Genomic DNA, 144179 nt, shown 5'->3' with positions numbered 1-144179 from the left:
CTCATGATCATGTTGTTCAACAAAGGTTTTTGGATATGGACTCAGCTATGGAGTCAATTAAAAGGTGTCCTAGGTGTTTACCACATGATTCATATAAGGAGTTGATTGTAGTGGCATGAGGTCAAGATGCTTTGAGGCGTCGATAGGATGATTAGTTGAATAGGGTTGGAGACCTTGACATGATGATTTAGGGGCTTGACATGAGGTTGTAGAGGTTATACAGGCTTGGGAGATTATTACAAGAGCATATGATCATGCTAAGGAGGTTCTGAAGAAGATTTGGGGTTGAAGGAAAGGTTACGCTAGTTCCCCAAATGAAGATTGCCTTATAACTTAGTTTTTATACATGAAATGTATGGTATCCCTCTTAATAATGGTTTCACCAAAGGGATAAACTATGTTTCCATATTTAGACTTAGTTTTCCACATCCGTCGCTCATTTCAGTGATACCTAGAGGCATAAACTTTGGGTTTTTCTCATGGTTTTTTAAGGAAAGTCAACTTGAGTTAACCATCATCTAGAAGGTGATCAAGTAAAATATGAATAAGTTTACTTTCCCATATTGATTGTGTTGTGGATCAATTATGAAATGATTGAAAATGAATTATAAGGGTTTAGAGAATGTGAGATTGAGTTTTTATGCTACAAGTTTACAAAGTTGGAGAGAATACAAAAGCTCAAAATTGGAGCATATATCAGAGGATGATGTAGGTAAAAAGATCTATATGTATAATATATTTTTGTTACATATTATGGCTCCTATTTGCTATGGATATGTAGAGGAGATACTCCTTCCGTAGCTACTGTAGTAGAGGTTTCATAATAGAGGTTATATTGTTTATGCAATTATGTTCCAAGGTTTTTTATGGTAATTTATTTATTGTGTATCCAATAAATGAGTTTTGTATGGCTCCGTGAGTTTTCTTATGGTAGATTATGTATATCAGATTGTCGTTATGTGTTGATGCAAGGTTTTATTTTTTTGAGCATATTTTGGTTAATATTGTTAGTACATGTATGCAAATTAGTTACTGTTTTTCATATTTTGAGTCATTTGTGCATATTATAATCAATTGATGGGCTGATGTATTGATTGAGGTTGTGTTGCAATGGTTGTGTTGGATAACATGTATTTAATGTTTCGTGTATCAACAAATTGGGATTGTGAGTAGAGTATGAAAATGGAAAAAATGAGGCTCACAAGTGTTTGATTGCATAGATCGTGGACCCATTGTGAAATATTCGGAAACATCTTCCACAAGAGAGCTTGAAGTTTGGGGGATTCAAGTTGGCGAGTGGTGGTTTTCCATGAAAGTGGTGGCTTGAATATTTAGGGTGTAGCGGAATGCTTCAGGTAGTGGTATGGGAACTTGGGAGTGTTGGATGGATAGTCTAGTGGTGGGTGGGAAATACTTATTGAGAGTACTTGCCTCTAGTAGGTCGTGGAATTCTAAGTCAGGGGAATGGTGGCTTCTTACAGGTGTTTGTCCACAAAGTTCTTACAAGTTGTTTTCTAGAGCGAGTAGTGGCCTACATTATTAGCAGGTGGTGGCTTGCACACTAGCGGTGACCAATGAGTCGAATGTAAATGAATTTTACAATAATATAAGAGATGAAAAAGAAGACTATATGATGATAGTGGTTTTTTCCCTTGTGGTTTCCACCTCACATCTAGTGTCCCCTTGTGTGATGTGCTTATTGATGTGATTTTATTATTTGTATATATGTTTATGGTTTATGCATTTTTTATCTCATGATATATGTTCATTAGTACTACTACTCATATGATCATTTTTATACACATTCTATTTTGTTAATACATTGTGATGTCTTGTTAATTTAGTGCATGATTTAGTGGTTGAAATAAAAGAGGTAAAATTGGTATAAATTTTTCATGTGTTACAATAGTGATTCACCCCCCTTCTCAGTAGTTGTGAAGGTTTCTAACAAATAGCCAGTGGGGGGCGTGTATATTGTCCCCTTGTGTCCCCCATGCCATGCCTGACACAACATATCATCTGTGGGGCTAGTCATGCAAGGAATATGAGACATACCCAACAAAGAAAATGTGAGATGTTCTAAAATGTCTTAGAATTGACAATTCAAAGCTTTACATCCTAGGCAATAATATCCATAGGAAATGGTAAAATGTCATGGATAGAATATGTATTTCAAACAACTGGGAAAACAATTCCACTTTTAGTGAAATCATTGGAATGTTCACGTGATGATAATTGAAGCCTAATTTTCTTCAAGATGGATACATTATCAATGATTGTTGTAGAAAAATGATAGTCAAGAAAATTTGAAAGACACTTCCATGTAGTTTGACATAAGTACTTTCGATTGAATTGTATGAAGAGGAAGGTATCTCAGACACCTATTATAAATATCCAAAGAAATGTCATGGAACCAGTTACATATAAATCTTTAGTCATCTATAAAATGGTCCACTCTTCATTCATTATAGATTTAACCAAATTGAAAATTGGCAATTTTTCGAGTTGATTAAACAAATGTCAACCCATGATTAACGAGATACACAAGTTGGTCCTTAAACAATGTCAATTGCATATACCATGTGTTTGTAATAAAAAAAATGTCGCACATATTTTCCAAAATATCTAACAAATAGATACTGAAACCATTTGTAAGGTAATCATCTTAATATTTGTCTAAATACAACTCATAAACTTTTCCTTCAGACTCATAAACTTTTACTTTCACAGTAAAGAACTTTATTTTCCTCAAGGTTATACTAATGTCGCTTAAAATATGAAATTTTGATTTCATGTCTTCATAAATATGTCCTAAACGCATCAAATCAAAACTTTTGTGAAATAAATTTCACTAACACCGAAAGGAAGCCTCACTCTCCATCCCAACAAATTCAATATTTATGGAGGGGTTCATAAAAGGATTAGTTACAAAACAAATTTTAAATGGCAGAATGTTTTAGGAGTAGATAACATAATCATTGATCCTATGGTACACTCAATTCAGTATTTTGAATCAATAAAACGAATAAGAAAATAAGATATATGCCGTGTATCATTAAGGTAGGATTCGATAAAAAACACTTTTGGTATGAACAAACGAAATGAGAAATCAAACTTCTTGGCTAAAATATCGATTACAATGAGACAAGAAAACAAGGCCTTGATTATAATGAGACAAGAAAAGAGGGCCTTGAAAAAAAAACATTATAATGTTGACACACTCGTCTAAATCTTGTTAACGCTAAGACTTTAATCTCAAATGTTAGAAACCTCCAATTGTCTTTCTCCATAAGGAAAGGAAAATAATGTATGTAACATTATATATTGAAGAAAAAATAATTAAGTTATATTAAACTATATAAATCTATAAACAGGGAAAATTTTAAGGACAAAAACTTATCTTAACATTTTTAAACCTCGGTGAATGTTACTAGTCTCTAATATGTAAACTATAAAATCTTTGGTGGTATCTTTCTAAAAATATTCAAATTTATAATGATTTTATATATAATATTTATATAATTTTGGTGATCTTTAAGGTAAAATAATTTGACATTGTAGAACTTGGGTGATTCATCTTTATAAAAAATTGAAATTGGTGAATATTTTTCTTTAAATGATGGAAAATTAGCCCACCTACGAATATTAGCCCCTAAAATTTCTCATGTCTATAAAGTGAAAATATATTAATATATATTCTGAAAAATATATTTCATTGTCAAACTACACTAATGTAATATACATTTTCAGCTATAGTCATATGGTGTTTTCGAATATATAGCTTTCTATAATTTTAATATATTTTATGTTCATATATAAAAATCATTTGAAACTATGTAACAAAATATATTTGAATATGAAATTAATAATTTAATGTGTATTTTAAGATTATAAAAATGTTTTATGAAAAAGTGAAACTATATTAATAAATTAATGTGAGAAAATGATATTTGGAAACTAAAACTAAATTAACATATCAATATGAAACCGCCTTTGAATATGAAACTACATTAATGTAATATTTATTTTAACAATATCAAATTGATTTATGCATTGAAACACATATTTTAAACCATGAATATTCACAACGTCACACAAAAAAAAGTCACTTTATTTTAAACAAAAATCTAAAAATATGGAATGATAAGACTACAACATTTTTATTTATTTAAATTACTTTAGTTATGTAGTGGTGTGAAATTAAAATCATAGTTAAATATGGAATTACTTATAGAATTTAGTGGCTATTAATTAATAACATTAAAAAAAATCATTAACAATTACATAATCCACATAATAGGTGAGTAGGAGAAGCCATAATGAGGAGTTGACAAACTCAAATTACATAAAACTTGTGAATAATGTATTCTTATGACCCTACTCACCACAACCAATGTTTTGGAGATGAATCTTTATCCAACCATAGGCTAAACTCAATATGTATTTCTACACCTAGACACCCTCTATCCCTAAATAAAATACATTTGAGATCGGATCCTTCCTAACCATGAATTCTTCTAGAAAGGAATGCTTGACATCCTCCTTCACATCTATTAAATTGAACAATTTTCTCCAAAGTACGAAGGAGAATCTTCATGCACATATTCCATATTGCAGCACACAATTTCTAATTTTTTCTTAAATTGGTTTTATTTTTCCATAATTTAGTGTTACCTATTTTACTCTTTTACTTTTTATTAATTTGATTTTCTTTCATAAATTTATTCTTACTATTTTTTATTTTTTTGTTTTTTTAATAAAATAATTTATTTATTATGAACTTAACTTTATTATTTGTTATTTTATTTATTTATTAAATATTATCCTATCTTTTTTTATTCATTATTTTATTTATTTTTTCATTATTATTGTTGTTATTATTATTATTTTGATAATATGGGGCATTTCATACTCCCCCTCTTTATGGAACATTTTTCAAAAGTTAATACTAATCATATAACCTATAATTTATTTATTTATTTAATTCTTCTCTTATATCTAATATCTTATACAGTAACAAATATAAAGACTACCCAAGTGACCATAGTAGGCATCGAAAGTTATATGATAACACCATAGGAAGCACAAATAATCTAAATTTCTTCTTTCCAAACTTTTGAAACCAGCTAAAAGCCCTATTAGTCTATACCAAATTCCCAAGGCTCAGACCTCATCTTCCATAAGGAAAACATCTAGTATGTTTCTCATGTACCCCAGGAAACTCGAAATACTAACCCAAATCGCTCTGCATCTCTTACTACGTATAGTCCTAGCAATCAAAGTCCTAGAAAGGACTCCATCCCACTTCTACACTTCAACATCAGAACACCAATATCAAGGACTAAGCCTTTTGAACATTGTCCCATATCCCATTGAGAGTTATACATGGAAAAATAAACACCATCAAAAGTATTTAATTGAATTTTTCCCTAACACATAAGGCATTACATGTTCTTCCTCATAGTTATGGATCCCACAAAATCATCAAGTAAGCTCACTCTCTCAACCCACTAGTGGATGTTCTTAGTTACCATCTTAGAATATGACACCAATGTATAAGTTATAACATAATCATATCATAGAAAATAATCCACATCCCAACTCTTGCATGTCATCATGAGAATACAACATCATTCTTATCTCAACAACTTGAGTAGTAAGTAATTGCATGTTCATGCATGGTATCATTACACATTTCATCATTAGAAATGTATGTGATTACTACATTTCATAGAACAATGAAGTTTCGCCATAATGTTATAACATTAACAAATATTTATGAAATATATAATATAATATCTCCATAATAAGTAGAACTACAAGTTAACATAGCATCATAGGTTAACATCATAAATATGATAATCATCTCAACACTATAACTTTGGCATGAGAATCTTATTTTTGATTTAGAATTTGAAGTAGCTAAACCACTACTACCATTATCATTTAGAAAAAGGTTTTAAATGCTTCATGTGCTTGAAAATTACTTTTTTCAATACTAATGGATCAAACTCAAGAAATTGTTTTATATATTAGTGACTGTGGGTTACTTAAATTCACCCCATATTAGTTGATACACTTCTTTTATCAATTTGTGAATCATTCTAGTGAGGGCGTTCTTATAAAATTTCCATCTACCTTCCTTTTTACACCTCATGCTAGGATTTTTCTCATAAATCTTCATTATCTATTTCCTTTTCAAAAAGGTAGACAACTTTTATCATTGATCATCTATACATTTAAACATTTTCCCTATTTATTACTTGTCTTTCCTCACAAATTACGAGTGTTCACAATTTCTTATATAGACACTTTTAAATTACATAGGTCATCACTATGACATTTTCCAACTAAGTTTCTCAATCCACTCATCAACATCCTTGAGGAAACTTCTCACTTTTAGTATTATAGCATACAATATCCCTAAACATTATTACATTTCTAAGAATTTCCTTCACACTTTAATCTTATACACTTCAATGAATCGTATGAGTTTTAATTAACTACTTCAATACTAAAATTCCACATTGTTATTAGTCCCTGCCATCTGGCAATGGCCAGGGACTATAGTAATCCGATTTGGTTGATTTAGCATTAATTCCAAGTGCTATTTCGGAGAATGCGTTGGTTAGAGCAAGGTTTTAAAATGCTCCGTGCCAGGATGACCAAAGTGCTCAGGTTTGCCATCTTATTTGGCCTCTTCCCGAGGCGGGAGAGGCCGGAGCTTAGGTTATTTTCCTTAGCCTTGTTTATTTTTGCTGACCGTCAGAGGATTTCGTGTTTTAATGTTAGCGTTTCTTAGCATTAGTTTGGATTGTTTGCAGTTTGTATTGTTTGCAATTTTGGTTTGGGCGTATTGGCAGGCAGGTGTTCTGCATGCAGGGGCTGCAGCTGTCCGTGCATGGCGCAGCCGAATCAACTGTTGCTGGATCAGGTACCCGCTTTCGCTCAACCCGCCTATTTCCCTCCTTCGATTGCCCTACCAGCTCTTCCTTTGGTTCACTCTGGTGTCTACTGTCTTCTCTTTGCAAGGAATCGGTCACACTTTGCAATAAACTATCTCTTCTTGTTTCTTTTTGCAGCGGTCTCTTGCAGAGTGGAGGATTTGGAGGAGTCGAGGTCGTACGCTAAGGTTCCTGAGCAGCCGTGCCTAGCCAGCAGCTAGAGACAGATGCCCAGCTGACGATGCCACGGCAATAGGTTTTTAGAAGCTGGCCGATTACAGGAAAGCACCCTGAGGAGAACTCTGGTCCGTGCATTTCTTTTGATAGAGTACAGTGCTGCTTTTAGCTCCGGCCAGTCATGGAAGCTATAGTTAGTCTGTACAGCTAGGAATTGACTTTTTTCATTGCCAATAGACTGTCCTCATTCATTTTTTGAATTGCTGAGAGCCGCTAGGAATTGCCTTTTCCAATTGATGAGACATAGCCGGGAGCTAGATACGAGAGTAGAGTCCTAGCCAGGAGGACTAGCCCATCAGACACAGAAAGATAGTATTTGCCTTTTGATCTTTTACAGCTGGTCATTGTCCATCCTGCATAGACAGCTCGAGGTCATAGTATTATTTACAGCTTGAATTGATCCACCTAGAGTCATTGCCTGTTTCAGTCAGAGAGATGTGGCTGCCCAGAGCCAGGAAGCATTCCTTGATGACCCAGAACCACCAACAGGAACCCCCTCACCTGAGGCAGATGCTTGTCCAAATCCGTTCATCGCATATCATCCAGGTGCGTGCAGTTGATTGTTGCTGTTTTCCCAGCTCCATTGGGTCCAAGGAGACAGAATAGCTTATCTTTCTCAATGTTTATCCAGAAGCCCTAAAATTTGGTTATAAATCAAAAGGAAGGAAAAATAAATCTAATCAGAATGAGCATAAGTATTTTTTCATCAATCTTCAGTTGTATTCTGCTCTTTCATGTAAAAAAGTTGAGTATGAATCATAAGATATCCAATGCCATTCTTATGTGTTAATATACCTTTACAGCATGATGAGGAGCCGTTTTTCTGCATTTGCAGCAACCAAGCATATTTCTTATACCAGGGAATGTCTTGATGAGGCCACGAACTTGGATAGCCACATTTTGACTCCTCGTATCCTCAGTTACTTGCTATCTGACTAATGATTCCTCTGCGGCAACATCTTCATCATCAGGACTACTTTCAGGTAACAGTGGAACAGATCTTGTACATGTACAACAACCACCGCTTGCAGAAATGAAATCCTCTTAGTGAAGCACATTGATGGGTGTTATTTTTTTCAGAAACTACAATCACATCAGTGAAAGGAGAACAACGATGAGCAAATTAATTCGATTACAGGAAAGCGCCCTGAGGAGAAAACCAAATTTGATTGCCATGAAGGGAATAGCAAGAATAGCAATGGCGGAATGGCTGGTAAGATCCTAAGTTCAGTAGGTTATATGGCTTAGCAAGTAGGGAAAATTCATTAAAGCGAAGGCAGTAAGTTAATGAAGCCTCCCCTCAGCTTATAAATTAGCAAGCTTAGTATTCTAATTTTTATATTAATGTTAAAGCGTTATAACATACATAAAGAAACCTGGGAGACCCTCCATTCAGTCCCTCTAGATTTACGTGTCCGAACCCCTCCTATATGTCCTAAAGTTATCCCCAACATCTGTTGGGCCATCACCTAAGCTGATTTGATGGGGGTTAAGGTAATTCAGGCCATTTGTACGTGTATTGTGTACACATTTCATTCCATTTCACATTATGCATGCAGCGTCCGCTACGTGTAAGTTACTTTTGTTGTTATATAATAAGGTTAGAAATGATTTCGTGGTTACCTCGCTTCCGCTTCTTATTTTTCTTGGGGTCCACTACATTGGTCTATTTCAGGTACTGTTTATGTTATTACATTGTTTTGATATATTTTAGCCTCTGCAGGGTTTCAGTTTTTTACGTAAGGTGTGTACGATTTAGTTTTTGATATTTTTCAGTCTCTGTAGGATTTGAGTTTTTTTACCTAGGCTGTGTACGATTTCAGTTTTCATCTTGGCAATGGTTTTTTTTTTCACCCTGGCCAGTTTTTTTACCTAGGCTGTGTACGCTTTCAGTTTTCATCTTGGCAATGGTTTTTTTTTTCACCCTGGCCAGTTTGCAGGAATTAGGTCTTCAGTTGCACCCTTCAAAATTATAAACCTCAGTTGCTATTGTTAAAAAAACATGATTACTTAAACATTCTCATTTGCTATTGTTAAATAATTATGATTACTTAAACAATCGCTGCATTTGACATTTGAATATTGGTCAAATCGCATTATATCTATAAGTCTATTTGAATTTATGTAACTAAATTAGGTGCATCAAGACTCCTGCATATTCTTCTTGTACAATCCTCTCATTTTGTTACGGTTGGTACCTCAGAAACCAACTCGCTCCTAGCACCCTGTTAGACATTTACCTTCACTTGTAGCCTCATAGAAAGTATTCGTCGACTTTTCCATAAAAATAGTCATAAATTGGCATGAAAAGGTTGAATTTGGTATGCACTTGGGAATGATGAAGAGAATGGTTTCATAATCAGGTCATGATACATGTATTGCATGGAGGTTATAATGAAAATTAATACCAGGACTCTAACCGAATATAATTGCAATTAGTACTAGCACTCTGTGGTTATTCGCAGGAATTAGGTCTTCAGTTGCACCCTTCAAAATTTTAAACCTCAGTTGCTATTGTTAAAAAATCATGATTACTGAAACAATCTCGTTTGCTATTGTTAAATAATTATGATTACTTAAACAATCGCTGCATTTGACATCTGAATATTGGTCAAATCGCATTATATCTATAAGTCTGTTTGAATTTATGTAACTAAATTAGGTGCATCAAGACTCCTGCATATTCTGCTTGTACAATGCTGTCGTTTTGTTACGGTTGGTACCTCAGAAGTTTTTGGTGTCTCAGAAGCAATGGTTTTTTAAATGCGTCAAGTATAAGAAATCAACTCGCTCTCTTTTGACAATTTAAGTTGTGTGGCTAGTCATTCAACCCTTGTTTTTCAGTTTCCTAGCCAAGTTGCATTCATAAAGAAAAAGGGGTCTAGTCTCCTGTGCGTAAAGGAGACCTAGGACAATGGATTATTAGTAAAAGCTCATCACCTTGTTCTTCAGTTGGACAGTTGCAAAAGCATTAGTGCATTTGTACATTCCACTGAGATAAATGATGTCAATATATTGAGCTAACTTGTGGAGATTTTCTGTCTTATAGTAGCTACAGGCATCAATAAGCGAAAGCATCTGACTCTAGTAATGATTTATCTGTGCATATTAAAACATCAATTTATGATTTCAAAGATTATTACTTGCTCTAAGGTCTTCACAAGAGAAGCTGTAATGAGTTGCCTTAGTACAATGTACTGAGACAAACACCATCCTTGGTAAGACCGCGTTGAAAAGTTTTCCTACCTTTTTAAGAGAGCTTTTGTCAAAATGTTCTTCATTATCCATAACATTCTGGCTATTCATGACTTGTCTAGAGTGTTTTTTTTTTTGCTTATTCTGACTGGATTTTGTAGCAATTAGATACTAATGAGAAGTCCTTAGCCTGTGCAACCTTCACTTTAGACCTTCATATGTAGTTTTATAATGATGCTAACTTGGTTCTTTTGCAGCCTCCGTCATGAGACTTAAGTGTCAGGTGTCGTGCTTGTCTTGTATTCTTCACATGTTACAGTCTGTCATAAGAAATGCTTATTTTCAAGGTCAAATGTAAATCCACATGCACTAAGAACTATTAGCTGTGGAGTGAAAGCAGTGCAGTAAGGTCTTCCCATTTCTATAAGGCCATAGAGTGAAAGCCATATCTCCTAGCCTTTGTCCATGCACTAAGCTCCATGGCAGCCTTAAGAGAAGAGCCTTAGTCTTTGCCTTATAGACAATCATCTCCATGCCATCTACATAATGATATTTTGTTTACTGTATTCTCTATTCTTGATTACATCTCTTCAGTTTTTCCAGAGAAATTACTGAAATCTTTTGTTTACTGTATTCTCTATTCTTGTTTACAACGTTACTAGTCAAGATGTTTTGGTTTAATTCTATGTTTTGGTTGTTTAACTAGAATACCTAGAATATCTTATTGAGAAAAACTAGTTGTACTCTACATCTTGGTTTAATTCTATGTTTAACTAGAATATTTCATTGAGAAAAACTAGTTGTACTATATAGTTCAGTCTATATATATGTGTGTTTTGGTTTTTTATTTTAATACACTCTGTTTAGCTAGAGTTTCTCACTGAGACAAAACAAGTTAAATAGAGTAACTGACTGAGACAAAACTAGTTGAATTTAACTAATTGTACTTACAGTTCAATATATATATATATATATATATATATATATATATATATATATATATATATATATATATATATATATATATATATATATATATATATATATTATTCTTGATTACAACTTTACTATTCAAAATATTTTGGATCACTACACTCTGTTTTGTTAGAGTTAACTCATTGGAAAAAGTGGGTTACTAGTTCAGAATTTATCCCTCCCTTTTATAATACAGATTTAATCAATTATATATGTAGATTCATTTTTATTTTCATTTTCATGTTTTGGTTTATTACACTGTTTAATAAGTTTTATCTCATTGAAAAGGCCCAGTTGTATTCTACAGTCTAGTCCAGAATTCATCCCTCCCTTTATATATCAATTTAACAATACAGATTCTTACACATTTCCAATCAGTCCAGAATCCATTCGTCTTTTATCATACATATCTCATCCATATCGTTTCACAACACATGGAATCTTTTCCTGTTCCATTTCCATTTCAGTTGAAGCCTCACAATGTCTTTATTTTAATGGTTATGTAATAGATTCGGGTTTAATTATATTTATTGTAATCCATTATATATATCATTTCACAACAGATGGATTCTTTTTCATTTCCATTTCACTTGAAGTCTCACAATGTCTTTATTTTTATGGTTATGTAATATCACAATGTCTTTTTATGGTTATGTAATAGATTTGGATTTAGTTAGATTTATTTTAAAGAATTAAAATCCTTAGTTTTATGGTTATGTAATAGATTTGAGTTTAGTTAGATTTATTTTAAATAATTAAAATCTTTAGTCATTAAATGGCCTAAAATTCCAATCCAAAATTAAAATGGCCTTTTCTGGAATAACTGAAATTTCAACTCTCAAACCATTGAAATTTTGAACTTTTATCTTTCACGTGGGGTGTAGTCACTTCTATAGAACATGATGCTGTGACTTGCAAGATCGAAAACTGAGTGTCATATTTTAAAACTTTATTTATTTTAGTTCATGGAATGAGTGTTTTTATTTCAGATTCTTCTAAAACTTTCCTGGTTTGGTTTATGGAAACTTTGTAATTTTATTTTAGATTGTTTTAAACTCTAAATTTTAGATTCTTTTGAACTCAGTGAAAAGATCAAGTGAAAAGGTCAGATAATGACATCATGCAGCACTTGCACTTGCATTGCATTTTTCAGTCAGCTGTGATAAAAAAAGCCTTGGAAGGAAAGGAACAATAGAATATTTTATTCTGTTGGCCCGTTTTCTTCTACTTTTTTGACATGAGATCAGAACTCTGTTTCCTTTTCATTTTAGTTTATTTAGCAGTCCAGCAATATGATTTATCTGTGCATATTAAAACATCAATTTATGATTTCAAAGATTATTACTTGCTCTAAGGTCTTCACAAGAGAAGCTGTATTGAGTTTCCTTAGTACAATGTCTTGAGACAAACACCATCCTTGGTAAGACCGTGTTGAAAAGTTTTCCTGCCTTTTTAAGAGAGCTTTTGTCAAAATGTTCTTCATTATCCATAACATTCTGCCTGTTCATGACTTGTCTAGAGTGTTTTTTTTTTTTTTTTGCTTATTTTGACTGGATTTTGCAGCAATTAGATACTAATGAGAAGTCCTTAGCCTATGAAACCTTCACATTAGACCTTCATATGTATTTTTATAATGATGCTAACTTGGTTCTTTTGCAGCCTCCCTCATGAAACTTAACTGTCAGGTGTCGTGCTTGTCTTGTATTCTTCACATGTTACAGTCTGTCATAAGAAATGCTTATTTTCAAGGTCAAATGTAGGCTTCAAGGCAGTTTTCATGTTACTGGTGTCTTGAATTGATGATATGCTAGCATTAAGCATCGATTATGCTTTATGTAAACTGCCTTGATTGGATTTCTATTGAAATTCCTTGTTATAATATGATTTATCTGTGCATATTAAAACATCAATTTATGATTTCAAAGATTATTACTTGCTCTAAGGTCTTCACAAGAGAAGCTGTAATGAGTTGCCTTAGTACAATGTACTGAGACAAACACCATCCTTGGTAAGACCGTGTTGAAAAGTTTTCCTGCCTTTTTAAGAGAGCTTTTGTCAAAATGTTCTTCATTATCCATAACATTCTGGCTGTTCATGACTTGTCTAGAGTGTTTTTTTTTTGCTTATTCTGACTGGATTTTGCAGCAATTAGATACTAATGAGAAGTCCTTAGCCTGTGCAACCTTCACTTTAGACCTTCATATGTAGTTTTATAATGATGCTAACTTGGTTCTTTTGCAGCCTCCGTCATGAGACTTAACTGTCAGGTGTCGTGCTTGTCTTGTATTCTTCACATGTTACAGTCTGTCATAAGAAATGCTTATTTTCAAGGTCAAATGTAAGCTTCAAGGCAGTTTTCATGTTACTGGTGTCTTGAATTGATGATATGCTAGCATTAAGCATCGATTATGCTTTATGTAAACTGCCTTGATTGGATTGCTATTGAAATTCCTTGTTATACCCGTCATCTTTTAGTACGGTACACAGATCAAATTCTTTGCCCCAATATAGTCATCAGTTGTGTGGTGTACGATTTATGCCTACCTACCTGAAGCATGGACTACACGGGTACTTTTTAAATTTTCCATGGTTTGGTGCATTCCTTTCATTAGTTTGATTATGCAATAATGGGCATTTGGATTGCAGAAGCTAGCAAGTATCTAATTTCTTGATTCCACTTATTAATTTGAAGCTGTCTTCAACTGGTCATTGGATTGATATAGATTGATTAATGCATTTACAATGACTAATCCTAACGTACAGCATGTTCTGCAGGTTATTTTTTATCTTGGCAGCCATATTTTTAACTTTGGTATCAAAACTGTGCATTGGATGCTACCTGACATAAGCAGTCTAAGCAGCTCAATAGACATTTGCAGTCCCAAAGGTACACACAATCACTTCCTGTTCTATATTCATTTTCATTGTTCAACTTGCTATTATGATTCTGTGACTTGTAATTGCCTTGCATCAGTAAACATAATATTGCATCGAACACTTAGTCGTCATCATGTCTCCTATGTCTAAGAAACACAAGTTGCAATTAGTATTGCAAAAGCATCACTTATTTCGTGTGGAAAATTTCTCATATCTAATTGGAGACTGTTTATTCGATAGTTTAGAACTTTTGCTAGATTTTCGATACACATCAGTAGAGCTAAGGAAAGGAACAATAGAATATTTTAGAGACTATCTCGAAAAACAAGATAGTGAGGCAATTTTGTCTTATGAACATGAACTACATGAAGCCTCACTCAAAGAAATGCATAACATTAGCAATCGTGAAATATATTTAGACAAAATGGCTAGATTTGCCTCAAACAATATACCCCTAGCATCTAGAGGTCTATGGGCAGATATTTTCTGCATCCATTGGCTCTCAAACTGGCTGAAAATTCCAATTAGGGTTTGGTCCAAAACAAAGATGAGAGTGTATTTGCACTTCAATTCAATTGTTACAACAAATACTTGTGACATATTGTTCCATGACGAGGATCCTTTGAATGGGCACTTCGAGCCTTTGGTTCGTAGGCAGCCTACAATTGGTTGTACTTTCCAGCAACAAACCGATACCTCAAAGAACAAACTGAACCGCAACCTGAGACAAAATGTAAATCTATTGAAGCTAAATTAAAACCATCTTGTCACTTAAACAAGCACAAGAGAAGTGTATCTTTGCATGTGCTTAAGGACATTGCTCCGAACAATCTGAAAAGACAAAAAATAGGCATTGAGTATAACAAAGTTACAATGAAACAACAAGTTGTTCTAGAAAACATAGAAGATGTTAGTGACTGTCATTTAAACAAGCACAAGAGAAGTTTATCTTTGCATGTGCTTAAGGACATTGCTCAGAAAAATTTGAAAAGGCAAAACATAGGCATTCAATATAACAAAAGTACAATGGAACAACAAGTAGTTCTAGACAACACAGAAGATGTTTGTGACACACCGCACACAGAAGATGTTAGTGACACACTGAGATTTCGATCACTTAGAAACTTGAAAAAACATATTAGAAGCAACGCACAAACATAAATTGTAACTTCTTGTCCATTAGACAAATAGTCAAAAAGTCTATCTTTGCATTTGCTTAAAGGCATTATTCGGAAAAAATTGAAAACACAGAAAATAAGACTTGCATTCAACACAACAACAATGAAACAAGAAATAGTCATAGAAAACGTGGACTACAATCCATTTGCAACAAGATCAAAGGATCTATCAACACAATCAAAGAAATCAGGAAAATATGAGACACTGAGATTTAGATCACTTAGAAACTTGAAAAAACATATTAGAAACAATGCACAAACAGAAATTGTAACTCCTTGTCCATTAGGCAAAGAGACAAAAAGTTTATCTTTGTGTTTGCTTAAAGGCATTATCCGGACAAAATTGAAAATGCAGAAAATAAGACTTGCATTCAACACGACAACAATGAAACAAGAAATAGTCATAGAAAACATGGACTACAATCCATTTGCAACAAGATCAAAGGATCTTTCAGCACAATCAAAGAAATCAGGAAAATCAAGCCTATCGATTCAATCAAGATCAATGAACAAATTAACAGAATTATCAAAGTTTGATCAAATATATCAAAGACAAGTAACTGACACACCTATTTTCAATTGTTCATGATGTGAAACAACGTTTTTCAAAAGAGACATCTGCTTTGTGAAACAAGAAAGTCAAGCAAAACAAAATAAGATTAGCAAACTATCAACTAGTTTCGAGAATGTTAAATCTCGTGTTGAAAATTGCTACATTTGTAAACACTACAAAAAGGAAATTGAATATGAAACAATTGCTAAATATGCAGTTCCTGAATAGATAAGAAGAAACAATGGCACTAGAACACTCACAGAACTCATTGAACTAGAAGAAAGACTAGTTGCATTAAGATTGCCCTTCTTGCAAATAAAAGAAATGGGCCATCGACATAAGAAGCCGCAACTAGGCTTAACTAGAGGAGTCATCATGTCCCCACTAACATTTCCAGAATTCAATCTGCATTGCCTTGAACTATAAAAGACACTGACACGGTTGTCGTTGTTCTCAAAAAGAGTTTAAGATTCAAAAGTGCTTATGCATTTGGTCGAGTTCAAGTTCACAAAGTGATGAAAGCATTAAAACAATTATGCAAAAGGATGCTTTACAAGCTCGAGAACACTACCATAAATGACAATTGGAAAGAGGCATTCCTACAAAACCAAGAGGCATATCAAAGTTCAAGTGAAGCTGAAGATAGCGAACATGATAACCAAGACAACGATGAACCAACGACAAAAACATTGGTCCATGGATTCATTGATGCACACACTGTCCATGGCCTTGTAAATAAACAAATTAACATTGCACCTGCTGCTGGATACATGCCATTAGAAATCTTCAAAGATAAGTACTCAGAAGAAATTAGTTTTCCATCGCTTTTCTATGGCAACAAACGCCCAGCTCACATCTCCAAAAACTTTACATATCAAAAGATTTGTCACTGAGAAGTGCTGCATAAAAACCACGATTTTGCTTATCATACTACAAACTTGTTCTATAAAGCAATCCGCATTATCATAAATCAAGTGTTGAATACAATGTGGATTAGAATTAGAAAAGGGCAGTTGAAAGGTAGAAAACTAGTTGCAAAAGACGTTAAGTCAAAACCAAACCTAGATCGTATTTTAAATTTTGACATTGGGTACATGGACCTAAAAACAATTCCTACCTCACCTGACTACCACCAGCGAATACAGAACAAACTCTATGCAATGATATGACAACTAGGGCCGCCCACTTTCTTTGTCTCCTTTAGCAGTGCAGAGCATCTTTGGGATCCTTTAATGCATGCATTGAGAGACATAAAACAAAACACTAGAAGACCAAATACAAATGAACTTGATGAAAATGAACCTATCTCATTAATAAGAAACGACCCTGTTACTTGTGTATGTTACTATAGATCTAGGAGGGATGCACTACATCAATTGATATCTCATGATCACAAGTATCATGGAGAGCTCACTGACCACTTCTATGTAACTCAATTCCAAAACCGGGGCAGTGAACATGAACATGGTTTACTTTGGATAAAATCTGCACCAATCTACGGTCAAAATACAAATATTGAAGTCAAACAATTCATTGACAGTTACTTGTCAACTAATTCACTCTTAATTGCAAGTGAACTTAGAGTTCTACAACACCATTGTCACACAAAAAGTTGTAGGAAGCGTGCAAATTCTAATTGCAGATTTAATTTCCCAATACCACCGATGAAAGTAACAAAAATACTTGAGCCTCTTGAATTCGATAGTGATAAAACAAAATCACATGCAAAGCTAATCTTCGAAACAATAAACAGCACAAGATACAGTGAAAATGATACATTTGATAGCTTTTTGGCCAACCTTGGACTAGTACACAATGAATACATACATGCTATCCAGTGTACACTAAATCGAACAACGCTCTTATTGCAAAGAAAACCAGTTGACACCTGGACAAATAACTTCGCAAAACATATTCCAGGAATTTGGATTGCAAACACTGATTCCCAATTTGTACTTGACTCATATGCAGCTGCAATGTATTGCAGTTCCTATATGACAAAAGAAGATAAAACACTCACAAGAACATTTAAAAACATACGCGACAATCATGTGAAAACAAAATCTGATATCCTAAATACCATTAGTTCTTTAGGGAAAGATTTGGTCAACTTGCAACAAATGTCTGCACAACAAGCAGTGCATATTGTGTTATCACTCCCACTAAACTGTAGTTCACAAAAGTGTGTATTTATTAACACATCTCCTGTCGATGATCGTGCATTTGTTCTTAAAAGAAAAAAAGACCTGCAAAAGGAAGCAGATGACTCAGAAGACATAATGTGCCCATCAATTATTGACTACTATGTTCTACGACCTATCACTATTGAACATGTATGCTTAGCAAAATTTGCATTTAGTTACAAAAAGAAAGGACAAGAACACAGAAAATCAAGTAGACCATATGTCATTCGATCTGTTAGATATAAAAAATACAAGGACATTGAAAATCACTGTAGAGAGAAATTAATGTTATACTATCCCTATCGAGGAAGTGAAACTGCAATTAAGCAACATCACACAAGTTGGCAAGCTGCATATCTTGCATTCGAAGAAATAGTCAAGAAAAATGAACAAAAGTTCAAATTTTCTACAACAACTACATGGGGTGACATAGATGACGCAATGCACACAGTAGAAACAGAAACTGAACAAATATTTGACATAGATAGTTTGAAATCAAATGAAACAGAAACTATAACATTTAACAAATCGATAGATGACAAATATGAAAACTACGACTTCCAAAATGACTTGGAACATTTGCAAGATACCAAGAAGTTTGCTCTACGATCTACAAGGCCATATGAAATCGTCAAACAACCACATATACTTGAAGACGTAGAGTACTATGAATTAATGCAACAATTAAACATAGAACAAGCAAGAATAGTTACTGATGTTATAACAAGAAAATTGTACAGACCAGATGAGCTGATCTACTTGTTATTAACCGGAGGTGCAGGAATAGGCAAGACACACACAGCCAAGGCAATCTTCCAATCCTTAGTACGCATGCACAATGTGGCATTGCCTTATAACCCATCACAACTAATAGGAATAATCGCTACATACACGGGCAAAGCTGCCTTTAATGCTAGTGGTGTGACATTGCATTCTGCATTCTATTTTCCCTTTAACAAAGCAGATTGCCCCTCACTAAACAATGAAAAATTGGACACATTATCAAAGCATTTCCAACAATTGTGTGTACTCCTCATAGATGAGGCATCGCTCGTTGGTGCAACAACACTATATCAAATTGATAAGCGCCTACGACAAATCTTACACACACCAACTTCATACTTTGGTAATGTTGACATGATATTCTCCGGTGATCTTTACCAGGAAAACCCAGTCAGAGACTCTCTGATCTTTGAAAACCCAAAAATCAACAAAAACACAATTCCATACGACTTCTGGCCAGAGAAAATAAAATGTTATCAATTGCACACAGCGATGCGCCAAAAAGACCCATTGTTCATTGATGTACTAAATAGGATGAGATTAAACATGCAAACAGATCAAGATATTGCTTATGTAAACAATAACTGCTATAGGATCCCACCTTCAAGCCCAGTTTTCCCATACATTTTCTATCGAAACAAAGATGTCCATATTCACAATGTGAAAATGCTTTCCCTAACAAAGGGGGAACAAATAATGCTCGTTGCAATTGACAACTACGAGATTCCTGGATCGAGTTATTTTGCTTTTGATAAAGCAATCTCATTGCCATCAACAATTACAGTTAAACAGAACATGTTAGTTGAACTATATGCAGGAAATTACAATACAAACGATGGATTGGTTAATGGTGCTGAAGGGATTTTCAAATCCTATTCATCTAATAACAACAGGCCTGACATTGTCTGGATAGAATTTTCAGACCCAGAAATTGGGAAACAACAAAGAAGCAAATTCAAACAACTATACGACATAAATATATTGCCAAATTGGACACCAATCTTTCAAATTGCAAAATCGCTAGCAATGTCTCGTAACAAATTACAAATTACAATTCGAAAACAATTTCCAATCCAATTAGCATGTGCACGAACAATACACCGAACACAAGGGTTGACATTAGATCAACTTGCATTTGACCCAACTGGTGTCACAAAACATGGTCTAGTCTACACTGCATTATCACGTGTTAGAACTATTGACTCACTATACTTGATTAACAAATTGACACAACAAAACTTCCATGTCAAAAACAAAATAATCAATGAGATGGCACGGCTAGAAACAATTGGTGCATGGAAACTAGAATTCGCAAAGAAGAAATCTGTTAACAAGGATGTTTTATCAATTGCAAGCCTAAACACACGTAGTCTACGTGCACATCTTAGTGACGTGATTCATCACAATGACTTAATGGACAATATGATTCTCTGTTTTCAAGAAACTCATTTGTACACTCCACCAATAGACAAAGAATTCTTATCATTCAATTTTTCCATTGCACATTCTACACATGGAATTCTTACTTGCATAAACAAAAAAATATCTATTAGAGCAACAAAGACATTTTGCAAAAACAAAACAGAGCTTACCCTAATTGACATGTACTTTCAACGGCCAATTTGTTTAATGAACATTTATGCAGCACCATTTGAACAAGTATCCACGATAATGCAAATAATTAAGGAAGCAAAATCGCAAACTACATATACTAATTGTGTTTTTTTAGTTATTGGTGATTTCAACATTGACATACAACAAGAAACAGCTCGTAGCAAACTCTTTGTACAATTTATGGAAATGGAAAACTTACATGAAATAACAAGCAAACTATCTCCGCACCGAAAAACAGTAATAGACCATATCTGGACAACTTTTCCTATAAAATAGTGTGAAATAAATGTAACATGGGCATATTGGTCTGATCACAGCATATTCTATGCGCTACTACAGCTCTAACGACCCTTAGTACAAACTAGTTTTAGCTTGTAGCAAAATCAATGTAGCATTGATATACAAGTTTCTCTACAATTTGCTAAACTTCATATTCGAACAGATGTTGTGTTATGCGAGCAATATCAATCTCCAATGGCCATACTAAAAGTATATTTCTTGTAGCTTCCTTTGCAACACTCTACGCAAACTAATCGAGGTATGTAACGACACACAGAATAACATTATGCACAGATTTATTATTACATGGAAAACATTTTGCTTGTGAACCTAATAGCTTGTACTCGTGTTGTACAGATAACTAATATGAAAAGACAACATGAAGAAGTAACTGCTCCAGAGGCTTGCTCTCTCTCAGAGACTTGCAACGTCTCAGAAACTGATAAACAGATAACTAATATGAAAAGACAACACGAAGAAGTAACTTCTCCATAGGCTTGCTGTCTCTCAGAGACTTGCAACGTCTCAGAAACTGATAAAAAGTAACTAAATAACCTTTAAATCTATTCTTACAAGTTTTGTAGTACAAACATAATGTTAATTCAGATTCTTTAATATTGTTCTACAGGCAGAAACAGGAAAATAAATCTAAAATAAGAGCTAAGCATCAACTATGCACACCGATCACAATACAGGAGTTGAAAGGCCTGAAACTGGGAACAATCTTTCACGGTCAGATTCTTGTAATATACAAAACAATGGTCGATCAAGTACACAGAATTCAATTGTTACGTGCTGACCTAGTGGATAGCAAAGGGAATATGGCAATTACACTGAATGTGCCACATAACCTCATTGCTACTATTGAAGCCAAACTTGTAGTCGGCCAGGGAATTTGTATCAGAGATTTCAAGATCTCTCCCAAAACAGTTTATGACCATGGAGACTGTACGTGCATACTTGTTCTACATGAGAAAAGCATCGTAGAAACAATCCCAGCCATCTGTACCCAATACACATTTGTACCGACAACGACTATTAGCCAACTCACAAGCACAACAACTGCATTCGCAATCGGCACAATAGCTGGTCTTGTAACAGCTGCAAAAGAAATAGGCGGTCAATATGTGCTAAATATCAAGGATGGCCCATCTCAAAAAGACAAAGCTACGGTATATACAAATTCAATCATTTATACTTTTTAACATTTAAATCATCTATACTTTTTAACATTTACTTAAAAGCAATTACATTTAACACTAGTACATTTTGCAACTCAGGTTCATCTTTTCAGTACATTTCAAGCAATTTTCAAATCCATACAACAACAAATTTCGAAACAAGAAGCACCAATGGTGCTGTTTCGAAATCTTGTCAGAGGAAAAGAACATGGATCACTACGCACTTGCAGATCCACCTTCATTACAGCCGTCACTTCGAACAGAGTACTTGTAGACCTCATTAAACTAACTATGTCAACAACAAAGGTTCTTTTATAGTGCACAAAATATATATTATAATTCTTTATTTGTTGTTCTCCTAAATTATGCTCGTTCATTTAACGTCCTCCTAGCATTTTTTATTACAATATCTAACACTAAACCTGTACTGAAACATGGACCAGGTTAAAGGAATGTTGACGATAGCAAACATACATGTAGAACCTTTTGTTACAATCTGCAACAATTGCTCTCTGCCCGCGGATACATTTGGAACAGTTTTCATGGATCAACTTAATTGTTCCACATGCAGAAAGTTAACCACATATCGATGCAGTTTACAATTGCATTGCATTATCCAAACATAGGCAAATGTTCAGTACAAGTGCATTCTAAAAGACAGTTTGCTGCTAGAACTTTGTCCATCTTTAACAGGTCTGACATATGAAAAATATCTAGAAGACGTTGCTGATGTTACATACAATTTACGAGATTTCCATGTACACAGCAGCTTTCTGTTGGATAGTTCTGATGTCATTGTCCGTACAGATTGACATATTTTACCCTCTGTAGGATTTGACTTTTTCAGTTTTCATGGTGTATTTCTCTCTAATCTGAAGCACACGCTAGGAGTGCCTCATCTCCTAGATGGCTTCATAAACACAGTTGATGTATATAGTCACTATAGTCACTTTCAGATGCACATTTAAGGGTTACAACTAATGTTCTTGTTCTTGTAATAATTAGGCTCTCTTGTAAAGATGTTTTACTGGAAGCAACTTTGTTTGCACTATCAAAAGACAAACGAGGTGAATGGTAGCAATGAATTGATTGTTGCATTGTTGAGATATCATGCTGTGAGGGTCATGGTAAAATTCCCTTGTTACACTTGCATGTTTTCGTTTTGATTCCTGTAGCTGAAACCATAAGGGATATGTAAACAAGAAATCACAGGCATATAGTCACCATTTGCTTGAATGACTTAGTAGTTAATTAATTGATTCGACAAAAAAGCAGGAGAAGCAAGAGTATATGAACCAATGGCCCTTTTCATAGCTTAGATAGCCACATTACCTTTTCGAAAGTGTTTTAATGCAACATCAAAGCTCTCTTACATCTGAAAAACATTTATATCTTGTCCATGTTACTGGTAGCCTGGTGCTATGAATCCAAGGTAATGAAGCTAACTAAGCTTAACCTATGTAATGAGATAAGCTTATGTACTTTATATCTATACCTATTACAGTAAGTGTGTTTAGTCATTTACACCTGTTTATGGCCACGTGTTCATACCTGTACATATTATGGAATTCTCTATAGCTAAGATCTGAGAAATATAAGTAATTAGGCTTGAATACTGCTCTTTATTCATCATAGTACTTAATGGGTGGACATGATTTCCTTCAACTCAACCAATGTGGAAGTCATACAGAGTGCGTTTGAATGCTACTTGTGTGCCTGTCATGCACTTTACTTTCCATCAATTACCAACTCACTGTCTTCTGTAGGGTTCCGGTCCAACCATTGCTGTGAGTATTATAGCTTTTTGGACAAAGAAGAAAGTCTGTCATTCCTATAAAGTTTAACCCTCCATCTCACTGAAAGTGATCCAATTTTAATTAGAACTTGTATTCTAGACAGTAATAATTTTGTTCAACCTTCTTTCCTTTATCTTTTTACTTCTGCTAATTTTGAAATATTGGTTTTAGTTGCTTTTTTGGTGTGAAAATTGAAATTTGCCAAGGCTTATTATTAATTATATTTTGTGTCTTTTCTAACCTTTCCACTTTGTGTCAGCAATTAAACAAGAAAATCATGACCCAACATTGCGTTTAGGCTTATGTTTCTGAATTTTCTTAGGCATGTTGCATGATAGAGAGGTCAACTGCTGGAACTTGTTTTTGCATTATTATATGGTGGAGGCATGGGTGGAAAAGGTATGGATTTTTCTTTGGTGTCTTTTAAATTGGGTCATTTTGAAACATTGAGGTAGTTTCTTGTGTTACTGGTAGCCGCGTTCTATGAATCCAAGGTAATGAAGCTAACTAAGCTTAACCTATGTAATGAGCTAAGCTTATGTACTTTATATCTATACCTATTACAGTAAGTGTGTTTAGTCATTTACACCTGTTTATGGCCACGTGTTCATACCTGTACATATTATGGAATTCTCTATAGCTAAGATCTGAGCAATATAAGTAATTAGGCTTGAATACTGCTCTTTATTCATCATAGTACTTAATGGGTGGACATGATTTCCTTCAACTCAACCAATGTGCAAGTCATAAAGAGTGCCTTTGAATGCTACTTGTGTGCCTGTCATGCACTTTACTTTCCATCAATTACCAACTCACTGTCTTCTGTAGGGTTCCAATCCAACCATTGCTGTGAGTATTATAGCTTTTTGGAAAAAGAAGAAAGTCTATCATTCCTATAAAGTTTAACCCTCCATCTCACTGAAGGTGATCCAATTTGAATTAGAACTTGTATTCTAGATAGTAATAATTTTGTTCAACCTTCTTTCCTTCATGTTTTTACTCCTGCTAATTTTGAAATATTGTTTTAGTTGCTTTTTTGGTGTGAAAATTGAAATTTTCCAAGGCTTATTTTAATTATATTTTGTGTCTTTTCTAACCTTTCCACTTTGTGTCAACAATTAAACAAGAAAATCATGACCCGACATTGCATTTAGGCTTATGTTTCTGAATTTTCTTAGGCATGTTGCATGATAGAGAGGTCAATTGCTGGAACTTGTTTTTGCAGTATTATATGGTGTGTACAATAAGTTCTTTAATCGACTGTTGCTTGTATTTTTAGGATATCAAGTATTGTTCTTTTGGTGGCCCTTTGGCTACTTCTTTGTAAGCTAATATTTAGAAGAGCTTTATGTTGCCACTTTTTCCTCTGTGGTTTGTACAAAAGCTCATCAAGAAGCAACTTTATTAACAAGGAAACACTCAGTTAATCTCACTTTAAAGTGACTTCAATTCTGAAGGTCATGTCTCTTCTTGTTGGTTGCAGATGGCTTTCATTTCACGCATTAAACATCCTTACATTGTAGGATATAAGGAGGCATGGGTGGAAAAGGTATGGATTTTTCTTTGGTGTCTTTTAAATTGGGTCATTTTGAAACATTGAGGCAGTTTCTTATGGATCAAAGCTCTCTTATGTCTGAAAAACACTTATATCTTGTCCGTGTTACTCGTAGCCTCGTTCTATGAATCCAAGGTAATGAAGCTAACTAAGCTTAACCTATGTAATGAGCTAAGCTTATGTACTTTATATCTATACCTATTACAGTAAGTGTGTTTCGTCATTTACACCTGTTTATGGCCACGTGTTCATACCTGTACATATTATGGAATTCTCTATAGCTAAGATCTGAGCAATATAAGTAATTAGGCTTGAATACTGCTCTTTATTCATCATAGTACTTAATGGGTGGACATGATTTCCTTCAACTCAACCAATGTGCAAGTCATAAAGAGTGCGTTTGAATGCTACTTGTGTGCCTCATGCAGCTTGAAGATGGGGACATCATTTGTTTTCAGAGATCTCTAGCTACATCTGAAGAGCATATACATCGATTTCCAGATGTTCCTTCGTTCCTGGATTATGTTCATAATCGGCAGGTACATAATCTACTAGTAGCCCTGTATTTTTCCACACTTCCAATTTCTTGGACCAGTCTTCTATCATTTAATTTGTTTGCAGTGCGTTTTCTAACTGATGTAAAATTATTATTAAAGAAAATGAAGGTTTTAATTAGTACTTTAGATTATATGGCACAGGCATGTATGTGGAACGCTCAAAAACTCAGTAATAGATACCACTATGTATCTATGAGATGCAAAAACAGACTAGGAAGCTTAAGGACGGGTCAACATTTTGGCCAAAATACTTGCCCACCTAGATTTCACAATTCCTAAAGAAAATGATGTTTATCTTGGTACCATTTAGGTCGACTCACCATCCAAATAGATAGCTTTTCTGAATATTTTTGTTTTATCTAAAACTAGCAGCAAAACCTCATATATCTATGTCATGTTTTGGTCTCTGTTTGGTTTGTTTATGTCTGTATATCGAAGTGCTTCCCTTGTGGGCCAGTTAGTCTGTCAAAGCAACATCGTCTGTATCCAAGTCCTTGTCTTCTGAAATATTTGTTTCTATGCTTGTATCTAGGTTTATTGCTTACAGGTTTACCATTTCTCCGAAAATATTCACTGGACTGTTACGATTTTAGCTCTAGCTATTGATTTATTCCCAGGGATAATGGGCCATAAGCCTTTGATTATGGAGCAGAGTTCAAAGAAAATATGTTATATCAAAAGAAGGCAACGACCATAATTTGGTCCTATATTTGCCTGAAGGTAATCCTCATGCTGACCTGTGTATAAGCTAAATTGAAGAGGGGAGAGGGACCACCCCTGTTCTATTTCGGTGGTGCCAAAAATGCTTTCTGTGAACCCTCTCATTTTGTGATTTTGCACTGTGATTCTTGTAGAGTGACATGATGGCAATCTGAATCCTGTCTGGAGCCCCCAACCTAATGCAACCTATCAAATAAAAGTTACCTAGGTAATGTGCTAGTTTCCTGAAAGATCAATTGACAGTTGGAAGGCTAGGACCTTCTGGAACATAGCTTCTTTAATAAGGGCTCTTAAAGTGAGTCCCATGGATGTTGTGGCAGCTTATTTAGAAGAAGCCTGCTTCCCCGTTTTTCCAGAAGATTTCTTTTAGTAGTAAATTTCCAAATGTTTAGTGAAGGAGTGTCTTTTTATGCCAAATAACAAAATAATTGTGTTGCACTAAAATTTGAATACTTATTTTGCTGATCAATGGGTTAAGTTTTTAAGCAGTGCCTATATAACTAAAATGCAACTTATACATGAAATAAGGTGTGCAAGAAGTTTGCAGTGAAAAACATGTAATAAGAGTATATTTGAGTTACAGCTCACATCTTTGTGGAGAGATTGTCAAAATTCTGAATATTCGGTTGATGCAGATAAGTAGCAAACACAACATCCAGATCAAACTTATGGTGGTGAGACAACCGGGTCTACGACGGATGCTTCAAATATGCATTTGGATCTGCCATGGTGGTTTCTATCGTCTCTGATTTCAACTTGACATTTGTTTAGAGTTGAAGGTCTGCAAATTTCAAATTTCAAGCTTGAAATCACTGAATGCAGTGACTAATTTAGACCCAGCCTTTCTGTAGTGTTCACCCTCAGGTAGATATCCTATCTTCAATAAATTTGGCTGGTTAAAATGTTGTTCTTGTGGTCACAAGGGCCAAAATTAGATTGTGAAGCACAAGCCAATGTGGTAGCACATGTTAGTGCTCTTACTGAAGCTTATGTGAAGCACATATCAATCTGTCTCTTAGCTTGCCAGTGCTCAGAGAGCAGTTGCAAAAATACATGGGGCAGCTATGATTGTAGCTGCAAAGGTGACCTTCTGTATATTAGAGACCATGATACCTGCATAAGTAAGTAGTTCAGTCATCTGCATTAGAGTCTTATACATGGAGGCACAATAAAATAGAATATAGCTAGTATTACGTAGTGTGCTTTATAAGAAAGGGCTTTAATTACACCTGTTGTCTGAACATGTCTTTCATACACTCATTACTTGTCCTGTCTAGCCAATTGTTTATTAGAATAGCTTGGACCCGCCAGAAAGTGAGTGTAATATAATCTATTGCCCACAACCCTTTTGTAAAATGCGACATCATTTTGATTAGGTTCATGCTCCCAGGTCTGCAGAGCACATATAACCACAGCTCCGAGCCTGGCACACTCAACTGCCAAAACCTCACTTGCAATCTAACACCAAGATTTCATTTGAGATTTGCCCCTGATGTCAGATACATCACCTAATTTCCCATTTACTTTTGCCGTCACATACATCATTTCATATGCCATCTGCCTCCAATGTCAGATAGATCACTTAATTGCACCGATTGCTCACTTAACGTAAGTTTTTCGTTTTATGGAGATCATTAAATACCGGTCTTCTCCAATAAATGCTCCTCATATTGGATTATATCCCCTCCAATCTGATCTTCAAGTATTTCAGCTCCATTCCAAATCAATCTGTATATGTACTTACTTCTGCACGTGTCATAAATTTATCCCGCATTCAACTCTTGCGATCTTGCACGGCTTTCCTTATTTGGTTGTACAGTAAAATATTCTCAAAAACTCAATTCCATTCACACTTAAAACTAGCTTGCAAACACGTTCAACTCTTTTATAAATTGGCAAAAGCAATGCCTAATTTCTCGCTTACAAAACAAAACCACCTTTTGCACCTACATATTGAGATACATCTCTTTGCTTCACATAACATGGAATCCATTAGCATAAGCCAACTTACTCAACTGGCAGCATTGTTTCTCTTAGCACTTGTTCTCATGACTCTTCTGATTATGGACATCGTAAAAGTAGAAACACAAAGAAAAAAGAAACCAAGAAAACAATAACATCTCGAACGAGGAGCATATGAATCTACAACAAGTACTTGGCATGATTATGGAGTATATTTGAGTTACAGCTCACATCTTTGTGGAGAGATAGTCAAAATTCTGAATCTCAAGCCTATTTTTGCATTATTTTACGCGTTGTCTTAATTCCCGGCTTCCTTCTCTGTTACAGGTCTATACACAAATTTGCAATCACCTAGACGAGATCGAGACCTAGCCCTTTCAGTTGTTTAAGCAAGGGAGTCTGTTGATTAAGCTGTACCCGCCCGAGCCATTGATTATTCAGTCGACTCTGTTGATTCGGTTGATGCAGATAAGTAGCAAACACAGCATCCGGATCAAACTTATGGTGGTGAGACAACCGGGTCTACGACGGATGCTTCAAATATGCATTTGGATCTGCCATGGTGGTGAAACTCTCATTTTTTATGCTTCTATCGTCTCTGCTGGGATGCCGATGATTACAAAACTAGAATATCAAGCTGACAAAGGAGAGGCACTGCAGACTGCCCTGATTGGAAATAACAGCGCTCCAGTGGCAGCCGGTATTCGGACGAAGCCAAAGCTTGAGAGTGAAAATGTCACATAGGATGACAGAGTTAAAGATGATTTTAAGATCGTTGAATCTAAACTGAGGACTGATAAATGTATCATTGATGCCAGTATTCCTTTCAGGGAAAGTACCGTATGCAAGTTTCCAGTTTTGTTTGGCAGCAGTTGCAGTTATCAATTGTTTGAGACAGTTTTCTATATATATGAAAACTTTCTGAAAAGAGTATCAGTCTGCTTGATAGGTCTAATGTCTTAATTGTTAGCATTCGTGCTTGTCTTGTATTCTTCACATGTTACAGTCTGTCATAAGAAATGCTTATTTTCAAGGTCAAATGTAAGCTTCAAGGCAGTTTTCATGTTACTGGTGTCTTGAATTGATGATATGCTAGCATTAAGCATCGATTATGCTTTATGTAAACTGCCTTGATTGGATTGCTATTGAAATTCCTTGTTATACCCGTCATCTTTTAGTACGGTACATAGATCAAATTCTTTGCCCCAATATAGTCATCAGTTGTGTGGTGTACGATTTATGCCTCCCTACCTGAAGCATGGACTATAGGGGTACTTTTTAAATTTTCCATGGTCTAGTGCATTCCTTTCATTAGTTTGATTATGCAATAATGGGCATTTGGATCGCTGAAGCTAGCAAGTATCTAATTTCTTGATTCCACTTATTAATTTGAAGTTGTCTTCAACTGGTCATTGGATTGATATAGATTGATCAATGCATTTACAATGACTGATCCTTCACTAATGTGTTTCATTACTCTGAGAACTACATTTTCAAGCTTGAAACTTGCATCTCAGTATATCCACTGTCCACTAGAAGCTGACTTAATGCATATGCTGGGATGTTATACCTAGGGCAGTGCCACAAATAGTAGAACTCATGCCACATATAACCAAGAATATTCACTGCACAGGGTTCTATCCTTGATAGCTACAGGTCTTCATACTTTCAGGAAGACCATTCCTTTAGAGTGCTCTGCTACTAAAGTTTCCTATGACTGTATTAAAGCTTAGATGCTTTCGCTTCAGCACAAGTAACTAGTTTTAACTTGATGTAGGGACTTGCTGCCTCGCAGCTTCCCTTGTTTTCATTAGCACCTCACTTGCCTATCAATCATCTCAAACTTATGATAAAAATATGATCTTTACGTAAATCAACTTCCCCTTTTCTTCCCATGCGATCTTCCACAATCTATTATATCCTTGCAATTTTCACCACACAAACACACACAAATTTATTAGTTCTCTAATCTAATGTCTAGTGAGATTATTTAGTCCTTCATCATTATCATTACCATTTAACTTAATTGGTTGATTGACCCCTCAATTAACTCTTTTCTTAGTTCGACCCTAATAATGTTATTATATGAAAATGTTTTTTAGTCCCATAACAATTTTCGATAAAGATGATTTCCATGGTTTATCGGATACTTCACTATTATTTACCTGCCAACTCTTGCATGGTGAGTGTGGTCGTTTGTCCCATAAATCCCGAGATCCATTATCAAGCCGAGCCCTTCCTTGATTCTGGCAAATAGCCAGAAGAGTATGCATGTACCCACAAAAAAATAATTCTCTCACGGCTTTAGCCCTTTCTTTATTTTTAGGTAAGATCTTTTGTGCGTATGTAGATTATGGAAAGTATATATGGTATTAAATTAATATGGAGCTGATAGAAGGTTTTTTAGTCTTCCTTGTTACATTATTTAAAAAAAGAAAAGAGAGTGGTGGTGCAGAACTCTATTGGTTGATGTAATTATCGCAGTTGATTTACGCACTTCTCTATAAGCCTCCACGTAGTTTCATTTTCCTCTTGCAATTTGCAACCATAGGATATTGTGGGGTTTTATAGAGAAACCATATTTCAATCTGAATTACTCTGGCTTAATATCGTAAGCTAGTGAAATAACCTTTGACTTTCACGCAAATAATTAATATGGAAGTGTTGATGTGGCAATGCTCTGGACAATAATTGTTGAGATTTTCTGTTTTGAATAAAATAGGCAAAATCTCAGTAGATGACAACAATAGGAATCAGTTCCTAGATTAGCTCCAGTTTGTTGGGAGGGAGTTAATGCATCCTAAATTTGAGTTGAGAGGATTTATGAGGCAGTTATATTCTCTTTGCTATATAACAGGTATCCATACGGATTGTTTGGTATGAGGGTGAGAGAGTTTGTGAGGATTTGATTTATGTAATCTCCTGTTTGATTAATAAAGAATTGTCGATGCCTATGTTTGGTGGACGTAGCCCAGATTGGTTGGGTGAACCACGTTAAATTCCTGTGTCTCCTGTGCTTGATTTATTTGTTGTGTATATGTTTTATAATCTGTTGTGCATCTGATCTCCAACAATTGGTATCAGAGCAATGTTGGAGTGCTGGTGCTGTTAATTGTTGTGCGTGGCATCCTGGAGTCTGCGTGCTGAAGGTGCTGCTGAGTAAAGCCTACGTGTGGAAGATTGAAGGGAAGTCGCTGCTGGGTTATGTGGCGCGACTTGTCACCAAAACAAAACTAAAACGACTGCTGTGCGTGGAGAGAAAATATATATACACTGCATGTTAGTGACTGCTGGTGCATATGACCTGTGCTGGAGATTGCCTGCTGGAGGTGCATATTGCTACGTGGAGGTGTGTAGACTGCTGAGCTTGTGTCGAGGTGAATCGCCAGCGCGCGTGGAGGTTGCTGGTGCATTGAATGGTGCGCACTACTGTCCAACGGAACTGCTGGTGCATATTGCTATGAATTCAGGCGGATTGTTGGCGGATTCAGCGTAGAGGTAGCCATCATCAACTTTCCCTTACCATAGCCCATCGAAGGACTGGCAATTTTCTTACGGTATGGTTGCAAATAATTTATTCAAGGCAGTAGTATATATATTTCTCTTAGCCTTCTTGTTAACGCTACATAGTCATGGTGGTCGCTGTCCGTAGTCGTTGGGTGGGTTTCTCGTGCTATTGAATAGTACCTTAAGTCGTCGTCACCCTTGTGTAAATATTGTCATCAAAATAGTGCATCGGGTCTCAGCCATTACACTTTAAATTATGGATTAGGACGGTGTCCTGTTTTTTTTTTTAATTCGGGAAATATATCCATAATGCACTTTATATGTGGTTACGAATTTTGAAATACGGTGTGAGGAATTTTCAAATGTCAAACAGACCCAATAGAAAATCCGACCACAGTACGAGCTGAGATAGTTTCTGAGCTGCGGTTAGAGAAATATGTATGCTCTACGTATTGTTTTTGAGTACTCAACAGAGTAAACCATGAGTGCATATGGCAGAAATTTTTAGGTGAAGTACAAAGGGCAGACATTATTTATTTAAGGCAAAGGCAGAAAGGCATAGGCATTTTGTTTTGTTAATTGTTGGTATTTAAACATTGGTTTTTTGGAGATTATTGTGTTGTTTTTTGATACAAGATGGCGAAAACTCAAAGTGCCCAGTTTGAAATTGAAAAGTTTAATGGCAAAAATAATTTCGAGATCTGGAAGGTGAAGATGTATGATTTGCTTGTTCAACATGGTGTGGCAAAGGCGTTGTTGGGAAAATCCAAACAGCCTTACAACATCACAGATAATGAGTGGGCCGAGATGGATGAAAGAGCGATTAGTGCTATTCGATTGTGTCTAGCTGATGATGTCCTGTTTAATATCGTGTCGGAGACAACAGCTGCTGGTTTGTGGACGAAACTGGAGAAACTGTACATGACCAAATCCTTAACCAATAGGATTCTCCTGAAGCGACAGTTGTACAGTTTGCGAATGAAGGAAGGTACATCAATTGCTGATCATTTAAATGCTTTTAATACTCTTCTTATGCAATTACAAAGTATAGAGGTAAATATTCAATCCGAGGATAAAGCTATTACTTTATTGTGCTCGTTGCCCAAATCATGGGATCATTTTGTTACTTCTATAAGTCTTAGTTCATCAGAAACTATTGAGTTTGATGATGTAGTTGCATCCTTATTATCGGAAGAAACAAGGAAAAGGTCGCATTCTGAAACCTCTACATCAGAAGCTATGATGGTTAGAGGTCGTTCGAAAGAAAGACACTCCAGGAGGCCGAGCGACTCACGTTCAAAGTCAAAAGGGAAGAAGAGTAAGCTAAAGTGTTGGTTTTGTGGAAAATCGGGGCATTTAAAGAAGGACTGCTGGAAGCGACAGCAGCAAACTTCTAAAGCAAATTCTTCGACAGAGAAGAAGGAGGCGAATACGACAGATACAGGTTCGACATCTGGTTCAGGTATGAGTGATGAAGTATTATCAGTTAATGTGTCAAATCATGGTCAACATTGGTTGTTAGATTCCGGTGCATCAAACCACATGTGTATCCATAAAGAATGGTTTAAGACATATAAATCAATTGATGATGGTGTTGTGTACATGGGTAATGATGTAACATGTAATATTGTGGGAATTGGGAGCATACAACTACAAATGTTTGATGGGACAACAAAAATATTAACTGATGTGAGGCATGTACCAGATTTAAGAAAAAATTTGATTTCATTAGGAGCACTTGATTCAAATGGATATAAAACTGTAATTCAAGGTGGAGTAATGAAAATTTACAAAGGTTTTTTACTAGTTATGAAAGCTAAGAAGGTAGGAAATCTATTTCAGTTAGAAGGAAGTACAGGGTCAGATTATGTGTCTACGGTTTCTGAACATGACAGTAGTTCCATTCACTTATGGCATCAAAGATTGGGGCATATGAGTGAAAGAGGGTTAAAAATTTTGGCTGATCACAAGTTACTTCCAAATCTAAAATATGGAAAGTTAGATTTCTGTAAGCATTGTCTGTTTGGAAAACAAAGTAAACAAAAGTTTAAAACAGGCAAACATACTAGTAAAGGCATACTTGATTATATCCATTCAGAGGTTTGGGGTCCAGCTCCTACAACTTCATATGGTGGTTCATCTTATTTTGTGTCATCCATTGATGAATTTTCTAGGAAAGTATGGGTCTACATGTTGAAAAGGAAGTCTGATGTTTTTTCAGTTTTCAAGCAGTTTAGAGCATTGGTAGAAAACAGCACTGGTAGAACAATAAAATGTTTAAGAACTGACAATGGTGGTGAGTTTACTTCCAAGGAGTTTGACAGCTATTGCAAGGATGCAGGGATCGAGAGACATAAGACCACAGTTTATACTCCTCAGCAGAATGGAGTTGTTGAACGCATGAACATGACTCTTCTAGAGAGAGCAAGGAGTATGCTGAGTAACACCGGGTTGCAAAAGGAGTTATGGAGGGAAGCAGTGGCAACAACTTGTTATGTGATAAACCGATCTCCATCAACGGCGATAGGCTGCAAGATTCCGCAAGAGGTATGGAAAGGACACCCTTGTGACTATTCTAAACTCGGAGTGTTTGGTTGTGATGCATATGCTCTAGTGCCTAAACATCAGCGAACTAAATTAGATCCAAAGTCGAAAAGGTATATTTTTGTTGGGTATGGTGTTGGAACAAAGGGATATAGATTGTGGGATCCTACTACCCGCAAAATCATCATCAACAGAGATGTAAAGTTTAATGAATCCTCTCTTGTACAATTAGATGTAGATAGTAGATTGAAATAGGATGATGTATCTGATTTTCAGCACATTCAGTTTGATAGCATTTCTAATGATAGTCATGATTACCATAGTTCAGATACTAATCATGAACAGGTTTCAGAATCAGGACATGAACAGGGTTCAGGTATAGATCATGAACAGGTTTCAGATACTGGTCATCAAGAAGTTCCTACAGATGGTAGTCAGCCAATTGAGGAAGTGCCAGAAACATCATTAAGGAGGTCGACAAGAATCAAATGGCCACCGAGAAGGTATGATGATTATGTTACTTCAGTTGCATTTACTGCTAATGACGATGAACCTCTGTGCTATCAGGAAGCAATAGAAGGTTCGAAAAGTGACAAGTGGAAAGAAGACATGAAGGACGAAATGATGGCCTTAAGTAAGAACGGCACATGGGATCTGGTTGAGCTTCCGAAGGGCAGGAAAACTGTGGGGTGTAAATGGGTTTTCAAGCTGAAACGGGGTGTGAATGATATGGAAGACAGGTACAAAGCGTGGCTGGTTGCAAAAGGGTTTTCTCAGAAAGCCGGTATTGACTTTCATGAGATTTTTTCACCAGTGGTTAAAATTGTTTCAATTAGAATTGTGTTAGCATTAGTGGCTTTGCTTGATTTAGAGTTGCAGCAATTAGATGTTAAGACTGCATTTCTACATGGTGACTTAGATGAGGAAATTTATATGGAACAACCGAAAGGGTTTGTTCAGCATCGCAATGAGAAATTTATCTACAGGCTCAAGAAGTCATTATATGGCCTGAAGCAGTTGCCTCGGTAGTGGTATAAGAAGTTTGATTCTTTCATGTTGAGTCAGAAATATGTTAGAAGTGAATATGATCATTGTGTTTATTTTAAACAGTTAAATAATGGCATATTCATTATCTTGGTATTGTATGTTGACGATATGCTTTTAGCAAGCAAAAGCAAGAAGAAATCAATAGGTTGAAGGCTCAGATGGCAAGGACATTTGATATGAAAGATCTAGGAGCAGCAAGACAAATTTTGGGCATGGAGATTTTCAGAGACAGGAGCAATGGTAAGCTATGGCTATCACAACAAAAGTATATTAAGAAAATACTTTTGAGGTTTGGTATGAATAACGTGAAGCCTGTGTCAGTCCCTCTCGCTTCCCATTTCAAGCTTTCTTCGATTTTATGTCCTAATTCAGATGAAGAAAAGGATTATATGACTCGAATTCCATATGCTAATGTAGTAGGATGTTTAATGTATGCGATGGTGTGTACGCGACCAGATATTTCACATGCAGTTGGGGTTGTCAGCAGGTACATGGCAAATCCAGGTAAAGAACACTGGTCAGTAGTGAAATGGGTGCTTCGGTATCTGAGAGGCACAAGTAGTTATTGTATCACTTACAATAAGAGTAGTGAATTTGTTTACAGATATGTTGATTCCGATTTTGCAGGTGATTTGGATAAGAGAAGGTCAACATCAGGGTATGTCTTTACTCTTGCAGGTGGAGCTACTAGCTGGATGTCAAAGCTACAGAACATTGTCGCTTTATCCACTACTGAAGCAGAATATATTGCTGCTTCTCATGCTTGCAAAGAAGCGATTTGGTTGAAAGGTTTGTTTGGTGAATTTGGTAGGTTGCAGGACAGCATCAAGTTATTTTGTGACAGTCAAAGTGCAATACATTTGGCTAAGAATCCGGCCTATCATAGTAAATCAAAGCATATACCGATCAAATACCATTTTGTAAGACAAGTTATCACTGAAAGGGGAGTCTCTCTTGAAAAGGTGCATACAAAGGAGAATTGTGCAGACATGTTCACGAAACCAGTTTTGTTAGAGAAGCTACGTTGGTGTTTGGATTCTCTTGGCTTGCAGAAAAGATAAAATAATAATAACAGGGCATCAGGCTAATTGTTGTCAAGGTGGAGATTGTTGAGATTTTCTGTTTTGAATAAAATAGGCAAAATCTCAGTAGATGACAACAATAGGAATCAGTTCCTAGATTAGCTCCAGTTTGTTGGGAGGGAGTTAATGCATCCTAAATTTGAGTTGAGAGGATTTATGAGGCAGTTAGATTCTCTTTGCTATATAACAGGTATCCATACGGATTGTTTGGTATGAGGGTGAGAGAGTTTGTGAGGATTTGATTTATGTAATCTCCTGTTTGATTAATAAAGAATTGCCGATGCCTATGTTTGGTGGACGTAGCCCAGATTGGTTGTGTGAACCACATTAAATTCCTATGTCTCCTATTCTTGATTTATTTGTTGTGTATATGTTTTATAATCTGCTGTGCATCTGATCTCCAACAATAATGAGTTTCTGCAATATTGAATTCTCTAACTTGTGATTCGGTGAATTTATTAAGTGAAGCTACAAATCACACATTAAATACACCCAATAACATTGATTGAATTGTTGGAACTCTATTGTTTGATGTATCGCTCTTGATTAACAGTCTCTATAAACCTTCATGTAGATTGATGGTCCTCGTGCGACCTGCAATAATACGATATTGTGGAGGTTTTGACGGAGCAGCCATCTTTCAATCTGAAATACTATGACTAACTAAATTATAGTATAATATTAAATTTTAAGATATTTTGCACCTATGTAGGTTATGGAAACATATCCTTGACATATTGGATTAATAGTATAACATTTAGAATTTAAACTCGGAAGAAGACATTTTTTGCATATGGAGGTTATGGAAAGGTATCCTTAACATATTGTATTAAATGAATATGGAGAAGATGGAAGGTTCTTGATTCATCCTTGTCGTAAATTATGCCATAATATATTATTTTTTAACATTTTTGTGTTGAAATGATCTAATAGCTCCATGTATAGATGTCATAAATAACTCGGTTATGTTTGTGGTAATTATTGTCAATGAATATGGTTATATTTATTTATTGTCTTCGTGAAATGACATAAATGTTTGCTATTTGATACAAAATAACTCGGTTATGTTTGTGGTAATTATTGTTTATGATATGGTTATATTTATTGTCTATGTGGAATGAGATAAATGTTTGTTATTTGATATAAAATGATAATCAATTTTGTTACATTATATTAATGTATCTTAATATTGGTATCAAATGAGATATTTTAATTAAATTTAGTAATTATTAATATGATTGATATATTTTTCTTTGTGTATATATCAATCACATTTATTAATATGATTGTGTTAGTTATTATCTTTGTAAAATAACATTAATATTTAATACTAAATGACAATCCACTGCTACACTTACTTTTATATGTTACTATTTGAATTAAATTTCAATAATTTTTTATAGATATAGTTTTTTAATAGAACAATTTAGATGTGTTTCTCTTAATAGAACGATTCAAACAACAATTCATTTTCTTGTGCAGAATAAGTCTTAACCATCAACTCAAGTTGTTTCTAAGTTTAAACAAATTTTGAGGCACACAAGAAAATAATTAGGTTTTCAATTCACATGGCTTCATTTGCACATCTTGTGTTCAGAATGAGAAAATAATTATGTTTCTATGCCTTCATTCACACAATCTTGCATTCCAAAACTAGTGTCTAGCAGAAAGAATGATGCCTTTCTTCATTCGCTCATTTTGTATTCCAAATTAGCATATAGAAAAAAGAATGATGTGTTTACTCGCACATATTATTCTATTCCGGATATAAATCTTTTGAGTATTTTCTTATAATCCTTCGAGTTATTCCACTGATCTCCAAGGCGTCATTTCCCTCATCTTTGGCTTTTCCAAACGAATATAAAATGAATCACCTTCTCCTTTTACTTATCCACTGATACATGTAGGGCTAGATTGATTTGACTGGCTCGCAGAGCCATTGAGAGATTGGAGCATGGAGAGAAGTGTTTTGGAGTAATTGTTGGGAATTTTCTGTTTAATTCCAAAACAAAAACTGAACAAAGAATGATGCTCTGTTTTTAACACAAGATCTTAACACAGGGAAGCTAAAAATTGTTTTTTGAGAACAGAGTGTCTCTTCACACACAAAACAAACTTTGCATTCATCAATAATATTGCTGTTACAAAATAAGATCTTCCTCTTCCAGAGGGATTACAACAAAAGACTGCTTCAGATGCAGTTCATAACTTTACTGTCTCTTCTTGAAAAATACTTTGTCTCTATCTCTGCTATGCATAAAAAAATCTCTGCACTGTTGTGCATTACCGATAGAACTCTGTCTCTATCTCTAGTTAAAAATTTACACACTGTTGTGTAAAAAAAACATTCTTCTTACATACCTTGCATTTTCACTGCTATGCATTAAAATTTCTCACACTTGTTATCGCGCTGCTGCGCCTACCTTACATTTCATGCTCTCAACGAACAACACAAAACATTTCTTCACACTGCTGCGTGCTTCCCTTACATTACATATACGCTGCTGCGTTTTTTTTAGTTCAATAAACAACACACTCACTGCACTTACATTCACACTGCTATGCGAAAAAACATTTCTTACATGGGTGCTGCCTCGTCTCCCTTCCTTTTCTCAATAGAAAACAACAACATTATATGTTTTAACGAACAACTACACCATTTTCCATCGCCCTGCTACATTCTTCCCTTCCATTACATATGCAATGAATAGCTTACATTTTTTTACAAACAACAAAATGACAATACATATTAACTTGTCCCATACTCCCGAGAATTAAAAAATAATAAACTTAAATACCTTTTACCAACATTCTACGAATGCCGTCAATTCCATTGAATTACTTTACTGACAATCTGGCAGTCAAACCAAAAATTTTACTTCACGTCAAGTCACAAATGACTCTATGGTGCAGGCATGTACACAGCCATTGATCTGATCGGACGGCTATCAAACCATATCGCGCGGACTTATTTGCTGAACATTACGCTCCGGGAAAAAACTACTCTGACAAAACCACTGTCCACATGTCTGCTGTTGGGTGTTATCGCTGCCCCTCCGGGAAGTACCACCGTCTCATGAAAAGCGGTGCGATAAAGTCTGAATGGTTTTCTGGAAACAGTTTTACGGTCGCTGGCTCTACACAGCAGTTGAAATTACAATTTCAACACTCCCCTTTAATTTCAACTGCTGGGTTATCAGTCATACGCAGACATTTTCTCAAAAAATTCAAAACTTTTCTACCTATTCGTATCATCTTTCCTTTCATCACTTTTACTGCTGTGCCCAGGCACTCCAATCAATCCCGAGCCACAAAATTGTGCCTGGTTACTGTTCTGGAGAATAAAAGTATTGTCTTTGCAGTTGGCTATTTCCATTGGGGCATAATCTGCACTTGTGCTTTCTAGGAAAATTAGTGGGTCATTTTCTCTCAGTTCCTTCGATGTTCCTTCGGATGCCATAGCAGCCGTAAAAGTATTCTAATCATTATGTAATATCATCTTTCTCTCTGCCTCAGACAAGATTTCCAACCTTTGCATCTCCAAGCTATCCTGCAACCTTTTCTTCTCTGCTCTTATGGCAGATTTAATTCCATATCTCTCCCCTATAAGAAGATCTTCATCAAAGAATGATTGTTAATATAGTTCAGCAAGGATTTCATAAGGACCCATTCACTAATAGCTTCAACGATAATGATCAAGAATTACAGGCTCCCCCTAACTGTATGCATCGTCTCCTTTTGGCAGAGTCCTCTCAAAAAAAGCTTAGATTGGCTGGAGAGCTCAAGGGACTTTTGGACTGTATTTCCTTCCTTCTCCATACTTGTGTAACTTTCTTCTTTTGCATAGTTCTAGTTTGTGTAAGAGCCCATGTTAAGTTACAATTATGTGCCATATGACCAATGTTATGACACTTGAAGCATTCTACATTGTTCATGAATAAGATTTCATGATTTCTTCCTGTAAAATTGTTTCTTGGAGGTTGTCGGAGACTATAACATCTATCTCTATGAGATGCTTTACAGTATTTTGCCATATGACCAAAGTTTGAACAAGAATAACAATAACCAAAAAATGAACTTTGGTACCTGGGAGATGGAGGTTTCCTTGACGTACTTCTGAAGCCTTTCTGCCTTGAGATCCTTTGATTATAACCATTGCCTCTTGCCTCTTTGACATCATCTACATTTCCTTTTGGAGCTGGTTTTCTACTTGGAGCAAGATTTCTTCTTGGAATAGGATTTCTTCTATTGTAGCCTTGATTTTTCTCCTTGCCTTTGCTGGAACTAGGAGCATCACAATTTCTTTCTGGCTTCTTCACATCTCTTTTGCTTAAAGCATTTTCATTCTTGTTTGAGGGTTCACCTTCATACCCGAGTCCTGATTTATCAGATGGACATCTGTGATAGCTGAGCATGTCATCCAAGGCTTGAGAGCTCTTCATGATTTTGTTCATCCCTTCAAATTTTTTTCTGAGGAAGACAATCTCTTCTTCCAATCTTTCACACTCATTATTCTTCTTTGTTAGTTGTTCCTCAGTTTCTTCCTTGCTACGAGTAGCTTCAACTGCTACTATTTTAAGGGAGATGATATCTGACTTCATTTTGAAGATTTCTTCATTCTTTGCTTGACTGATCTCCATTTTCTTCTCAGCTTCTTGTGCCTGTTTCCTGGCTTCTTGTAATTGAGACTTAAGGGAGGATACCTCTACCTTGTACTGACCAATCTCTTCTTCAAGTTTGTTCACGCTCTTGTGTCTTTGTTCAAGTTGACTTGACAAGGTATTTTCCTGCTTCTTTGCTTTATTCAATTGATTTGTCATGGATATGACTTCTTCATGATGCTTCATTTTTCTTTGATGAAATTCCTTCTTAAGTTTGGCAAGCTCTTCATCCCTTTCTTGTACTTGAAGCTTGATGAGGTCAACTTTCTTCCTTGTTTGATCTTGGTTACCAACTGGAGCTATTAAGTGCCTCATTTTCCTTTTTCAAATTGTTAATCTCTTCCATGGAAGTCATAAGTTGAGCGAGGAGTTCTTCTACAAAGTCCTTTTCATTCTTTTCATCTTCTAGGTCTGCTTCAGCCTTGATGTCATCATTCTCATTTTCAGCTTCTGTGATGGGTTTAGGAACTCCTTTTCCATTGATGGTCATGGTCAGTGATCCTTTTGAGTGAAGGTCATGAAGTTTGTCCCATATATCCTTTGCTGATGAATGTTTTCCTAGATTCTTCTTTACAGAATTAGGTAACCCATTCAAGATTGTCATTGCCACTTTTGCATTGTACTCCTTCGATTCTCTATCCATCCTGCTATCATTAATCAATGCTTCCCAAATTTCAATCCCTTGAGACTGCAAGAAAGTCCTCATTCTTGCTTCCCATATATTAAAGTTCCCATTGAGCCTTGGAGCCTCATCAAATTGATTGACTTCTATTTTAGTAGTAGAGGGAGACACATCCTTAGGAGGATTGGAGACTTTCTTCCTTGACCTTGTTATTTGTGTTCTTGGATTTTTTTAACTGAGTCTTCACTCTGCTGGAGAAGCTGCTGCAGCAAAAAACCCTTCCTTCAGCTTCTTTGACACCTTAAAAAAGCCTGGACAAGCTCTGATACCATGTTGGGAATTTTTTGTTTAATTCCAAAAAAAAAACTGAACAGAGAATGACACTCTATTTTTAACAGAGGGAAGCTAAAAATTGTTTTCTGAGAACAAAGTGTTTCTTTACACACAAAAAAAACTTTGCATTCATCAATAATATTGTTGTTACAAAATAAGATCTTCCTCTTCCAGAGGTATTACAACAAAAGACTGCTTCAGATGCAATTCATAACTTTACTGTCTCTTCTTGAAAAATATTTTGTCTCTGTCTCTACTATGCATAAAAAAATCTCTACACTGTTGTGCATTACCGATAGAACTCTGTCTCTGTCTCTGGTTAAAAATTACACACTGTTGTGTAAAAAAAACATTCTTCTTACATACCTTGCATTCACACTGCTGTGCGTTAAAATTTGTCACACTTGCTATCGCGCTGTTGCACCTACCTTATATTTCATGCTGTCAACGAACAACACAAAACATTTTTTCACGCTGCTGCGTGCTCCCCTTACATTACATATACGCTACTGTGTTATTTTTAATTCGATAAACAACACACTCACTGCACTTACATTCGCATTGCTGTGCGTAAAAACATTTCTTACATGGGCGCTGCCTCATCTCCATTCCTTTTCTCAATAGACAACAAAAACATTATACGTTTTAACGAACAACTACGCCATTTTCCATCGCCCCGCTACATTCTTCCCTTCCATTACATATGCAATGAACAGCTTACATTTTTTGACAAACAACAAAATTACAATACATATTAACTTGTCCATACTCTCGAGAATTAAAAAATAATAAACTTAAAGACCTTTTACCAACATTCTACGAATGCAGTAAATTCCATTAAATTACTTTACTTACAATCTGGCGGTCAAACCAAAAAGTTTACTTCACATCAAGTCACAAATGACTCTATGGTGCAGGCCTGTACACAGCCGTTGATCTAATCAGACGACTGTCAAACCATATCGCGCGGACTTATTTGCTGAACATTACGCTCCGGGAAAAAACTACTCTGACAAAACCACTGTCCACGTGTCTGCTGTCGGGTGTTATCGCTGCCCCTCCGGGAAATACCACCGTCTCATGAAAAGCGGTGTGATAAAGTCTGACTGGTTTTCTGGAAACAGTTTTACAGTCGCTGGTGCTTCACGGCAGTTGAAATTACAATTTCAACAGTAATTGTGTACTTAAGTGCCTCAATTTCCTTATTGATTTCGCATGCAGATGATTCCCACTGGAGGAACGCTTAATTGAACAAGAACAACTTCAAAAATATTTTTTAGGCGAAAGGCTTCCCTATATTGACCTCCTGTTGGTGTACCGCCGTTGACCTTTTATTTCCTTTTTAAATCAACGATCCAGATTTCATGACAGCCGAATATTCTTCGTCGGATTAAGCATGGGAGGGTTGTGAAGAAGTGTGGCGTTTCATCTTGCTGTTACAGACTTGAATAAATATTTTATCAAACGGGAACAATGATCGGTAGGCGGAAGTGGAAGTGATGTCGATTCCATTATCTCTTTCGCCTCCTCTGTTGTGATGGAACGTGAAGTGAAATTTGGTGCGATCCCTCTTGAGGCCGGAACGTGATGTGAAATTGGATCTGATCCATCTTGCGACCGAAACGTGGTGGCAGCGGACATGGAAACGACAATAATGCACTCTGTTACTCAGTTCTTGGCGGTAGGCATGCTAAACGCCTGCTAAGCGCGTTAGAATTCAATGGTCTCCTTGTTTGTCGTAATTTTCAAAAATAAAGATTATTGTGTACGTGAAACGCATATAGTGAGGTAATAATGTTTGCAGAGTTTAACATTCGAGGATGGACAGCATCAGCGTTGAAATTTCGAATGGTTTTTGAGTAATGTCTGCTACTTGCTTACAATTCAAACAACAAATAAATTTAAACACTGGTGCGGTGTATCGTCAATGATGAGAAGAATATAAAATTTAGGTCCTAGGGTACCTTTGCAAATGCCTGTTGTGCGCTTCAGAATGTTCTCCATGTTTGTAGTAATTTTGAGAATTAAATATTATTATATACATGCAGTGCCGACTGATCCAGTGATTTGGCAAGCCGAGTTCAGGTGTATGTAATGTTTTGTACGCTACATCCATTGTTAGATTAGTTGGGTTTTCTAAATTGAATGGTATTTAATGTGCGTTTCTAAGTTTCTATGGATTTTATCGTGTGTTATTATATATTAGGAAGCAATTTATTGTTGAATCTTATGAACTTGCATGTTTTTTGTGGGTGATAATTGATTCTGCTATGGTAGTTGTATGGTTGAATTTTATGAACTTGAATTTTCTTTGGTGTGATAATTGATTCTGCTATGATAGTTGTGCAGTCGGTCCCATTCCAATGGAAAATGATAAGGAGGATGTGTAAGTGTTAAAAATGGAAGAAACCAAATATAATTTACCGGTTCTCCGGAGCAAGTTGCACCTCGAGAGTGCCTCATTTATAACGTTTTATATTCATAAAGAATATATAAGTTTATATAATAGGGGATTTAATAACTAGAAAATAAGAACTAATTCTTAAACTAGAACACACTCACAATTAATGAACAAATTGTCTCCAATAATACACTTTCTCCATTAATTCCAATGCTCCCCCTTAATGGAGAGGAGGTTCACTAGAACTCCTAACATTTCCCTAAATAATTCAATTTAATTCTTCCAAGGGGCTTGGTAAAAATGTCTTCTACATTATGACAAGTAATTTAATTCTTCCAAGTGGCTTGTTAAAAATGTCTTCTACATTATCACAAGTATTACAGTATTCAACATAAATTCCTTTTGACTGACCTTCTCTCTAACAAAGTGAAAGTGTGTATCACTATGCTTTGTGTTTTTGTGAAACACAGGATTGTTTGCATGTCTTCTTTTGTTGAAGACAAAGATACAATATTTTGCTTCTTGTTGATCCATGCAATGACCCCCGACCCAATGCTAAATGCATAACCTTTATGGATCCTCTGCTTGATGCATAACCCATCATTGTCATCATGGGTTTAATCAAATTACCCATATCCATGATCTGGGTTTTATCACCTTACCCTCGACCATGCCTAATATTTTCTCACCTCACACTAAATGATGCCCATGGTTTTTTCGGACCCTAAACAATGTCTAAAAGAATCCCTTTCCACTTCACTTTCGCCTTACCCTCAACCATGCCTAACATTTTCTCACCTCACACTAAATGATGCCCATGGTTTTTTAGGCTAATCCTAAACAGTGTCTAAAAGAATCCCTTTCCACTTCACTCGCACGTGGTTTCCGTCTTACCACAAACGTACACTTACATAGGGGTTTCTTCCTTACCACAAATGTGCACTTACATACACTGTCACTAGTGGTTTCGAGCTTACCCTGTCACAAGTGGTTTCTGGCTTACCACAAACCTGCAATGACAAATTGGTTTTAAAATTACCACGAACTTCTTGGGATACACATGCTTCATGAGGGTTACATTGCACACTCCAACTCATAGAGTTACCATGTACATACTTTCCAGAAACCACTACAAAACAACATAGAGTTGCTTGATAATAAATGTATGTGACACACCATCATCATGAGTCTATTCCACAAACTCACACAAACTTTCAACTAGTTGTCCATCATCCCTGAGCCTTGTTCTTGGGCAAAATCAATATTTGTTGCACTTCAACCTTGACTACCAAGTCTTTTCTTTCTTTTTCAGTTAATTTTTGTCTTAAATTCACCTGTATGATTTGTTAGAGTAACTAGTTCTAAAGAAACCACTCCATTAAGTTAGCTAAGCTCAGTGCTTCTAAATCCAAAACATTTATAAATACCACTCTTATTTTGTTTTTATTTTGGAGTTTCTAACCATGAAATTTTAACCATTTTTAACAAAATGCATTTGTACATTGAGAATCAACGTATTTATCTTTCTAAACTCAAAGAAAAAATTCAAAATGGTGAAATAACCCTCACACCATCATCACGAGGTTTGTGTTGTAGCCACGGTGGAACATCATTTTGGAAATATGATGAAAATTAGACTCGTATCCTCCTACCATTCACTGTTTCTGGTGTGTAAACTTCAAACGAGATCCACCATCCTGCACAGGTTCTCTTCTAAGCTAGCACCACGGCTCCACCATAAAATACATATCAATTTCAATTTCTAAGAACATTATTCTTCAGAAAGGAAAGGAAACAAAACGTCACACATATTGATACGAAAAATCTTCATGGGTGAAAGGGATCAATGCTTAATCAAAGCTTCGTTTTCCACACACGGCGCCACACCGGAATTTCACAATGGCCACTCTGCTTCAATGCACGTTGGTTCTCAATTTCACAGAACGCAAGTTGATCCTTGCAATAGATAGCACTCAGCTCACTCATCTCCATACTGTCTCGAGGCACACATCACCAGAAACATCAATCAATCACTCTGTCTCATGGATTGCACGCATCTGGAGTAAAACAAATTTCTTCATGATCCAAGGGCCATTCTTACAATAGGCAATGCTCCAATGCTTCAAACATTCATTATACATGCCAAAAAAATGAACTTCTCTTTAACATCAATAAAAACAACACAATTCCCAGGTTCCACTGCTTAATGCCACCGGAATCCAAAGCACGAGAGACTGTCAAAGCGGAGATCCAAACTCCGAAGCAGATTGCCCTCTGCTTTCGAAACTAGAACCTTTAACCGATGACTATGCAATAAAATTTTCCGCAGTCCTAAACCTTGCAGAATATTCAAAACAAAACATCCAACTGCGTGAATCTGCAGACCCCAACAAGAAATTCCCCACATACACCATAGGCTCCAGGATCCCTTTGCAACGGCCTCGTTCAATTGTTGATCCAATGATATAAATCAAATAACAGTGATTTCTCCACCAATCTCTTTCTTCCATATCGTCGACTTTGATCTCTAGTAGCAGTAGCGTGCCTCAAATCACATTCTTGGAACGAATGTCCCAGATCTTTATTTGACCCGGACTATAAGATTTCTTCTCCAACAGCACCAACGACTCTCGAAACCATTCGCTCTTCCACGAGCTGTCTCTTCAAACCCGAGCACAAGCAGGAGAAACTTCAATGCCGACACCAATCCCGTTGTATGCTCTTTGAGAGAAAGGTTACAGTTTCCAACGACATAGCTAACAACACCCTGTCTACTGACTCCACTACACCGCTCCTCTGCACAACGCTCTCCAAATTCTCTTAAAAGATGAAATAGACAGTGTCCATAGAGCACTAGTCACTGGTCATATTGGCACTGTGCACATAAAAGTTCAACACGGTCGCAGATCTCCTCAGTTAGCAAACAGGGCCATACACCCCAGAGATACTCCGGCAGCACCCGCCGTATCTTACGGCACAACAACAAAAAAGTATGGGAACATAAGGCAAACAAACAAATACTCATCGAACTCTTTATTTCCCTCCGCCCACAAGGGGCCAAGGGTTCAGGGCTCCGATATTAACTTAAAATTGAATAATTCACATCAAATTTACATGGATGAGATTATATATTTGAAGTGTTAGATAAAATAATTTGGACACATAATTAGTTGGTTGGTTGAGAGAATACCTCAACCAAAATTTCATATCTAGAAATAAAAAGCACGAGTGAACCATGCCATCAACAAAATTTACATGTGAATTTTCCCCCGCCTATTAATAATGAAATCCCTTAGTTGCCATTAAGGCTAATTATTAACAAAGGGATTTGCTTCAATAAAAATTAATTTATATGTTTTTAAAACCCTTAGTTGCCATTAAGGCTAATTATTAACAAAGGGATTTGCTTCAATAAAAATTAATTTATATGTTTCTAAAAATTTTTAAAGTTTAAATTGATTGCAAATTTTCATCTGTTAGATTATTTAAATAAAAAGATATTTTAAAAAGTCATGACAACTAACTTGATTGGAATTATGATTTTCAAGATTATTTGAATGGGAAATGGATTTATAGTTACTAATTTATTATTATAATTTTTCTTAATTAATTATTTATTAAGGATAAATGGTTTTTTAAATATTTAAAGATAAACAAAGAAATTAAAAATAATCAAATTTATAATATTGAATTTAAATTTTTAATGTTATTAAAACATAAGACCAGGACGTAAATATTTTAAGTACTTATATCCGAGGCAAAGGTTTATCATAAAATTTTCACTTAAAAAGAAATGTTTGTACCATCAATATTGCATATTCTAAAGGTTTACGAGTTTTCAAAGAGAGAGATTAACACCAAACAAGATGTTATAAGTATTAAACGATATCATTATTAGTCACAATCTATGATATTATAAGTATTAAACGATATCATTATTAGTCACAATCTATGATAGACAAATTAATGAAGAGTATTATTACAAGGTTGCTTATTGTTTACTTTTTTAATAAATGAGTAAATAAAGGTACTAAAAATATATTTGGGAACTTTGTTGAGATGTCAATTCCAAGAAAAAGCAACACAAGATTTCACATTGTTTCACATTATCTACATAATCATATTTTTAGAATTAGGGTTCATTTTCCTAGGGTGTAATATTATTCGTAGGGTTTATAATATTCCTAGTGTTTATAATATCAATTCCTTGGGTTTATTAATCTAAGGTTTCATATTGCTAGGGTATACTATTATTCGTAGGATTTGATATTATTATGTTTGTCCAATGTTAGATTGTGAGTAAGATTGTATTAATATTAGAATCAATCATGGTTAGCCAAGGTCAATTCGGTCAACCATGGTCAATAACCATGGTCACTTTGTGACAAAGATTTTCTCATGATCCAACATTGCATTGTGACAAATATTGTGTCAATATGATATTCAACCAATGTAAACCATGATTAACTATGTTTATTTTATGGTTTATAATGTTTATATTAGGGTTTATATATCTTCTACTTATAATATTAATCCCTTGTGTGTAATGTTATTTCCTTGAGTTTTTAGTATTAATCTCTTGGGTTTATTATATTGTTGGGTTTATAATATCAGTTCCTATGGTTGATTAATCTAAAATTTCATATTCCTAGGGTATAATAATATTCATAGGGTTTATATACCTTGGCTTTATAATATTAATCCCTTGTCTTTAATATTATTCCCTTGGGTTTTTAGTATTATGTCTAGAATTTGTATGCACTCTTAGAATAAAGACATATTTGATTTACAGTTTAAATTTTAGGATAAAACATAAGCCCTTGTATCTTTAATGGTTTTCTAAGGAATTGTTAGAGGGGATAAACAATTCTCCTCTTTTAAAGATAAATGAGTTTGAGGGGAACAAACAAATATCCTTGTTCAAAGATTTACCTGTTGGGTGTGGACCCTGATTATCTTATTTATTTATAGGTATCACCACATTGGACCCCAATTCGTAATGTGGTGGCAACGCCACCGGTAAAATATACACTATAGGGAGGGTCTAGGGCGGGGCAGTGCCCCCGAAGCTAAAAACAGATGTAAAATTACCTTGTAAAATGTTATAATTTCGTAGTCAATCTGGGCATTCATTAGTCAGAGACCTGATGGTAGAAGTTATGCTTAATTTAGCATTTTTTGCCCTAGAAGGAAACCCCTCACTATATATGAGGGAATTGTATTGCGTCTATGTAGATATGTATTCCGAGTGAGAAGAGAGAGGAGATTAAGTGAGAGAGAAGAAGGAATTACAGCGGATCTGCTGTAGGTTGTATCTCTTCAGTTTGCTGGAAAATATAAAAGGAAGGATTGGCTGTTTCTCCACGGACGTAGCCCAAATTGGGTGAACCACATATATCTGTGTCTCTCTTGTTTGTTTTATGTGTCTGTATTTATGCAATATATTTTATGTGTTTCGTTGCTCTATAATATATAATTTTCTAACTGGTATTAGAGCCGAAGGTCTATTTGGTTGATAAACGCGTAGGAGAGAAGGGTTCCTGGTTCAAGTGGGAGCAATGGCAGAGGATGGTAGGTTTAGGGTCGAAAATTTTAACAGCTGAATCTACAAACTGTGGAAGATGCAGATGGAAGATTATCTGTATTAGAGATATATGTACCAACCATTCAGTGGAAAGGAAAAAAAGCTGACCAGTATGAAAGACACAGAATGGGATATTTTCGACAGAAAGGCACTTGGAACAATACAATTGTGCCTAGCGGCGTCGGTAGTGTTTAATATTTCAAAGGAAACGATAATGAAGGGTTTAACATCGACACTTGCCAAAATATATGAAAAACCCTTGGCCTCAGATAAGGTATTCCTTATGAAGCGTTTATTTAATATGAAAATGTCAGAAGGTGGATATGTCGCTGATGATTTAAATCGATTTAATAAAGATACGAGTCAGTTAAGTTCTATAGGGGTAAATTTTGGTGATGAAGTTAGGGATCTATTATTTCTATGCTCATTGCGAGAAAGTTGGAATGGTTTAGTTATGGCCATTAGTAACTCTATCTCTAGATCTAGTACTTTAAAGTTTGATGATGTTGTTCATGCAATCCTTAGCAAGGAAATGCGGCGAAAGAGCTCCAGTGAGACATCAGGTAATGCTTTGACTGCAGAGACTAGGGGGAGAAAAATGGAAAGAGGAAAGAGCCTAGGATATCGCAGTAAGTCAAGGAAAGGCAGATCCAAGCCCAAATCGGGGATAGTGTGCTGGAAATGTGGGAAGAAAGGATACCTGAAGAAAGACTGCAAGTCTCGGAAGGGAAAAGAAGGAGACGCACAGCAAGAAAATAATCATGAAGTGAATGTGACAAGTGATGTGTTGCAAGATGCTTTGATTATTTCTTTAGAAAATATTATTGATGCCTGGGTGGTAGATTCAGGGGCCTCATTCCATGCCACACCTGATAGGAAACATTTTCATGATTATGTTCAAGGAGATTTTGGACAGGTTCGATTGGGTGATGATAAACCCTGTAAAATCATTGGAATGGGTATAGTTTTCACAAAACAACAGAATGGAAATCAATGGCTGTTGAAGGAGGTAAGGAATGTTTTAGATCTGAAGAAAAATCTTATTTCAACAGGGCGGTTGGGAGGTGAATGTTGTGTGACTACTTTTACATATAAAACCTAGAAGGTCACTAAAGGATCCCTCGTAATAGCAAAAGGAGAAAAGGTTGGTACATTGTATTTATGCAATGGTATTTCTAATTCTGTTAATGCTTTAACCTCTACCGGAGAAGATACGGCACTGTGGCATCATAGGCTCAGGCACATGAGTGAGAAGGGGATGCAGGTTCTTCACTCAAGAAATTTGTTGCCAGGTTTGAAGCATGTTGATTTAAAATTCTGTGAGAATTGCGTTTATGGAAAATAGAAGAGAGTTAGATTCCTCGAAGTTGGGAAAAAAAAGAGTGAAAAATTAAAGCTTCTGCATACAGATGTATGGGGACCTACTCAGGTATCATCTCTTAGTAGCTCTTGTTATTATGTTACTTTTATTGATGATGCAACCAGAAAAACCTGGATTTATTGTATTCAAAATAAATTTGATGTATTTGATACTTTCAAGGAATGGAAAGCTTTGGTTGAAAATGGGACAGGAAAAAGGTTGAAGTGTCGCAGATCAAACAATGGAGGTGAATATTGCAGCAAAGAGTTTGATAGGTAGTGTTCAGAGAATGGAATTCACAGAGATAAGATATTTCTAGGAACACCACAAGAAAATGGTATGTCAGAAAGGATGAACAAGACAATCATGGAGTGTGCAAGGTGCAAAATTGCATGCAAGATTGCCTTTACAATTTTGGGCAGATGCTATAGATATTGTTTTTTATCTAATAAACAGAGGACCTTCAGGTTCCTTGGATGGTGGGATTCCAGAGGAGGCATGAATAGGTAAAAAATTAAACTACTCGTTTTTAAAAACCTTTGGTTGTGAAGCCATTGTCCACATTAATAAAGAAAATAGAACAAAGCATGAGGAAAAATAAAAGAAATGCACTTTTATTGGATATGGTGTTAATGATTTTGGTTATCGATTTTATGATTATTAAAAACAAAAAATCATTAGGAGCAGAGTTGTCATATTCAATGAAAAGGTTTTGTATAAGGATCATCTGCATGTCCACATTAATAAAGAAAATAGAACAAAGCATGAGGAAAAATAAAAGAAATGCACTTTTATTGGATACGGTGTTAATGATTTTGGTTATCGATTTTATGATTATGAAAAACAAAAAATCATTAGGAGCAGAGTTGTCATATTCAATGAAAAGGTTTTGTATAAGGATCATCTGCAGGAAAAGAATCAAGAAAAACAAAACAAAGAATACACAGTGCTTGATGAGATCACAGAAAAAGTGATGGTGCCTGAAAATCATAATGATCAATGGCTAGAACAACAACCACAATAGCAACAAGCACCTCAAACACCTGAAAGTGGTGTTAGAATATCTACCCGAATAAGTAGACCCTGTGAACGATACTCTCCTTCATTATATTATGTATTGTTGACTAATTCTGGTGAACGAGAATGTTATGAAGAAGCAGTGCAAGAAGAAACTAGGAAGAAGTGGGAGCAAGCCATGAAATAAAAGATGGACTCCTTAGCACATAACCAAACTTGGGACTTAGTCAAGTTCGCCGCAGGTAAAACAACATTGCAGAATAAATGAGTTTACAAGTTGAAGGAAGAAGATGGAGGTAGAAAAAGGTATAAAGCTAGACTTGTGGTGAAAGGGTTTGCACAGAAAAAGGGTATAGACTTTGATGAGATATTTTCTCCTGTTGTTAAAATGACTTCAATCGAAACTATTTTAAGTCTAGTAGAAGCTGGAGATTTGCATCTTGAGAAGTTAAATGTAAAGACAACCTTTCTCCATGGGGATTTGGAGGAAGAGATATATATGCAGCAACCACAAGGATATGAGGTAAAAGGGAAGGAGAAACTAGTGTGCAGGTTGAAGAAGAGATTGCATGGCTTAAAATAGGCTCCAACACAGTGGTATCTAAAATTTGATAGGTTTATGTCTGAACAAGGTTATACTAGATGTCACTCTGATCATTTTGTTTATCTCAAAAGGAAAAATGATGGCAACTATATTATATTGTTATTGTATGTAGATGGCATGCTTATTGCAGGTTCTAACATGCATGAAATAAATGTGCTCAAATGAAAATTGGCGAACTCATTTGCAATGAAGTATTTGGTTGCTGCAAAACAAATCCTTGGTATGAGAATAACTAGATACAGGAAGAATCACAAATTAACATTGTCTCAAAGTGAGTACATAGAATGGGTGTTGAAAAGATTTAATATGCAGAATGCAAAACTAGTTAGTATACCTTTTACTAGCCATTTCAAATTAAGTAAAGAGGAGTGTCCCAAGACTTAGGAAGAAATGGCTCATATGTCTAAAGTTCCATATGCATCAGCAGTTGGAAGCTTAATGTATGCAATGGTCTACACAAGGCCTGATATTGCACATGTAGTGGGAGTTGTAAGTGGGTACATGAACAATCCAAGAAAAGAACATTGGATGGCGGTGAAATGGATTCTAAGGTATTTGAGAGGTACCAAAAATCAAGCATTATGCTTTGGTAGTTCAAACATTTCTCTATAAGGATATGTTGATGTATATATGGTAGGTGATAGAGATAACAGAAGGAGCAAAACAGGGTATGTGTTTACTGTAGGTGGAACAACTATCAGTTGGGTCTCAAAATTGCAAAGTGTTGTTGCAATCTCAACAACAGAAGCAGAGAATGTTACCGCTATGGAGGCTAGTAAAGAAATGATTTGGTTACAAAGGTTTCTAGATGAATTGGGTAAGAAGCAGGAGTTGAGCAGGTTATACAGTGACAGCCATAGTGTCATAAATCTTACAAAGAACTATGCATTTCATTCCAAGACTAAACATATACATCTCAAGTACCATTTCATACGGTCAGCGTTGGAAGATGGACAGTTGAAGCTGGAAAAGATACACACTAGCCAGAATCCTACAGATATGTTAACAAAAGTTGTAACCAGGGAGAAACTGAGAATCTGCTTAGTTTCAATTTGTCTTCAAGTATGATGAAGAAGATGTGAAATAGCTAGGTCCAAAGTGGAGTCATTGTCCAGCAAATGAAGCAGCGATGGAGTTGCTATAATCAGTCTCCAAGTGGGAGATTTTTGGGTGTGGAGCCTGATTATCTTCTTTACTTAGAGGTGTCACGACATTGGACCCCAATTCGTAATGCAGCAGCAATGCCACCCGTAAAATATACGTTGTAGCGGGTGCCCACAAGGGGGGCAGCTCTGGTGAAGCTAAAAATAGATGTAAAATTTCCTTGTAAAATGTTGTAATTTCGTAGTCAATTTGGGCTATTCATTAGGCAGACATCTGACGGTAGAAGTTATGTTTTATTTAGGGTTTTTTGCCCTAGAAGGCAACCCCTCACTATATATGAGGAATTGTATTACGTCTATGTAGATCTATATTTTGAGTGAGAAGAAAGAGGATATTGAGCGAGAGAGAAGAGGGAATTACACCAGATCTATTGTAGGTTGTCTCTCTTCAGTTTATTAGATAATATAAAAGGAAGGACTGGCTGTTTCTCCATGAGCCACGTATATCTATGCCTCTCCTGTTTTATGTGTTTTCTGTGTTTGTATTTGTGCAATATATTTTATGTTTTTCGTTACTCTGTAATATATAATTTTCTAAAATTACCGACACTTTTAAAGTTATTAAACAATATATTAGACATTCATATATGCATCGTATTCTTAAATTGTCTATTGTGCAAGCTTGAAGAAAGGTTATTAATTTGATGCTCCTTTTCCTCAAATGTTTACTTAGAAGGATTGTTAATTTTATCCATGAAGCAATGCAATTGGACCAATGATTTTGAATCTCTACATTTCTTAGAGCCCATTCATTTGTTTTTGTCAGTTATACGTGGAAGTGATCTTGTTACATAACATGGAAGTGATCAGATTAAATATTGGAAATAATTATTTTCAAGAAGAATATGCTTAACGATGGTGTTTATGTTGGAAAGTCAGAGGAGGAAAGACAAAATTTTAACACACACAAAACACACAAGTTGTTGCTCTTCTATTGATCACACAAAACTTTATGATTATAATGAACCTGATGAGGGGAATTTTACCTTTTTTCGATGATGAACTCACTCGAAATAACTTCAACATAGAAACACAGAATATATTTGAATTTTTCCAGAAAAAGACTAAACTCACTCACACTTAACTAAGTTAACTTCCTTAGCTTTATAATCATGGTCAACCATGCACAACCATAGTTTGATGTCACATTGCAACATTGATTGTCACAATATGAAAATCAACCATGCTCAAACATAGTTAAATATCATAGTGTGACAAAGATTGACTCAATATGAAAATCAACCATTGTAAAACATGGTCAACAATGTTTATTTTGGGGTTTATGATATTTATATTATGGTTTATATAGATAGGATTTATAATATTAATCATAGAGTTTAGTATAAATCCCTTGGTCTTATAGTCGTGATCAACCATACACAACCATTATCTAATGTCACTCAACCATGGTCCAATGTCGCATTATGACAAATATTATCTCAATATGAAAATCAACCATGGTCAACCATTGTCCATCGCATTGTGACAAAGTTTGTCTCAATATGAAAATAAATCGTGGTCAACCTTAGTCCAACATCGCATTGTGACAAAGATTGTGTCAATATCAAAATAAACCATTGTCAAGCATGGTCAACCATGTTTATTTTACAGTTTATAATATTTCTCTTTGGGTTTATACACGTTGGGTTTATAATATTTATCCCTAGTGTTTAATATTATTCCCTTGGGCTTATAATCCCTTGGTTTTATTATTCCTTTGGGTTTATAATGTTTATCTTAGGGTTCATATACCTTGGGTTTATAATATTAATCCCTTGGGTTTATAATATCAATCCCTTGGGTTTATGAATCTAAGGGTTCAAATTCCTAGGGTATAATATTATTCATAACATTTATAATATTAATCCTAGGGTTTAATATAAATCCCTTGGGATTATAATCAAGGTCAACCATGCACAACCATGGTCTACTGTCACTCAACCATGGTACAATGTTGCATTGTGACAAAGATTTTTTCAATACAAAAATAAACCATGGTTAACCATTTTCCAAGGTCCCATTGTGAGAAAGTTTGTCTCAATATGAAAATAAGTCATGGTCAACCATAATCCAATGTAACATTGCCACAAAGATTGTGTCAATATGAAAATCAACCGTGGTCAACCATGTTTATTTTAGGGTTTACAATATTTATCTTAGGGTTTATGTACCTTGAATTTATAATATGTATCCCTTGGGTTTATATTATGTTGGGTTTATCAATCTAAGGGTTCATATATTTACAAGATACTTTCATTGTTATTAAACAATATATTATACATTCTTATATGCATCCTATTCTTAAATGGTTTACTATGCAAGCTTGAAGAAGGGTTATTAATTTGATTCCCCTTTTCCTCGAATGTTTACATAGAAGGATTGTCAATTTTATCCATGAAGCAATTAAATTGGACCAAAGTTTTTGAATCTCTACATCTCTTAGAACCCGTTCATTTGTTTTTGTCAGATATATGTGGAAATGATCTTATCACATATACATGGAAGTGATCAAATTAAATATTGGAAACAACTATTTTAAGAAATAATATGCCTTACTATGGTGGTTATGTTAGAAAGGAAGAGGAGGAAAGACACAAATTTCACACACACAAAACACACAAGTTTTTTCTCTTCTATTCATAACTCAAAACTTGACGATTACCATGAACCCAATGAGGGCTATTTAACCATTGTTCGACAATTGACCCACTCAAAATAGATTCAACATGCAAACATAGAGTATATTGGACATTTTCCAGAATAAGACTAAACTCACTTAATTGAGTTAACTCCCTTGGGTTTACAATCATTGTCAACCATGTGCAACCATAGTCCAATGTCACATTGTGAAATTGATTGTGACAATATGAAAATCAACCATGGTAAAACATGGTTAAATGACACATTGTGACAAATATTGTATCAATATGAAAATCTACCATGATAAAATGTGGTCGACCATGTTTATTTTAGGGTTTATAGTATTTATCCTAGGGTTTATAATATTAATCCTAGGGTTTAATATAAATCCTTTAGGCTTATAATCATGGTAAACCATGCACAACCATGGTCCAATCTCGAAATATGACAAATATTGTCTCAAGATAAAATTCAACCATGGTCAATTATTGTCCAATGTCGCACTGTGATAAAGGTTTTCTCAATATGGAAATCAATCATGGTCAACCATAGTACAATGCAACATTTTGATAAAGATCATGTCAACATTTTTCATATTGACACAATCTTTGTCAACCATGGTCAACCATGTTTATTTTAAGGTTTATAATATCTATCTTAGGGTTTATATACCTTGGGTTTATAATATTTATCCCTTGGGTTTAATATTATTTCCTTGGGTTTAGAATCCCTTGTGTTTATAATATTTATCTTAGTGTTTATATACCTTGGGTTTATAATATTTATCCCTTAGGTTTAATATTATTCTCTTTGGTTTATATTCCATTGGTTTATCAATCTAAGGGTTTAAATTCCTAGGGTATAATATTATTCATAAGGTTTATAATATTAATCATCAGGTTTAATATAAGTCCCTTTGCCTCGTCAACCATGTGTAACCATGAACCAATGTCATTCAACCATGGTTACGCATTGTCAAATGTCACATTGTGACAAAGATTATCTCAATATGAAAATAGATTATTGTCAATTATAGTCCAATGTCGCATTGTGACAAAGATGATGCCAATATGAAAATTAATCGTGATCGACCATGGTGAACCTTATTTATTTTACGATTTATAATATTTAGCTTTGGGTTTATATACCTTGGATTTATAATATCTATCCCTTTGAGTTTAATATTATTCCCTTGGGTTTATAATCCCTTAGGTTCTTTGTATTAATCCCTTGGGTTTATTATTCCCTTGGGTTTATAATCCCTTAGGTTCTTAGTATTGATCCCTTGGGTTTATAATATTTATATTATGGTTTATATACCTTGAGTTTATAATATTAATCCCTTAGGTTTAATATTAATCAGTGGGTTTAGAATACCTTAGGGCTTTAGAATTAATCCCCTGGGTTTATAATATCAATCTATTGGGTTTATTGATATAAGGGTTGGTATTCGTAGGCTATAATACTATTAACCACATTTCTAATATCAATCCTAGGTTTTAATAGAAATCCTTTGGTTTCATAATCATGGTCAACCATGCACAACAATTGTCTAATGTCACATTGTGACATGGTTGCACGTGTTCGACCATGGTCAAGCACATTGTCTTGGGTTTATAATATCAATACCTTGTGTTTATTAATCTAAGGGTTCATATTCCTAGGGTATAATATTATTCATAAGGTTTTTAATATTAATCCTAGGGTTTAATATAAATTCCTTAGATTTATAATCATGGTCAATGATGGTCCTATGTCACATTTTGACAAAGATTGTCTGAATATGAAAATCAACCATCATCAATCATCATCAACCATGGTCATTCATGATCAACCACGCTCCAATGTCACATTGTGACATATATTGTATCAATATGAAAATAAACCATGGACAACCACGGTCCAATGTCACATTTTGAAAAAGATTGTCTTGAAATTAAAATCAATCATGGTCAACTATGGTCCTATATCACATTGTGACAGAGATTGTCTTAATATGAAACTCAACCATGGTCAACCATGTACCAAGATCACATTGTGACAAAGATTGTCTCACTAGGATAATCAACTATGGTCTATCATGGTTAACCATGGTCAACCATTGTCAATAACCATGATGACATTATGACAAAGATTATCTCTTGGCCCAACGTCGCATTGTGACAAATATTATCTCAATGTGAAAATCTACCATGGTCAACCATGGTCAATCATTTTCCATCGTTGCATCATGACAAAGGTTGTCTCAATAAAAAAAGAGATCATATTCAACCATAGTCCAACGTCACATTGTGGCAAAGATTGTGTTAATATGAAAATCAACCATGCTTAACCATGGTCAAGCATGTTTTTTTAGGGTTTATAATATTTATCTAATGGTTTACATACCTTGGTTTATAATTTTAATCCCTTGAGTTTAATATTATTCCCTTGGGTTTATAATCCCTTCAATTTTTAGTATTAATCCCTTGGGTTTATAATATTTATCTCAGGGTTTATATACCTTGGGTTTATAATATTAGTTCCTTGGGTTTAATATTATTTACTTCAGTTTATAATACCTTGGGGTTTCATAATTAATCTTTTGGGTGTATAGTATCAATCCTTTTGGTTTATCAATTTAAGGGTTCATATTCCTACAATATAATTTTATTCATCAGGTTTTTAATATTAATTCTAGGGTTTAATATAAATCCCTTAGGTTTATAACCATGGTTAACCATGCACAACCATTGTCCAATGTCACATTGTGACAAAGATTGACACTACATGAAAATCAACAATGGTCAAATGTCACCTTGTAACAAATATTGTCTCAATATGAAAATCATCCATGGTAAAATATAGTCAACCATGTTTATTTTACGGTTTATAGTATTTATCTTAGGGCTTATATACCTAGGGTTTATAATTTTAATCCCTTGGGTTTAATGTTACTCCCCTTGTTTTACAAACCCTTGGATTTTTAGTGTTAATGCCTTCAATTTAATATTCCTTAGGGTTTATAATATCCCCCAGGGTTTATTATCATGTTTAGTTTTTTAATATAAATAAATAAATAAATTATGAATCATTAATTATTAGTAATATTTAATTATATTATTTAATATTCAATGGGGTCTTGGATAGAGGTTGATGAGGTGTTCTATCAAGGCACTCCTTGATATGAAGTCATTGGTTCAATTCCCCATCTAATAAGGGTGATATATAGGACAATGAGGGTGATATATTGGACATTTTGTAGATGTAGTCCTCCCAAGTATAATAATCAATTCCTTAGGTTTATATTATCAATTCCTTGGGTTTATTAATCTATGAGTTAATATTCCTAAATTTTAGTATTACTTAATTTTTTAATATTTATTGTTAATTTTTTAATATTTATTGTTAATTTTTTAATATTTATTGTTCTTTAATTTTTTAAAAATATTATTATTAAATTATATAATAATATTCTTAATTGATAATAGTAACAATTTTAATTAATCTAAATAGTCTCAATCTTATTATTATTAATTATACTGCAATTAATAATATTTTTATTGTAATAATTTTTTTTTATTATTTTTCTTATTGTTATATATTTATCAATGGTAGATATAAAAGAATCTTTTGGCTATATCAACTATATTAATTAATGTGGTTGTACCTGTAGGATAAAGTAGTACTTTCCAAATTATTTCTCCAAACTAACTAGCAACTTGATAATGAATATTGTTTTTGTGATATATATATAATTTTTTTTTTATAAAAAAAATGTTAAAAATAAATCGTGGTAGTTGAATGACTAAATCTGTAATTAATGTAATCAATACAAGCTGAAGAATGTTTTTGACATATTGACACAATTAAAATTTAATGTTTTAAATTTTAGAAATTAAATTGTTTCCTCTATAACTATATGAAAACTATATATAATATTATAAAAACAACTTAATATATTGTTTATATTTTTTTTTAAATTGATGACAAAATTTTAAACCTCCTTTAACAACATAAAAGATAAAGAGAACCTTCCCCATATTGAATGGTTGAACACAAATTTATATATACTGCACATTGAATTGTTGAATACAGATATATATCTATACTAAAAAATGGATGATAAGAATTATAAAGAAAAGTACAAAATTTTTAAAACAATAGTTATCGATTTCAATAAATCACATATTACTAGCAGAGCAGAGTGGACAAAAGATATTGACAACTTGAAAATCATTATTCCTTCAATCTTATACATATCATATATCATGATATATGAGCTTTATGACTATATATGTATGTATTAAAGGATAATATCATTTTTTTTTTTGGCAAAAGTTAAAAATTTCGTTTCTCAATGACCATGGACAAGATTTCCTCTTGGAACGTAAGAGTAGCTTTCAAATTGTCATTTTTTTTTCAATATACATATTTTTATTGGTAATAAGTTTATGCCAATGTTATCCGCATGTTGAGAACAAATTCAAAACTACTACATTCAAAATTCCATATTATTTATAATGTTTTACTTAATATTATTTTTAAATTTGATTTATATTTGGAGATTTTATTTTTGCGTCTATATGCATAAAGATTTAATTAAAATTATTTGTATGCCAATGTTATTTAGATTTTAAGAACAAAATCTAAACTACTACATTCATAAGTTCACATCATTTATAATGTTTCAGTTAATATCATTTATAATGTTTTAAGATAACTATTTTATAATATATATATATATATATATATATATATATATAAGAGATATATTTATGATATTTATATAATATTAAGATATATATAGTATTATTAAAGTATTAACAATATTTTTTTAAATGATATTAATAATAATTTAGTATAATATTAATAAGATATTAATATTATATTAATTTACACATTTATGTTTTTTTCAAATTGATTTATACATTGATACATGTTAATTGTTGTTAATTATTGTTGATTATTGTTGACCTAGTCGACAATAGTCAACATGGGCATCATAGTCAACAATAGTGAGCATGACTAGAATGGTGAAACATACTTACCACACACAATATTTAGGTTTCTATTGGTGTTTAATATTAGGGTTTATATTACGTTTTGTAATGTAGGGTTTATAAAACTAGGTTGTAATATTGGGTTTTTTAATATTGCAATTTAATATTAGGCTTTTTAATATTGGGTTTAATATTAGGGATTTTAACATTGACTTTATAATATTCGGTTTGATATTAGGTTTTATAATATGACCAATAATGTTCAACCATGGGAAATGTGGGTTAACCATGGTCAACCATGATCATCTTGGCCAACCGTAGTCTCCATAATCAATCTTTCAAAACCATGGTCAACCTATGATCAACATGCTCAACAATCGTTAATATGTTCAAAAATATTCAACATAGGTCATCATGGTAAAACTTAGTCAACTTTATCCATTCATTATCAGTGTAGAAAACCATAACCTATCATATAAAACTATCATCATACATAGCCAAATTAGCCAAACCTTGTTTACCAATGGTGAATTTGATGAAACCATGTCCACACATGGTTAAACCATCCGCACCCATAGTAAATGTTTAAAAATGTTTAATAATATTGATATAATTATGGTTTAAAACCCATTAGTTTCACTATGCTTGAATATGTTTGAATATGTTTAACAATCAATACTCTCGAACTTTCGTCAAACACATTATCTTCTTTTAATGTTATTCATTAATATTAATAATCACACATAGATGATCACATTAGATAAACATGGTCAAACAAAGTAAACCATTAGTGAAACATAGTGAACCATAATGACCAATCATCATCTCTATCATGAACTAGGATTAACTATGGTCAACCATGATGAGCCATGTCCAACTGCGATCAACCATGGAAACCATGGTGAACCAGAGGCATCCAAATTCAACATGGTTACCATGATAAATCATGGTCAACCACTAAGCAACCATGTTCATCCAACATCAACATTGTCAGAATGGTGAAGTAAAGTCAACCATGGTTGACCTTTATCAACCATTGTCAATAGTAATAAACCATTGTCAAACATAATTTCATATTAATAGTATTTATTTATAATGATTTATCATTATTTATTGAATATAATATTAGTAGTTAACCATAATCCATATTGGTCAATCCTATAACATTAATACTAATAAATTTGACTAATAAAAGAAGTAATGATAATAATATTAATGTTGACTATATTTACCGTATTCAATTATAGTCAACTATGGTTGTCTAGAGTCAAATCATAGTTGTCTAAAGTAGTGGGTTTAGTAGTAGGATTTTAATAGTATGGTTACAATATTAAGATTTTATAATATTAGGCTTTAAATATTGGGTTTTAAAATAAGTTTTTAGTATAAGTGTTTTAATATTAGGGTTTCGATAATCAAACATGTTATGATGTCAAAATGGTACAAAAATATAAACAGTGCCACATTGTGACAAGCATTGTCGCAATGAGACAACCATTCTTGTAATGTTACACTACATTGCAATTTATCGAGTGTCACATTGCAACATTGAGCAAATTAGACAACCACATTTACTAATGTTATTGATTATGCTTAACTATGTTTGATAATGAACACTCCTGAACTTTGATATAAACACAGTTGCCTATCATTATTATTGATTAATATTAATGGCCAAACACAGTCAACAACATTAGTGAGCATAGTGAAACAAAGTCAACCTTCATATTGTAATACTAAAATATTAGGTTCTAATATTACAGTCTTATTAATAGATCTTAATATTATGGTATCAGTATTGGGTTCTAATATTAAGGTTTTAGTATATGGTTTTTTATATTTGGGTTTTAGTATAGGGTTTTAATGCAAAGTTTTTAATCGAGTTTTAATATTGGAGTTTCAATGCTAATTGAAATCCTAATATGAATATTTGGTTTGTAATATTGAGTTGAATATTAGGGTTTAATATTGTGATGTTGGGATGATAAATAAATCTATCCAATGTCACATTGTGACAAACATTATTTCAATATGACAATTAATGTGACAATGATTGTCTTAATTTTACATTACACCACAATTTATTTAACATCACATTACAACATTACAAAATTATGTTTTAATATTAGAGTCTATAATAATATTAGGGTTTATATTATTGGTTTAGTAGTAGGGTTTTACATTAGAGTTTATAATAGTAGGGTTTAATATTGGGTTTAAAATTATGTTTTAATATTGAGTTTAATATCAGGGTTTAATAATGGGTTTATAAAATTGAGTTTCATATTAGGGTTAATATTGGGTTTGATATTGAGTATAATATTAGGGTTTGTAATATTGTGTTTGATATGAAAGTTTAATATTGTGATGTGGGACTAGTACCAAAATCTATTCAACATCACATTATGACAAATAATGTCACAATATGACAATCAATCTAACAATGATTGTCATAATGTTACATTACATTGCAATTTATTTAACATTGCATTGTTACATTACAAAATTAGGGTTTCATTATAGGGTTTATAATATTGGATTTAATATTAGGCGTTTTTGTTAGGGTTTACAAAATTAGGGTTTATAATATTGGGTCTAATATTAGGCTTTAATGTTATGGTTTATAATATTGGGTTTAATGTTAGGGTTTAATATTAGGTTTATAGTATTAGGATTTATGATATTGGGGTTAATATTACAATTTATAATAATGGATGTACAATATTTGGTTTCATATTAGATTTATAATATTAGGTTTTAGAATATTTGGTTTAATATTAGGTTTTAATAATGGGTTTAATACTATGGTTTATAATATTAGGTTTAATATTGGATTTGATATTGGTTCATAGTAATGGTGTTTATAATATTGTGTTTAATATTGGGTTTTAACATTAGGGTTTAGGGAAGTACCATGGTTTCGAGGCTCTGTGTGATGCTTGTGATCATAAGGAACCTCAAAGAAACTAGGACAATCAAAACTATTAGTCAATCAATGCAGCGAAGATGCCCCTTGTCCTCTAGTGACAACTCTACATCTATGGTAGCATGGATTTTCAATTCCACTTCGGATGCTATGTGGGTCAAACCCTGTTCCAATGACTCCGGCTAAGGGTGATGGTATCAAAAGAATTAAATATCAACATGGTTAGGGGAAAACACTTAATTGTTTTGAGTGTCCCCTCTTGTATGGACCGTGAAGGGGCATTTGACTAAATGAGGCAGTTTGGGAGTGTCGATTGTGGGTGTAGGAAGTCTTCCTGCCATGTTTTTCTCAAAATGTCTAACTAAGTTACCTAGTAGTGGGTTTAGAATGTCTACAAAGTGTTTCACGTAATTATCCTGCTAGGAAATGTTCCTAGGTATGTTCATACTATATTGTGTTGCTTGCAAAGTACATTTTTTTAATGTGGTTCACAGACAACAAGGGACCACTACATCCATGGGAAAATTAAGGTAGATCAAGCCAAAGGGATCTGCCTGCCCGCCCAACTAGCAAGGCCTAACCCCAAGGGCATCAAGGAGATTTGACCTCATGACCTCCCGATAATTGAGGCACTTAGCAAAAGGAACTTGACCAACTGAGTTATCCCTTTGGGATTTATTTATGTGGTTGACAGAAACTAAGTGGGCACTACATCCATGGGAAAATCCACGTAGATCAACTCAGAGGGATATACCGATCGAATAAACTAGCAAGGCCTAACCCCAAGCGCGTCAACGAGATTTGACCTTGCGACCTCTGAATAACTAAGGAACTTATAAAAAATAAATCGACCAACTGAGATATCCCTTGGGACTCGTTTCTTGCCAGATACAGATCCTAAAACTTAAAAATAAAATTTAGATTGGTTAATGAATGGTCTTGGGGATATTGATCTCCAAAATTTCTGAATTTTCATTAAGAGCTTTCCTAGAAGGTATGTGTATATCAAGATCAGTGAAGTTCATAATGTATCATCGCTCGTGCACACTATTAAGAAGTTGATAGGAATTTTTGCAGGGGAGAAGAGGTTATTTTTAGAAGGGGGCAACTAAAGATGGATAATGAACTTAGAGATTATGGAATGAGGAGAGATGCCTTTATTACCCTTATACAATTCCCGAAGGGAGGTTCCAGAGCTAGTGGGGTATTGTTACCCACCACTTTGTGGGTGATATCCCAAGGAGAAAAACATTCTCCATGGTGAGCCTCAACTGGTAGCCAATAGCCTATTTATACCTCCTACTAACACATTGTGCCATTTCTCTACCACCTGAGCCGACCATGTGGTCCCTCACCCACTTGTATTGATAATATGTTTGAAGGTGGGCCTCCTAAAGCTAAATATATATCTTGGCATTTGGTAATTGAGTATTCGGTTTACTTATCATAGATACTTATGGGTATGGATTGATGGGGGGATTTGGCGGAAAGACTGGGCCTATTTTTTACTCTTGTCTCCTTGATCTCTTTTGGTTGCTACCCCTGGAACTTGCTCTCGTGGTATATCCTCTATTGACCATTTGGTTCTAGAGTGGTACTACTTGCGAAACCCTGACTTTGGGTGTGTGCTACTGCTCCTTTACCCACATATATTACTCCTTTTCCACTCACTAGACCCCATTCACCATTTCTCCCACCTGGGTCCACATTCCCGTTCTAGGTCCACATAGTGCTTCTCTCCCTATCCCCTTGCCCCCCTACCTTTCGTAAGGCCTAGAATGATTCCCCGGAGGTTGAAGCAATAAATTAAAAAAATCATAATTGGCCACATTTAATATGAAATTTTACCACAAAATGCGAAAGATAGTTGGGACAAAAATAATTACCACGTGGGAAAAATCCCATACATGAGCTCTACCTGCATCTATGGTCATCACCCTGGTTCCATAGGCCCTGAAGGATTATCCTTTATCATTCAGAAACCCATGATTATCACAAACCCTCGATGGCAATAAACTGCCTTACCTTAAAGTGGTAACCATTGTTATATCTTACACATCATGCTCTTGGCCTTTCAGTCCTGAGCAGTTAATCAAAGAAAGTTCATAAAACATAAAAATTCATATAAATAAGGGTGGAACAATCAATTCCAGGTCACCTCATGTACCACGAATTCTCCCTTCTATACATTACATACCCACGTGTGGAATTCCCCTTATCTAGCTATCCCTATGCCCCACTATGTGGCATAGGGTTTCCCCTCTCATTCCTTATTCCATCTCACTTATTTTCCACTTACCTCCCCCATTGGAGGGTTGTACATTGGACATAATATCCCCTCAAAGGGATGAAACCACTTAATAGGGTACTTGGCTAAAACCCTTTGGAGATGGGACACACTGGCACATGCCAAATCCCACTACGAAAGGGCATGTGGTTATGAAGTGCCCATTTTGTTATCCATTATTTGTAAGCTCTTTTACATGATTATTCTAATGACTAGCTATACTAGAAGCCTAGGGGATTCGTTGGATCTTATACAGGATTACATGTGGTTTCCATTATCGTTTGGTTTCCCTATATCAAATCCTAACCCCCAGAGGTCTACATTGGCACATCTAGGGTGTCCATATAGATCCATGGGCCCCCACAAAAGTGGAAAACACTCTGTGGATCTTCATGTATGCTCAGATACTACTAGAAATCCACTTTTGGGATGATGGTGATATGCTTGGTACATTATGCCCAACAAGCCCCCACAAGAGCTCCCCACTCTTGGCAAGTGTTCGAAAACTTGTTCATGTCATGGTAGCATTCATTCCACCACTTGGACCCTCGCAGAGGATTTATAGGAATCTCTTATTCATCTAGTGACCCATGGGGTCATCTATGTTCTCTCATACCCATTGGGAGCACCACATGTCTACTACTTGGAGAACAAGGGGCCACCCCCTTTTCCATCATCTTCCAAGGAAATTATTACTCAATATGGAGCTTCAGGATATTATTGAGCCTTTGGAGGGCCATACGACACACACATACTCTTATTTGACCCCTTGTGAGGCTTATTTTTGCATTTATAAGCTAGTTTGGTGGGCTTGTCACCAGTAAGGGTCCTTTTTGCACATTTTTTTTATCATTAGGGGATAATGTATGCCCATAGGCTAATTCGAAATACTTAGGAGGCTATATATTGATGTCAGATAAACTCATTTGTATCATCACTTGACTTTGGATCTCTTAAATCATAGAGAATTCTTGCAGTTTTTCCTTGTTGGATATTTTTCAAGATGGATGAATTTTGATGTATGAATTTGGGCTATTTCTCTTGTATTGGAGCATTTTTGAGAAAATGAAATGTTGTTTGGATATACTCTATAACGTTTTATGAAAATTTTGATGCTATTATTCTTATTGATCCATACTGTTAAAATTAGGGGTAGTTGTTGCATTATCGATATGTGGAATTGAGCATGTTTTATCTAATTTAATGTATGGGCCAATGCTATATGAATGAAATGTCCTAGAGATTTATTTATCTAGAGAATATTGCATCATTTTCCTGGAAGTATAAATTGTTGGAGGTAACTTTTCTTTTCTTTCTCTCAACCTTGGACAAAGTTGACTTTGTATGCCTCCTTGATCAACAAACCATGTTATTCCTCATCATTATCCTTGACTCCCTATCCCCAAGTGAACTATGCATTGATGCCTCAAAAAGGGTGATCATTTCAACCCTCTTTTAAACGTTTCCCCTTTTCTCAAAGTCTAGCCCCATTAGGTCACCTAGGGTATAAATTTCCCAGGAATTGACCAAAGGAAAAATTTTGATCTCCTACAGGATATTGTGCTGGTGGGTCCCCTCCCTCTCCTCCAAATTTGAGGAAATTTTAATATTGGGATCCTCAGGAATCTCAATCCCTAGCTCTAGGATTGAATTGTTCCTAGGCACCCCCAAGGCTAGACCTCAATAGGATCAATTCAACCTTTTGAATAAATTATTCTTTTTTGGTCCTTTCCCTTCACCTTGTATAGAATAGGAACATCATTGGTTGCTACATTCAATCCCAAAACCTGGGCTGGGTCCACTTGGACCCGTATGGTCCCACTTCTCAATAAATACTATATGTCAAGGACTATTTGCGAATAAAATTTTCCCAAGAGTTATAGGGATTGAGAAACTTGTTCATAAGCCTATCCTTTCTTCCTAAACCCTCTAATCCTCACCCATTATCCTTGGTGGACCAAGTCCCTTTCTTAAAGTGAAAGCAAGCTCTAGTCTTCATTCCATCCATGGGAAATGGTTTTCAGGGTCACTTCTCACCTATCCATTTACATATACTTTACAAGTGAATCCCTACACTACCAAGACTCCTCCCTTTGGTGAAATTTCAATAAGAGCAGGGAGATGTAGCTATGCTGACACTGGGCTAAGCCTCTGGAGTTTCCCTTAACCTAATAGTTGCCCTCTTAGGAATCCCTTTAGGTCCCTTTTTGGTTTGAGTGGTAACAATTTTGGTGCCGTTGTTAGGGACTCAAAGCATGTTTGCTTTCCCCATACGACATATTGACATATCATTATTGGTGACTCCATTATAATCTTAATATGTTAAATCATAGAAGATGGAAAATTTTCTCGGTACTATATTTGAAAATCTCAAAAAACAAGAGATTCAAGAGTTGCAAAGGAAATTGGTGAAATATGCATAATCATTTAAATATATGTTGGAGAGCTTGGATATGGAATTCATGCTTAGTTTTTATAGGTCGCAAGAAGTAAAACTTGAAATAACAATGCATGCTTATGAAAAGGATCCTAGTCATCTTCGTGACCTTTCTCACATAACATGTGTGGTAAATATTCTGGATAACCTCATTAATAACAATAGGAATACATCCTCTAAGGATGATGAAGAGTTTGACCCCGCAAGCTTCCAAATCACGAAAGAAAGAATGGATGAATATAGTAGGTCATGGAGGGAGGTAGTAATGGAATATAATTTTAAAGAATTTTTGTCATTCTTATATGATGAAGAAGTGAAGCCTCATAAAATGAAATGTGAATATAAACAGAACCCTAATAATGCTCTCCTCATAGAAGCATACTACCATAATCATGTAACAAATACCTTAGCCATTGGTCTTCAAGAGAAGAGAGAATAAGAGAGGTCCTGCTTGTTAACCAACCGAGATGAATATGACCTCAAGGACCTCAATGACGAGTAGGAAGATGAGTCCTCATGGGGACTATAAGACAGGAAGGATGATTTTAATGAAACCTACGCTGGGAATGATGAATTTATTGAGACCAACACTACCTTTCTCAAGGATATTACTCCCGATGAACCCTCTTTTGAAAACCTTGAGAGAGATATCCCCATTAGCCCCTTGAAAATGACATTGAATATTATTTCCACATTGAAATGGAGAAATGGGAAATTGTTGGTCCTCAATTTGATTGTGCTCCCATTTATGACACCAAAAAGGAGGTTGACGATAAGATTAGTCTTCCCTTCCCCTCTGGAACTATTTATGATGACATACCATTGATACCCTTGGGAAGGAGAATTGTTACCTTCCCTTTCATAAAATAATGTTAAAATATAATGGAAGTGATTGACTCTCCTTTTAATGAAAGCCCGATCTCTGACCCTCCTTTTGAGGAAGACCAAATCTTTAATATTTATAATGAGGAAAGCAACGAGGCTCTTACCAACCCACCTTATGATTATGTATTCAAATCACTTGAGCCTTTAGGTTGTGGGGAAGGAAAGATTGTTGAATATGACACTTCACCCTCCCCTTTTCATTTCCATCTTGTTCATCACCTTGATTCTTTCTCTACTATGTCCCTCATCCCTTTTGGTATCACCTCGAGTGAATGCCCCTTTCCCCTTTTCTGAATATGGTGTTAAGGAGGAACCTTTCATTGAATATACCTTATCCCCTTTGACTGATTCTCAGGATTATGATCACTCCTCATCCTCCCCTCCTCCTTGTAACCGTCACATTAATAAACCTATTTGTTGTATTTCATTATTTTTCTCATCCCTCATTCCCCTCTCATCAAAACCATGTGACATCCTCAAAGCATGACATTTCAAGCAATGATTGGGATGAGGATTTCTTGAGATCAATCATTCATTCCTCCATTTTATACCTAGAGGGGGATTTGTGGACCTCTAGAATGACCATTTATGTTTGTCGAAGGACCTCCCTCTACCTCGAATGGAGATCATATTTTCTTGCCTCCCACCCTCCTCATCCACCATGTGACTATGTCCACATTCGATTTGGGGATTCCTACATTAGTAATAATATTGGCAGGCATATGTATATTGATGTGATGATATGTCATTTTCACTTTATGAGTAAACTTAGTATTAACATCACCATATGCATGTTAGGGTAGGATGCTTTGCATGATGATTTTTTCATTAAAACTAACTGCATATGATGTTTCTCATGATAGATTAGATTGCATGTATCTAAAACTTAAAAAAAAATAAAAATTTATATTTTATTGGCTTTGGGCTAAAATTAAGCATGGGTGATCATTAGACACTGTGAAAAGCATGCTTCCCTGTGGCTTTAATCTTTGACATGTGCAAATAATAGATCTATGGTGACCAAGAGATTTTTGTAGTTCTCGTGACATTGTTTTCGAGTAGCCTCGTCCACTTCTTCAAGAGATCACGTCTGAGTTTGAGCCAGATGTTACCCACCACTTTATGTGTGATATCCCAAGGAGAAATGTTTTCTCCATGATGAGCCTGAGCCCATAGCCAACAACCCCTTGATGCCTGCCAACTGGTTGTGTTATTTCTCTACCACTTGAGCCAACCATGTGGTCCCTCACCTACCTGTATTGATCGTATGTTTGAAGGCAGGCCTCCCGAAGCTAAAGGTATGTCTTGTCATTTGGTAATTGAGTATTTGGATTACTTATCATGGATACTTATGGTTATGAATTTATGGGGTGATTTTTCGGAAAGAGTGGGCTTAGTTATTACTCTTGTCTCTGTGACCCATTTTTCTTGTTACCCTTGGATCTTAGTCCCATGGGATCTCCTTTATTGGCCATTTTGTTCTAGGGTGGTACTACTTAAGAAACCATAACTTTGGGTGTGTCGTTTCACTCCTTTAGCCGCATATATTACTCCCTTTCCACACACTAGACCCCATTGATCATTTCCCTCACCTAGGTCCAAATAGGGCTATTCTTCCTATCCCCCTTCCACCCCACCTTGGTATAGGGCTAGAATGATGCCCTAGAGGTTCAAGCAATAAAAAAGGAAAAAAAAAAAATCCTAATAGGAAATTGTACCACAAAATGTGCAAGATGATCAGGACAAAAATAATTAGCAGATGGGAAAAATACCATACATGAGCTCTACCCCCATCCATGGCCATCACCCTGGTTCCATAGGCCCTAAATGAGCATCCTTTGTCATTCAGGAACCCATGATTATTGCAACGCCTGGAGGGAAATGAACTACCCTACCTTAAATGGGTACCACTGCTATATATTACACATCATGCTCTTTTCCTTTGATTCCTGAGCCGTTAATCAAAGAAAAATCATAAAACGTAAAAGGGCATATAAAGAATAATGGAAAAATCAAGGTCAGGACTCCTGATGTACCACGACTGCTTCATCCTATAAATTACATACCCATGTGTGGGCTTCCCCTTATCTAGCTGCCCCTATGCCCCATTATGTGTCCCGGGGCTTCCCCTCTCATTCCCTATTCCATCTCACATATTTTTCACTTTCCGCCCCTATTCGAGGGGTGTACCTTGGAAATATTATACCCTCTAAGGGTTGAAACCATCTAATAGGGTACTTGGCTAACCCTCTTTGGATCTAGGAGACACTAGCACATGCCAAATCCCACTAGGAAAGGGCATGCCATTATGAAGTGCCCATTTTGTTTTCCATGATTTGTAAGCTCTTTTACATGATTATTCTAATGACTAGTTGTACTAGAAGCCTAGGGGATTCATTGGATCTTATACAAGATTACATTTGGTTTCCATTATGGTTTGGTTTCCCTATATGGTATCCTAACCCCAAAGGTCTACATTTGCACGTGTAGGGTGTGAATAGAGATCCATGGTCCTCCATAGCAGCGAACATCACTCGACAGATCTTCATGGATGCTCAGATACCACTAGAGATGCATTTTTTGGATGACAATGATATGCTTGGTACACTATCCCTAACAATCCCCCACACGAGTGCCACATCTTAGCAGGTGTTCCAACACTTGTACAATGTCATGGAAACATTCATTCCACCACTTAGACCCTTGCAGAGGATCTACATGCATCCCTAGTTCATCTAGTGACCCATGGGGTCATCTATGTGCCCTCATACATATTGGGAGCACCACAGGTCTACTACTTGGAGAACGTGGGGCCACCCCATTTTCCATCATATTCTGACGAATTTATTCCTCAATATGGCACTTTAGGATATTATTGAGCCTTCGGAGGGCCTTACCACATACACATATTATTATTTGGCCCCTTGTGAGGCTTATTTTTACATTTGTAAGCTAGTTTGGTGGGCTTGTCACCCATAGGGGTCCTTTTTGCACATTATTTTATCATTAGGTGCTAATGTATGCCCATAGGCTAATTCGAATTGCTTAGGAGGCTATATATTGATGTTAGATCCACTCATTTGTATGATCACTTGACTTGGGATCTCTCTAATCATAGAGAATTTTCACACTTTTTCCTTGGTGGATATTTTTCGAGATAGATAAATTTTGATGTATGGATTAAGGATATTTCTCTGGTCTTGGAGCTTTATTTAGAAAGAGAAATGTTGGTTGGATATAATCTATAATGTTGTAAGTAAATTTTGATGCTATTATTCTTGTTGTCGCATATTGGTAAAATTAGGGCTAGTTGTTGCATTATCGAAATGATGAATTGAGCATGTATTAGCTAATTTAATGTATGGGTCAATGTTATATGAAAAAAATTTCCTACAAATTTATTTATCTCAAGAATCTTGCATCATTTTCTTTGAAGTATGAATGCTTTAAGGTCAGTTTTCTTTTCTTTCTCTCAACCTTGGATAAAGTTGACTTTTTGAGCTTCCTTGATCAGGAAACCAAGTTCTTACTCATCATTATCCTTGACTCCATATCCCCAAGTGAACTAAGAATTGATCCCTAAAAAAGGGTGATCATTTCAACCCCCTTTTAACCATTTTTTCCTTTTTCCAAAAGTATATCACCATTAGGCCAACTAGGGCATCAATTTCCTGGGAATTGACCAAAGGAAAAAATTTCGATCTCCTACAGGCTACTGCATTGGTGGGACCCCTCCCTTTCTGCCAAATTTCAGGAAATTCTAACCTTGAAAGGGAATCTCAAGCCCTATCTCTAGGATCAAATTGTGCCTAAGAGTCCCCAAGGCTAGACCTCAATGGGATCAATTCAACATTTGAAGAAATTATTCTTGTTTTTTTTCCTTTCCCTTCACGTTGTCTAGGATAGGAACATCATTGGTTGTGATATTCAATTCCCAAACCTCGGTTGGGAGCAATTGGCCCTATGTTTTCCCACTTCTTAATAAAGACTAATTTCTAAGGACCATTTTGGAATCCAAGTTTCCCAAGGATTATAGGGATTGAGAAACTTTTTCATAACCCTATCCTTTCTCCCTCAGCCCTCCAATCCTCGCCCCTTATCCCAGGTGGACCATGCTTGTTGGTCAAAGAGTAAGCAAGCTCCATTCTTCACTCCATCCTTGGGAAAGGGCTTTCAGGGTCACCTCTCACCTATCTATTAACATATACTTTACAAGTGAATTGCTACACTACCGGGACTTTTCCTATTGGTGAAATTCCATAAAGAGCGAGGATACATAGTTGTGGTGACAGTGGGCTAAGTCTCCACGGTTGCCCTTAACCTATAAGTTTCCCTCTTAGGAACCCCTTTAGGTCCCCTGCTGGTTTGGGTGGTCGCAATGAAACCCTTGTGATTCAAAAATTCCCTTAACCCAGGTTCTAGCTCCCAAACACCTAAATGGATCTCAGGAAAAGCCTTCGTGGTGGAGCATTCTGTAAACACCCCAATGCTTTAGGTAAATGAAATTATTACCAAGATAAAGATAGAAAATTATAAGTGGAGGACAGTTATATGTTGGTTCAAGGGATTTCCACCGCCCCCCACATCTACCCTATGGGATGGCTTCATTAGAACTGTTCCCATGATTTATTTTTTATTTTTTGTTTGAAAGGATTTGTGTGTTAGTCTTTAAGGGTATTGAATATGGGCACATGGCTTTTGAGCAAGGGTATCTGTTCTAGGGCTAGGCATGTGTTTCAATACAACGTTGGTTTTCGAAGTTTCATCCTCCTGCCATGAAGTGTATGGGTACCCTATTATGGGTAAGAATCCCAAACATATGCCCCTAATGGGTTCGTCCTGACAAATCCTTGAAGATATTGGAGACCTAGTTGGACATTTTATCATATTAGAGAGTGAAATATTGGGTAAATTTTTCATCTCATTCATTCATATATGTGTTGAACCGTATCTAAGTGAAGGATTACCAAATAAAATAATTCTCAAATTGGTTTGGAAGGAACATCATCAACCTTTAGACTACAAAAACACTACTTTGAGGTGTAGAATTTTTGAATAGCTTGGGAACCTTTAAAATGCACGCCATTCCTGAAATGGGAATTTTAGCTCTCACGAACCGAGAAAACTCAATTGTGGTGGAAGGATTAGTAGGAAACAACACGTGTGAAGAACTCAATAGGTGAAAAGAAAGATTTTTCTTACCAACAAAATACAACCCTTCATAAATTGGTTTCTCTAGATCTAGTGCTAACTTGAGTGGAATTGCCTCATCCATCAATAGTGGAGAATATTTGGCAAAGGATACTAAAAGAGCATCAATAATAATTGTGCCCAAAATCAGGAGGTAGAAGTGAACACATGAGTCTAATCATTCAGACAAAGATCAAGAAATTTTGAGATTGGTTAAGTTGGTAGTGATGGAGATTTCTCATAAGAATGAGGATATGATTTTATCCTTAGTTGTAAATAATATCTCTGTAGGTTGGATTGATGTACATTGGAGAAAGGGGGCGAAAATAAAAACCCATGAATACTTTTGGTGCGTGACACCAGAAATGCTAAATATGTACTTGGAAGCATCCAATATAATACTAGGTTTAATATTAGGTTTCAATATTAAGGTATAATAGTTGGGTTTAATATTTTGCTTTATTATGTTCCATTTATAATATTAAGATTTATATTTTTAGGTTTATAATATTAATACTACGATTTATAATATTATGATTTATAATCTTGAATTTAGTATTAGGTTTAATAAATAAGTTTCAGATTTAATTCAAACTTAATCACTTAATTAAATAATTAACTTGTGCTTACTTATATTGAAAGCCTAATATTAAAACATAATATTAAAAACTACTATTAAAACCATACATTGAAACCTTAATATTGAAACCAATATTAAAACTCCCATATTAAAACCTAATGCCAAAACCCTAATAATAAAAGCCAATATTTAAACCCTAATATTAATACTCAATATTAAAACCATAATATTAAATCCAAATAATTTAAACCTAATATTATAAAACATATTTAATACTTATATAATTATTATAATTATATAATAAATAATATTAATATTTCACATTATTATTAAATCTGTAACATACACCAAATAATTATTAGTATGATTAACATACAGCTATTGACGTAGATCAACTACCTTGACTGATATAGTTGTACGTGTATTATATATATCTCTATCAAAATATATCAACTACATTTATTTATTTTAATTATACTAATTGTAAAAACAACAAAACACTAACATTCTATACAATATATTCATTTATTCATTTTATTTTATTTTAAGTTACTCATAATAATATCATCTTAATATAAGTGGAATTATATTTTTTTTCCCGCTTATTAAAATCATTAAATTCTATTAATTAACTAATATTATACACTTACTAATATTATGCACTTACATTTTACATTATTTAAATTCTGAATAATTATCCTTTATATCTCACACTTTTATTATAATATTTACAATTATATATCCACATTTAGTAATTAATTATTAAATTTCTAAGATATTTATATACCACATTAAAGATTGAGAATATTAGAAGTAAATTACAATTTTAATACAAGCTATTATTCACATAAATTATGAAAGGAGATAGAAAAAAAAGATATCGGTTTTTTTAAGCTAATATCAGTAATGATATTGTCGTCATAGTCAGGAAAGTAGTTTAAGTGGTGCGCAATAAGTTTAGTTTTTTTGTTTAGGCTTTATTTTCCACGCGTATAAGTTTGTGTGCAAAAAGTTTGAATATGTTGATATTAAAATGAATAGTAAAATTTGATCCTAAATATCATCTATAACACTCTTCCAAAATTACTGATTCACTGATTACCACTAAAAATCAATATTCTGCACATTATTTTTATAACTCCAATTTCCTTATTATATATATTTTTCTGTAAATGTAAATGTAAATGTAAATATAAATATAAATATAAATATAAAATAAATGTTTTACCTATTACAGTTATATAAAAGCACATCAATCCAATTTCTATGTATAATAGTGTTTTCTACTTTTAAATGATTTAGAAAACGTAGTTTCACACTTGCAACTTCATACAGGTATAATGGTAGAAAATGAAGATATAACAGTTTTTCCTATTGATAAAATTTCCTCCAATAATTGATTTGCCGATAATAAATATAATTTGAAATTTATTTTCATGATCTATAAGCAACTAGCATAGCTATTGGTTAATATATACTAATAGCCTTATATTAAAAGAAAATATATACTAATACATTTATATTAAAAGAAATAATAATAATAATAATATAATATAAATTAATAATAATAATAATAATAATAAAATAATTATTTTATAATAAAATAATAAAATAATTATTCTATTAATAATGTTAATATAATTATTATTAAATATTAATAATGATAAATTAATTAATAATATTAATAATAATATTATTATTTGTTATTATTATTAAAATAATTATATAAAAATATTAACATTATATTGGATTTCAGAGATCTGTGGTTTGTGTTATTTGAATTTCTGATCGGAGAACCCACAGTAATGGAGTTTTTACACCAACGTTTCGAATCCCAAATGGGATCCATCATCAGGGAAAAGAGAAAGATGAAGAGAAAGAGGATAAAAAGAAGAGCCAGATGGAGGGAATATATACTTATGAGGGCAGAATGATAGAGGTAAAGCACAGGTCGGCTGGAAAAATAATGAAACCTAATTTTAATTTTAATTTTTAATTTTAATTTTATTTATTGATTTTAATTTTAATAAATTAATTTTAATTTTAATAAATATAATAATATTAATCAAATCACACATACATTTAAAAAAAGCAATATAAATATAAAAATTTTAATTTTAATATAATTATAATTATAGGAAAATATGTAGTTAGAATAAAAATAAAAGGCAATGAAGAATTTGTGTATGATCGATCATTGTTGGAAATCGCTAACAATTATTGATGATGCTCGATAAAAGAACATTTTGACAAACTTTGTTAGAATGTGACAAAAAAAGACAACTAATTTTAAATATTACAACACCAATGTCAACAACATGGAATTTGCTAATATTTAAAGAAAACAAATCTATATTTTTAATGTGATATATTTTAGTTCTCACAACAACAAAAAATTCCACAAAGAAACCCAACTTTCAACACTTGACTAGAAAACAATTATTTTATGCCAACTTATTCCAAAACACACCCAGAGTGGTGAAAAAAGCAACACCAATTCAAATCAATAGGAAATGATGATGATACATTGTGCTTTCAAACCAATCCCTTCTCGCTTTCCTTTGATTCTCTTTGTTGTAAATGATATAAAGTTTCAACATCTGATTTTATTCCATTCAAAACATGACTGTGATCATCAAAAAAATCTGGATGGAAGCCATGTCTTCTATCAAACATTGTGAAAATATAGGTAAAAAAATTAATTGTTTCTGTAATAGCTTTAATCGTTGAAATGTAATACAGATCATCAGTGCTCTCCATATCCACATGTCATTTACCGAAAGATACGATTAAAATCATTACATGCACACATAAATAGATAAACACAAAAAAAATGTTGATATATGTTTTTGGTTCTTTCATGTTAAGTTCACAAAAAATTTATCAGACATAAAACTAAAAGGATTCGAAAAAATGATAGAGAAAACTGGAAACAGGTACAATTCAACCAAGAAAACAACAACATGACCACAAAAAAAAACTATTTACCCATGCAATTACTTCCAAATGGTAAATTTACTTACTTTACCAATTAACAAATCTATTTAAATCATCAACAAGAAGAACAAAGAACTTATCAATGTGCATTCAATTAATTGCAAGAAGCAACAACAACTACTAAAAACTAATCATTTTTTTGTGAAAGACATGCCAAAACGCTAAGCTCTAATGAGGACAAATACCCTGAAAATGATATCGACTTCAATAGTTCCTCCTCTTTCTTTATAAGTGAAACATATGCACTTTCTTTCATTTTAGCATAACATTGAAAAGAAAAAGGTATTTAGATATGTAGACCATCTATCGAATTCACTCCTAATATAGTTGTAACCATCAAACCCTGCCTCTTTGTGTCGCTGATATCTACAATGGCTTGTTGCAAAGTCATCCCCTGTAATTTTTGAATTGTAAACATCCATGCCATTTTCAATATGATATGTCTAATATTTACCCTAACAACATGTGCAATCGGCGCAACATTAGGGTAGTCATTATCAAAGGGAACACCACATTACTTATTAAAAAGAATTGTAGCGAATTGTCGAAGTTGTGGTGGCTTCATACTAGGTGCATAGAAAATATGTTCAATATATCCAAGCACAACATTAACCAAGCCAGCCTCAACCCAAAAATTACATGTTAGCATCACATGCTCTCCACAACATAGCATCAGTTCACACTCCAACGCATCAACATCATTGTAACTAAACTATGTTCTTCTAGTCTGTTTTGCGACACATCATGCAATAAGACAATTTAATGATTTAAGCATATTCTGGTTGTGTAAATTGACGAGATTATTAGTGGAAAATAAGTTAATAGAAGAATCAAATAAACTCTTTTCTTGTCGATGCAAGAATGCATCAACATGCATCATAAGAAGATTCTAGTTAGAAAGAAAATGCTAGATCTAAGACTTTTGTGATCCATAATGTTGATATCAATCTTTCAGATTAATCACATCGTTAGGATTTGGTTGACATTTCGAACCAGCTAATGTAGTTCCTCCTCAGCACAAGGTGAGAAATAAATAGATATGAGGGAATAAATAGCAAGGATGCATCACTGCCTAGAGTTAGCCGTTACGTAATTTATTAAATTGTTTAATTTAGTTAGAAAAATAGTTTTTATGTAATAAATAAATATTTTATAACAATATTATAAAATGATAATATTAAATTTAGCTAGAAAATAGTTGTTGTGTAATAAATAAATATTATATTTCGATATTATAAATGGAATAATAATATTAAATATTGTAGTAATATTGTTAGTTAGGGTTTGACCCATAATATTAGAAACTAGCTGTTATGAAGAAATCATAAGTTAAATCATCTATAACTAATTGATTAAATAATGTAATTTCATTAATAATTTAATATTATTAGTTCCTGTAATAATATTATTGTAATATTAAATCTTATCAATAATGTGTTGATGGTATTCTTATTATTATAATAATTATAGAGATTAATAATATTAAAATTGTTAATTTAGAATTATTATTATAATAATTTAAATTCACTTATAATTAAATATACTAATTTCTATAATAATAAAATATAATAATTTTAATCCATTATATCTATAAAGATAAAAAGACTATAATTGGAATATGGTAATTAGTTAAATAATGAATTGATGGTATTCATATTAAATTTATTATTTTAGCAATATTATTATAATACTTTGATTCACTTATAATTCAATATATTAATTTCTATAATAATAAAATATAATAATTTTAATCTATTATTTTAGTATTTATAAAGATAAAAAGACTATAATTGGAATATGGTAATTTGTTTTTTTTTCCACTGGAAAAATCTGTAATTTTCATTAAGAGAGAAAATTACATATAGTAGATGCAAAAAGCATATGCACTATCAGAGCCTTTAATTCAGATACGCCACGCAGGGTGATCTGGTTTTGTACCAAAAGCATTATATACAGTCAGTTAAACATCTAGCTAAAATGCGCCTGTACATGACCACGCAGGGTCCGTAGTATTCATTCTATATATCATATAAACAATAATAGCTTAAGACATCAGATTTTCAAATCATTATGCGGTTCAAGGACTGTTGTCCCTTTGGTATCGCTGATCTATGTATGGCCTGTGGTAATATCTGAATTCCTCAGATCCTTGTTGTTCCAGTATTATCCATTCGCCTCTGGGTAGTATCGTGGCCTCCTTGGATAATTGATCAGCGCTGCTGTTATGTTCCCTGTAAATGTGAGTACAAGAGATATGGGTAAATGCTGCCTTGAAATTGTGTGCTTCATACAATATGTTGCTGAGTGTGTGTATATGACATATTGAAGAATGATTGAACCAGTTCACAATATTCAAAGAATCCCCAAATATGTTTAGATGAAGACACTGATGTCCCAAAGAGAAATGTAGAAGGTGACGTAAAGTCATAAGTTCAGCAAAGTTGTTTGAACCCACTCCAAGCCCCAATTTGACTTTATATTTATGGTTTTCACTGATGTGTAGTATGAAGCCCCCCCGACAACCATTTTGGTTTGAGGCTCCGTCGAAGAAGGCCCAAGGGACAAATCTGTCAATGATAGGGGGAGGATTTATGCTCCGCACCCTAGAGGGAGTGGGTTCAGGCAGTTCTAGATAAGAGGAGATGATGCTGGCTTCTGTTCTAGACCAACATACAGACTGGTTGTGAAAGATATATCTATTGCACACCTTCCAGATATGCCAAGAGACCACCAAGGGTAGGTTCTGAAGCTTGGATCGAGCGTATCTGCTACTCCAGTCTTCCCATGCACTTTGTAAGTCTCCGCCATTCCAAGATGCTGCAAACCCGATAGACGTGGATAAGTTTAGCCAGAGATGTCTTATAGCTGTGCATTGCAGGAAGAGATGTACAGTGGATTCTGAATCTGCTTTACACAGTATACACCATGATGGACCATATAGCACTCTGTGGGTTAAATGCTCTCTCGTAGATACAATATCCTTGAGATCACACCAGAAAAATAGTCTGATGCGCGGTGGGGCAGCAAGCTTCCATATAACTCTCCACCAATTAATACTAATTTCGGGCTTTTTATGCTGAATAAGAGAGCAGTATCCAGTCTTCGGGGAGTATATGCCATTGTCTGCCAAACACCATACTAATTCATCAATCCCTTGTTTAATTCTAATATGAGATACAGCTAATGCAGAAGTATATTCCAGCCACTCCTGTTGCCACTGAGGGGAAAGATCAAGCTGCGCAGCTGACTTCCATGCCTGTGAGAAAATATTGGTATTTTGTTGGTCTGCGATATCTGCAAAAACCCTGATCTCCCGAGAATGAAGATGTCTGACGAGGTCTCTGCTTAGTATATGCCTTCCCCCACTTCCAATCCACGAGTCTAGACCAATCCTACCGAGTGAACCATCATTGATTCTCCAAACCGGGTTGTCTCGTATGTGTGGGAGAGAATGAATTAGTGCCTTCCACACCGATGAGCAACCTCTTGTCTGTCATTTAGGTAATCTGATCCAGTCAAGTAAACTCTGAGGCCATATGTATTTGTGATATGAAATATGTGCCCAGAGGTTTTGACTTGTCATTAAAGACCAACCCATTTTTGTCGTGATAGCTTGTGCAAAAGAGGGAAGATCTTTGAGTCCCCAGCCACCCCATTTCTTCAGTAGTGCTATCTTTTTCCAACTAATCCAGGCAAATATTCTTTTGTCCTGATTTCCATTCCAGAGATATCTGTAACAGATCTATTTTAAGTGCCCTAGAATGCTCCTTGGTATCCATGCCAGTGCCATCCAAAAGACTGGTGTGGCTTCCAAGACGGATTTTATAAGTATCAATCTACCAGCCCTGGATAAGTATCTGAGACTCCAAGCAGTAAGTTTCTTTTCTAGCTTAGTAACCAGCCAAACCCAATCAACAATTCTTTGGCATGTGGGTTTGAGCCAGTACCCTAAATATTTGAGGCCTCTGTCCAATGGATGTATGCAGTAGGGGAAAGCCTGTTGAGCTACTTGAGATTCTTGTACAGTAGTGCGAGAAAATGTGATAGAGGATTTAGAGTGATTTGCAATCATACCTGTAGCAGAGGTAAAGAGGCGAAGAATATTGAAAAAGTTTCTAGAATCCCGAATACTGCCATCCAATAGAATGAGCACATCATCCACAAATAGTAGATGAGTGAGGAAGCAATCATCTGAGATCCGCAGCCCACGAATGTCTCCGTTCCTTGTTGTCGATGCAATTAACCTGCTTAATCCTTCCATGACAATGAGAAAGAGCAGTGGTGACAGTGGACAGCCTTGTCTCAGTCCTCGTTCTGAATGAAATAATGGTGAGGCTGAGCCATTGATGAGAATGCTGAAGGATGGGGATGTAATGCAGGCCATAATCCAAGTGATATAGCTGTGGGGGAATCCAAGGTGGATGAGCATCATCTTGATGTATAGCCAACTGACACGATAGAAAGCTTTAGATAGATCAATCTTGAGAATGATACTTTTGAGATGCTTTTTCCAGATTGTATGTACTGCTTCTTATGCCGAACCAATGGCTTCATGAATCTGTCTAGAGTCCAGGAACACAAATTGTTGAGGGGCAATATGTCTGGATAGAATCGGTCTGAGTCGGTTGGCTATGGTCTTGGATATGATTTTGTACAGGCAGTTGCATAAGGAGATAGGTCTATAATCATCAAAGGAAGATGGGGAGTTAGATTTTGGAATGAGCGCAATGAAGGTCGAGTTAATGGCATGATATAAAGACCCCGAGACCCTGCTTTCCTCCACAACCTTCAGCAAATCTTGTCCCAGAATATCATAGAATGCCAGGTAGAATTCTATGGTCCAGCCATCCGGACCTGGGCTCTTGTCTTTTTTGAACCATTTTAATATGCCTTCAAGTTCCCCAGAGGTAACTGGAGCATTAAGCTCCTCTGCATCATCCTCCTCAACAAATCTCGGAAAGTGTCTAGCTATATTGATGATGTCATGGAGGTTTGATTCTCGGGGACTCTTATAGAGACCTCTGAAATGAGTTATCCCAAGATGAGCCAGCTTATTGAAGGAGTCAGCCATATCTCCTTCTGGCGTAGGTAATTTCCAAATAGTATATGACACCTTTCTTCCTTTGGCATAACTGTGGAAAAATTTTGAGTTATCATCCCCTGCTTGTAACCATATTGCTCTGCTCCTTAGTCTCAGGGATTCCTCTCGCTCCTTTAGAATATAAGCCTTCTGGTTTTCCAATTCAATCAGACGTTCCTTATCCTCTGCTGTTAAGAATCCCAGCCCTCGCTCATCAGTAAGAGTACTCAATTCTGATTCAATAAGTGTGAGATGAGATGTATCCCAGGCATGCTTTTCCTTAGCCCAGTTAATGGAGAGGTGTTTGATTTCTGAGAGATTTTTGCAAAACCCCTTAGCCAAAGATTCTTCTCCATTAATGGGGTGGGCAAGCTAGTAATCAGAGATCATCTTAATGTAGGTCGGGTCTCTCATCCAGATGTGATTAAACTTGAAGGGGGCCTTTGGTTTTCTGCAAGGACCTTGAATTTCTAAATATATAGGCAAATGATCCGATATGCCTCCCGATCCTACCCATTGCTTGTAATGGTGCAGCTAATGAAGGAGCGAATCTTTCATGATGAATCTGTCCAGTCTACGGGCCAAAGCAGCATCCCCCACCCTTCTATTTCTCCAAGTCGGAAGGAGTTTTTGCATGGGGATGTCTACAAAGCTTGTTTGCTCTAACAGGTTAGTCATATAATCTGTAATAGAGTCAATTTGTGCCATCGATCCCCATGATTCTCTGAACCCTAGTGAGAAATTGAGATCACCACCAATGATAGTCTTATCCCCTTCCATTAGAGAGAGGTGTAAGAGTCTCTGCCAGAATTGCTCTCTGTGATTACATGGGCCATATACATTCACCATCCTAAGTTCCATGCCTAGGTCAGCCGAAAAGAAATCCAGACCCAAGTAACCAGTCCCTCCCCAAGTGGCATCGACCCTAATAGAGCGGGGGTTAGTTCCGATTGCTAGTCCTCCAGATCTACTGGCAGCATCTATGGCTATGAATGACCAACCCAGAGTCAGGGCTTGAAAGGTTTTGGAGATCTGTTCAGCTGAGCAAAGAGTCTCTTGTAGCATAATAATATCAATAGATTCAGCCTCAATGAGACGCTTCAAGGCTAGTTTCTTAGGGGCACTAGCCAACCCTCTGCAATTATAAGATAGGCACTTCATGGAGGAACCCTACGTGGGGTTCGTCCTGCTCTAAGGACCCCATCGATGGTAGATTGCCGCCCAGATACAGCCTCTGCCCCAACTTTCATAATAGCTTTTGAGAGATCAGTTTCCTACCCCTGGTAGGCAAGGGTCTGACCCCTGACCCAATAATACCAAGACCGGACTGGTGGACCGACGAGCCTGTGATATGAGATCTGGATCGAAGGAAGTATGAGTGAGGAGGAGAATCAGCAGAGGATGATCGGGGGGGGTGATGATGAGGCAAGAGAGGGCAATGAGGGTCCAGTGGTAGAAATAATGGGTGGAGATGGTACATAAAGAGGAGACTGAGATGGCTGAATAGTAGATACAACAGTAATTTTAATCTGATCATAAAAGGAGAGAGAGGGATTAAGAGGAGTATCCGAGGCTGAAACCGTTCCTGCGGCTGAGCGAGCCCTAGTCATCGGTGGCGTAGAGTGCCTGTGTCCAGGTTCCACCACTGGTGAAGAAGCCATCGGAGATGGTCCAGCAGAGATGGGTCACGATGTAATAGGAGAGGCGGTCCAGGAAAGGGCGGGAGTGTTCATCGGAGAGCCATCTATTTTCAGAATGAGTGGGCATTCTTTGATAAGGTGCCCCACCTTGTGGCATCGCATGCACCTGAACGGAACACCCTCATAGTCCAGTATCTGGGTTGTGTTTTGTCTCCCCCACTATAATGTAATCTTTTCCTCCAGCCCCTCTCGAGTATCTAAATGTACCAATATACGAGCGAGTGTCCTGCTTCTGGATTCCACAAATGTGCGATCATGATCTAAGTAGGTGCCTAGAGCATTACCGATCCTGATGAAAACTTCTTTACACCAGTACTGTAATGGAAGACCTGGCAAACGTACCCAGATTGGTCCGGCTCCGATTTGTTCACGTTCAGGGTCGAATAGAGGGCTCCATCTCTTTAGGAGGACCGGGGCCATTTCGATATGCCAATACCTAGCCAGAACTAGGTTCGTGTAGCTTTCTTTAGAAAAATGAAGAGAGAACCAGCCCCTTGGTAGAACGTGTATTTCTGGCAGATCAATAAGAATTCCTCCCCAAATCTCTTTCACCCATTGCGACAGCCGTTTAGCTGAATATGCCTTGCCCCGGACATGCCCTACCAGCACAGTACTAGCCATAATTGCAAAATCTCCTAAAATCGAAGCCTCTCCAAATTAGATGGTGATGTCTCTTGTAGTAGCCTTAATGCACTTCGACTTCTTCTTGCAAGTACGGGGTGCAGACGGATGGTCGAACAGAGGGTTTGGTACTCCTTCCTGAGGGAAGGATTTGACCGACTTAACCTTGACCGCAGGGGTTTCGAAGCACCCTGAAGGGCGAGATCCCGCACAGGGAGTGTGCGATGGGACCGGAACTGAGGGGTTAACAGACAGATCAAGGAAAGAAGATGGTGATAGAGGGTCAAAAGAGGGTGAAGGCGGGGTATGAGAGGAGTGAATCTGCAGAGTGCCCGGAGTTAAGGGAGGGGCATCCAAAGCGGGAGAGTCACAAGGAGGACCAGAAAAGGGCGGAACCAAGCTGTGCCGGGGGAGTGAAACAACGGGCGAAGGATGATCAGATACCGGGCCAGTTGTCGGTGAAGGCGGTGCAGACGAAGAAACAGTTACAAAGCTAGGGCTTTGGAATATAATCCTATCTGGAAACGGTTCATCTGAATAGTCCACCGCATCCGTCTCCATATTGTCCGCAGGTCGAGAAGCGAAAGCGATGGGTGTCAGCGATGGTGAGGAGTACAGGGAGCTATGTGCAAAACCGTGACGGGCTTCAGTAAAAGAGGTCGGAAGCCCTAGACTAACCTTGACCTTCACGAGCGCGACCCTCCATTAGATGTGCATTATATCCTCTAGCATTAATGTTATTAAGAGGGCATGAGTGCCCTGTGGACCCCCTTTACTTGGAGTAAAAGTAATTATCTGAATATGGTAATGTGTTAAATAATGTATTGATGGTATTCTTATTATCTTTGTAGAGATTAATAATATTATTAATTTTAATATTTTAAATTCAATATATTAATTTCTATTATTTTAATATTTATAAAAATAAAAACAAAAACTATAACTTGGAGGAAAACTAAACATACTAAAAGGGAGGATGGCTGGTGATAATTTTAGATCAAAAATAAACTCCACCAGCAAACAAAGAAAATTAATACTAGATTAAGGGGAATAAATCCTGAAGGCGAGAAGGGAGATCGAGCAAGAACGGAAAGGGGAGAGGAGAGGGAAGGGAAGAAAGGTCAAGAGGAGAGAGCTGGAATCCAGCTTTTACTTAATTTCCAACTATCATCCCTATTGAGGTTTTTGGCATGCCTCTCTATTTCAATCGCTTCTCTGAGTTTCCTGTGGTGGAAATGGTCAACCCTAGCGATGACTTTGGATTATTCAATGTAAACATGGTGTTTCAATTTCAAAGAAGGTTTGGGAAGGGCCGATGTGCGAGAGCGATTGTGTCTAGTGTCAGTTGCATGCTCACTGATTCTTTGTTTAAAAGACCTACCTGTCTCTCCAATGTAGGGGATACCACAGGAGCAGGGAATAAGGTAGACCCCTTTCGTGTCTTTAGGGTCAATAGGGTCTTTAGCATATCTAAGGGAATTTTTAATGGTTTGGAGAGGGTTGAAAGAAGAAGATACATTCATCTTTTTAAGGATATGGGCAATCCTATCTGTGGTTCCTTGGATATATGGGATATGGACCTTGGCGATAGGATCAATATGGGCGGGTTTTACTATAGGAACTTTGTTGGCTTTGTGAAAGGCCTTGAGGCTCTAGTGCTTTCCTCGACATTGTCTCGAAGGCCTTTGATTCCATACTCAATGTTGTAGATAATGTCATCAGTAGGGATGTTACTAGGGGCAAGGGTGAAATTGAGACCTTTATTGAGGAGGCTAAAGACAGAAGGATCAAAGGACTCGCTAGAAAGATTAATAACATTTTTAAAAACTAACGAAGATTATTATTATTATTATTATCATCATCATCATCATCATCTTGATTGTTATGTTCAATCACATATGAGGAGTTTGTGTTATTATTATCATTAATATTATTATTCCTATTAATATTAATGCTATTATTATTATTAACCATGTTAGGGGGATTAGTGTTGTTAGAATTATAAAGGGAGGAATGTTTTTTGAATATATTCATATTATTAATCATACTAGGACTCTTGTAGTGTTTGTTATGATGTCTACAGTTATTGAATCTCAAGATGTTGAATCTATTACTACTAGTCTTCATATTATTTAAATTATTATCGACTAACATGCTACTACGAAAAGAGCTAGTCTTGGAGCATGATGGGTTACTGGAAAAGTAATACACGGATATGGGAGAGTTGATTCTAGGGGACAGGAGATGGGGAGTGTAAGGTCCCCGAGTTAAGCTGGGCACGGTGCGACGAGCGGGTGAGTTGACACGGGCGCGGGTGCGGTGAACGGGCGCGGGCACGATGCGACGAGCAGGCGAGTTGACACGGGCATGGGAGCGGTGAAAGGGCGAATGGGTTAGCACACAAGGCGGGCACGCGAGTGAACGCACATGGCGGGCGCGCGGGTGAGTGCACACGGCGAGCGCGTGGGCGGGCACACGGACGCGCAGGCGGGCGAGCGCACACAGAGATGCGACGAAAGGCCGAGTCACTTGCGACGATACATTGCGACACTTGTGAAAATTGCAATGGAGCAAGGGTTGCGATGGGAGTTTATACGACCACTTGGAGCGTGGGTTGGATGATGGATAGGCCGACCTATCCATGGGCGTTCAACGCTTGAAGGGGTGTGCAAACGCATGTTTTGGTGGTCGGCTGGGCAAGCCACCACCCCACAACCATGCGTATATATTGTGGCATGTTTGGAGTTCAAACATCATTCATTCGATCAAGCATCATTCGCTCAAGTGTAGTGCGCAGATCTAAGTGCGCAGAAGTGACAAGAGGTGAGCGCATAACTCATGCGCTAGTCTTGGTGAACGCACAAGATAGTTCGTACTTGGAGATTGGGTGAAGGCGTGGGCAAGGTGTGCCCGGTGTTCGGTCGAAGTGCAGATTTGTGCCGGGACTTGGCGAGGGTGTCTTGGTGGCTCGGGTGAGCACCCGCCCATCGTGCAAGGTGTGCACAAGGTTGTAAAAGGCAGGGTTGCCTTTGATTGTAAAATTGGCTAAGTATGAGACTTGGTCTTGCCAAGACATACTTGTATATTGTAAACTGATATTCTTAATATATTATTGGGCAGACTCATTGTTCAGGGAGTTGCCCCTCCCTTTATACTGTGCAATTGTTGTTCTCTTTTATAATTGCTAATGATAATGAATGAGTATGGGTGTTCATTATTATAAAGGATAAACATAATATTGCTTGGTTGCGAAACACAAACTAAGTAAGGAAAAAGTGTAATAGGCTTAGTCCACGAACATTAGTATTGGTGAAAAGAAATTGTTCGATGGTGCCGCACCTCGATATAAGCAGTTGGAAGACTACCGCAGGTGTAGGGGCGTGACAGGTGGTATCAGAGCAGCTGATTCAGGGTATTGAAGGTGTAAGCTGCTACACACCTTCACCGAAGTGAAGGTGGTATCAAAGCTTCGGTTTGAAGCTGGTGAGCAGGGTTGCTCGTGACAGTGGAAAGGGTACTTGCAGGTGAAGGAAGCCATTTCACACAAGTGGAACAAGGGTTGGTTCAGGTTGCAGGTGACTTGGTGAAGCTGTTGGATGATCGAAACTAGATTGCAGAAGAAGAAGAAGATGTTAGAGATGGTGGCTGAATCTCAGGCTAGGTCTAGTCATGGACAAGATTCTACTTTAGCACTTATGGAAAAGATGTTGTTGAGGATGGAGGTTATGGAAACTTCCTGGGATAAGAAGATGGACTTGTTCGCTAAGGAGCAAGAGGCCAACTCGAAGATGAAGGAAGAGTTTGATGAACTCCGGACACAGCATGAGTGTTAGGATATTCCGACACATAGGAAATAGTTAAGTTCAACTTGGTCTAGTGTAGAGTTAGGTATAGAGTTAGGTAAAGTGTGTTTCTTTACCGTTGTACATTTTGTAACTTACAATCCGACGGTCACGATATGTAGTGATCCGACGGTTCATTCTCTCCTCGGTATTACCGACACTTGATTCGTGGCTTGACACCCGATTGGTCCATGAATTCTATTTAAAGCGCATGGAGGGTCATTTGTAGGGTAATCCGTGCATGAGAGAATCTTATGTAAATTTTCATTCTTTGATTAATAAATTGCCTGAAGTGGCCGCGTTGGCTCAGGCCGTGGACTGTTTCCCTCTTTGAGGGTTTTAACCACGTCAAAAATACTGGTGTATTGATCTGTGATCTGGTTGTGAGCGGTGTCCTTTTGGTGTTCTTTCTGAGGAACTTACACTAATCTTATGTGTACACAACTTGAGATAAGGGTCAAGGAGGTTGAAGAAGCAAGGGATCAGGGTCTTGCAGAGATCATGAACTTGAAGAAATCTCTTGACGAAGCCAAGGATGAGATCGCGGTGTTGAAGAAGGCCGTGAGGCATAACTCAGGTGGAGGAGTGCGTCATGTGAAGGTCAAGGAACCAAAATCTTATGGTGGCACAAGGAATGCAAAAACTCTTGGCAACTTTCTACGGGACATGGAGCAGTACTTGGAATGGTTGGGTCTATCTGATGAGGAGACAAAGGTCAAGGTAGCTGCTCAGTTCATGAACAACGATGCTAAGGTGTGGTGGTGAAGGAGGATGGACCAAATTGCCAATGGCAGTGTTGATGACATTACTTCGTGGGATGACATGAAGAAGGCTTTGCAGACCCATTTCAGTCCTCAGGATGAAACATGGGAGGCAAGGACGAAGATTAAGTACATAAAGCAGACCGGGAGCCTACAAGCATACCAGCAAGAGTTTGCAAGTGCAGTTCTGGAACTTCCTGACATGTCGGAGAGGGACAAGGTGTTCAACTTCATTATTGGGTTGAAGCCTTGGGCATGCAATGAATTGAAGAGGCAGAAGATTAGGAAACTTGAGGAAGCTTTTGCTGTTGTTGACAGGTTGGTGGAGCATTATGATGAGACTTCTGATGAGAAGAAGAAGTCCGATAAACCGAAGGAAAAGAAGAAGGATGATGCTTTGAAATCGGATGATGGTTCAAAGACGAAGAAAGCCTTGAATTGTTGGATATGTGCAGGACCACACATAGTGAAGAATTGTCCTTCTAGACAAAAGGTGGCTGCTATTGCACAGTCTGATGCGAAGAATGAAGATGCTTCCGTGGGGATGATGCAGATACTTGGTGCTTCTGCTACTACGGAGGTGGCCTCTAGGAGGGATCCTGAGAGGAACAGATTAGAGTATGTTCGAATGAAGGTTGGAGGTGCTGATGTACTCACTATGGTGGATAGTGGGGCTTCTCACAACTTCATGGGAGAAGATACTGCGAGAAGAATTGGGCTGAAATTTGTACCGGCAAAGGCACAAATGAAGACAGTGAATTCTCCTCCTATTGAAATTCTTCGTATAGCTGAGAAGGTGGACACTACACTTGGTGAATGGACAGGGAAGGTTGACTTCACTATAGTGCAGATTGATGACTATGAGGCTGTATTGGGGATGGAATTCATGAAACAATTTGATGCTATGATCGTTCCACATTTGAAGAAGCTCTATATTTACGATGGAAGGGAAGATGTACCCATTGGTGTGCCAACCATTGGTGTTACAAGGCCTAATTTTAAATTGGGAGTGATGCAAATGGAGGGTGAGAAGAGAATGGGAGACATGAGTAAGCGATTGTCTACTGTTGAGGCAAAGCTTACCGAGTAGTCATTGGTCATCAAGTCACTTTCAGATAGCATCTTGGATTTGTCAAGAAGGCTAGAGTTGGTTGAGGATGATGATGAGGAGGAGGAGGTATATGATTGGATTGCTATTGAAATTCCTTGTTATACCCGTCATCTTTTAGTACGATACATAGATCAAATTCTTTGCCCCAATATAGTCATCAGTTGTGTGGTGTACGATTTATGCCTACCTACCTAAAGCATGGACTACAGGGGTACTTTTTAAATTTTCCATGGTCTGGTGCATTCCTTTCATTAGTTTGATTATGCAATAATGGGCATTTGGATTGCTGAAGCTAGCAAGTATCTAATTTCTTGATTCCACTTATTAATTTGAAGCTGTCTTCAACTGGTCATTGGATTGATATAGATTGATCAATGCATTTACAATGACTGATCCTTCACTAATGTGTTTCATTACTCTGAGCACTACATTTTCAAGCTTGAAACTTGCATCTCAGTATATCCACTGTCCACTAGAAGCTGACTTAATGCATATGCTGGGATGTTATACCTAGGGCAATGCCACAAATAGTAGAACTCATGCCACATATAACCAAGAATATTCACTGCACAGGGTTCTATCCTTGATAGCTACAGGTCTTCATACTTTTAGGAAGACCATTCCTTTAGAGTGCTCTGCTACTGAAGTTTCCTATGACTGTATTAAAGCTTAGATGCTTTCGCTTCAGCACAAGTAACTAGTTTTAACTTGATGCAGGGACTTGCTGCCTCGCAGCTTCCCTTGTTTTCATTAGCACCTCACTTGCCTATCAATCATCTCAAACTTACGATAAAAATATGATCTTTATGTAAATCAACTTCCCCTTTTCTTCCCATGCAATCTTCCACAATCTATTATATCCTTGCAATTTTCATCACACAAACACACACAAATTTATTAGTTCTCTAATCTAATGTCTAGTGAGATTATTTAGTCCTTCATCATTATCATTACCATTTAACTTAATTGGTTGATTGACCCCTCAATTAACTCTTTTCTTAGTTCGACCCTAATAATGTTATTATATGAAAATGTTTTTTAGTCCCATAACAATTTTCGATAAAGATGATTTCCATGGTTTATCGGATACTTCACTATTATTTACCTGCCAACTCTTGCATGGTGAGTGTGGTCATTTGTCCCACAAATCCTGAGATCCATTATCAAGCCGAGCCCTTCCTTGATTCTGGCAAATAGCCAGAAGAGTATACATGTACCCACAAAAAAATAATTCTCTCACGGCTTTAGCCCTTTCTTTATTTTTAGGTAAGATCTTTTGTGCGTATGTAGATTATAGAAAGTATATATGGTATTAAATTAATATGGAGCTGATAGAAGGTTTTTTAGTCTTCCTTGTTACATTATTTAAAAAAATAAAAGAGAGTGGTGGTGCAGAACTCTATTGGTTGATGTAATTATCGCAGTTGATTTATGCACTTCTCTATAAGCCTCCACGTAGTTTCATTTTCCTCTTGCGATTTGCAACCATAGGATATTGTGGAGTTTTACAGAGAAACCATATTTCAATCTAAATTACTCTGGCTTAATATCGTAAGCTAGTGAAATAACCTTTGACTTTCACGCAAATAATTAATATGGAAGTGTTGATGTGGCAATGCTCTGGACAATAATTGTTGAGATTTTCTGTTTTGAATAAAATAGGCAAAATCTCAGTAGATGACAACAATAGGAATTAGTTCCTAGATTAGCTCCAGTTTTTTGGGAGGGAGTTAATGCATCCTAAATTTGAGTTGAGAGGATTTATGAGGCAGTTAGATTCTCTTTTCTATATAACAGGTATCCATACGGATTGTTTGGTATGAGGGTGAGAGAGTTTGTGAGGATTTGATTTATGTAATCTCCTATTTGATTAATAAAGAATTGTCGATGCCTATGTTTGGTGGACGTAGCCCAGATTGGTTGGGTGAACCACGTTAAATTCCTGTGTCTCTTGTGCTTGATTTATTTGTTGTGTATATGTTTTATAATCTGTTGTGCATCTGATCTCCAACAATTGGTATCAGAGCAATGTTGGAGTGCTGGTGTTGTTAATTGCTGTGCATGGCGTCCTGGAGTCTGCATGCTGAAGGTGCTGCTGAGTAAAGCCTGCGTGTGGAAGATTGAAGGGAAGTCGCTGCTGGGTTATGTGGCGCGATTTGTCACCAAAACAAAACTAAAACGACTGCTGTGCGTGGAGAGCAAATATATATACACTGCATGTTAGTGACTGCTGGTGTGTATGACCAGTGCTGGAGATTGCCTGCTGGAGGTGCATATTGCTGTGTGGAGGTGTGTGGACTGCTGAGCTTGTGTCGAGGTGAATCGCCAGCGCGCGTGGAGGTTGCTGGTGCATTGAATGGTGCGCACTGTTGTCCAACGGAACTGCTGGTGCATATTGCTATGAATTCAGGCGGATTGTTGGCGGATTCAGCGTAGAGGTAGCCATCATCAACTTTCCCTTACCATAGCCCATCGAAGGACTGGTAATTTTATTACGGTATGGTTGCAAATAATTTATTCAAGGCAGTAGTATATATATTTCTCTTAGCCTTCTTGTTAACGCTACATAGTCATGGTGGTCGCTGTCAGTAGTCGTTGGGTGGGTTTCTCGTGCTATTGAATAGTACCTTAAGTCGCCGTCACCCTTGTGTAAATATTGTCATCAAAATAGTGCATCGGGTCTCAGCCATTACACTTTAAATTATGGATTAGGACGGTGTCCTGTTTTTTTTTTTAATTGGCGAAATATATCCATAATGCACTTTATATGTGGTTACGAATTTTGAAATACGGTGTGAGGAATTTTCAAATATCAAACAGACCCAATAGAAAATCCGACCACAGTACGAGCTGAGATAGTTTCTGAGCTACGGTTAGAGAAATATGTATGCTCTACGTATTGTTTTTTAGTACTCAACAGAGCAAACCGTGAGTGCATATGGCAGAAATTTTTAGGTGAAGTACAAAGGGCAGACATTATTTATTTAAGGCAAAGGCAGAAAGGCATAGGCAGTTTGTTTTGTTAATTGCTGGTATTTAAACATTGGTTTTTTGGAGATTATTGTGTTGTTTTTTGATACAAGATGGCGAAAACTCAAAGTGCCCGGTTTGAAATTGAAAAGTTTAATGGCAAAAATAATTTCGAGATCTGGAAGGTGAAGATGTATGATTTGCTTGTTCAACATGGTGTGGCAAAGGCGTTGTTGGGCAAATCCAAACAGCCTTACAACATCACAGATAATGAGTGGGCCGAGATGGATGAAAGAGCGATTAGTGCTATTCGATTTTGTCTAGCTGATGATGTCCTATTTAATATCGTGTCGGAGACAACAGCTGCTGGTTTGTGGACGAAACTGGAGAAACTGTACATGACCAAATCCTTAACCAATAGGATTCTCCTGAAGCGACAGTTGTACAATTTGTGAATGAAGGTACATCAATTGCTGATCATTTAAATGCTTTTAATACTCTTCTTGTGCAATTACAAAGTATAGAGGTAAATATTCAATCCGAGGATAAAGCTATTACTTTATTGTGCTCATTGCCCGAATCATGGGATCATTTTGTTACTTCTATAAGTCTTAGTTCATCAGAAACTATTGAGTTTGATGATGTAGTTGCATCCTTATTATCGGAAGAAACAAGGAAAAGGTCGCATTCTGAAACCTCTACATCAGAAGCTATGATGGTTAGAGGTCGTTCGAAAGAAAGACACTCCAGGAGGCCGAGCGACTCACGTTCAAAGTCGAAAGGGAAGAAGAGTAAGCTAAAGTGTTGGTTTTGTGGCAAATCGGGGCATTTAAAGAAGGACTGCTGGAAGCGACAGCAGCAAACTTCTAAAGCAGATTCTTCGACAAAGAAGAAGGAGGCGAATATGACAGATACAGGTTCGACATCTGGTTCAGGTATGAGTGATGAAGTATTATCAGTTAATGTGTCAAATCATGGTCAACATTGGTTGTTAGATTCTGGTGCATCAAACCACATGTGTATCCATAAAGAATGGTTTAAGACATATAAATCAATTGATGATGGTGTTGTGTACATGGGTAATGATGTAACATGTAATATTGTGGGAATTGGGAGCATACAACTACAAATGTTTGATGGGACAACAAAAATATTAACTGATGTGAGGCATGTACCAGATTTAAGAAAAAAATTGATTTCATTAGGAGCACTTGATTCAAATGGATATAAAACTGTAATTCAAGGTGGAGTAATGAAAATTTACAAAGGTTTTTTACTAGTTATGAAAGCTAAGAAGGTAGGAAATCTATTTCAGTTAGAAGGAAGTACAGGGTCAGATTATGTGTCTACGGTGTCTGAACATGACAGTAGTTCCATTCACTTATGGCATCAAAGATTGGGGCATATGAGTGAAAGAGGGTTAAAAATTTTGGCTGATCGCAAGTTACTTCCAAATCTAAAATATGGAAAGTTAGATTTCTGTAAGCATTGTCTGTTTGGAAAACAAAGTAAACAAAAGTTTAAAACAGGCAAACATACTAGTAAAGTCATACTTGATTATATCCATTCAGATGTTTGGGGTCTAGCTCCTACAACTTCATATGGTGGTTCATCTTATTTTGTGTCATCCATTGATGAATTTTCTAGGAAAGTATGGGTCTACATGTTGAAAAGGAAGTCTGATGTTTTTTCAGTTTTCAAGCAGTTTAGAGCATTGGTAGAAAACAACACTGGTAGAACAATAAAATGTTTAAGAACTGACAATGGTGGTGAGTTTATTTCCAAGGAGTTTGACAGCTATTGCAAGGATGCAGGGATCGAGAGACATAAGACCACAGTTTATACTCCTCAGCAGAATGGAGTTGCTGAACGCATGAACAGGACTCTTCTAGAGAGAGCAAGGAGTATGCTGAGTAACGCCGGGTTGCAAAAGGAGTTATGGAGGGAAGCAGTGGCAACAGCTTGTTATGTGATAAACCGATCTCCATCAACGGTGATAGGCTGCAAGATTCCGCAAGAGGTATGGAAAGGACACCCTTGTGACTATTCTAAACTCGGAGTGTTTGGTTGTGATGCATATGCTCTAGTGCCTAAACATCAGCGAACTAAATTAGATCCAAAGTCGAAAAGGAAAATTTTTGTTGGGTATGGTGTTGGAACAAAGGGATATAGATTGTGGGATCCTACTACCCGCAAAATCATCATCAACAGAGATGTAAAGTTTAATGAATCCTCTCTTGTACAGTTAGATGTAGATAGTAGATTGAAATAGGATGATGTATCTGATTTTCAGCACATTCAGTTTGATAGCATTTCTAATGATAGTCATGATGACCGTAGTTCAGATACTAATCATGAACAGGTTTCAGAATCAGAACATGAACAGGGTTCAGGTATAGATCATGAACAGGTTTCAGATACTGGTCATCAAGAAGTTCCTACAGATGGTAGTCAGCCAATCGAGGAAGTGCCAGAAACATCATTAAGGAGGTCGACAAGAATCAAACGGCCACCGAAAAGGTATGATGATTATGTTACTTCAGTTGCATTTACTGCTAATGACGATGAACCTCTGTGCTATCAGGAAGCAATAGAAGGTTCGAAAAGTGACAAGTGGAAAGCAGCCATGAAGGACGAAATGATGGCCTTAAGTAAGAATGGCACATGGGATCTGGTTGAGCTTCCGAAGGGCAGGAAAACTGTGGGGTGTAAATGGGTTTTCAAGCTGAAACGGGGTGTGAATGATATGGAAGACAGGTACAAAGCATGGCTGGTTGCAAAAGGGTTTTCTCAGAAAGCCGGTATTGACTTTCATGAGATTTTTTCACCAGTGGTTAAAATTGTTTCAATTAGAATTGTGTTAGCATTAGTGACTTTGCTTGATTTAGAGTTGCAGCAATTAGATGTTAAGACTGCATTTCTACATGGTGACTTAGATGAGGAAATTTATATGGAACAACCGCAAGGGTTTGTTCAGCATCGCAATGAGAAATTTGTCTGCAGGCTCAAGAAGTCATTATATGGCCTGAAGCAGTCGCCTCGGCAATGGTATAAGAAGTTTGATTCTTTCATGTTGAGTCAGAAATATGTTAGAAGTGAATATGATCATTGTGTTTATTTTAAACAGTTAAATAATGGCATATTCATTATCTTGGTATTGTATGTTGACAATATGCTTTTAGCAAGCAAAAGCATAGAAGAAATCAATAGGCTGAAGGCTCAGATGGCAAGGACATTTGATATGAAAGATCTAGGAGCAGCAAGACAAATTTTGGGCATGGAGATTTTCAGAGACAGGAGCAATGGTAAGCTATGGCTATCACAACAAAAGTATATTAAGAAAATACTTTTGAGGTTTGGTATGAATAACGTGAAGCCGTGTCAGTCCCTCTCGCTTCCCATTTCAAGCTTTCTTCGAGTTTATGTCCTAATTCAGATGAAGAAAAGGATTATATGTCTCGAATTCCATATGCTAATGTAGTAGGATGTTTAATGTATGCGATGGTGCGTACGCGACCAGATATTTCACATGCAGTTGGGGTTGTCAGCAGGTACATGGAAAATCCGGGTAAAGAACACTGGTCAGTAGTGAAATGGGTGCTTCGGTATCTGAGAGGCACAAGTAGTTATTGTATCACTTACAATAAGAGTAGTGAATTTGTTTATAGATATGTTGATTCCGATTTTGCAGGTGATTTGGATAAGAGAAGGTCAACATCAGGGTATGTCTTTACTCTTGCAGGTGGAGCTATTAGCTGGATTTCAAAGCTACAGAACATTGTTGCTTTATCCACTACTGAAGCAGAATATATTGCTGCTTCTCATGCTTGCAAAGAAGCGATTTGGTTGAAAGGTTTGTTTGGTGAATTTGGTAGGTTGCAGGACAGCATCAAGTTATTTTGTGACAGTCAAAGTGCAACACATTTGGCTAAGAATCCGGCCTATCATAGTAAATCAAAGTATATACCGATCAAATACCATTTTGTAAGACAGGTTATCACTGAAAGGGGAGTCTCTCTTGAAAAGGTGCATACAAAGGAGAATTGTGCAGACATGTTCACGAAACCAGTTTTGTTAGAGAAGCTACGTTGGTGTTTGGATTCTCTTGGCTTGCAGAAAAGATAAAATAATAATAACAGGGCATCAGGCTAATTGTTGTCAAGGTGGAGATTGTTGAGATTTTCTGTTTTGAATAAAATAGGCAAAATCTCAGTAGATGACAACAATAGGAATCAGTTCCTAGATTAGCTCCAATTTGTTGGGAGGGAGTTAATGCATCCTAAATTTGAGTTGAGAGGATTTATGAGGCAGTTAGATTCTCTTTGCTATATAACAGGTATCCATACGGATTGTTTGGTATGAGGGTGAGAGAGTTTGTGAGGATTTGATTTATGTAATCTCCTGTTTGATTAATAAAGAATTGTCGATACCTATGTTTGGTGGACGTAGCCCAGATTGGTTGGGTGAACCACATTAAATTCCTATGTCTCCTGTGCTTGATTTATTTTTTGTGTATATGTTTTATAATCTGCTGTGCATCTGATCTCCAACAATAATGAGTTTCTGCAATATTGAATTCTCTAACTTGTGATTCGGTGAATTTATTAAGTGAAGCTACAAATCACACATTAAATACACCCAATAACATTGATTGAATTGTTGGAACTCTATTGTTTGATGTATCGCTCTTGATTAACAGTCTCTATAAACCTTCATGTAGATTGATGGTCCTCGTGCGACCTGCAATAATACGATATTGTGGAGGTTTTGACGGAGCAGCCATCTTTCAATCTGAAATACTATGACTGACTAAATTATAGTATAATATTAAATTTTAAGATATTTTGCACCTATGTAGGTTATGGAAACATATCCTTGACATATTGGATTAATAGTATAATATTTAGAATTTAAACTCGAAAGAAGACATTTTTTGCATATGGAGGTTATGGAAAGGTGTCCTTCACATATTGTATTAAATGAATATGGAGAAGATGGAAGGTTCTTGATTCATCCTTGTCGTAAATTATGCCATAATATATTATTTTTTAACATTTTTGTGTTGAAATGATCTAATAGCTCCATGTATAGATGTCATAAATAACTCGGTTATGTTTGTGGTAATTATTGTCAATGAATATGGTTATATTTATTTATTGTCTTCGTGAAATGACATAAATGTTTGCTATTTGATACAAAATAACTCGGTTATGTTTGTGGTAATTATTGTTTATGAATATGGTTATATTTATTGTCTATGTGGAATGAGATAAATGTTTGTTATTTGATATAAAATGATAATCAATTTTGTATTTACATTATATTAATGTATCTTAATATTGGTATCAAATGAGATATTTTAATTAAATTTAGTAATTATTAATATGATTGATATATTTTTCTTTGTGTATATATCAATCACATTTATTAATATGATTGCGTTAGTTATTATCTTTGTAAAATAACATTAATATTTAATACTAAATGACAATCCACTGCTACACTTACCTTTATATGTTACTATTTGAATTAAATTTCAATAATTTTTTATAGATATAGTTTTTTAATAGAACAATTTAGATGTGTTTCTCTTAATAGAACGATTCAAACAACAATTCATTTTCTTGTGCAGAATAAGTCTTAACCATCAACTCAAGTTGTTTCTAAGTTTAAACAAATTTTGAGGCACACAAGAAAATAATTAGGTTTTCAATTCACATGGCTTCATTTGCACATCTTGTGTTCAGAATGAGAAAATAATTATGTTTCTATGCCTTCATTCACACATCTTGTATTCCAAAACTAGTGTCTAGCAGAAAGAATGATGCCTTTCTTCATTCGCTCATTTTGTATTCCAAATTAGTATATAGAAAAAAGAATGATGTGTTTACTCGCACATATTATTCTATTCCGGATATAAATCTTTTGAGTATTTTCTTATAATCCATCAAGTTATTCCACTGATCTCCAAGGCGTCATTTCCCTCATCTTTGGCTTTTCCAAACGAATATAAAATGAATCACCTTCTCCTTTTACTTATCCACTGATACACGTAGGGCTAGATTGAATTGACTGGCTCGCAGAGCCATTGAGAGATTGGAGCATGGAGAGAAGTGTTTTGGAGTAATTGTTGGGAATTTTCTGTTTAATTCCAAAACAAAAACTGAACAGAGAATGATGCTCTGTTTTTAACACAGGATCTTAACACAGGGAAGCTAAAAATTGTTTTTTGAGAACAGAGTGTCTCTTCACACACAAAACAAACTTTGCATTCATCAATAATATTGCTGTTACAAAATAAGATCTTCCTCTTCCAGAGGGATTACAACAAAAGACTGCTTCAGATGCAGTTCATAACTTTACTGTCTCTTCTTGAAAAATACTTTGTCTCTGTCTCTGCTATGCATAAAAAAATCTCTGCACTAGTGTGCATTACCGATAGAACTCTGTCTCTATCTCTAGTTAAAAATTTAGACACTGTTGTGTAAAAAAAACATTCTTCTTACATACCTTGCATTTTCACTGCTGTGCATTAAAATTTCTCACACTTGTTATCACGCTGCTGCGCCTACCTTACATTTCATGCTCTCAACGAACAACACAAAACATTTCTTCACACTGCTGCGTGCTTCCCTTACATTACATATACGCTACTGCGTTTTTTTTAGTTCAATAAACAACACACTCACTGCACTTACATTCGCACTGTTGTGCGAAAAGACATTTCTTACATGGGTGCTGCCTCATCTCCCTTCCTTTTCTCAATAGAAAACAACAACATTATTTGTTTTAATGAACAACTACACCATTTTCCATCGCCCTGCTACATTCTTCCCTTCCATTACATATGCAATGAATAGCTTACATTTTTTGACAAACAACAAAATGACAATACATATTAACTTGTCCCATACTCCTGAGAATTAAAAAATAATAAACTTAAATACCTTTTACCAACATTCTACGAATGCCGTATATTCCATTAAATTACTTTACTGACAATCTGGCAGTCAAACCAAAAATTTTACTTCACGTCAAGTCACAAATGACTCTATGGTGCAGGCCTGTACACAGCCGTTGATCTGATCGGACGGCTATCAAACCATATCGCGCGGACTTATTTGCTGAACATTACGCTCTGGGAAAAAACTACTCTGACAAAACCACTGTCCACATGTCTGCTGTTAGGTGTTATCGCTGCCCCTCCGGGAAGTACCACCGTCTCATGAAAAGCGGTGCGATAAAGTCTGACTGGTTTTCTAGAAACAGTTTTACGGTTGTTGTTTAATGGTCGCTGGCTCTACACAGCAGTTGAAATTACAATTTCAACACTCCCCTTTAATTTCAACTGTTGGGTTATCAGTCATACGCAGACATTTTCTCAAAAAATTCAAAACTTTTCTGCCTATTCGTATCATCTTTCCTTTCATCACTTTTACTACTGTGCCCAGGCACTCCAATCAATCCCGAGCCACAAAATTGTGCCTGGTTACTGTTCTGGAGAATAAAAGTATTGTCTTTGCAGTTGGCTATTTCCATTGGGGCATAATCTACACTTGTGCTTTCTAGGAAAATTAGTGGGTCATTTTCTCTCAGTTCCTTCGATGTTCCTTCGGATGCCATAGCAGCTGTAAAAGTATTCTAATCATCATGTAATATCATCTTTCTCTCTGCCTCAGACAAGATTTCCGACCTTTGCATCTCCAAGCTATCCTGCAACCTTTTCTTCTCTGCTCTTATTGCAGATTTAATTTCATATCTCTCCCCTATAAGAAGATCTTCATCAAAGAATGATTATTAATATAGTTCAGCAAGGATTTCATAAGGACCTGTTCACTAATAGCTTCAGCGATAATGATCAAGAATTACAGGCTCCCCCTAACTGTATGCATCGTCTCCTTTTGGCAGAGTCCTCTCAAAAAAAGCTTAGATTGGCTGGAGAGCTCAAGGGACTTTTGGACTCTATTTCCTTCCTTCTCCATACTTGTGTAACTTTCTTCTTTTGCATAGTTCTAGTTTGTGTAAGAGCCCATGTTAAGTTACAATTATGTGCCATATGACCAATGTTATGACACTTGAAGCATTCTACATTGTTCATGAATAAGATTTCATGATTTCTTCATGTAAAATTGTTTCTTGGAGGTTGTCGGAGACTATAACATATATGTCTATGAGATGCCTTACAGTATTTTGCCATATGACCAAAGTTTGAACAAGAATAACAATAACCAAAAAATGAACTTTGGTACCTGGGAGATGGAGGTTTCCTTGATGTACTTATGAAGCCTTTCTGCCTTGAGATCCTTTGATGATAACCATTGCCTCTTGCCTCTTTGACATCATCTACATTTCCTTTTGGAGCTGGTTTTCTACTTGGAGCAAGATTTCTTCTTGGAATAGGATTTATTCTATTGTAGCCTTGATTTTTCTCCTTGCCTTTGCTAGAACTAGGAGCATCACAATTTCTTTCTGGCTTCTTCACATCTCTTTTGCTTAAAGCATTTTCATTCTTGTTTGAGGGTTCACCATCATACCCGAGTCCTGATTTAATAGATGGACATCTGTGATAGCTGAGCATGTCATCCAAGGCTTGAGAGCTCTTCATGATTTTGTTCATCCCTTCAACTTTTTTTCTGAGGAAGACAATCTCTTCTTCTAATCTTTCACACTCATTATTCTTCTTTGTTAGTTGTTCCTCAGTTTCTTCCTTGTTACGAGTAGCTTCAGCTGCTACTATTTTAAGGGAGATGATATCTGACTTCATTTTGAAGATTTCTTCATTCTTTGCTTGACTGATCTCCATTTTCTTCTTAGCTTCTTGTGCCTGTTTCCTGGCTTCTTGTAATTGAGACTTAAGGGAGGAGACCTCTACCTTGTACTGACCAATCTCTTCTTCAAGTTTGTTCATGCTCTTGTGTCTTTGTTCTAGTTGACTTGACAAGGTATTTTCCTGCTTCTTTGCTTTATTCAATTGATTTGTCATGGATATGACTTCTTCATGATGCTTCCTTTTGCTTTGATGAAATTCCTTCTTAAGTTTGGCAAGCTCTTCATCCCTTTCTTGTACTTGAAGCTTGATGAGGTCAACTTTCTTCCTTGTTGATCTTGGTTACCAACTGGAGCTATTAAGTGCCTCATTTTCCTTTTTCAAATTGTTAATCTCTTCCATGGAAGTCATAAGTTGAGCGAGGAGTTCTTCTACAAAGTCCTTTTCATTCTTTTCATCTTCTAGGTCTGCTTCAGCCTTGATGTCATCATTCTCATTTTCAGCTTCTATGATGGGTTTAGGAACTCCTTTTTCATTGATGGTCATGGTCAGTGCTCCTTTTGAGTGAAGGTCATGAAGTTTGTCCCATATATCCTTTGCTGATGAATGTTTTCCTAGATTCTTCTTTACAGAATTAGGTAGCCCATTCAAGATTGTCATTGCCGCTTTTGCATTGTACTCCTTCGATTCTCTATCCATCCTGCTATCATTAATCACTGCTTCCCAAATTTCAATCCCTTGAGACTGCAAGAAAGTCCTCATTCTTGCTTCCCATATATTAAAGTTCCCATTGAGCCTTGGAGCCTCATCAAATTGATTGACTTCTATTTTAGTAGTAGAGGGAGACACATCCTTAGGAGGATTGGAGACTTTCTTCCTTGACCTTGCTATTTGTGTTCTTCGATTTTTTTAACTGAGTCTTCACTCTGCTGGAGAAGCTGTTGCAGCAAAAAACCCTTCCTTCAGCTTCTTTGACACCTTAAAAAAGCCTAGACAAGCTCTGATACCATGTTGGGAATTTTTTGTTTAATTCCAAAACAAAAACTGAACAGAGAATGACGCTCTGTTTTTAACACAGGGAAGCTAAAAATTGTTTTCTGAGAACAAAGTGTTTCTTTACACACAAAACAAACTTTGTATTCATCAATAATATTGCTGTTACAAAATAAGATCTTCCTCTTCCAGAGGTATTACAACAAAATACTGCTTCAGATGCAGTTCATAACTTTACTGTCTCTTCTTGAAAAATATTCTGTCTCTGTCTCTACTATGCATAAAAAAATCTCTACACTGTTGTGCATTACCGATAGAACTCTGTCTCTGTCTCTGGTTAAAAATTACACACTGTTGTGTAAAAAAAACATTCTTCTTACATACCTTGCATTCACACTGCTGTGCGTTAAAATTTGTCACACTTGCTATCATGCTGTTGCGCCTACCTTATATTTCATGCTGTCAACGAACAACACAAAACATTTTTTCACGCTGCTGCGTGCTCCCCTTACATTACATATACGCTACTGTGTTATTTTTAATTCGATAAACAACACACTCACTGCACTTACATTCGCATTGCTGTGCGTAAAAACATTTCTTACATGGGCACTGCCTCATCTCCCTTCCTTTTCTCAATAGACAACAAAAACATTATACGTTTTAACGAACAACTACGCCATTTTCCATCGCCCCGCTACATTCTTCCCTTCCATTACATATGCAATGAACAGCTTACATTTTTTGACAAACAACAAAATTACAATACATATTAACTTGTCCCATACTCCCGAGAATTAAAAAATAATAAACTTAAAGACCTTTTACCAACATTCTACGAATGCAGTAAATTCCATTAAATTACTTTACTTACAATCTGGCGGTCAAACCAAAAATTTTACTTCACATCAAGTCACAAATGACTCTATGGTGCAGGCCTGTACACAGCCGTTGATCTGATCGGACGGCTGTCAAACCATATCGCGCGGACTTATTTGCTGAACATTACGCTCCGAGAAAAAACTACTCTGACAAAACCACTGTCCACGTGTCTGCTGTTGGGTGTTATCGCTGCCCCTCCGAGAAATACCACCGTCTCATGAAAAGCGGTGCGATAAAGTCTGACTGGTTTTCTGGAAACAGTTTTATAGTCGCTGTTTAATGGTCGCTGGTGCTTCACGGCAGTTGAAATTACAATTTCAACAGTAATTGTGTACTTAAGTGCCTCAATTTCCTTATTGATTTCGCATGCAGATGATTCCCACTGGAGGAACACTTAATTGAACAAGAACAACTTCAAAAATATTTTTTAGGCAAAAGGCTTCCCTATATTGACCTCCTGTTGGTGTACCGCCGTTGACCTTTTATTTCCTTTTTAAATCAACGATCCAGATTTCATGACAGCCGAATATTCTTCATTGGATTAAGCATGGGAGGGTTGTGAAGAAGTGTGGCGTTTCATCTTGCTGTTACAGACTTGAATAAATATTTTATCAAACGGGAACAACGATCGGTAGGCGGAAGTGGAAGTGATGTCGATTCCGTTATCTCTTTCGCCTCCTCTGTTGCGATGGAATGTGAAGTGAAATTTGGTGCGATCCCTCTTGAGGCCGGAACGTGATGTGAAATTGGATTTGATCCATCTTGCGACCGAAACGTGGTGGCAGCGGACACGGAAACGACAATAACGCACTCTGTTACTCGGTTCTTGGTGGTAGGCATGCTAAACGCCTGCTAAGCGCGTTAGAATTCAATGGTCTCCTTGTTTGTCGTAATTTTCAGAAATAAAGATTATTGTGTACGTGAAACGCATATAGTGAGGTAATACTGTTTGCAGAGTTTAACATTCGAGGATGGACAGCATCAGCGTTGAAATTTCGAATGGTTTTTGAGTAATGTCTGCTACTGGCTTACAATTCAAACAACAAATAAATTTAAACACTGGTGCGGTGTATCGTCAATGATGAGAAGAATATAAAATTTAGGTCCTGAGTACCTTTGCAAATGCCTGTTGTGCGCTTCAGAATGTTCTCCATGTTTGTAGTAATTTTGAGAATTAAAGATTATTATATACATGCAGCGTCGACTGATCCAGTGATTTGGCAAGCCGAGTTCAGGTGTATGTAATGTTTTGTACGCTACATCCATTGTTAGATTAGTTGGGTTTTCTAAATTGAATGGTATTTAATGTGCGTTTCTAAGTTTCCACGGATTTTATCGTGTGTTATTATATATCAGGAAGCAATTTATTGTTGAATCTTATGAACTTGCATGTTTTTTGTGTGTGATAATTGATTCTGCTATGGTAGTTGTATGGTTGAATTTTATGAACTTGAATTTTCTTTGGTGTGATAATTGATTCTGCTATGATAGTTGTGCAGTAGGTCCCATTCCAATGGAAAATCATAAGGAGGATGTGTAAGTGTTAAAAATGGAAGAAACCAAATATAATTTACCGGTTCTCAGGAGCAAGTTGCACCTCGAGAGTGCCTCATTTATAACGTTTTATATTCATAAAGAATATATAAGTTTATATAATAGGGGATTTAATAACTAGAAAATAAGAACTAATTCTTAAACTAGAACACACTCACAATTAATGAAAAAATTGTCTCCAATAATACACTTTCTCCATTAATTCCAATGCTCCCCCTTAATGGAGAGTAGGTTCACTGGAACTCCTAACATTTCCCTAAATAATTCAAATTTAATTCTTCCAAGGGGCTTGGTAAAAATGTCTTCTACATTATGACAAGTAATTTAATTCTTCCAAGTGGCTTGGTAAAAATGTCTTCTACATTATCACAAGTATTACAGTATTAAACATAAATTCCTTTTGACTGACCTTCTCTCTAACAAAGTGAAAGTGTGTATCACTATGCTTTGTGTTTTTGTGAAACACAGGATTGTTTGCATGTCTTCTTTTGTTGAAGACAAAGATACAATATTTTGCTTCTTGTTGATCCATGCAATGACCCCCGACCCAATGCTAAATGCATAACCTTTATGGATCCTCTGCTTGATGCATAACCCATCATTGTCATCATGGGTTTAATCAAATTACCCATATCCATGATCTGGGTTTTATCACCTTACCCTCGACCATGCCTAATATTTTCTCACCTCACACTAAATGATGCCCATGGTTTTTTCGGACCCTAAACAATGTCTAAAAGAATCCCTTTCCACTTCACTTTCACCTTACCCTCAACCATGCCTAACATTTTCTCACCTCACACTAAATGATGCCCATGGTTTTTTAGGCTAATCCTAAACAGTGTCTAAAAGAATCCCTTTCCACTTCACTCGCACGTGGTTTCCGTCTTACCACAAACGTACACTTACATAGGGGTTTCTTCCTTACCACAAATGTGCACTTACATACACTGTCACTAGTGGTTTCGAGCTTACCCTGTCACAAGTGGTTTCTGGCTTACCACAAACCTGCAATGACAAATTGGTTTTAAAATTACCACGAACTTCTTGGGATACACATGCTTCATGAGGGTTACATTGCACACTCCAACTCATAGAGTTACCATGTACATACTTTCCAGAAACCACTACAAAACAACATAGAGTTGCTTGATAATAAATGTATGTGACACACCATCATCATGAGTCTATTCCACAAACTCACACAAACTTTCAACTAGTTGTCCATCATCCCTGAGCCTTGTTCTTGGGCAAAATCAATATTTGTTGCACTTCAACCTTGACTACCAAGTCTTTTCTTTCTTTTTCAGTTAATTTTTGTCTTAAATTCACCTGTATGATTTGTTAGAGTAACTAGTTCTAAAGAAACCACTCCATTAAGTTAGCTAAGCTCAGTGCTTCTAAATCCAAAACATTTATAAATACCACTCTTATTTTGTTTTTATTTTGGAGTTTCTAACCATGAAATTTTAACCATTTTTAACAAAATGCATTTGTACATTGAGAATCAACGTATTTATCTTTCTAAACTCAAAGAAAAAATTCAAAATGGTGAAATAACCCTCACACCATCATCACGAGGTTTGTGTTGTAGCCACGGTGGAACATCATTTTGGAAATATGATGAAAATTAGACTCGTATCCTCCTACCATTCACTGTTTCTGGTGTGTAAACTTCAAACGAGATCCACCATCCTGCACAGGTTCTCTTCTAAGCTAGCACCACGGCTCCACCATAAAATACATATCAATTTCAATTTCTAAGAACATTATTCTTCAGAAAGGAAAGGAAACAAAACGTCACACATATTGATACGAAAAATCTTCATGGGTGAAAGGGATCAATGCTTAATCAAAGCTTCGTTTTCCACACACGGCGCCACACCGGAATTTCACAATGGCCACTCTGCTTCAATGCACGTTGGTTCTCAATTTCACAGAACGCAAGTTGATCCTTGCAATAGATAGCACTCAGCTCACTCATCTCCATACTGTCTCGAGGCACACATCACCAGAAACATCAATCAATCACTCTGTCTCATGGATTGCACGCATCTGGAGTAAAACAAATTTCTTCATGATCCAAGGGCCATTCTTACAATAGGCAATGCTCCAATGCTTCAAACATTCATTATACATGCCAAAAAAATGAACTTCTCTTTAACATCAATAAAAACAACACAATTCCCAGGTTCCACTGCTTAATGCCACCGGAATCCAAAGCACGAGAGACTGTCAAAGCGGAGATCCAAACTCCGAAGCAGATTGCCCTCTGCTTTCGAAACTAGAACCTTTAACCGATGACTATGCAATAAAATTTTCCGCAGTCCTAAACCTTGCAGAATATTCAAAACAAAACATCCAACTGCGTGAATCTGCAGACCCCAACAAGAAATTCCCCACATACACCATAGGCTCCAGGATCCCTTTGCAACGGCCTCGTTCAATTGTTGATCCAATGATATAAATCACATAACAGTGATTTCTCCACCAATCTCTTTCTTCCATATCGTCGACTTTGATCTCTAGTAGCAGTTGCGTGCCTCAAAATCACATTCTTGGAACGAATGTCCCATATCTTTATTTGACCCGGACTATAAGATTTCTTCTCCAACAGCACCAACGACTCTCGAAACCATTCGCTCTTCCACGAGCTGTCTCTTCAAACCCGAGCACAAGCAGGAGAAACTTCAATGCCGACACCAATCCCGTTGTATGCTCTTTGAGAGAAAGGTTACAGTTTCCAACGACATAGCTAACAACACCCTGTCTACTGACTCCACTACACCGCTCCTCTGCACAACGCTCTCCAAATTCTCTTAAAAGATGAAATAGACTGTGTCCATAGAGCACTACACCGCTCCTCTGCACAACGCTCTCCAAATTCTCTTAAAAGATGAAATAGACAGTGTCCATAGAGCACTACTCACTGCTCATATTGGCACTGTGCACATAAAAGGTCAACACGGTCGCAAATCTCCTCAGTTAGCAAACAGGGCCATATACCCCGGAGATACTCCGGCAGCACCCGCCGTATCTTACCGCACAACAACAAAAAAGTATGGGAACATAAGGCAAACAAACAAATACTCATCGAACTCTTTATTTCCCTCCGCCCACAAGGGGCCAAGGCTTCCGGGCTCCGATATCAACTTAAAATTGAATAATTCACATCAAATTTACATGCATGAGATTATATATATGAATTGTTAAGATAAAATAATTTGGACACATAATTAGTTGGTTGAGAGAATATCTCAACCATATAATAATTTAAGAAACATTTAGATCTTAAAAATACTTAAGGAATATGAATAAATTCCTAAACTAGAACACACTCACAATTAATTAATGAACATACTCCCTCTAATAATACACATTCTCCATTAATTCTAAAAAAAAATGACATTAATGTGCAGTCGGTCCCAATCCAATAGAAATTCTTAACAAGGACATGAAAGTGACATTGAGAAGTAGTGATGGGCACATAAATATAGTGGATAAACAGGTGGCATTTGAATAGAAGTTGATAAAAAATATAATACAAATTGTGGTGGAAGACCGATTACCTCAGCAGGGGATGCCTGTTACTGTAGCAAAGAAAACACTGGAAAAAATGTTTGAATACATAAAGAATCATGTACGCAACTCTTTTCAAGCTCCTCACATTATAAAGAAATGGGATCTGAATTTCATCACCAATGTCGATATTGATATGTTGTTGCAATATGTATTGAAGGTAAATATTGTTTTCTCATACGCCATTTTTTCTTTGTTTTAGATGCACTCGCATTTTCATTTGAATTGCATTGCATGTGCCCAATGTTATCTTAGATTTAACTGAACCATTTTATTATTGTTGAACACAAAATGTTGTTTGTTTATATGTTACAAAAATCTGATGTCAACATATTGGCTGGGTGTAGATAGTCTTCTGGATTTGGCAGTGGAAGAATTGGCAAGGAATTCTTGTCCAGGCCAAAAGATTGTTACAGAAAACTGGATCATTTTGTAATACATTAGAGGATGGGCGTCAGTCGATATGTTAGTACTTTAGGCATTAATTACTCATTCACATTCCCAATTTAGGTCTTAGATATCTCAATGACCTATAACAGTCAATTAAGCATTCACATTACAAGATTATAATTTTAATTGTAAGTCGGTTACAAAGCATATACATTTATTATAATATTTTTTGAACATTCTAATATTTATTCCAATTTATATGTCATCCATTTATATATCAAAATTATATATATAAATAAAGCAAGAAATTGAAATTAAAATTGTGCATATCTTTAATTTTTATTTACATAAGCTATTTATCAAAATCAATAAAATCCATTAATGAAGTCATTTGAAGCTTGTTAACACTAAGCTTTTGCAATAGTAAAAGTACCATTTACATAAAAATTACAAACCCTTAGGTTTAATATTAATGCTAGAACAAGACAACATTGTATGTGTAATTTTCTGTTTTCAAGTGATTTATCAAATTCAATGAAGACCATTAGTTTTAAAAGACTAAAATCTAATCAATTTGCAAAACTTCAAATTAAAGGAACAATATGCCTTTTCTGGTTTTGTCACGCTAAAATTAATTTTTCAATATTTTAAAAGGAAGCAAAACCTACAAGCTTTTAAATTTGTTTTGAGTCCTACACACTTTTAAAACCAAATTCATTTTCAAACGTTAACTTAAGGATTTACAAGAAAAATGTGAGATAAATTTTTTAAAAAGTTATACTTCAAAGTAATGAAAATAATTCTAAACGTAAATTACAATTTTTAAAAGAAATGAAAATATAAAGTAAATTTTGAAGTACATAAACTAAAATTAACATGGTTTTCTAGGAATGCGCGAGCAATAGTAGATCCAAATAAATGTTAATATTGAAGTGTATAATCGTAAAAGAACTATTTATATAAAAATATGGAAAACCACACCAGATTTATATTATAATTATAATTATATAAATAAATAATAAATTACACTAAAATTAAAATAAATAAACAAAGGAAAGTTTCTGTGCATTATGTCGACCAAAATTTCATATCTAGAAATAAAAAAGCACGAGTGAACCATGACATCAACAAAATTTTACATGTGAATTTTCCCATGCCCATTAATATTGAAATCCCATAGTTGCCATTAAGGCTAATTATTAATAAAGGGATTTGCTTCAATTAAAATTAATTTATATGGTTCTAAAAATTTTTAAAGTTTAAATTGATTGCAAATTTTCATCTGTTAGATTATTTAAATAAAAAGATATTTTAAAAAGTCAGGACAACTAACTTGATTGGAATTATGATTTTCAAGATTATTTGAATGGGAAATGGATTTATAGGTAATTTACTAATTTATTATTATAATTTTTTTAGTAATTAATTATTTATTAAGGAAAAATGGTTTTTTAAATATTTAAAAAAATAATAGTAATTAAAGATAAACAAAGAAATTAAAGTTAATCAAATTTATAATATTAAGTTTAAATTTTTAATGTTATTAAAACATAAGACCAGAACATAAATATTTAAGTACTTATATCCAAGGCAAAGGTATTATCAGAAAATTTTCACTTAAAAAGAAATGTTTGTACCATCAATATTGGATATTTTTCTAAAGGTTTACGAGTTTTCAAAGAGAGAGATTAATACCAAACAAGATGCTTAAGTATTAAACGATATTATTATTAATCACAACCTATGATAGACAAATTAATCGAGAGTATTATTACAAGGTTGCTTATTGTATAATTTTTTAATAAAATGTAAATAGATGAGTAAATAAAGGTACTAAAAATATACTTTGGAACTTTGTTGAGATGTCAATTCCAAGATAAAGCAACACAAGGTTTCACATTGTTTCACATTATCTACATAATCATATTTTTAGAATTAGGGTTCATATTCCTAGGGTGTAATATTATTCGTAGGGTTTATAATATTCCTAATGTTTATAATATCAATTTCTTGGGTTTATTAATCTAAGGGTTCATATTCCTAGGGTATACTATTATTCGTAGGATTTGATATTATTATGTTCGTCCAATGTTAGATTGTGAGTAAGATTGTATTAATATTAGAATCAATCATGGTTAGCCAAGGTCAATTCGGTAAACCATGGTCACTTTGTGACAAAGATTGTCTCATGATCCAACATTGCATTGTGACGAATATTGTGTCAATATGATATTCAACTAATGTAAACCATGATTAACTATGTTTATTTTACGATTTATAATGTTTATATTAGGGTTTATATATCTTCCACTTATAATATTAATCCCTTGTGTTTAATGTTATTCCCTTGGGTTTTTAGTATTAATCTCTTGGGTTTATTATTTTGTTGGGTTTATAATATCAATCCCTATGGTTTATTAATCTAAAATTTCATATTCCTAGAGTATAATATTATTCGTAGGGTTTATATACCTTGGCTTTATAATATTAATCCCTTGTCTTTAATATTATTCCCTTAGGCTTTTAGTATTATGTCTAGAATTTGTATGCACTCTTAGAATAAAGACATATTTGATTTAATGTTTAAATTTTAGGATAAAACATAAGCCCTTGTATCTTTAATGGTTTTTGAAGGAATTGTTAAAGGGGATAAACAATTCTCCTCTTTTAAAGATAGATGAGTTTGAGGGGAACAAACAAATATCCTTGTTCAATGATTTACCTGTTGGGTGTGGACCCTGATTATCTTATTTATTTACAGGTATCGCCACATTGGACCCCAATTCGTAATGTGGTGGCAACGCCACTTGTAAAATATACACTGTAGGGAGGGTCTAGGGCGGGGTAGCACCCCCGAAGCTAAAAATAGATGTAAAATTGCCTTGTAAATTGTTATAATTTCATAGTCAATCTATGTCGTTCATTAGGCGGAGACCTGATGGGGGAAGTTATGCTTAATTTATCATTTTTTTCCCTAGAAGGCAACCCCTCACTATATATGACGGAAATGTATTACATCTATGTAGATCTATATTCTGAGTGAGAAGAGAAAGGAGATTGAGTGAGAGAGAAGAGGGAATTACAACGGATCTGCTGTAGGTCGTATCTCTTCAGTTTGTTGGATAATATAAAAGGAAGGGCTGGTTGTTTCTCCATGGACGTAGCCCAAATTGGGTGAACCACGTATATCTGTGTCTCTCTTGTTTTATGTGTTTTGTATGTTTTTATTTCTACAATATATTTTATATGTTTCGTTGCTCTGTAATATATAATTTTCTAACAACAAGTATTAGAGCCGAAGGTCTATTTGGCTTATAAACTCGTAGGAGAGAAGGGTTCCTGGTTCGAGTGGGAGCAATGGCAAAGGATGGTAGGTTTAGGGTCGAACATTTTAATGGCTAAAACTACAAGCTGTGGAAGATGCAGCTGGAAGATTATCTGTATCAGAGAGATATGTACCAAAAATTGAGCGGAAAGGAAAATAAGCTGACGAGTATGACAGACAGAGAATGGGATATTTTCGACAGAAAGGCACTTGGAACAATACAATTGTGCCTAGCGGCATCAGTAGCATTTAATATTTCAAAGGAAATGACAACAAAGGGTTTAACGTCGACATTTGCCAAACTATATGAAAAACACTAAGCCTCAAATAAGGTATTCCTTATGAAGCATTTATTTAATATGAAAATGTCAAAAGGTGGATCTGTTGTTGATCATTTAAATGAATTTAATATAGATACGTGTCAGTTAAGTTCTATAGGGGTAACTGTTGATGATGAAGTTAGGGCTCTATTATTTCTATGCTCATTACGAGAATGTTGGAATGGTTTAGTTATGGCCATTAGTAACTCTGTCTATGGATCTAGTACTTTAAAGTTTGATGATGTTGTTCGTGCAATCCTTAGCAAGGAAATGCGACGGAAAAGCTCCAGTGAGACATTAGGTAATGTTTTGGCTGTAGAGACTAGGGGGAGAAAAATGGAAAGAGGAAAGAGCCCAGGATATCGCAGTAAATCAAGGAAAGGCAGATCCAAGTCCAGATTGGGGATAGTGTGTTGGAAATGTGGGAAGAAAGGACACTTGAAGAAAGACTGCAAGTCTCGGAAGGGAAAAGAAGGAGACGCACAATAATAAAATAATCATGAAGCGAATGTGACAGGTGATGTGTTGCAAGATGCTTTGATTCTTTCTTTAGAAAATATTATTGATGCCTGGGTGGCAGATTCAGGGGCCTCATTCCATGCCACACCTGATAGGAAACATTTTCATGATTATGTTCAAGGAGATTTTGGACAGGTTCGATTGGGTGATGATAAACCCTGTAAAATCATTGGAATGGGTACAGTTTTCATAAAACAACAGAATGGAAATCAATGGCTATTGGAGGTAAGGCATGTTCCAGATCTGAAGAAAAATCTTATTTCAATAGGGTAGTTGGGAGGTGAATGATGTGTGACTACTTTTACAGATAAAACCTGGAAGGTCACTAAAGTATCCCTCGTAATAGACAAAGGAGAAAAGGTTGGTACATTGTATTTATCCAATGGTATTTCTAATTCTTTTAATGCTTTAACCTCTACCAGAGAAGATCCGGAATTGTGGCATCATAGGCTCGGGCACATGAGTGAGAAGGGGATGTAGGTTCTTTACTCAAGAAATTTATTTCCAGGTTTGGAGCATGTTGCTTTAAAATTATGTGAGAATTATGTTTATGGAAAACAGAAAAGAGTCAGATTCCTCAGAGTTGGGAAAGAGAAAAAGAGTGAAAAAATAGAGCTTTTGCATACAGATGTATGGGGACCTGCTCAGGTATCATCTCTTGGTAGCTCTTGTTATTATGTTACTTTTATTGATGATGCAACCAGAAAAAACTTGGATTTATTGTATTCAAAATAAATCTGATGTATTTGATACTTTCAAGGAATGGAAAGCTTTGGTTGAAAATGAGACAAGAAAAAGGTTGATGTGTCTCAAATCAAACAATGGAGGTGAATATTGCAGCAAAGAGTTTGATACGTATTGTTCAGAGAATGGAATTCATAGAGAGAAGACAGTTCTAGGAACACCATAATAAAATGGTGTGTCAGAAAGGATGAACAAGACAATCATGGAGCGTGAAAGGTGCATGAGATTGCATGCAGGATTGCCTTTACAATTTTGGGTAGATGCTATAGATATTGTTTTTTATCTAATAAACAGAGGGCCTTCAGGTTCCTTGGATGGTGGGATTCCAGAGGAGGCATGGTCAGGTAAAAAGGTAAACTACTCATTTTTAAAAACCTTTGGTTGTGAAGCCATTGTCCACATTAATAAAGGAAATAGAACAAAGCTTGAGGAAAAATAAAAGAAATGCACTTTTATTGGATATGGTGTTAATGATTTTGGTTATCGCTTTTATGATTATGAAAAACACAAAATCATTAGGAGAAGAGTTGCCATATTCAATGAAAAGGTTTTGTATAAGGATAAGCTATAGGAAAAAATCAAGAAAAAGAAAACAAAGAATACACAATGCTTGATGAGATCACAAAAAAAGTGATGGTGCGTGAAAATCATAATGATCAATGGCCAAAACAACAACCACAATATAAACAAGCACCTCAAACACCTGAAAGTGGTGTTAGAAGATCTACCCGGATAAGTAGACCCCGTGAACGATACTCTCCTTCATTATATTATGTATTGTTGACTGATTCTGGTGAACCAGAATGTTATGAAGAAGCAGTGAAGGAAGAAACTAGGAAGAAGTGGGAACAAGCCATGAAATAAAATATGGACTCCTTAGCACATAACCAAACTTGGGAATTAGTCAGGTTCCCTGCAGGTAAAACGACATTGCAGAATAAATGAGTTTACAAGTTGAAGGAAGAAGATGGAGGTAGAAAAAGTTATAAAGCTAGACTTGTGGTGAAAGGGTTTGCACAGAAAAAGGGTATAGACTTTGATGAGATATTTTCTCCTGTTGTTAAAATGACTTCAATCAAAACTATTTTAAGTCGAGTAGAAGTTGGAGATTTGCATCTTGAGAAGTTAGATGTAAAGAAAACCTTTCGCCATGGGGATTTGGAGGAAGAGATATATATGCAGCAAGCACAAGGATATGAGTTAAAAGGGAAGGAGAAACTAGTGTGCAGGTTGAAGAAGAGCTTGTATGGCTTAAAATAGGCTCCAATGCAGTGGTATCTAAAATTTAACAAGTTTATGTCTGAACAAGGTTATACTAAATGTCACTTTGATCATTGTGTTTATCTCAAAAGGAAAAATGATGGTAACTATATTATATTGTTATTGCATGTAGATGGCATGCTTGTTGCAGGTTCTAACATGCATGAAATAAATGTGCTCAAATGAAAATTGGCGAACTCATTTGCAATGAAGGATTTGGTTGTTGCAAAACAAATCCTTGGTATGAGAATAACTAGAGATAGGAAGAATCACAAATTAACATTGTCTCAAAGTGAGTACATAGAAAAGGTGTTGAAAAGATTTAATATGCAGAATGAAAAACCAGTTAGTAAACCTTTTACTAGCCATTTCAAATTAAGTAAAGAGGAGTGTCCCAAGACTTAGGAAGAAATGGCTCATATGTCTAAAGTTCCATATGCATCAGCAGTTGGAAGCTTAATGTATGCAATGGTCTGCACAAGGCCTGATATTGCACATGTAGTGGGAGTTGTAAGCAGGTACATGAAAAATCTAGGAAAAGAACATTGGATGGCAGTGAAGTGGATTCTCAGGTATTTGAGAGGTACTACAAATCAAGCATTATGCTTTGGTGGTTCAAACATTGGTCTACAAGGATATGTTGATGCATATATGGCAGGTGATAGAGATAACAGAAGGAGCACAGTAGGGTATGTGTTTACTGTAGGTGGAACAACTATCAGTTGGGTCTCAAAATTACAGAGTGTTGTTGCAATCTCAACAACAGAAGCAGAGTATGTTGCTACTACAGAGGCTAGTAAAGAAATGATTTGGTTACAAAGGTTTCTAAATGAATTGGGTAAGAAGCAGGAGTTGGGCAGGTTATACAGTGACAGCCAGAGTGGCATACATCTTACAAAGAACTCTGAATTTCATTCCAAGACTAAATATATACAACTCAAGTACCATTTCAAACAGTCATCATTGGAAGATGGAAAGTTGAAGTTGGAAAGGATACACACTAGACAGAATCCTACAGATATGTTAACAAAAGTTGTAACCAGGGAGAAACTAAGAATCTACTTAGTTTCAGTTTGTCTTCAAGTATGATGAAGAAGATGCAAAACAACTAGGTCTAAAGTGGAGTCATTGTCAAGCAACTGAAGCAACGATGGAGTTTCTATAATCAGTCTCCAAGTGGGAGATTGTTGGGTGTGGAGCCTGATTATATTCTTTATTTAGAGGTGTCACGACATTGGACCCCAGTTCGTAATGTGGCAGCAATGCCACCCGTAAAATATACGCTGCAGCGGGGGCCCACGGGGGGGCAGCTCTGGTGAAGCTAAAAATAGATGTAAAATTGCCTTGTAAAATGTTGTAATTTCGTAGTCAGTCTGGGCCATTCATTAGGCAGACATCTGATGGTAGAAGTTATGTTTAATTTAGGGTTTTTTTCCCTAGAAGGCAACCCCTCGCTATATATGAGGGAATTGTATTGCGTCTATGTAGATCTATATTTTGAGTGAGAAGAAAGAGGAGATTGAGTGAGAGAGAAGAGGGAATCACACCAGATCTATTGTAGGTTGTCTCTCTTTAGTTTGTTAGATAATATAAAAGGAAGGACTGGCTATTTCTCCATGAGCCACGTATATCTATGCCTCTCTTGTTTTATGTGTTTTCTGTGTTTGTATTTGTGCAATATATTTTATGTTTTTCGTTACTCTGTAATATATAATTTTCTAACATTACCGAAACTTTTAAATTTATTAAACAATATATTAGACATTCATATATGCATCGTATTCTTAAATTGTCTATTGTGCAAGGTTGAATAAGGGTTATTAATTTGATGCTCCTTTTCCTTGAATGTTTACTTAGAAGGATTGTTAATTTTATTCATGAAGCGATGCAATTGGACCAATGATTTTGAATCTCTACATTTCTTGGAGCCCATTCATTTGTTTTTGTCAGATATACGTGGATGTGATCTTGTCACATATACATGGAAGTGATTAGATTAAATATTGGAAATAATTATTTTCAAGACGAATATGCTTAATTATGATGTTTATGATGAAAGGCAGAGGAGGAAAGAAAAAATTTTAACACACACAAAACACACAAGTTGTCTCTTCTATTGATCACACAAAAATTGATGATTATAATGAACCTGATGAGGGGAATTTTACCTTTTCCCGATGATGAACTCACTCAAAATAACTTCAACATAGAAACACACAATATATTTGAATTTTTCTAGAAAAAGACTAAACTCACTCACACTTAACCAAGTTAACTTCCTTAGCTTTATAATCATGTTCAACCATGCACAACCATAGTCTGATGTCACATTGCAACATTGATTGTCACAATATGAAAAGAAACCATGCTCAAACATAGTTAAATGTCACATTGTGACAAAGATTGACTCAATATGAAAATCAACCATTGTAAAACATGGTCAACAATGTTTATTTTGGGGTTTATGATATTTATCTTAGGGTTTATATACATAGGATTTATAATATTAATCATAGAGTTTAGTATAAATCCCTTGGACTTATAGTCATGGTCAACCATACATAACCATTATCTAATGTCACTCAACCATGGTCCAATGTCGCATTGTGACAAATATTATCTCAATATGAAAATCAACCATGGTCAACCATTGTCCAACATCGCATTGTGACAAAGGTCGTCTCAATATGAAAATCAATCATGGTCAACCTTAGTCCAATGTCGCATTGTGACAAAGATTGTGTCAATATCAAAATAAACCATTGTCAAGCATGGTCAACCATGTTTATTTACGGTTTATAATATTTCTCTTTGGGTTTGTACACGTTGGGTTTATAATATTTATCCCTAGGGTTTAATATTATTCCCTTGGGCTTATAATCCCTTGGTTTTATTATTCCTTTGGGTTTATAATATTTATCTTAGGGTTCATATACCTTGGGTTTATAATATTAATCCCTTGGGTTTATAATATCAATCCCTTGGGTTTATGAATCTAAGGGTTCAAATTCCTAGGGTATAATATTATTCATAACATTTATAATATTAATCCTAGGGTTTAATATAAATCCCTTGGGATTATAATCATGGTCAACCATGCACAACCATGGTCTAGTGTCACTCAACCATGGTACAATGTTGCATTGTGACAAAGATTGTTTCAATACGAAAATAAACCATGGTTAACCATTTTCCAAGGTCCCATTGTGACAAAGTTTGTCTCAATATGAAAATAAGTCATGGTCAACCATAATCCAATGTAACATTGCCACAAAGAATGTGTCAATATGAAAATAAACAATGGTCAACCATGTTTATTTTAGGGTTTACAATATTTATCTTATGGTTTATGTACCTTGAATTTATAATATGTATCCCTTGGGTTTATATTCTATTTGGTTTATCAATCTAAGGGTCCATATATTTACAAGATACTTTCAATGTTATTAAACGATATATTATACATTCTTATATGCATCCTATTCTTAAATGGTTTACTATGGAAGCTTGAAGAAGGGTTATTAATTTGATTCCCCTTTTCCTCAAATGTTTACATAGAAGGATTGTCAATTTTATCCATGAAGCAATGAAATTGGACCAAATTTTTTGAATCTCTACATCTCTTAGAGCCCGTTCATTTGTTTTTGTCAGATATATGTGGAAATGATCTGATCACATATACATGGAAGTGATCAAATTAAATATTGGAAACAACTATTTTAAGAAAGAATATGCTTTACTATGGTGGTTATGTTAGAAAGGAAGAGGAGGAAAGACACAAATTTCAGACACACAAAACACATAAGTTTTTTCTCTTCTATTCATAACTCAAAACTTGATGATTACCATGAACCTAGTGAGGGGTATTTAACCATTGTTCGACAATTGACCCACTCAAAATAGATTCAACATGAAAACATAGAGTATATTGGACTTTTTCCAGAATAAGACTAAACTCACTTAATTGAGTTAACTCCCTTGGGTTTATAATCATTGTCAACCATGTGCAACCATAGTCCAATGTCACATTGTGAAATTGATTGTGACAAATATTGTAGCAATATGAAAATCTACCATGATAAAACGTGGTCGACCATGTTTATTTTAGGGTTTATAGTATTTATCTTAGGGTTTATAATATTAATCCTAGGGTTTAATATAAATCATTTAGGCTTATAATCATGGTAAACCATGTGCAACCATGGTCCAATTTCGAATTGTGACAAATATTGTCTCAATATAAAATTCAACCATGCTCAATTATTGTCCAATTTCGCACTGTGAAAAAGGTTGTCTCAATATGGAAATCAATCATGGTCAACCATAGTACAATGCAACAATTTGACAAAGATCATGTCAACATTTTTCATAGTGACACAATCTTTGTCAACCATGGTCAACCATGTCTATTTTAGGGTTTATAATATTTATTTTAGGGTTTATATACCTTGGGTTTATAATATTTATCCCTTGGGTTTAATATTATTTCCTTGGGTTTAGAATCCCTTGTGTTTATAATATTTATCCCTTAGGTTTAATATTATTCTCTTTGGTTTATATTCCATTGGTTTATCAATCTAAGGGTTTAAATTCCTAGGGTATAATATTATTCATAAGGTTTATAATATTAATCATCGGGTTTAATATAAGTCCCTTGGCCTCGTCAACCATGTGTAACCATGAACCAATGTCATTCAACCATGGTCACATATTGTCCAATGTCACATTGTGACAAAGTTCATCTCAATATGAAAATTGATTATCGTCAATTATAGTCCAATGTCGCATTGTGACAAAGATGATGCCGATATGAAAATTAATCGTGGTCGACCATGGTCAACCTTATTTATTTTAGGGTTTATAATATTTATCTTTGGGTTTATATACCTTGCATTTATAATATCTATCCCTTTGAGTTTAATCTTATTCCCTTGGGTTTATAATCCCTTAGGTTCTTAGTATTAATCCCTTGGATTTATAATCCCTTAGGTTCTTAGTATTGATCCCTTGGGTTTATAATATTTATATTAGGATTTATATACCTTGAGTTTATAATATTAATCCCTTAGGTTTAATATTAATCAGTGGGTTTAGAATACCTTAGGGCTTTAGAATTAATCCCTTGGGTTTATAATATCAATCTATTGGGTTTATTGATATAAGGGTTGGTATTCATAAGCTATAATACTATTAACCACGTTTCAAATATCAATCCTAGGTTTTAATATAATTCCTTTGGTTTTATAATCATGGTCAACCATGCACAACAATTGTCTAATGTCACATTGTGACATGGTTGCATGTGTTTGACCATGGTCAAACACATTATCTTGGGTTTATAATATCAATACCTTGTGTTTATTAATATAAGGGTTCATATTCCTAGGGTGTAATCTTATTCATAAGGTTTTTAATATTAATCCTAGGGTTTCATATAAATTCCTTAGATTTATAGTCATGGTCAATGATGGTCCTATGTCACATTCTGACAATATGAAAATCAACCATCGTCAATCATCGTCAACCATGGTCATTCATGATCAACCACGCTCCAATGTCACATTGTGACATATATTGTCTCAATATGAAAATAAACCATGGACAACCACGGTCCAACGTCGCATTCTGAAAAAGATTGTCTTGAAATTAAAATCAATCATGGTCAACCATGGTACAATATCACATTGTGACAAAGATTGTCTTAATATGAAACTCAACCATGGTCAACCATGGTCAATAACCATGATGACACTGTGACAAAGATTATCTCTTGGTACAACGTCACATTGTAACAAATATTATCTCAATATGAAAATCTACCATGGTTAACCATGGTCAATCATTTTCTATCATTGCATCATGAAAAAGGTTGTCTCAATATAAAAAGCGATCATATTCCACCATAGTCCGACGTCACATTGTGACAAAGATTGTGCTAATATGAAAATCAACCATGCTTAACCATGGTCAAGCATGTTTTTTTAGGATTTATAATATTTATCTAACGGTTTACATACATTGGTTTATAATTTTTATCCCTTGAGTTTAATATTATTCCCTTGGGTTTATAATCCCTTCAATTTTTAGTATTAATCCCTTAGGTTTATAATATTTATCTTAGGGTTTATATACCTTGGGTTTATAATATTAGTCCCTTGGGTTTAATATTATTTACTTCAGTTTATAATACCTTGGGGTTTTATAATTAATCTCTTGGGTGTATAATATCAATCCATTGGGTTTATTAATCTAAGGGTTCATATTCCTACAGTATAATATTATTCATCATGTTTTTAATATTAATCCTAGGGTTTAATATAAATCCCTTGGGTTTATAACCATGGTTAACCATGCACAACCATTGTCCAATGTCACATTGTGACAAAGATTGACACTACATGAAAATCAACAATGGTCAAATGTCACATTGTAACAAATATTGTCTCAATATGAAAATCATCCATGGTAAAATATGGTCAACCACGTTTATTTTACGGTTTATAGTATTTATCTTAGGGCTTATATACCTAGGGTTTATAATTTTAATCCCTTGGGTTTAATGTTACTCCCCTTGGTTTACAAACCCTTGGGTTTTTAGTGTTAATCCCTTCAATTTATTATTCCTTAGGGTTTATAATATTCCCCAGGGTTTATTATCATGTTTATTTTTTAATATAAATAAATAAATAAATTATTATTCATTAATTATTAGTAATATTTAATTATATTATTTAATAATTATTTAATATTCAATGGGGTCTTGGATAGAGGTTGATGAGGTGTTCTATCAAGGCACTCATTGATATGAAGTCATTGGTTCAATTCCCACCTAATCAGGGTGATATATAGGGCAATGAGGGTGATATATTGGACATGTTGTAGATGTAGTCCTCCCAAGTATAATAATCAATTCCTTAGGTTTATATTATAAATTCCTTGGGTTTATTAATCTAAGAGTTAATATTCCTAAAGTTTAATATTACTTAATTTTTTAATATTTATTGTTATTTAATTTTTAAAAAATATTATTATTAAATTATTTAATAATATTCTTAATTGATAATAGTAACAATTTTAATTAATCTAAATAGTCTCAATCTTATTATTATTAATTATAATGCTATTAATAATATTTTTATTGTAATAATTTTTATTGTATTATTATTTTTATTGTTATATATTTATCAATGGTAGATATAAATGAATCTTTTGGCTATATCAACTACATTAATTAATGTGGTTATACTTGTAGGATAAAGTAGTACTTTCCAAATTATTTCTCCAAACTAACTAGCGACTTGACAATGAATATTGTTTTTTGTGATATATATATATATATATATATATATATAGTGGTAGTTGAATGACTAAATCTGTAATTAATGTAATCAATATAAGCTGAAAAATGTTTTTGACATATTAACACAATTAAAATTTAATGTTTTACAATTTTGGAAATAAAATTGTTTCCTCTATAATTATATGAAAAATATATATAATATTATAAAAACAACTTAATATATTGTTTATATATATATATATTTTTTAAATTGATGACAAAATTTTAAACCTTCTTTAACCACATAAAAGATAAAGAGAACCTTCCCCACATTGAATGGTTGAACACAAATTTATATATATTGCACATTGAATTGTTGAATACAGATATATATCTATACTAAAAAATGGATGATAAGAATTATAAAGAAAAGTACAAAATTTTTAAAACAATAGTTATCGATTTCAATAAATCACATATTACTAGCAGAGAAGAGTGACAAAATATATTGACAACTTCAAAATCATTATTCCTTCAATCTTATACATATCATATATCATGATATATGAGCTTTATATATATATATATAAAAGAGGATAATATCATATTTTTTTGCAAAGTTAAAAATTTCGTTTCTCAATGACCATGGACAAGATTTCCTATTGGAACTTAAGAGTAGCTTTCAAATTGTCAATTTTTTTTCAATATACATATTTTTATTGGTAGTGAGTTTATGCCAATGTTATCCGCATGTTGAGAACAAATTCAAAACTACTACATTCAAAATTCCATATTATTTATAATGTTTTACTTGATATCATTTATAATATTTTACGATGATTATTTTAAATTTGATTTATATTTGGAGATTTTATTTTTGCGTCTATATACATAAATATTTAATTAAAATTATTTGTTTTTTGGTGTTTAATATTAGGGTTTATATTACGTTTTGTAATGTAGGGTTTATAAAATTAGGTTGTAATATTGGGTTTTTTAATATTGCAATTTAATATTAGGCTTTTTAATAATGGGTTTAATATTAGGGATTTTAACATTGACTTTATAATATTGGGTTTGAGATTAGGTTTTATAATATGACCAATAATGTTCAACCATGGGAAATGTGGGTTAACCATGGTCAACCATGATCATCTTGGCCAACCGTAGTCTCCATAATCAATCTTTCAAAACCATGGTCAACCTATGATCAACATGGTCAACAATCATTAATATGTTCAAAAATATTCAACATAGGTCACCATGGTAAGACTTAGTCAACTTTATCCATTCATTATCAGTATAGAAAACCATAATCTATCATATAAAACTATCATCATACATAGCCAAATTAGCCAAACCTTGTTTACCAATGGTGAATTTGATGAAACCATGTCCACACATGGTTAAACCATCCCCACCCATAGTAAATGTTTAAAAATGTTTAATAATATTGATATAATTATGGTTTAAAACCCATTAGTTTCACTATGATTGACTATGTTTTCCTATGTTTGAATATGTTTAACAATCAATACTCTTGAACTTTCGTCAAACACATTATCTTCTTTTAATGTTATTCATTAATATTAATAATCACAAATAGATGATCACATTAGATAAACATGGTCAAACAAAGTCAACCATTAGTGAAACATAGTGAACCATAACGACCAATGATCATCTCTATCATGAAATAGGATTAACTATGGTCAACCATGATGAGCCATGTCCAACTGCGATCAACCATGGAAACCATGGTGAACCAGGGGCATCCAAATTCAACATGGTTACCATGATAAATCATGGTCAACCACTGAGCAACCATGTTCATCCAACATCAACATTGTTAGAATGGTGAACTAAAGTCAACCATGGTTGACCTTTATCAACCATTGTCAATAGTAATAAACCATGGTCAAACATAATTTCATATTAATAGTATTTATTTATAATGGTTTATCATTATTTATTAAATATAATATTAGTAGTTGACCATAATCCATATTGGTCAATCCTATAACATTAATACTAATAAAGTTTACTAATAAAAGAAGTAATGATAATAATATTAACATTGACTATATTTACCATATTCAATTATAGTCAACTATGGTTGTCTAGAGTCAAATCATAGTTGTCTAAAGTAGTGGGTTCATTAGCAAGATTTTAATAGTATGGTTACAATAATAAGATTTTATAATATTAGGCTTTAAATATTGGGTTTTAAAATAAGTTTTTAGTAATAGTGTTTTAATATTAGGGTTTCGATAATCAAACGTGTTGTGATGTCAAAATGGTACAAAAATATAAACATTGTTGCATTGTGACAAGCATTGTCGCAATGAGACAACCATTCTTGTAATGTTACACTACATTGCAATTTATCGAGTGTTGCACTGCAACATTGAGCAAATTAGCCAACCACATTTACTAATGTTATTGACTATGCTTAACTATGTTTGATAATGAACACTCCTCAACTTTGGTCAAACACAGTTGCTTATCATTATTATTGATTAATATTAATGGCCAAACATAGTCAACAACATTAGTGAGCATAGTGAAACAAAGTCAACCTTCATATTGTAATACTAAAATATTAGGTTTTAATATTACAACCTTATTAATAGATCTTAATATTATGGTATCAATATTGGGTTCTAATATTAAGGTTTTAGTATATGGTTTTTATATTTGGGTTTTAGTATAGGGTTTTAATGCAAAGTTTTTATATTGAGTTTTAATATTGGAGTTTCAATGTTAATTGAAACCCTAATATGAATATTTGGTTTGTAATATTGAGTTGAATATTAGGGTTTAATATTGTGATGTTGGGATGATAAATAAATCTATCCAACGTCACATTGTGACAAACATTGTTTCGATATGACAATTAATGTGACAATGATTGTCTTAATTTTACATTACACCACAATTTATTTAACATCACATTACGCCATTACAAAATTATGTTTTAATATTATAGTCTATAATAATATTAGGGTTTATATTGTCGGGTTTAGTAGTAGGGTTTTACATTAGAGTTTATAATAGTGTGGTTTAATATTGGGTTTAAATTATGTTTTAATATTGAGTTTAATATCAGGGTTTAATAATGGGTTTATAAAATTGAGTTTCATATTAGGGTTAATATTGGGTTTGATATTGAGTATAATATTAGGGTTTTTCATATTGTGTTTGATATGAGAGTTTAATATTGTGACGTGGGACCGGTACCAAAATCTATTCAACATCACATTATGACAAATAATGTCACAATATGACAATCAATCTAACAATGATTGTCGTAATGTTACATTACATTTCAATTTATTTAACATTGCATTGTTACATTACAAAATTAGGGTTTCATGATAGGGTTTATAATATTGAATTTAATATTAGGTGTTTTGTGAGGGTTTACAATATTAGGGTTTATAATATTGGGTCTAATATTAGGCTTTAATATTATGGTTTATAATACTGGGTTTAATGTTAGGGTTTAATATTAGGTTTATAGTATTAGGATTTATGATATTGGGCTTAATATTATGATTTATAATAATGGATGTACAATATTTGGTTTCATATTGGATTTGATATTAGTTCATAGTAATGGTGTTTATAATATTGTGTTTAATATTGGGTTTTAACATTAGGGTTTAGGGAAGTACCATGGTGTCGAGGCTCTGTGTGATGCTTGTGATCATAAGGAACCTCAAAGAAACTAGGACAATCAAAACTATTAGTCAATCAATGCAGCGAAAATGCCCCTTGTCCTCTAGTGACACTCTGCATCTATGGTAGCATGGATTTTCAATTCCACTTCGAATGCTATGTGGGTCAAACCCTATTCCAACGACTCCAGCTAAGGGTGATGGTATCAAAAGAATTAAACATCAACATGGTCAGGGGAAAACTCTTAATTGTTTTGAATGTCCCCTCTTATATGGACCGTGAAGGGGCATTTGACTAAATGAGGGAGTTTGGGAGTGTCGATTGTGGGTGTAGGAAGTTTTCCTGCCATGTTTTTATCAAAATGTCCAACTAAGTTACCCAGTAGTGGGTTTAGGATGTCTACAAAATGTTTCACATAATTATCCTGCTAGGAAATGTTCCTAGGTATGTTCATACTATATTGTGTTGCTTGCAAAGTACATTTTTTTAATGTGGTTCACAGACAACAAGGGACTGCTACATCCATGGGAAAATTGAGGTAGATCAAGCCAAAGGGATCTACCCACCCACCCAACTAGCAAAGCCTAACCCCAAGGGCATCAAGGAGATTTGACCTCGTGACCTCCCGATAGTTGAGGCACTTAGCAAAAGGAACTTGACCAACTGAGTTATCCATTTGGAATTTATTTATGTGGTTGACAGAAACTAAGCGGGCAGTACATCCATGGGAAAATCCATGTAGATCAACTCAGAGGGATCTAGCCACCAAATAAACTAGCAAGGCCTAACCCCAAGGGCATCAATGAGATTCGACCTCGCAACCTCTCGATAACTGAGGAACTTATAAAAAATAAATCGACCAACTGAGATATCCCTTGGGACTCGTTTCTTGCCAAATACAGACCCTAAAACTTAAAAATAAAATTTAGATTGGTTAATGAATGATCTTGGGAATATTGATCTGTAAAATTTCTAAATTTTCATTAAGAGCTCTCTTAAAAGGTATTTGTGTATCAAGATCAGTGAAGTTCATAATGTATCATCGCTTGTGCCCACTATTAAGAAGCTGATAGGAATTTCTGCAGCGGAGAAGAGGTTATTTTTAGAGGGGGAAACTAAAGATGGATAATGAACTTAGAGATTATGGAATGAGGAGAGATGTCTTTATTAACCTTATACAATTCCCGAAGGGAGGTTCGAGAGCTAGTGGGGCATTGTTACCCACCACTTTGTGGGTGATATCCCAGGGAGAAAAGCATTCTCCATGGTGAGCCTCAACTGGTAGCCAACAGCCTATTGATGCCTCCTACTAGCACATTGTGCCATTTCTCTACCACCTGAGCCAACCATGTGGTCCCTCACCCACTTGTATTGGTAATATGTTTGAAGGTGGGTGTACTAAAGCTAAATATATATCTTGGCATTTGGTAATTAAGTATTTGGTTTACTTATCATAGATACTTATGGCTATAGATTGATGGGGGGATTTGGTGGAAACACTGGGCTTATTTTTTACTCTTGTCTCCTTGATCTCTTTTGGTTGTTACCCCTGGAACTTGCTCCCATGGTATATCCTTTAATGACCATTTGGTTCTAGGGTGGTACTACTTGGGAAACTCTGACTCTGGGTGTGTGGTACTGCTCCTTTACCCACATATATTACTCCCTTTCCACTCACTAGACCCCATTCATCATTTCTCCCACTTTGGTCCACATTCCCATTCTAGGTCTATGTTATCACAAAAATCCACACTAATAGGCTGCTGATCAGGTAGACCTCGTCTAACTCTTTCAAACCAACTTTTGGCTGAGGCTTAGCCTCCTCAACCTGAGAGGGCTCTCTCACAAGATCAAAGATTTTACTTTGAAGATTAGATGGCTAACTCTATGGAAAATTTGAACAACAATGTATAAATGGTTGAAATACCAATTAAAAAATTTCCATTGGGCTATGGAGTCAAAGTGTGTTTTAGTACAACAGCAAGATCAATTTCACATGGAAGTCAGGGAATAGAGGGTTTAACATAAAAGAAAAATAGAGATATAATATAGAGAACACAGCCTACAAACACATGAAGGAATTTAGAGCATCATCAAATTAATTCTAAGTAACATGTGTCTATACCACTGCAAGTAAGTATATGAAGGAAGCCATGAGGAAAATCAAACATTGAAACCCTTTCTGAATCTTGAGTAGTGAAAGTAACTCTTTGTATTAACCTGAAAACGTACAGTCACATACAATAGCACAATGTGCTTGTTTCTTTGAAAATTTCCAACCCCAAGTGCATTACATCTCTTGTCATATATAGAGTTCATTACAAGCTTGGATTCCTTCCTCCATAACGACGGGAATACAAATTTTCCATTAGTGACACCTATTCTAACCATAAAACAAACCTTTAAATACATTTGACAACTAACTAGCAGTCCTGGAGACCTAATACAACTAGGAGTGTAACTACTTATTATGACTAAACCACCTCAACTAAACATTAAATGTATTCTTTGACAACTGCAACCTCATGAAGTTGAATTTTATGAAGCCTCCCACGTTTTCACTTGACTGCTAATGACAAACTCTAGAAATTAGGTAAAATGTTTCCCTGTTTTTAGGTTTAGGATCCTTGAAAGTTGGCACGTGGGATAGAGCCTTTATTTCCTCATCCATGACACATTTTTCGAAACTGAAGGAGGTTTTTGTATTCCATGATGTATATAAAAAAAAAATCTCTTGGTTTTTTAAAACACTTCTCCAGCTGTCCAGAATATGTCCTTTAAAAACATGTGTAAAACAGGAAAAATCCATTTTTTGAAATTAGGGTCTTAATGAAAGCTTAGTATCTCCAAACTGAAAACACTTAAGAAGAACGTGAGATAGGTTATTGTAGCTGGAGAGTTTATAAAGAGAAACCTCCCTCATAATTCCAAAATAAGTTTTTCTGTAACTAGAAACTAATATTGAAAAAGAGTACTAAAACCAGAAGACAAAACTGCACCTACAACAATTTCGTAGCGCAAGTTTAACCATAAATTTCTCCCACCTCAAAACGAATTTGAAGAAACTGAAAGAGATTTTTGTAGCTCAGTATGTTAGGACGAAAAGCCTCTTTCAGTTTTAAAATTTTAGTTTTCAGCTGCTCAGGAAACCTTATGGAAGTTGACTAGTAAAAACAGCTTTTCTGCTGAAACAGTCTGCTTTAGGGGTTTCGTTGCGCGCTACGAAAACTCCTAGTTCAGTTATTTCGTAGTGCAAAACTAGTTTTTTACACTGTCTGTGCTACGAAAACGTGGATTCGTATCAAGTTTCAAAAAAATTTCAAAATGGCTAAACACATGACTTCCAAAACATGATATGAGATCCATAAAGTGTAAAACAAGGTTGTTGAGCTTTATTTGATGATGGAAATGAGACTCTAACCCTATGAATTAGACTCTAAAAACCATAAAAGTGACTTAACCACAATCTAAAATTATGACTTAGGAACAAATGTAAAATGTAAACCTTGACACAAGCTTGACACATGGAAATAATGTGTGATGTGGGACGAGTGATGGGCAAGAACGAAGTGTTGACCCTATTTGACCATACCAACAAGACTCTTTTCTAGATCTTAGACAATAAAGCAACCATGGAAAGACTAGACCAAGGCTAACACCAATCCTTTGGTATAGAACTGATGCTCCGAATTTAGAAATCATTTCTTAAGTGATAATAGTGGCTCCACTTGGGATAGTGTGCCCCTGTGGTACACTAAGAACTTGTAGCTCCAGTGCCGCTATCCATTTTCTAGAATAAAACTCTGAACTTTTGCCCAAGAAGAATTCAAACTGCACCTATTGAAATAGATGCTCAGTCAACCTACCCTGAGCTTATTTGCATCTACCTAGCTATCAGCTGCAATCTCCACTTGTAACTCAAGGAACATGAAACTTCCAATGAACCGAGTCATCAATCTGATCTGACACTTGAATCTCTTGACTATTCTTGAAGCAAAAATAAACCAGATACTGAAATAACCAAGGAAGCATGAGGAGTAACTGTTCTTCAAGATGAAAATATAACTAGAAGCCTGAACAATAAATCTTTTCCATGTAGTTAGCTATAGGGTCAAAAAACACATGGTTAGTTTGATGATTCTCATAGCATCTTGTTACTTCTAACAACTGATCTTTAGTCACACAACCTTTATTTGATATGCTATCCAACTGCTTTTCTAAATGATTCCCACAAACAATGTAATTTTGTTCATTATTATGATCACTCTTTGATGTAAGCTGTTGCAAGGAATTACAAAAATGAACAACCTTTTCCTCTTCCTGAGGATTATAAAAAATTTCTTCCAGTATTTCTTCTTGGTGTTTGTAATCATTTTCATACTCTTCATGATCAAAAGACTGGCAAGTTTGTTGTATCTCTACATCAATCTCTGAGGATGTAATATGATTTTTATAAGTAAACCCCTCTTGATTTTCATGTTGCATTTCATGGGATGTTATCCTTTCTTCTTGGTGTTGAAATGTATTGTTATGAAGAGCCTCTAAAATTTCTTCATGCATGAATGCATCATCATCATAACAATCCTCCAGATATTGAATAAGTCTCAAATAATGTTTAAAATAATTTTTTACTAGCAATAAGGAAGGATGACATTATTTATACATCTCATAGAATTCATCATGAAAATTAGCAAGCGAATATATTGAACCATTTTCCAAGCTTTTATACCAAGACCATGCTTTTCCTTCTAAAGTGGTCATAAACATCCTCATGAGACAATCTTCAGGGAACTGAACCTTAAGACTGCGTACATGCATATGGAACCTAACCAAATGAAGAGTAGCATTGTCTTTCTTTTCATCTTTGAATATTGGAAGATCATCTAACCAATCAACCTTTGGCATAGGATTTGGAAAACCAGGGATATGAGACCGATTCATAGGGGCATACCTGGAATTCATTCTTGCAATGGAACTCATTTTGAAACTTCATCAAGCTATTGATCTTCTAGCAGTGGAGTCACCTTCCAATTTGTTATTTGATGTGTGGAGTCGCCAAGGTAGTTTGTAGCCTCAAAAAATTTCTGAGCTCCTGCTACCTTCAGAAGTTCAGCTTCTTAGTTTCGGGAATGAATAATCTTCAAACTCCCGGCAGACACACCAAAATGTTATCACAAAAATCCACCCTGATAGGCTGCTGATTAGGTAGACCTAGTGTAACTCTTTCAAACCAACTTTTGGCTGAGGCTTAGCCTCCCCAACTTGAGAGGGCTCTCTCGCTGGATTAAAGATTTTACTTTGAAGATTAGATGGCTAACTTTATGGAAAATTCGAACAACAATGTATAAATGGTTGAAATAACAATTAAAAATTTTCCATTGGGCTATGGAGTCAAAGTGTGTTTCAATACAACAGCAAGATCAATTTCACATGGAAGTCAGGGCATAGAGGGTTTAACATAAAAGAAAAATAGAGATATAATATAGAGAACACAACCTACAAACACATGAAGGAAGTTAGAGCATCATCAAATGAATTCTAAGTAACATGTATCTATACCACTACAAGTAAGTATATGAAGGAAGCCATGAGGGAAATCAAACATTTAAACCCTTTCTGAATCCTGAGTAGTGAAAGCAACTCTTTGTATTAACCTGAAAACATATAGTCACATACAATAGCACAATGTGTTTGTTTCTTTGAAAATTGCCAACCCCAAGTGCATTACATATCTTGTCATATATAGAGTTCATTACAAGTCCTTCCTCCATCATGAGGGGAATTCGAATTTTCCATCAGTGACACCTATTCTAGCCATAAAACAAACCTTTAAATACATTTGACAGCTAACTAGCAGTGCTAGAGACCTAATACAACTAGGAGTGTAACTCCTTATTATGACTAAACCACCTCAACTAAAAATTAAATGCATTCTTTGACAACTGCAACCTAATGAAGTCGAATTTGATGAAGCCTCCCACGTTGTCACCTGACTGCTGATGACAAACCCTAGAAATTAGGGAACATGTTTCCCTGTTTCTAGGTTTATGATCCTTGAAAGTTGGCACGTGCGACAGAGCCTTTATCTCCTCATCCATGACACATTTTTCGAAATTAAAGGATTTTTTTGTATTCCATGATGTATAGAAAAAAAACCACTCTTGGTTATTTAAAAAACTTCTCCAGCTGTCCAGAATCTGTCCTTTAAAAACAAATGTAAAACAGGAAAAATCCGTTTTCTGAAATTAGGGTCTCAATGAAAGCTTAGTATCTCCCAACTGAAAACACTTATGAAGAAAGTGAGATAGGTTATTGTAGCTAGAGAGTTTATGAAGAGAAACCTCCCTCAGAATTCCAAAATACGTTTTCCTGTAACCAGAAACGGATATTGAAAAAGACTACTAAAACCAAAAGACAAAACTACACCTATAGTAGTTTCATAGCGCACGTTTAACCATAAATTTCTCCCACCTCATAACGAATTTGAAGAAACCAAAAGAGGTTTTTGTAGTTCAGTATGTTAGGAAGAAAGCCTCTTTCTGTTTTAAAAATTTAATTTTCAGCTGCTCAGGAAACCTTATGGAAGTTGACTAGTAAAAACAGTTTTTCTATTGAAACAAGCTGCTTCAGGGGTTTCGGAGCGCGCTACGAAAAATCCTAGTTTAGTGATTTCGTAGTGCAAAACTAGTTTTTTACACTGTCTGCACTACAAAAACGTGGATTCATAACAAGTTTCAAAAAAATTTCAAAATGGCTAAACACATGACTTTCAAAACATGATATGAGATCCATAAAGTGTAAAACAAGGTTGTTGAGCTTTATTTGATGATGGAAATGAGACTCTAACCCTATGACTTAGACTCTAAAAACCATAAAAGTGACTTAACCACCATATAAAAGTATGACTTAGGAACAAATGTAAAATGTAAAGCTTGACACAAGCTTGACACATGGAAATAATGTGTGACGTGGGACCAATGATGGGCAAGAATGGAGTGTTGACCCTATTTGACCATACCAACAAGACTCCTTTCTAGATCTTAGACACTAAAGCAACCATGGAAAGACTAGACCAAGGCTAACACCAATCCTTTGGAATAGAACTGATTCTCCGAATTTAGAAATCATTTCTTAAGTGATAACAGTCCACATAGTGCTTCTCTCCCTATCCCCTTGCCCCCCAACCTTTCGTAAGGCCTAGAATGATTCCCCAGAGGTTGAAGAAATAAATTAAAAAAACCATAATTGGCCACATTTAATATAAAATTTTACCACAAAATACGAAAGATATTTGGGACAAAAATAATTACCACGTGGGAAAAATCCCATACATGAGCTCTACCTGCATCTATGGTCATCACCCTGGTTCCATTGGCCATAAAGGATTCTCCTTTATCATTCAGGAACCCATGATTATCGCAACCCCTCGATGGAAATGAATTGACTTACCCTAAAGTGGTAACCATTGTTATATCTTAAACATCATGTTGTTTTCCTTTCAGTCATGAGCAGTTAATCAAAGAAAATTTATAAAACGTAAAAATTCATATAAATAAGGGTGGAACAATCAATTCTAGGGCACCTCATGTACCACGACTTCTCCCTTCTATACATTACATACCCAGGTGTGGCATTCCCCTTATCTAGCTACCCCTATGCCCCACTATGTGGCACAAGGTTTCCCCTGTCATTCCTTATTCCATCTCACTTATTTTTCACTTTACTCCCCCATTGGAGGGTTGTAAATTGGACATAATATCCCCTCAAAGGGATGAAACCAATTAATAGGGTACTTGGCTAACACCCTTTGGAGATGGGAGACACTGGCACATGCCAAATCCCAATACGAAAGGGCATGCCGTTATGAAGTGCCCATTTTTTGTTCATTATTTCTAAGCTCTTTTACACGATTATTCTAATGACTAGCTATACCAGAAGCCTAGGGGATTCATTGGATCTTATACAGGATTAGATGTGGTTTCCATTATGGTTTGGTTTCCCTATATCAGATCCTAACCCCCAGAGGTCTACATTGGCACATCTAGGGTGTCCATATATATCCATGGGCCCCCACAGAAGCGGACAACACTCTGTGGATCTTCATGTATGCTCAGAGACTACTAGCAATCCACTTTTGGGATGATGGTGATATGCTTGGTACATTATGCCCAACAAGCCCCCACAGGAGCCCCCCACTCTTGGCAAGTGTTCCAACACTTATTCGATGTCATGGTAGCATTCATTCCACCACTTGGACCCTCGTAGAGGATCTATAGGAATCTATGATTCATCTAGTGACCCATGGGGTCATCTATGTTCTCTCATACCCATTGGGAGCACCACAAGTCTACTACTTGGAGAACATGGGGCCACCCCCCTTTCCATCATATTCCAAGGAATTTATTCCTCAATATGGAGCTTCAGGATATTATTGAGCCTTTGGAGGGCAATACGACACACACATACTCTTATTTGACCCCTTGTGAGGCTTATTTTTTAATTTATAAGCTAGTTTGGTGGGTTTGTCACCAATAAGGGTCCTTTTTGCACATTTTTTTATCATTAGGGGTTGATGTACGCCCATAGGCTAATTTGAAATACTTAGGAGGCTATATATTGATGTCAGATAGACTCATTTGTATCATCACTTGACTTGGGATCTCTTAAATCATAGAGAATTTTCGCAGTTTTTCCTTGTTGGATATTTTTCGAGATGGATGAATTTTTATGTATGAATTTGGGCTATTTCTCTTGTATTGGGGCATTTTTGAGAAAATGAAATGTTGGTTGGATATAATCTATAACATTGTATGCAAATTTTGATGCTATTATTCTTATTGATCCATATTGTTAAAATTAGGGGTAGTTCTTGCATTATCGAAATGTGGAATTGAGCATGTTTTATATAATTTAATGTATGGGCCAATGCTATATGAATGAAATGTTCTAGAGATCTATTTATCTAGAGAATATTGCATCATTTTCTTGGAAGTATAAATTGTTGAAGGTAACGTTTCTTTTCTTTCTCTCAACCTTGGACAAAGTTGACTTTCTATGCCTCCTTGATCAACAAACCATGTTCTTCCTCATCATTATCCTTGACTCCATATCCCCAAGTGAACTAGGCATTGATCCCTCAAAAATTTCAACCCTCTTTTAAACGTTTCCCCTTTTTTCAAAGTCTAGCCCCATTAGGTCACCTAGGGCATAAATTTCCCAGGAATTGACCCAAGGAAAAATTTTGATCTCCTACAAGATATTGTGCTGGTGGGTCCCCTCCCTCTCCTCCAAATTTGAGGAAATTCTAATAGTGGGATCCTCAGGAATCTCAATCCCTAGCTCTAGGATTGAATTGTTCCTAGGCACCCCCAAGGCTAGACCTCAATAGGATCAATTCAACCTTTTGAATAAATTATTCTTATTTGGTCCTTTCCCTTCACCTTGTCTAGAATAGGAACATCATTGGTTGCTAAATTCAATCCCCAAACCTAGGCTGGGTCCACTTGGACCCGTATGGTCCCACTTCTCAATAAATACTATATGTCAAGCACTATTTGGGAATAAAATTTTCCCAATAATTATAGGGATTGAGAAACTTGTTCATAAGCCTATCCTTTCTTCCTAAACCCTCCAATCCTCACCCCTTATCCCTGGTGGACCAAGTCCCTTTCTTAAAGTGAAAGCAAGCTCCACTCTTCATTCCATCCATGGGAAAGGGTTTTCAGGGTCACTTCTCACCTATCCATTTACATATACTTTACAAGTAATCACTACACTACACTACCAAGACTCCTCTCTTTGGTGAAATTTCGATAAGAGCAGGGAGATGTAGCTATGGTGATAGTGGGCTAAGCCTTTGGAGTTTCCCTTTACCTAATAGTTGCCCACTTAGGAATCCCTTTAGGTCCCTTACCGTTTTGAGTGGTAAAAATTCTGGTGCCGTTGTTGGGGACTCGAAGCATGTTTGTTTTCCCCATATGACATATTGACATATCATTATTGGTGACTCCATTATAATCTTAATATGTTAAATCATAGAAGATGGAAATTTCTCTCGTACTATATTTGAAAATCTCAATAAACAAGGGATTCAATAGTTGCAAAGGAAAATGGCAAAATATGCATAATCATTTAAATATATGTTGGAGATCTTGGATATGTAATTCATGCTTAGTTTTTATAGGTCGTAAGAAGTACAACTTGAAATAACAATGCATGCTTATGAAAAGGATCCTGTCATCTTCATGACCTTTCTCACATAACATGTGTGGTAAATATTTTTGGATAACCTCATCAATAACAATAGGAATACATCCTATAAGGATGATGAATAGTTTGACCCCGCAAGCTTCCAAATCACGAAAGAAAGAATGGATGAATATAGTAGGTCATGGAGGAGGTAGTAAGGGAATATAATTTTAATGAAGTTTTGTCATGCTTATATGATGAAGAAGTGAAGCTTCATAAAATGAAATGTGAATATAAAGAGAACCCTAGTAATGCTCTCCTCCTAGAAGCATACTACCATAATCATGTAACAATTACCTTAGCCATTATTCTTCAAGAGAAGAGAGAAGAAGAGAGGTCCTACTTGTTAACCAACCACGATGAAGATGACCTCAAGGACCTCAGTGATGAGTAGGAAGACAAGTCCTCATGGGACTGTAAGATAGGAAGGATGATTTTGAGGAAACCTATGCTGGGAATGATGAATTTATTGAGACCAACCCTACCTTTCTCGAGGATATTACTCCTGATGAACCCTCTTTTGAAAACCTTGAGAGAGATAACCCCATTAGCCCCTTGAAAAATGACATTGAAGATTATTTCCACATTGAAAGGGAGAACTGGGAAATTTTTGGTCCTCAATTTGATTGTGCTCCCATTTATGACACTGAAAAGGAGGTTGATGATGAGATTAGTCTTCCCTCCCCCTCTGGAACTATTTATGATGACATACCCATTGATACCCTTGGGAAGGAGAATTGTTACCTTCCCTTTCATAAATAACATTAAAATATAATGGAAGTGATTGACTCTCCTTTTAATGAAAGCCTGATCTTTGACCCTCCTTTTGAGGAAGACCCAATCTTTAATATTTATAATGAGGAAAGAAACACGGCTCTTACTAACCCACCTTATGATTATGTATTCAAATCACTTGAGCCTTTAGGTTGTGGGGAAGGAAATATTGTTGAATATGACACTTCACCCTCCCCTTTTCATTTCCCTCTTGTTCATCACCTTGAGTCTTTCTCAACTATGTCCCTCATCCCTTTTGGTATCACCTCGAGTGACCATGCCCCTTTCCCCTTTTTTGAATATGGTGTTAAGGAGGAACCCTTCATTAAATATACCTTATCCCCTTTGACTGATTCTTAGGATTATGATCACTCTACATCCTCCCCTCCTCCTTTTGACCATCACATTAATAAACCTATTTGTTGTATTTCATTATTTCTCTCATCCCTCGTTCCCCTCTCATCAAAACCATGTGACATCCGCAAAGCATGATATTTCAAGCAATGATTGGGATGAGGAGTTCTTGAGAGCAATCATTCATTCCTCCATTTTATAGCTAGAAGGGAAGTCGTGGACCTCTAGAATGACCAGTTATGTTTGTTGAAGGACCTCCCTCTACCTCGAATGGAGATCATATTTTCTTGCCTCCCACCCTCCTCATCCACCATGTGACTATGTCCAAATTCGATTTGGGGATTCCTACATTAGTAATCATATTGGCAGGCATATGTATATTGATGTGATGATATGTCATTTTCACTTTATGAGTAAACTTAGTATTAACATCACCATATGCATGTTAGGGTAGGATGCATTGCATGATGATTTTTCATTAAACTAACTGCATATGATGTTTCTCATGATAGATTAGATTGCATGTATCTAAAAATTTAAAAAAAAAAAAAAATGTATATTTTATTGGCTTGTGGGCTAACATTAAGCATGGGTAATCATTAGACATGAAAAAAAAAAATTGCTTCCCTGTGGCTTTGATCTTTGACATGTGCAAATAATAGATCTATGGTGACCAAGAGATTGTTGTAGTTCTCGTGACATCGTTTTCGAGTAGCCTCGTCCACTTCTTCAAGAGATCACATCCGAGTTTGAGCCAGATGTTACTCACCACTTTATACGTGATATCCCAAGGAGAAATGTTTTCTCCATGATGAGCCTCAGTCGATAGCCAACAACCCCTTGATGCCTGCCAGCTGGTTGTATTATTTCTCTACCAATTGAGCCAACCATGTGGTCCCTCGCCTACCTGTATTGATCTTATGTTTGAAGGCAGGCCTCTCAAAGCTAAAGGTATGTCTTGTCATTTGGTAATTGAGTATTTGGATTACTTATCATGGATACTTATGGTTATGAATTGATGGGGCGATTTTGCGGAAAGAGTGGGCTTAGTTTTTACTCTTGTCTCCTTCACCCATTTTGCTTGTTACCCTTGGATCTTAGTCCCGTGGGATCTCCTTTATTGGCCATTTGGTTCTAGGGGGGTACTACTTAAGAAACCCTAACTTTGGGTGTGTTGTTTTGCTCCTTTACCCACATATATTACTCCCTTTCCACACACTAGACCCCATTGATCATTTCTCTCACCTAGGGCCAAATAGGGCTATTCTTCCTATCCCCCTTCCCCCCCACCTTGGGTTAGGCCTAGAATGATGCCCTAGAGGTTGAAGCAATAAAAAAGGAAAAAAAATAAAAAGCCTAATAGGAAATTGTACCACAAAATGCCAAAGATGATCGCGTCAAAAATAATTAGTAGATGGGAAAAATACCATACATGATCTCTACCCCCGTCCATCGCCATCACCCTGGTTCCATAGGCCCTAAATGAGCATCCTTTGTCATTCAAGAACCCATGATTATCGCAACACCGGAGGGAAATGAACTACCCTACCTTAAAGGGGTAACCACTACTATATATTACACATCATGCTCTTTTCCTTTGAGTCCTAAGTTGTTAATCAAAGAAAAATCATAAAAGGTAAAAATACATATAAAGAATTGTGGAAAGATCAAGGTCGGGGCTCCTGATGTACCATGACTGCTTCATCCTATAAACTACATACCCATGTGTGGGCTTCCCCTTATCTAGCTACCCCTATGCCCCATTATGTGGCCTGGGGCTTCCCCTCTCATTCCCTATTCCATCTCACTTATTTGTCACTTTCCACCCCTATTCGAGGGGTGTACCTTGGAAATATTATCCCCTCTAAGGGTTGAAACCACCTAATAGGGTACTGGGCTAACCCTCTTTGGATCTAGAAGACACTAGCACATGCCAAATCCCACTACGAAAGGGCATGCCATTATGAAGTGCCCATTTTGTTATCCATGATTTGTAAGCTCTTTTACATGATTATTCTAATGACTAGTTGTACTAGAAGCCTAGGGGATTCATTGGATCTTATATGAGATTACATGTGGTTTCCATTATGGTTTGGTTTCCCTATATAGTATCCTAACCCCAAAGGTCTTCATTTGCACATGTAGGGTGTGAATAGAGATCCATGGTCCCCCATAGCAGCGAACATCACTCGATGGATCTTCATGAATGCTCAGATACTACTAGAGATGCATTTTTTGGATGACAATGATATGCTTGGTACAATATCCCTAACAGGCCCCCACACGAGTACCACACTCTAATTAGGTGTTCCAACACTTGTACAATGTCATGGAAACATTCATTCCACCACTCATACCCTTGAAGAGGATCTACATGCATCTCAAGTTCATCTAGTGACCCATGGGGTCATCTATGTTCCCTCATACATATTGGGAGCACCACAAGTCTACTACTTGGAGAACATGGGGCCACCCTATTTATCATCATATTCTGAGGAATTTATTCCTCAATATGGCACTTTAGGATATTATTGAGCCTTTGGAGGGCCTTACCACATACACATATTATTATTTGGCCCCTTGTGACGCTTATTTTTACATTTGTATGCTAGTTTGGTGGGCTTGTCACCCATAGGGGTCCTTTTTGCACATTATTTTATCATTAGGTGCTAATGTATGACCATAGGCTAATTCAAATTGCTTGGGAGACTATATATTGATGTTAGATCCACTCATTTATATGATCACTTGACTTGGGATCTCTCTAATCATAGAGAATTTTCACACTTTTTCCTTGGTGGATATTTTTTGAGATAGATAAATTTTGATGTGTGGATTAGGGATATTTCTTTGGTCTTGGAGCTTTATTTAGAAAGAGAAATGTTGGTTGGATATAATCTATAATGTTGTAAGTAAATTTTGATGCTATTATTCTTGTTGTCGCATATTGGTAAAATTAGGGCTAGTTGTTGCATTATCAAAATGATGAATTGAGCATGTATTAGCTAATTTAATGTATGGGTCAATGTTATATGAACAAAATTTCCTACAGATTTATTTATCTCAAGAGTCTTGCATCATTTTCTTTGAAGTATAAATGTTTTAAGGTCAACTTTCTTTTCTTTCTCTCAACCTTGGACGAAGTTGACTTTCTGAGCTTCCTTGATCAAGAAACCAAGTTCTTACTCATCATTATCCTTGACTCCATATCCCCAAGTGAACTAGGAATTGATCCCTAAAAATGGTGATCATTTCAACCATCTTTCAACCATTTTTTCCTTTTTCTGAAATTATATCACCATTAGGTCAACTAGGGCATCAATTTCATGGGAATTGACCAAAGGAAAATTTTCGATCTCCTATAGGCTACTGTGTTGGTGGGACCCCTCCCTCTCCTCCAAATTTCATGAAATTATAACCTTGAAATCTTCAGGAATCTCGAGCCCTATATGTAGGATCAAATTGTGCCTAGGAGTCCCCAAGGCTAGACCTCAATAGGATCAATTCAACATTTTGAAGAAATTATTGTTGTTTTTTCCTTTCCATTCGCCTTGTCTAGGATAGGAACATCATTAGTTGTGATATTCAATTCCAAAACCTGGGTTGGGACTAATTGGCCCTGTGTTTTCCCACTTCTCAATAAAGACTAATTTCCAGGGACCATTTTGGAATCCAAGTTTCCCAAGGATTATAGGGATTGAGAAAATTTTTCATAACCCTATCCTTTCTCCCTCAGCCCTCCAATCATCGCCCCTTATCCCAAGTGGACCATGTTCATTGGTCAAAGAGTAAGCAAGCTCCATTCTTCACTCCATCCTTGGGAAAGGGCTTTTAGGGTCACCTTTGACCTATCTATTAACATATACTTTACAAGTGAATTGCTACACTACTGGGACTTTCCCCATTGGTGAAATTCCATAAAGAGTATGGATACATAGTTCTGGTGATAATGGGCTAAGTCTCCACAGTTTCCCTTAACCTATAAGT

The sequence above is a fragment of the Pinus tabuliformis genome, chromosome 6 (genome assembly GCF_031772625.1).
Source record: "Pinus tabuliformis cultivar Carrire ecotype Pingquan chromosome 6, CPIR1, whole genome shotgun sequence".
Lineage (NCBI taxonomy): Eukaryota > Viridiplantae > Streptophyta > Pinopsida > Pinales > Pinaceae > Pinus > Pinus tabuliformis.
This window is presented reverse-complemented; position numbering follows the sequence as displayed.